The sequence below is a fragment of the Anopheles stephensi genome, chromosome 2, assembly GCF_013141755.1.
Source record: "Anopheles stephensi strain Indian chromosome 2, UCI_ANSTEP_V1.0, whole genome shotgun sequence".
In the NCBI taxonomy this organism is placed as follows: Eukaryota; Metazoa; Arthropoda; class Insecta; order Diptera; family Culicidae; genus Anopheles; species Anopheles stephensi.
In genome coordinates this window covers 56,365,860-56,508,182 of record NC_050202.1, presented here as the reverse complement: position 1 = coordinate 56,508,182, position 142,323 = coordinate 56,365,860, and the positions used below count along the sequence as shown (strand labels likewise).

The window sequence follows — 142,323 nt, the reverse complement described above, 5'->3', positions numbered from 1 at the left end:
GGGTGGGGTGGGGGGTGGGGGTGGTGGAGTGGAGAGACAAGAGGAGAACCGTAGGGGTGCCTTTAGGCGCGTGCCATGTGAAAGGAAGTTAGTGACCTTGTGCAAACGATCGAATGCTCGCGCTCTCTTGTAAGGAACTCGTGTTCAAGATATGGTGCGTTGGGTTTGTTGATGCCTTTCAGCGAGGTCTACTGCGTGTGGATGTGTGCGTGTGTGTGTGAGAGTTGTTGGTTTTTTGTGCTACTATTTGGACGAACAATAAGGCGGGCGCGTGCGGATTCGCATAAATTCCATGGTGCGCGCCGGTTCCCTATCGCGGGCTTAAGAAGGTCCGATTGGATTGGGTACTGAGCTGCCAAACTGACGCAGCAAAACTGTTTTTGATCCATATGCACACACACACACACACGAAAAAGCATTCGAGGAACGGCGGTGGAACGCGTTGTCATAGCCTCGTGCTGAAGCAATTCAAGCTGTAGTGGCACTGGCGAGCGGTAATTAGTGCCGTAGCAGCGTCGGTCGATTTCCGGCCGGATTTGGTGCAAAATGCGGAACGCAAATTCCGCTCGATAAGCACGCCGAGAAACAAAATGAGTATTCATGTTTGGCTTGTGAGTTAACAGAAGGTCCCTCGGACTCCATCCTCCATCCTGCCTCGGGTCTTCGTTTAGGGTGCGGAAAATCTCTACACACCCGCCCACGGACACCAGTGAGTGGCAAGGGGGGGATTGTAGGAAATCTTGCTACCCAGGTACTTACCAGTACTCACACCCGCTGGTACTACCATTGAATGTTTGTGTGTTCCTTGCTGTGGCGGGTTGCCCTTGGGCGGAAGTAAGAGAAGAGAATGGTTCGAACGAAGCGGATTTTACAGGTGTTCGAGCTGGCGGGGAATTGGTGTTTGAATCTTGGTTCGATTCGAAATCGATTATGTGTGCCTTTGAACAGTACCAGGAAAAGGTATTCGAATGTGCACGGGAAGAACTATTTATGTACAGAGTTGTAACAGTATTTTAAAGAAATGTCAATAAAGTGTTAATTAATGTTGCCAAATAGCTATGCGCAATCAGCATTCGGTGTAAATGAAGGTTACATTCAATGAGCCTGAGAGAAGTGAATGATTGTAAATGTGGATGAGCTCAAGAGACTTTATAGGGTGGGACGTCTGGTAACATTATCATGACAGGACCAGTCCATATCATTTCAGCGTGAAGAGTGGGATGATCGCGGATCTGATAAGTTCAGAGTTTAGTGTTGCGCTATCACGAAGTATAGGATCGGGTCTCTTTACATAAATGTGTCCTCCGTCCATCGGACCCCTAAGAGACCCCTCTTCCATTGCCCTTCTACCCAGGGGGGCCAAAAACCCTTCCGACTTTTGGCATCGCGACAGACATTTTCAGTGAAGAAATTTCCTTAGGCTGTAGTATTACCCGTTGGCCAGATAGGTGAAGTTGAGGAAGACTTCAGAGACACGATCGCCCATATCTACATTACGTCTGTATTTGATGGCTTTGGTAAGCTTCTCCTACATTAGAGAGCATGCAATCAATGATCATCAGGTCGGATTGCCCTCGCTAAGGGTGGTCCAGATTAAAGTGACGGCAGACAACATTATTAAATGTTTCATTTTTTATCTAGAATATCGAGAAAAGCTTGGTCTGTCTACATTGTTCTATTCAAATGGATTGCAATAATTGTCAGCCTGTCAGACTGGTCTTTCTATTGGAGGCTTTACCCCCCCCCCCAGCCATGTCACTTCACACTAGGTTGACTAACGTGCAATATTTAAACCAAACCGACACAGCGGACAGTTATCTCGCCATACAAACAATAAACAATTAGTCGTTTACTATTTCCTTTACTTTCCGATATGTATGACCTCCCCGTAGGCAGGACCGAACCAATTGGGTTATATGCATACACAGACCGTAGCATATTAGCCTTCAACACAGCGAGGGGGAGGGGGAAAGAAATAAGATCGAGATCGAGCATATGTACGTGCAGTTTTAATTGCACTCCGACCACTTATCATGGCCCCATATTGGCCCATAGCTGTGTGCACCGAACGCACAGGAACGGACAGTTTGCGAACAATGTAGCATTGACATGCAGGGTTGCCGATACTGCCGATGACCGGTGGTAGATCACGATCATAGTGCACCGGGGTAAAGCAATCGCAGTGTTATGTAAAATAATCCAAAGTTCGGGAGTGGTTGGGTGGTTCCAGCGACAGAGCAGTGGGAGTGTACGAAAAACGAATGTTTAAAAAAGCAAATAAAATGAGTGTACGACCCGCCATACCGGTCCGGTGCCCGGTGCAAACTGCATATATGGCAAGGGACACACTTTTTTAGGGCAAAATCTCTCCACCGAAAAAGCGTAAACAGGTTTGGTAATAAAAGTGAGAAGGTGTAGCGGTTTGTTTGAGCGTTTTTTTTGCTTCAGGCCTGTCTGTCTGGGACGGTGAGCTGGCTCAAGGAGGTCCAAAAAGAATAAATCGAGAGTCGAGTTCTCGGCGACAAGGATGGATTGGTTCGGGAGCGACGGGCAAGTCACCAGGTTCGGGTGGCCCGAGGTCGAGTCTTATAGCCACCGAGAACAAGAGCATAACGAGCCTTTTATTGGCGGCGAGTCTATTCCACTGCCTGCCTGACCGTCCGGCGCGTGTGATCTTGTTATGATTATTTTATTAAGGAACCGAGCAAAACAAAATCACACCAGAAAGTTGCATTTTCATCGTCCGGCCAAGGTCGTCTCAAGAGCAAGAATTCGTGTGCAGTGGGTGAAGCAGAGCAGAGAGCGAAAAAAAGTCTACTACAAGCCCGTTGTTACTGCTCACCGGCTGACAGTTGGCCAGATGGCATGGCATGACCTGTTTCGTAACATTTCGCAAGGGATGTAGAGAAAAACGAAATACTTTAACTATGGACGGACAGTAAGTGAGAGTGAATACAGCGTGCCCGTAGGCTCGTCGATCAGCATACGATCGACGACCGATCTACCTGCACTGCCTGTTGATCCTCCCGTAGCAGCAGCGTCGAAAGGGATCACGAACGACCAAACGCTTTACTTACTTCGGCTCTCTGTATTCTGATCACGCTGGTGCGCAACCTCCGTCTACTTTAGTCCGTAACGAACTACTTGGTCGGACACGCGCACCAAAAAGTGTTCTAATGGGTCGTGCGAGCCACGCGCCTGTCAATGTCTGCCTTCTAGCAAATTGTTACCGTGATTTATACTGTGCTTATTTTTTTTTGTCTGCTCTCAACAGTGGTGCTGGAAGGGTTTCTATTTGGGGGCAATCCATTCCGATGGTTAAAATGTCAAACACCGAAACACCGGTGTGGTGTTTGGGAAGCGTGCCGTATCGTGTACCGGGTACCGCGGGGGCCCAAATTAAGCTATCGTCCAATAGAAAAGCGGCCTCACACCTTTTGGGGTGGGAATGGTGAAGCTCGTGGGAAAAATATGTTTCGTTTGCTGATTTGGTCCGGTGAAGCTGTCGAAAGGAAGCGCCAGAATTGCACGAGCCTTGGATGGTGTGGTGTGTGGGAAAGAAATGAGTAAGTAATTTTATTACGGTTTAAAGTAAATGTATATTTGGATGTAGTTTGAGAAAGGTAATTAAAAAAAAAACAGCAAAGCAACAATAGAATAAAAGGATAAAATAAATAATTTTATGAAATATAGTTAAAAATTAAGAAAACAATGAACAGAAAACAACCAGTAGAAACTAATGAAACTAGTGATCGTTTTTGGGACAAAAAAGGAAAATAAAACAAAAGAAGACAATATAAAGCTAAAAAATGAGAGAACATTGGTTACAATGATGAAATCGAAACAAGGTCAAGGGCGACACTAAAGAAGCAAACTATTCTGGGTATAAGCCGTGAGATATATGGTACAATTAAAATTGAGTCTTTTATTTATTTTTAAGGGAAAACAAGAGTTAATAAAATCTAAATAAGTATTATAAGAATTTAAAATTTTTCTTAAATATCTTTTATCCAAAAATATGCGAAAATATGAGATCAATGCGTTCTGTTACCACTAAATGAAGCTACTTATAAATAGAAAAACAGTAGAAAAAATTGTTTAATAAAAAATTGTTATATTTTTATTTCATAAAAAAACTAAACCATTGCACTATGATTCTAACTACACACAGTAACGGACAAAAGACAGTGAATAAGACCACTTTGTTTTAGAATCCTAAAATTGAGGCTATGAAACCGATCGACCGTGTTAAGCGACGTAGTATTTTTGAGAAATATAGTTTAAGATGTTAAGAAAACGATTTTATCATTGGATAAATAGATAAATTGATTATTAGTGTACAATTCTAAGTTATACAATACATACAATCAAATTTAACATTCGAACAATTTTTTATAGTTTTTGGCATCCTCTCTTTCTATTTTTCATCTTTAAAATAGTCTAACTTTGTCACTTAATAGGTTCTTTTTGTTCTCACACTTTTTTTAAATTTTTACAACCAAAATTGATCTAGAAAGTTACGATGTTGAATTTTGGAATGATTATAAGCGTTTTTGATGAAACAAAGTAATTGCCTTATTGTTATTGTGTATTGCACATTGTTTTACTTCTGCTTCTTCTTCTTCTTCTTTTTCTTCTTTTTCCTTTGGTTTACAACCTCGAAAGGCCTCGGCCTGCCACCTCTAGCTCTCTGTGACTTGGTAGTATCCATAGTTGGATACCCAGTCCTGCGTACGGGAAGGCGACCTGGATGGGATTTGAACTTCGATCTTCCGGCACCCGGTCACAAGAAATATTGTTTGTACATTCTTTTAAATATCGAAACCCTGAGAAACAGTGTAAAATAAGCATATATTATAAATTTACAACAACACAGCAATGAAAATCGCTAGTTCTTATTGTGTAAAGCAAAACTGGAATAAAGACAAGGATTATCAGGCCTCGATTATTGTCAATTATCACAATAGTTTACTCTTATCGTATCTCTTAAAAACAACCCCTATTGCATCAGAGGTTGAAATAACTTTACGAGCATCGCTCATAACCTCTTGCCTGCTCTGTTGTTTTACTATTTTGTGAATGCACTTTTTATCGCTACACGAGTCCTTCCTTTTGTTTCGTTTTGTGTTTGTAGCTGGAGTGTCATAAAAAAACAGCACAGCAATGATTGATAGCTCATGGCACTACTGGCTGCTCGCCCACCAATATGACACACTCTCTTTTTTGTCTGCGTTACATTCTATCAAATCCTTTTGCCACAATCGATTTATATGATAGAAACTGCAAAACCGGTTCGTAGTAGCATGTCTGACATTTATTAGATTGTTAGCGGCCGTTTCCAAAAACAAAACAAAAAACCTTCTCAAATTACGGAACTTTTGTCTGTTTTATTTTCCTAAGCACCCGATTGGCACGTGCAAAAGGACGACGTTTGGAAAGGATTTCTTCGTGCCAATGTTTTTTTTGCTTTGTTTGCTGGTTGGTGTTTTTGATCGTGGTGCGTCAAGATGGAAGGAGCGAACAGCGCGCTGGGCATCGTCCAGCTAGCCAGCCAGCCCGTTTTTCGTTCGCACGCGCATCGATCGGTCGCACAAAACGCATCAAAAGAGCCTCGCCAACCGACGCACGCTCACAGTTGCCGTTCGGTCGCGAATCGGTGCAGACCGTCTTTTCCCGTAGCTCGTCTCTGTGTTCGGTGTGCGCACTCGCGCTCCCTCGTGTGTGTGTGTGTGTCGGTGAGGTGCTGTGTTCCATTGTGCGGGCCCCTCGGCAGTGCTTCAAGTGGCCAGTGTTTCCGAGACAATGTAAGTGTCCTTAGAACCAGAACACGAAAGTGAAAGGTGCCCATGAACGGTGCGAGCTGGTGGCAAGGCAAGCACGATGCAGCTGGTGGGCCACCCCGGAGTTGCAACCGGTCCGGATGGCCCTATACCATAGGCGAACGGGACCTGCAAGGCGAGCCCACCGGGTTGTACATTCTGTGTCAGCGACTGTGTGCCGGATGCAGCAGCGGACTGCACTCTCGATCAAGCAGTGCGCTAATTGCTCTCGATCGGGACCTCAGAATGTGGTCTTTCCATCGGGAAAAGGGGTTTCCCGTTAGTGGAGCAGATGGTTCGAGCAGTTCCAGGAATGGACCATCGCTCTTTTGTCGGTGGGAATGATTCCGATGCCGGACCGTACACATTGCATGCGTTGGCCTTGAGTAGTGGATCGATCGAGAAACGATCGTTAAGCAGCGCGCGAAGCGCGAGATGGCCCGTTTGCATAATGCTCCGTTTATGATCCGATCGCTTTGGATGTGTGCAACCGTGATGTATGTGTCCCCGGTCGTGCGTGTGTGTGTCTGTGTGCCTTATGCTACACTTTAAGGTGTGACGAATTTCATGCGGCGTGAACTGGGCCGATGCGTCTCCGGAACGAACAATGGCCCGGCGCCGAATGACACGGGTCGCTAAGTGAGACACGTTGTACGGACAATCGTCATGGGAAGCTCTGCCCCCAGTTGTGTTTATGTGCCAGAAAATGTGAACGACATGCATATTGTGTAAATAGAGTCATTTAGAGGGGGGGCCCATTTTTCACGGCAATCCCCTGGTCGGTTGAGCGGCCTCTCGGCCTGGCGGTTGGGAAATGTGGCGTTCGCTCCTCGTTTCCCTTTTCCGAGGTGGTTCGCGCCAATGCCAGACAAACCTGCTGCAATCCGGATTTTGTAAGGTTGTCCGCTCCCTGTTCCGCGAAGGTCCCGCCCGATGGAAGTCTGAGGTTGACTACGAATCGGCGCGTGGAGACTCTCGCGGGAGACTTAATTAGCGAAACGTGTGTGGGATTTTCGCGCATGGACTCTCAATCGCTTGCCGGACATTGCCAGCTTTTCGCTGAAGTTTCCGCGATCGCTTTGACACTGTGCGATTATTTGCTTCGTCGTTATTGGCGTTCGGTACTTCCTTGTGATTTTTACTGCTCGGTGTGAGAGAGTTTTGCGAGCGAACAATGGTGAGCCTTTGCTTCGGCTTCAGTTTCACCATCGTTAGATGTAATTTAATGAAGATTTATTAGGCGAGCTTGTTTTGGCAAGTGATGTTTTTGTTTTTATGATAGATTGATTCATTGATACAATCGCACTGTTGCATAAGCGTTTCTTCACTTCCCCCAGAAGAAAAAAAAAAACCCTGGAGAAGATCACATACACGTCAGTGAATGGTGGATGGACGACGCTATAACGAGCCGTAATTGGGATGAAGTCATGTCCGCCGAAAATACGCACGTAGGCGTATGTGTTTTTGGCCGAGAGTTTTCGTTTTTGCAACAGTTGCCTGCCGGTCAAGGAAAGAGAAGCAATTTTTAACCGATGCCATCTGACCTAACCTTTAGCCGGGCACGAACCTGCCAATTGTCAACGGCCAACAGGTAGTTGAGAGAGAGAGAGGTTGTGCATAAATAATACATTGGAGCGGTATTTTTGCACAACATTACACCAGAAGGGGACTGTTGCCAAAAATGGTGTAATTTTGTTTGTCCATTGAGCCTAATTAGAGAATTGGGAAATCGAAAGCTTAATTCAATTTTTCGGATTAATTTATAAATAATTCATGGGAGATGAGGTACACACATGACTGAGCTACCTACTCGCGCATTAAATGCAGCTAACTACTTTCAACTGAATGGTTGATAAAAACTGGAATACTTTTACTCGAAGCCGTTATGGGTAGTCATGATGCAATACTGAAAGGATAGTTGGGTCCGTTTTTGTAACGATTTCCACCAGCGATTCCGTTGACATTTGGTGTTTCTGGTCGCAATCGAGTTAGTTTGGAGCCTTGCCCAGCTTTTCCATTCGGTCCCGTACGGCGATCGATCAGGTCAAAGCGAGCGGGGGCTTGCCGATCACGCGAGTTCAACGTTTGTGGCTTTGCGTGATGTAATCGATCTGCAACGAATCGCTCTTTCCGTTGCAGCTGCTGTTTAAAAATGCACCGCTGGAGCTTAGTGGCGGTCCTGCTGTGCAGCGGCGTGCTGTGCGCGTACGTTTCCCGCTGCCAGGCTGACGGTTCGCACAAGATGGAGGTCGTCAAGCAGTGGAACCTGCTCAACTACAACTTCCCGTGGGACTACCCGGCCGCCAGCAAAGAGTTCTACAACCCGGAAAATGTCGTCGCCACCGGGCTGGAGGTAGGGTACGATCGAATCTTTATTGCGACACCGCGCCTTTTCTCGGGCGTACCGGCCACAGTTTCGAGCATTCCGCGCGGCACCAACGGTGACTCACCGGTGCTGCAAGCCTACCCGGACTGGACGCACCATCGTGCCGCTACCAAGGAGTACAACTGCTCCGACATTGGGCTGGTGTCGGTGTACCGGTTGCGTATCGATTCCTGCAACCGACTGTGGGCGCTGGACGCAGGTGTGTCCCGTTCGCTGGAAGACTTCGAGGTGACGTGCCCACCGAAAATTCTCGTGTACGATCTGCACACCGATCAGGTGGTACGGCGCATTGATTTCCCGCCCGAGGTTGTGCGACGCGAATCACTGTACACTAACCTGATCGTGGACGAAACGACGTCCCGGCCGGAGAACAACTGTGACGATGTGTTCGTGTACATTACGGACACGGTTGCACCGGGCATCGTGGTGTACGACAGTGGGAAGGATCTGACGTGGCGCGTTAGCCATCCGGCTATGTATCCCGATCCGGACTTTGCCGAGTCGTCCATTCTGGAGCATCGGTTCACGCTGATGGACGGTATTGTGGGGTTGGCGTTCGACATGGAAGCGGGTATCGTGTACTTCCAGCCGTTGGCAACTGATCGGTAAGAAACGTGAGGGGTGGGCAGAGTTCAAACAGATCTTGAAGGACTTCTCTCTCTCTCTCTCGTACAGCATTTTCTCCGTGACCACGGCTGCCCTTCGTGCTGGACCGCTGCCCTTCGGAAAGGATCTGCCCGTGAAGCTGGTGGGAAGAAAGTCCTCCCAAGGTATTGGTCTTGGTGCGTCTCCCCGTGGTGGTACCATCTTCTACTCACCGTTGTCCGAAACGGCCGTCGCTTCCTGGAACCCACGAACAAACGAGCATCAGTAAGTCGCACTTCATGTGCATATCATTTCCAGAAAATGTTACTAACGGTGCCTTTTCATGATCACCTCCCCACAGGATCCTTGTGCAAGATCAAGAGAAAATCCAGTTTGCTGCCGATCTTCGTACACCGGACCGCGACGGTACCGCTCTCTACGTCCTGACGTCCAAGTTCCATCGGTTCTTCCTGAAAAATCTCGACGCCAATGAGTTCAACACGCGCATCCTTCGCATCGATGGTGTGGCCATTCCAAGCGGTCAGCTCGCCACCCAAAGCCACTTGCGGCCAACGATTCCCTACGACACGCTGCACGGAAACGCTTACTATCACCCTTCTGTCGTACTACCGGTACCGTACAAACCGTTGCCACCGGGACAGAGCATTGCACTGCCACCGGCCGCTACAACCTCCAACCCGGTGAGCGTGTTTAACTCGCAAAACATGCCCTTCGGTCATCACGGGCTTTTCACCAAGCAATCGTCGTTCGGACACAGCACCATCCTGGGACAGGGAAAACCATCGCAACCGTTCTTTTCGCTAAACAACGGTGAAAAGTCATTCCCACCCTCGAGCATCGGTTCACGGCCCCAGTACGGAGCAAGCGGTGCACCGATTTTCGTACCGAAGATCAATCAGAACTTTAACGATCTGAATCTGCTGCGGTATCGGAAGAGCGTAAATGCGACGGCTGTACACTGAGTACACCCCCGGGCGATGGTCGATCGTGGATAATCGACGTTTGTACATAGATTTAGTAGAGGACGTCATACACACATGAAGAGATTTTACAGCAATAGTGATTCATACACTGTGACGAACGACTAGCGCTAGCGAGGCGTTTTCAGGCACGACGATAAATGGGATTAGTAAACGAAACAAACAGCGCCATTGAAACAGTAACACTGCCCATAATTGATGTAAGGTTCCGTGAGAGGTAACGCAATAATACTCATCGTAAGATAAGCATACAACGTTTTTTTCTGTAAATTGTATTTAAAAACATAGTGAAGCTCATGCTCTGCAACAATAAAGTAAACCATCATTCCATTCCTCAGTACAAATTGTGTTTTTTTTTTTATTCGGTAATTGTTTTTAGTAATTTTATGTATGCTTTCCCTATCCACCAGCAGCTCTCGACGGTGATGAGCCGAGCATTAATTATAACACTTATATTATATTATATTATATTAATTATTATGATCACAGCAGAAAATTTAAAATAAAACAATAAAACATTTAACTTAGTAAAATCAACAATCAATCTAAAGCATCGATGGAAAACTGAAGAAATGCAGAACGTGAAACAAAAACCGCCGTATAACAGTGAGGTTTTCCATTTAGTATGCCAGTTTCATACTGGTTGCTATGCGCATTGCATACATTTAGGCGCATACATGAGCGTGCGTTTTGAGCTTTGTATGCTGCATGGAAATATTTAAAATAAATGAAAATTAATTTGATTAAAACATAAAAAAATCTTGTTAAATCATGCGACAAGACATATTCTTAAGTGTATTTTTAAAAAGTAAAAAAATCAAATACAAAATTTATCTGCATAAGCCCATAAGTTATTGAGCACCTAGAGACCTTCAGAAAAGACATGTGCCAACATTAAACAGTTGATCTTTCTCTATGGAAAATAAAGCTAAATATGCTAGAAAAACGAGCATCCTGCACACAAAAATCTATATTTTTCTCGCCCAAAAGTCTGTATTCTATGTGGCTCGGACGCAAACAATTCCGGTCGTGCAGAATTTTTCCGTTTACACATCTCCCGGGCAAACCGCTGCGGGCTCCGAACGGTTTTAAAAGACCGTTTCAAATTGTTCCACGTGTGAACCGGCGCAAGCATCGCGTAGTTAATCTCTAATCATCCGTTAAAGATACTATCCATAGCAGCGGCCGGGCACCTAGTTAGCCCGGCTGATTACTGACCCAGTTAGCGAAAAAGCACCGAGTGTGGCAGTTTTTGGAGCAGTTAGCCGACCGGTGCGCGTGATAATTTGCTACGTTCTGGGCGAACGGGAGCTATATTAGATTACCCGATCGCACACCCATTCGTACCGCTGGCGAACGATCTAGCCTTTAGCTACGCACGATTTAAGCCTCCTTTTAAGCGGTGATTCAACTATCGGCGATCGATACGGAATTTGAGTCCAATTTTTTTCAACATGCGCATACTGAGTGCCGTGAGTGGTGAGAACCGGAGCGGTTCCTACCGGAAAATGTATGTTAACACCATCGCTCGTTTCGCGTTCGTACCGCTTAATCTATTGGCGGGATAAGATGGGAGATGAAGATCTATCTCGGCTCGCATCTTAATGCTTGTTGGTGAGATGTGTAAGCTTCCAATGCTTTTCGTACTTTTTTTGATTTGCGAAACAGGCATCAGTTTTTCCCGCCCGTCAGAGGTCATCGAGGGAGGTAAAGCAACTTTCCAAATCGAGCGAGTAAGAAATAGGAGAGGTTCTGCATCTCCATCACGGCCACATCCGAGCTATTCACATCCGTTCAATGACCTAATGGTGGTGGGAGATGAGCACGATTGATGCAGCACTTTCTTCCGTGCTTTTGCAGCATTGAAAATTGGGATTTTCTTCTCGTCCCACATGCACATGTGGCGCAATGCATCCACGTGTACCCGGCAGGTCGTCGGATGCAAGTGAGCAAACTGGGTGAATATAATTTCTTTCGGTTTGTGTTTTCGGAATTTTCGGACAGAAAAAGCTATTGAGTGAGTTTGCTGGAAAAGGCCGATGAAAAGCCGACGAAAGGGTAGACGGGTGAGAGAAAGAAAACAAAACAACTGCGCGTGCTCGTAATTGATTTGACTCTGTTTGGTTGCATTTCTGTGTTTTCAAGTTCTTCTCGCTTCTCTTCTGCTGCTGCATCTGTGTAAGAAAACTGTGTGCTTGCTGTCCGCATTTTTTCTTCGGTTCATCTCATTAATGCTGGCTAGGTTTACGATACTGTTGTTTTGGTTGGATGTTCCGTTCCGTTTTTTTTCTTATGTTGCTTGTTTTTCCTTCGGGAAACTCGGGCGGCAGCCCTGTCTATAAATTTTGTTTACTGTCTCTGTCTGTGTGTGTCTCGTTGCTGTCGTCGAGCAGTTAACTCCGTACATAACAACTGCATCATCTGTATCATGCTTGTGCTAGCCGTATAATGTTGTTGTCCTACTTGCCGCCTCCCGAGGAGCAATCCACGTTGCCTGTTCGTGTTTGCAGTTGCAGTTCCCTTGCCTATCCCGCCTCCCCCCACCCAGACGGTTTTGCAAATTGACTATGGTTCGGAAAATTGGAGAAAATTGTGGCGAGGTCGGAAAAATCGCACACTCAACACGCGTGATGAGTGAGGAGTGAAAGTCGGGGACAAAACTGAGCGTGGAGTCCGGGGCGTGGCGTGGTGAGAATGCACACCGATGCACCGACGTTGGCGAATCGGACGCGAGCGTGAAAATACGCGAAACAATTGAATAAAGCGATTGAAATCGTGTGTGTGTGTGTCAGCGAGCTAGAAGGTGAGAAAAGGCGATAGAAAAGCGAAAATCAAGGGCCTGGGAGGGAATACTTTAGCGGGCGTGGAGAAAGTACGGAGCGAGGGACAATTGTTTGATAGGCGATTGATAGAAATGAAGCGGTGTGGGAAACAGGCAAGAGACGATTGTATGCAGATTGGGTGCCATTTTTGTTTTGTCCCGCAAAGAAGTGTTAGACAAAGGTGAAAGAAAGTTGGAATGTAGCGAGCTTTTCCGCGGGTCACATACGAGGAAAGTCATGCGAGAACGCTAGGGAAAAGTAGGGCCATTTAAAAGAGTTCGAGTAGGACGGGCTATCTATCGGCAAAACGGGCGCAACGTTTAAATAATTTAAATAACTTAAATAAATAAATAAATATGATTCTAGATGGTTCCTGCTGTCCAGCGCCGCGCGGATCGATGACGATGAAGATTTGGGATGAAGGACTTCTGTTGTTCAGCGTGTGAAGAAGAAGGTAGGTAGGTGATGTTGGTGATGATGATGGGGATGAAGATTTTTGGCTGCTTTACGCCTGGTTCTTGGCGTACGCACTGTAGGCCATGTTTTGGGCGACGGCCGCAGCATCGGCCGATCGTCGATCCCAGCCACCGTGTCCGGAGCCACCGCTCGACCAACCGCTACCGTGCTGCTGCTTGCTCGCGACCAGCTTCTTCAGCCCGATGATACCGGCCAGCAGAAGGGCGATCTTGGACACGATCAGCGCCTTGCCAGCGAGCAGGTAGAGACCGGCAATCGCAACCGGCACCATGGCGGCCATCTTCATCATGAAGCCCATGATCATCATGCTCATCATCTTCTTCATCTTGCCGCGGCCTGGAAAAGCGTGAAGGATAGGACAGAATACGGACAGAAAAAGGGAACTCGAGATGAGTAAGGTCTTGAGGTGATGTCGCCAATTTGAAGTTGATTCGAATGAAGATATTTTTGGTACTACTTTCTTCAGACTTCCAAAGAAGTTCTTGAGTGCCCAACGAAAATCTCACCTTCCTCTAAGCCACGGCCAAGCTCCTCGCTGGACAGTTTCGGCAGCGTAACCTGCACCGTGCGGCTGCTAAAGATTCCGGCCACCTTCTCGAGCAGCATGTTCGTCAGTGCCTCATCCCGTGCCTCCAGCCCACGTGGCAGGCTCTGCTCCAGCTCAGCCTCGGTCAGTGGTTTGCTTGGTTCTGCTGCCCGCTCGTTGCGTACAATCTTGAGATCACCGAGCGCCAACGCATCGACACGGGACAGACGATCGATGAAGGTGATGGCGCGCTTCTTCAGACACGGACTGAAGCCGGTCTCAGCCTTGGAGCACTCATCGTACACCCGCACGATAGCCCGCAAGCTCTGGCTCTGATAGTCCTCGGTGGCGGCACTGACCGCAACGACACCAACCAGCACAACGGCAAAGACGGTACGCAGCACTACGGGATTCATTTTCGTTGTCTCGCACTCGTCACACGTTTAAACACAAAACACACACACACACGATCTTCACCCGAAACACGGAAGAAATGTCCTGCGATCACAGACACACACACACGCACTCCACACGCTGGGTTTTTGGGAGATGGCTCGTCGCTGTGACTCGATCGTTGGTTGCTAGATCACTGATGCTGTACTGCAAGCGAAACGTCATATTTATACACACGCCAACTACGGTGTGGCGCGAGCTTTTTCCCGCGCGAAGCTCGCGAACAGTTCCCGCCGCCGAGTGAGAAAGGAAAGCATTGCTTGATGGGAGAAAGATCTTTCTCACTCTCGTGGCGGTGGGCTGGCGCAAAAGTTCAATCTCGGTGGCGGCCCGGGCCCCGCACGCAGACCTTTTCGCGCTTTTCTCGGCGCCGGGCGGAAGTGGGAGCCAAAAAACTGGCAGCCGCCGACCATCTTCCGTTTCGCTCGCCAACAGTCGGAGTAGGATCGGAGGACGAAAAAGGGGTTGGTGAGTAGTGAGTTTCGCTTTCCACGGTGGGAAAAATACGGTCGTACTGGGGGCCGTTTTCACCTAGCGCTTCACCATTCCCGCCTGCCCGGGGACCATGCTATTCTGGAGGATTTTGTGGGGATTTTCAGTTGGAGATTTCGTACCCTGTGGAACGGTAAGCACTGGAACACTCTCTTATCCACCGAGTGACTACGAACGCTTCTACACCGCTAAACTTTGTCCCTTTCGGTAACCTTTACGGGAAGGGACATCTGAAGAAGTCGTCAGGGAAGGGGAGAACTTGACTTTGAAATGTTTGCCTGTGTGTCGCTACTTGTGCAGGCAGCCGCGTGTGATCGCATACGATCGTTTGTTTCTGCGCACTTTGCATATACATATCTTTATGGCCTCCCGGGGCCAGGGCATTAGCGGCCATTTCCTCCGCTTTTTTTTCTGGGATGCGGGGCACAGGTAATGAGGGTCGTGGCGGAGAGTACCTCGGGGACTTGGAATGACTTTTCCCTTTCGATGTGGAATGTGTTTTTTGTTTTGGTTGTTGTGACTGATGTCCAAGAATGAGTCATGGAGCTTCACGATTTTGCACGTTCGACGAGCAGGTGGAAAACATTGGCACTCGACATAAGCCGTCTGCGCCGAGAGATGAATAATTAATATTTAACTTTTCACCGGTTTGTAGCAGCTGGTTGTGATTTATTTTTCCGTATGATCGTTAGGGTGGAAATAGTTGGTACTCTGTACGTGTTGGAGAGGTACCTCGGATATTCACATGACGGTATCATAAAAAGTACACTCGCATGATGAGATACTTGCCATAGTTTTAGACGCTTTTTTTAACTCTTGCCCGTTTCTTGCCGGTTCGACGTCCTGTACCTGGGCGCACTAAGTAACTTTGCTCGCCTACTTTGGTTTTTGCCTACGAGTGTTCCCAGAGGGAAGTAATGAATTTTGTGACCTCGAGCACTATCGCCGTTTTTTCGCTGTGCTGGGAACATACGAACATAGCTCGGCTCGCGCGGGGGGAAACCATGTGAGGTTTTGGCTGTTTATTTTCATTTTATTAGACAAAGAAAGTCACATACACAGGCGCGGGGCAGTGTGTTTCGTTCGCCTTCCGCGGGAAACACGCCCGGGGCTTTATGGGTATGACGGCAGCCTAACCGCGACGTATTTAATGCGTTTTTCGGTAGGTCAAAGTAATGAACCTGTTTGTTAGTGCTTAATGAATGGTGTTGGGGAATGCTTTCTTTAGCCCGGGCTTCCCTCCCTTCCGGTGGACTTTTGCTTTTCTCCCCATATGGCACACCGAACTGGGATGGTAAAGCTTCGGGTAAGTACGATAATTGATAGTAAGATCGTGGATCTAATTGAATGTAGCGCCAACAATTTTTTAAACAGATCTAGTTACACTCGCATCGAAGCGCTGTGGCCGTTAAAGGCCCAGTTACTGTTCGTTTCACATTTTAAACTCTCACATGCATGATTATTTATGGGTTAATAGTAAAACTGATGCGCTTTTAGAAGATGTGTGGTGTGTGGATGGCGGGATGTTTGAGTTATTGGAAAGTGCCTGGAATAGCTGGACTAAGATGTGTTAGTCACATATAATCTCTTTAGTTTTAGATGTTATCTCCAAAGTCCAACCAACCTCCCAAACAATCAACCAAATCCAACCTGGCAGTCTTTACTCTGTTAGTACAGACTTCTCTCGAGTTACTTTTACTTGTAACTGGGCACTCATTAGTCCGTTATGAGAGGACGACCCAAATGGGACTTGATATGCTACTTCTTTCTTGGCACTACAATCACGAAAGGTCCTGCCATTTCTGGCTTACCATGATACCATGTAGCTGGATAGTTAGTACTGCAAGCGAGGAGATGGTCAGCATGGGATTTTAACCCCATCCTACCGTGTGAAGACTTTCACCACTATCACCTATGCCACCGGTTTTCCCCATAGACTTGAAGTTTAGATACCTTTAATCAAGGTGATCAAAAATGGTAGGCCAAGACCAGACCTGGTACTAGAGGTAGTTTTCTTGAGGTTGACGTGTTAAGAAGAAGAATAATAAAAATAATTGAAATTGGCCTTTAGGAATGTTTGGAAAAGTTCAATAAAGTTTGTAGAGGCAAAATCTTGCCTAACAATATGTTCACCATTATTTATAATGTATATTTACACGAGGATCACCGCATATCTTGAACTTTTATACTGATGTTCATATTTTTTTTTAAGGAAATGCTCATGAAACTGTAGGCGTGATTCATCAAAACAATAATCATTTGACTTAAAACTGCTAATTTCAACTCGATTTTTACAGCATAATCAACTTATCACATTAGGAGAGAGTGTTAGCAACAAGCAACCGCGATCATCGTAAGCTTGTTGATTAAATTCAAATCACAGGCCACGTGTTCAACTGCCCGGAAGTAAGCTCTCACTGCCTGCTTCTCGAACCGTGACGACACTTTTTCCCAATAATACTTTCATTTGCCGGGCTCTGTGATTAGTTTGTTGGTGGCATTTCTTTATAATCCCTTATGTTCCATTGCTATACGGCTGGCGACGACACATCAATAATTTATGAACCCTAAAAGGGACTAGGACGCATAAAATTTTATCATTGCGCCACACTACCATTAGAGGGTGCAAACGCTGCAAAACGATCCTCCAAGGATGCGTCCATTTAACCGAGGCGGCCATTCCATTCACACCGGGTTGGATGATGGCGGTGGTCGAAGGTGGTAAACGGTGGAGGGTACAATCACACACACACACACACGACGTCTGTGACCGTCACTTGAAATTAACAATTACAATTTTATTAGATTTACTTTCACCCTGTGCGCGATCGCATCGTGGCACTGGTATAAGTGTGTGTGTGCGCGCGCGCTCGAAGAGCAATAATCTTTCTCGCCTAATCTTTGCTTCGGTGCAGTCGCCCCGCCGAAGATCTTGAGGTTCCGGTGTGTGGTGGAGATGCTTCTTTCGCTGGAAAGTTCCTGCCTGCCAAGCTATGAGCAGGAATAATAAATTTCGGTCCCGTACAAGCGTTGGTCGACGGTGGACACTGGGAGACCGGGTTTTTGGAAGGAATCTGGCGGTTAGAGTCGCTGGTGGGTCGAGTTGAGTTTGGGTTGTGCTTAGAAGTGGTTAGGCAAAACAGGTACGTCCAGTCTAGTTGGAGGGTTGCCCGACTCGGGTCCCGCTAGCTGATGTCAATTATCGTATGTTTGCATGTGCGAAAGCTTCCACTTTCGATTTTCGTTGGGATGATTTAGTGGAGAAGAATATCTTGTTTTGTGGAGTGTTCGAGTGATGCAAACGAGTTTGTGAAAATGTTCACGAAAGGGGGTGGTTGTGATATATTTTGAGGATTGAAGTGAGACTGTGTGCACTCGTATCGCTGGTCGGTTTGCAACTGTGTATTCGTTTGTCCATAATGATTTACATGTAATTCGAGTAGTTCGTGTAAGTGTATAACAGTCGAGTAGTCCTAATCTTAATCCTTAATTGTCTACTGTTTAATTCGTGAAATTTAAATGCATGCTCGAAAATTGTAATATTAAATCCTGTAGTTCAAATGCAGGCAAGATTATATAATTATTCTAATTCCCACATTCCCGGCCACCAAAGAAGGAACTTCTTTAAATTTCATGCAAATGTGAATTCAAAACTAATCGTGTACTCCTGACGCAATGCTTATCTCCTATCTGCCTGTTATCATGTGTGTGTGTGTATATGTGGGTGCGTGTGGGCGTGTGTTTGTTTATCTTGATCCGTGATTGACACTTGTGAATGTAAACAATGTAGCGTGGTTTACAAGTGCGCATTAATCAGTGCATGTGGTTTCCGTGGTTTCAAGATGACTTAGCGGGTCTGGATTTGGTAGAACAGCTAGACGATTAGCTGCGCGGACGATATGCTTCCCTGAAGCAGTGCGCAGTGTAACAACGCGAACTACCCCGTCCTTTCCTGGATGTACTGCAACGATGCGCCCCATGGGCCAAGAGGTAGGATGAACATTGTCTTCCTTAATAATCACCAATTGATTTTGTTGTAGGACGGCTGCTTTACCGGAACAATATTTGGCCCGGGCTTGTAACTGTTGCAGATACTCCGGATACCATCGGGCCCAAATCGATTGGAGATGTTTTTGTACCAATTGGTATTCCTTCAGGTGATTGCTCGGCGTATTGGTGTAATCGATGTCTGGTACCGCTTGCATATTGCCACCGACAAGGAAGTGGCCCGGTGTCAGTGGTTCTAAATCACACGGCTCATCGGATAAAGGTGTTATTGGCCGTGAATTTAAACATTGCTCTACCTGGGCAAGCAAGGTAAGCATGTTCTCCTGCGTGATGCTTGTAGTGCCGATGGTTCTAATGATGTGTTTTTTAGCTGCTTTCACCGCTGCCTCCCATAAACCTCCAAAATGCGGCGCTCTCGGTGGGATGAATTTCCACTTCATCTGATTCGTCGCGCACCAATCAAATATTGCAGCTCGATCGTGTTCGTCGCATTTAAGCATCTTGTAGATGCGATTCAGCTCGTGCGCGGCTCCCTTGAATGTGGTTGCATTGTCGGAGTGAAGTTCCCTGATTTGACCGCGGCGTGCAACCAAACGACGAAGTGCATTTATGAATGCTGTTGAGGTTAAATCGCCAACCAGTTCGATGTGTACCGCTCGTGTTGAAAAACATACAAAAATAGCGATGTATGCTTTGATCGGACTTCTGTTGCGGATGGTTGGTTTTAGGTAGATTGGCCCGCAGTAATCCACTCCGCATACCGAGAATGGCCTTGTTGGTGTGACGCGTGATGTTGGCAGATCGGCGATAGTTTGTTTGATGAGTGTTGGTTTTACCTTAAAACACGCGTGGCAAGTGTGGTACACGGATTTGCACAAATTGCGACCACCAATAATCCAAAATCTTTGGCGCAGAGTAGATAGCAGCAATTGTGGTGCAGCATGCAACTTTTGCAAGTGAATCGAAACAGCTAGTAGTGCGGCAAGTGGGTGCTTTGAAGATAAGATGACCGGGTGTTTTTCTGCTTCTGTTAGTTGTGCGTTAGTGAGCCGGCCACCGATGCGCAGGATCCCGTCGATGTCGATGAAGGGTGAGATCCACTTCAGTTTGGAGTTCTTTGGAATCTCTTTGCCCTTCTGTAGGGCTTGTATCTCCTCGAAGAAAGTGTCTCGTTGTGATAGGTAACACAGTTTGAGTTCTGCCGCCTTGAGTTCGTCCGTAGTGAGAGGTAGTATGTGTTTTGAATGTGCCGTATTTCCCTTGTGAAGCTTCGCGTTATGAATAAAGCGCAAGCCGTATGCAACAACCCTTTGCAGTGTGTGGTAAGCCGAAATTCGGGAAAACAACCTGTTCCGAAATTCGCAGATTGTAGATGTTGTTGCAACCCGTGGTGAAGTTAACCTCTCCTCCTCTGCGCTCTCAGCCTCGTTTGGTGGTGAAGTGTTTTGTGGCCAATCTTCAGCGTTGCGTGCTAACCAATGTGGCCCGTGCCACCAGCGTTCACATGCCAATAGTTTCTCTGGTGTTAAGCCACGCGAGATGTCGTCTGCTGGATTGTCGGTGCCTGGAACATGCTTCCAGCACTGTATGCCGGAAGTTTGCTGGATTTTAGCCACCCTGTTGGCTACGAACGGCTTCCAGCGATTTGGTACGGAGTTCAACCAGTGAAGTACAGTCATTGAGTCGGTCCAACAGATTGTAGTAGCAGAAACCTTCAGTGAATTAATCACCTTCTCGTGTAGGAGTGTGGCCAATCGCGCTGCACATAATTCCAACCTAGCTATAGAGTGTGAGTTAGATAATGCGACGACTTTCGACTTGGCTGTTAGCAGCTGTACGGTGACTCCTTCCAAGCCTTCAGCGCGGATGTAACAACAAGCGCCGTATGCTAGTTGTGATGCGTCAGCAAAGATGTGTATTTGCAGACTTGTGGCCGTGCGTTGAGCTATGTACCGTGGTATTCTCAGGTTGCGCAGTGAGGATAAGGTAGAGTGGAAGTTCAACCATTCTTGCTGTAGGTGCGATGGTAGCTCGCTGTCCCAATCCCACGATCTTCCGTTCTGCTTTAGAGCCCACAGTTGCTGCATGAACATTTTGGCGATGATGATCGTTGGACCCAGCAACCCGAGGGGATCGAATATTTTAGCTATGTATGACAAAACTAGCCTTTTTGTCATGCGGGATGGTGTAGGTGGTATATCGATCCGAAAACGTAGAGTGTCAGCAGCTGGTTCCCACATGATACCTAACGTGGAAACCTGCTTCGAATCCTTCCATTCATGCGTTAGTTGAACTGCTACATCTTCAGACGGCACGGTTTGCAATGCTTCGGTGCGGTTTGAAGCCCATTTCTTCAGTGTGAAACCAGCTGAATTTAACATGCCTGATATCTGCTTCTGCATTTCAATCGCTTCATAGATATCATCGGTACCCGTTAACAAATCATCAACGTAGAAGTCGTTTAGGACAGCGTTCACTGCCAGCGGGTACTCTTCCTTGTTGTCAATAGCAGCTTGTTTCAAGGTCCTTGTAGCTAGAAAAGGAGCTGATGCTGTGCCGTACGTAACCGTCTGTAGTTCAAAGGTTGAGATGGGTTCAGCAGGATCTTCTCTGTACCGGATGCGCAGATATCTACAATCATCGGGACTGTGTAAAATTTGCCGATACATCTTCTCTACGTCGGCAGACAATGCGATGGCACGAGAACGGAACCGAAGGATGATCGATAGGAGATCTTCTTGAACGACTGGTCCCACCATGAGTTTGTCGTTCAACGAGTAACCACTCGACGTTTTGCACGATGCATCGAACACGACGCGAACCTTCGTGGTTGTGCTCGACTCTTTAACAACGGCATGGTGTGGAAGGTAATAGTGATCTATCGAATCATCTGCAGGACTGGTAAGTCGTTTCATATGCCCCAACTGTTCGTATTCTCTCATGAATTTGGCATACTCCTTTTTCATTGTAGGATTACTGTTCAACCGCCGTTCCATACTACGCAATCTACGATCAGCTATTTGTTTCGACTCTCCTAAAACGACATTAGGATTGGGGTTAAAAGGCAAACGAACGACATACCTTCCACTTGTAGTGCGAACAGTTGTTGCAGCGAAATGCCTTTCGCAAGCATTCTCCTCGACCGATAGCACAGGATCCTCGGCTATCTCCTCCAATGTGGCATCGTGTGCAGAAAGATGACACAGCCGCGGACCGGCTGATATATGATGAGAGATGCCGCTGACAACCCAACCGAAACGGGTTTCAATCAGCCACGGCTTGCCTCTGCCAATAGAGCGCTTGCGACCGGTGTGCAGCTCCCAGAACGTATCGCCTCCGATGACGATATCGACTTGCCCCGGATGATTAAAGGTGCTGTCCGCCAATGCCACATCCGGCATTTCCCATGAAGAGATGTCCGTTGGTGAAGTAGGAATGTTTGTACATGGCGTGTCCAGAACCAGGAACGCCATTTCCGTTGAGAAGGGTTGTGTCTTGGAGTGAACGGTGGCGACGATCGAACCCTTGACCAGCTGTACCGAATTGCCGATGCCCGAAACAGCGACGTTGACCCTTTTGCGACTGGTCAACAGCCTTCGAGCTAGGTCTTCCGCGATGAAATTCGATGTGGAACCCGAATCCAATAAAGCCCTTGCTTCGTGGATGTTGCCGTAGTCATCCTTGATTTGGATGTTTGCCGTTGCAAGGAACACATTGTCGTCATCCGTTTGAGCAGACATTGTAACCGTTGTGGGAGGAGTGTAGCGTGGAGTGTGATGCAATAAGCTGTGATGACGCTCCCGACATATGCGACACGAAAATTCCGATTTACACTCCCTCACCTGATGATTGCTGCTCAAACAATTCCAGCACAGTCGATTCGTTGCAACAATGTCTCGTCGTTGCTGAACTTCTTTACCTGTGAACACTGGGCAGTTGCGCAAAGTGTGACCTTCGGAACACTCCAGTGGACACTTTGGCGGTTGGATGAGGGCAGACGAAGGAACAGGAGCCGGGCGAGAAGTAGCTGCATACGCGATGAACCGTCGTTGCACTGGCTGCCGACTGTTGCCGGCCACCTTGGTACCACCAGCGCTTTGATCCATCACGAAAGTGTTGGTCGATTTCAAGATTTGGATCCGATCTTGAACAAACTCGATCACATCCTTGTATTTGTCCCGCGTGAAGTGTACCGAATGCTTTTCCCAAGCCAACAGCGTTTCCCGATCTAACTTCATAAGCAGCATATTCGACAGCGGTGTATCCCACGAATCTACCGGTTCCTTTAACTTCACTAATCCGTTCACGAAGCGCGTGAATTCATCCACCAAGTGGGAAAGCTTATCCACGCACACCGAATGCACTCCGGGGAGATAGTGCATTTTCCGATAATACTCACGGATTAGTAGACGCGAGTTGTCGTACCGTTTAAGCAGAGCAGCCCATGTGATTGCGTAATTGTCTTCCGTTAGAGGTGTGTGCTCGAAGGGTAGTGCAGCCTCTCCTTTTAGCGATGAAAGTAAGTACTGCAGTTTTGCGATGGACGGAAGCTCAGGCGAAGCGTCGATCATAGCAAGGAAGCGATCGCGGAACGACAGCCATTTCGTATGATCTCCATCGAACGTTGGAAGCTCGATTTTGGGTAAGCGTAGGTTTGGTGCGTGCGGTCGACCAAAAGCGAGTGTCGACGAAGCCAAACCTGTCGTATCGTTGACCGCTCCTTCTTCCTTGGGTTGATTTGCACGTAAAAATGATTTCAGCTTCCTGCAACGTTCCTCGAAGTGGATTCTCTCCATAATGCACGCTTCGATTGTTGCATCACTTTCGTCGAGTTCCTCCAGTTTAGAAATAGCGGCGAAGAACCCTGCCTGATGCGATTCCAAATTCTCTAACACCTCCGGAATCTGTTGGGCGTCGTTGGGTTGGAAATCCGTCTGGAACCGCTCCATGGATTTAATGCTTTCCACAGCAATCCTTTTCTTCAACTGCACTGCCTTGATTTTCTTATCCATTGCTTCTCGAAAATATCACACGAAATATCACACGACGGTAACGAACAACTCGTTGGCGCGAAATTCGAAATGGTGGAGTGTAACCGACCGTTGCATGCTCGAAAATTGTAATATTAAATCCTGTAGTTCAAATGCAGGCAAGATTATATAATTATTCTAATTCCCACAGAGTTTGATCATTATCTGGCGGTGGTTCTGGTGCATAACTTTCGATGTCAAATTTACCAACGGATGTGTTAAATTTAAGTGTTATAAACTAAAAAGCAACCATTGATCATTGAATTTTAAAGGTAATAAGAATGTATCATAACGGCTAGCCCTCCTGGTCGCTCTGCCTAGCTCGGTGGCAGAGTATGAGGGACACAGATGAGCTTGGGAGGTTTTCATATTCGATCACGTGGCAAGTGCCCCTAAAATCCTGGTTTCATGGGAGCTCAGGAGATCGTGTGGTCATTCGAATCATGTATAGGCTTAGGTCTAACTCACTATACAGACCCTCGCTAAAAACACGACTACGAATTTGGATTACGGAACTACAATCAACGAATCGACCGAGCTTACTATTTTTTAACTTAGTTTTAAGCAATATGGCCTGGTTGGTGTCATTAAAGAATAAAAAAAATCTGTCAAGAAGTCCTTAAAGAATTGCTCACTTCAAGCACATGAAGCAGATGACTAATGCCAACCCAGGAACCCGTGTCAAACATGACCAACTTACGACTCTCGCTTATGCGTCATCACTTGCTCGAAAACCTCACATGACCATCAACAACTGAGACCTACATCGTCGTAAAAATTTGTCCGAAATTCCAACTGAAGAAAATGGGGTTAAAAATCGCCACCTTCGAAAGCAAAAAAACGAAACAATAATTTAATAATGTTCCAAAACAAAGTGGAAAATAAACGGTAGCAAAATTAGCGAGACTTTCGGCGCCCGTCGAAGCGTTACGAACCGTCCAAATTGTCTAAATATTGATAAGCATCAGCGTTTGTTGCTTCGAAGCGAGATGTGTGACAGGCTTCGGTTGCTTGGATTGTTTTGGACGGAAGCTCTTTTTATTTTCTTTTCACTTGGAATGTAGTACAAAATCTAGAGCAAATCGTTGTACCACAGTTTGTACCAGCCAATTTGGCCCGTTGACAGAAGTTCCGTAAAGAGGTGCAATTATCGAGCTGCTCTTTTCGGCTCCATTTTCCCAGAGCATGTGTGCCGACGAAATTGCAGCTTCAATTTGATGTTTTCATTCATTTATTTATAGTGTTTTTTTTTCACTTCCTTTTTGCGCTTCCTTTCTGCACGGAGCACGTGCACTTTCGATTGACCAACGTTTATAGACGCTTATAGCTCACAAAACCGGCTGATTGTTGCATTTTGCAGATGGCACAAAGTACTGCTAATTGCAAAACTGAATCGCCAACTGAACATACGGTGATCGTTTTTTCCCAAGCGTGTGAGCCTTCGCACCATGGGTGGCGCCCGGCGATCGTGAAAAGCTTTCGTGGAAAAATTTCACCCTAATTTGGCACCCCGGAAACCTCTTCGTTTTTCACCTCGGTCCGTGCGTTGGCTGGCCTCACCTATAAAAATTAAACCGATAACAGACCGAAACGCCGTGACCGTGATCATGGGCAATTAACGCGCGCTCGGGGCGCCTGCAAACGTGAGCAAACGTGAGGTGGCTTTCCCTCTGACGCAACCCGGTCCCGTTACACACACATGTACACGTACCTGCACGGTCCAGCATCCAGCAGCGGATGCCAAACGGGGTGGAAATTTTCGGGCCATCCCATCCGGCCACCTTACATATGTGGCGATCGTTTTTCGCTAATTCGATAAAGGAGAAACGGTTGGAAAAGCGAGAAAATCTACACCGAAAAACACAAACACACACACACACAGGGTCAGTCGCGCGGAAGTGGGCTGTTTTCACTTTTCTTTCACGCCTAGCAGAGCGTCGCGCATGGACAAAGTGGATGGATAAAAGATCTGCATAAACACACACGGAGATGTTTTATCAACGATCACAAGGATTGCGGCACATATGTTGCCCATTATGCTCGATCGTCCGCTGCTGGTCCATGTTGGACCATCCATTTTCCGCTCGGTTGCGAACGAAAGTAACAATGCGCAGGAGGACGTGTGTTGACGATTTGGGGCTGTTGTGCGTCATTTATCACGCTCCGACTGTCCAAGGGAAAGGTGATCGCTTTTCGTGATCGGAAAGGATCGCGAAGCGTAAATCATAAACTGAGACGCGAAGCGCGAGAGCAGAAAAGGGTGCTTCGCATCACGTGACAATTAATGTTCACCGATGATCGGGTGGACACTGGCATTGGGTGAACCAATTGGCTTTCAATCGTTGCGGTATGCTATTGTTTGACGCCGCGGTTGGAATGTTCCTGATCGCGGGGCCGGAGAAAGTGTTGCAACTTGGTTGTCATTCTGACTCGGCACCGGCACGTGGTTCGGTTGTTTCCGTGTCATGGCGTCAACAGCTTTATGAAAACGGGTAAGTCCATTTGCACGGTATGGCGGTATGGCGCGAAACAGCGACAGCAATTGAAGTGATAGAAGATTCGTGTCATACAACGTGAACTGGCGATTGATCTTCTGAATAGCAGCTGCCGAAGGTGTTGTGATCCGATCATACACTCACTCACACACGTCTCAGCTCGGCTGTGCTCATTTGGCTAATCACATTACGATTGACCCCCACGATCGCGTTCATTCACCCCTTCGGAAAAAAGGAAAAACAATATCCCCTTCATCACCCTTCCATCATCCTCTTTGGCACACGTCCGGCCCGCGTATGCTGGAATGAAACGAAGGTGAAAATCATTTGTCACTCGGTGCAGCTGTTTGGTGTGGTGAGATTGTGCGCTTCCACCGATGGAGAAATTTTCTGCATGCCCACGCGTTTGGCATTCTTTGGCGCGAAAGAAAATGATGGCCACGTATCCGCGTGATGATTGGGAGTGAGTTTCGATTGGTGAATTGTGTATGTGTGTGAGCAAAAAGTGTATTTTTCTTCTACGATAAAAGTTATATCGTTGCTGTCGATGCTTGTGCTAATCACCAAGCTTGATTGGAGCATTGCATACAATGGATTTGGTGCTTGCTATTGAAGTTAAGTATTTTTCAACGATGAGTAACGACGAAGATGCCTGATTTGATCTTTGCTACTAATATCAACTATTCCTGAAAAAAAAAGATACAAGTGGCAGACGACGGGGTTCAACTGTGAGAAGTATCGAGGATTTCCAGAGAGTAGCCTTACTCCTTTTTTAAAATTCCTAAGAATTTTTAGATTAAATAACTATAGACCAATATCAACTGAATAATTCTTTCAATTGTAGGTCCTGAGAGTAGCGTAAGTATTTTTTACACCTTATGCATATTACAGGGATCTAAAATTCGCCAATAAAAGCGAAACGTTTTGATTTATGTTTCGCATATATCCTCATTTGTGACGGCAGTGCAGCCACTCGAAAAGCCAACCGTTTGGCCCGCACCTTCCACCCGTCCACCGTCACCTGGATGCAAACATTTTATCAGCGATTTATCAACAACTTTCAGGGTTAACGCGTTGCGCGGCCTTTTCTGCGACGATAAATCATGCACCGTTCCGGGGGAGAAATTTTTCACCACCCCGACTCGGGGTCGAAGCGGGGAGTGCGCTCACTCTGCAATCATTGTCGCTGATTCGCTGACGCTACCGGACGAATGAATTGGCTGCCGTCGATACGTTTTTCCGATCGTGGTGCACCGTGGAACGGTGTTCGATAATCGATTTGAACTCTTCGGAGCGAGTGACGTTCGGTGGTGCAGGTTCAGTCACCTTTGAACCTCAGCAGAAGGGGGAGTGATGTGGGGTGTAATGCCTTACCTCTTGGAGTCGGAGTTGGAGTGGTAAAAAGTGTGTCAAAGTCACGAAACAATGCTGCAGTTAGCTAGCAGGCAGCAAAGGCAGGTGAGGTTCGATGCACTTTGTGCAGCGCATACTTGGATCGGTTGGAATGTATGCGGTTCGTCACGAGCATGATGCTTGCGCTGCAGTGTACGATCGCAATCGTAAAAGCATGGCACGTGTGCTCCGCCGAGCATTGATAAGGCTTAGGGATACTTTATCTTGAACTTGCTCCGTTCTTGAACCTCTACACCTTAAGGGGGTGTCTCCGTCCTGAATTTTCCTGACCCAGCTCCACCACATTATGATGCGGTTGAACGTGGAACACTCTGCTCATTCAATTCGCTTCACATCTCAAAAACGGCAACCTAGTTGTCACTGGCACAATCATTCACCCGCCCGAGTGAGTGTTTGGGGGGATAGGAAGTGTTGCAAACCGAGGGAAAAAAGGGCAAAGTACCCTTGGTGGGGCTTTTATTTTTCCCGTTTTGCTTTCGTCCGACAGTACCGCCGTCGGATGATTGGTAATCTAATGTGAGAAGAAATGATTGTTTGTATGAGATAAACCGATGCGAATGCATGATTCACATCGGCACCACCAGGCATGTGTGTGTTGGTAGAGTTAGCAAAATAGAAGGGAAAAGTGGGAAGTGTACTGCGTTTCGAGCGAGTGTATGCGCTCGTAGCCGTTTGAGCGTTACACAAAATGTAGTTCGTTGGCGTGCTCGCGCGCGCGAACGAGTGGTAGAATTATTTTCTTTACTAATTTGTGAAATGCTGGCTGCGGACGGTGCCAGGCATGCATCAGTGCCAGAATGCGTGTGTGTGTGTGTGTGGGAAAAGGCACAGTAGCACGGGAAAATGGGAACGGGAACGCAAGGGAACAATAATTTTTTTGAAGTATGAAATGGGAATGGAAGGTTCGTCGTCGCTGCGGCTGTTGATGTCTTTCGATCGGTGTATCGGTGTAAGCTGAATTGCCGGTTTCCGTATTTATGTGGGGTATTTGAACGAGGTTAGTCTCGTTTCGATGGCACAGTTTAGAACGATAATTTAAGCTTATTATTTTCTCTAGAAGCAAAAATATTTTCCGAGTTGCTTTAGTAGATTAAGCAAAAATAAATAAATCACCGAGAGTGGCAAAGGCAGTCGCATCAACATTTTTGCATTTCTTTTCCGAAGCCCTTTTTTTGCCCAAGGTTGTTTTTCCAGTGTACAGAAAAAAACACATGTCTCACATGAAACCGGATGAATGTTTTGAATGCGCCGTTGGTTGGCTACACCACACCATTTCCGGCTGGAGCGCGGTTCGGAACCGATACGCTCGTACGCATGCAGATAAAAACAATGTTGCTCGATTACGGGCCGAAAATTTCCACCCAGACGCGGGAGGAGAGAGGCGGGGAAAACACACCGAAAAACTTTAATTCAATTATGCTGACCATACGACATGGCTTTCTCTCGCCATTAAACATAAAAACGGCAGACGCTCTTTCGGAACCGACGCATGTTGCGGAAAGGGTTGCGCCGGCAAGGGACATGGATCGTTTTCGATTAAATGCAACCCACAAAAATTCGTCATAATTATCCAACCGGCACCGGACTTAATGGGTGAATCCGTTGCGAGTAACGCTTAGCCAAAAAAAGGTTCGGTTTTCCAGTTTTTCACTCTTTAGCTTAAATGAGAATTTAATATGTGATCGAGGGTGGGTTTTTGGAAAATCTTTTGGGCACCGAAAAAAAAATGCTTTCACCGGACAAAACTAATGGTAGCGCGAAAATGTGAAACAATCGCTCCACACTAATTCATCGATCGGGCGGACATGGATGAAGGAAATGGCTATTGAAAATTAAATTAAAATCGTCCTCTTTCTCTCACTCACTACAAGCAATACGCTTGATGATCGACGATTCCGATCGACCGACCGACCGAGTAATTCGTTCTGGCCCGAAGGTTTTTCCGACTCCCGATTTGAGAAAGTTGGTGTGCCCTTCCGGGGCCAGCTCCCTGTCGACAGCGACGTGTGATAAGTTTGCAGCACTCACGGCACAGCACATACACACCCTTTTGCGACACTTGCAGGCACGACGGTGGTGGGTCATTTAAAGGGTTTTCCACTTTCCACGGCTACTATCCACCACCACCACCATTCGGGTCACCCTTTGGGATGTCTAGATTGACTTCCCTGTAGCGCTGGCAAAGGTTTACAAATGGACGCAGCATTTACGACTCCCACGGGATGCCATTAGCCTGGTGGCCGGAGGGCTACCAGCCGGCTAGCATAAAAGAATGTAGTGCAACGATGCATCATCATACACGGATGCATGATGAAGTGATTGTGGGCGTTGGGAGAAGAAAAAAAAGCGGATCGGCCTGGGAATCCCTTGTGCCGGCTGAAAGAGGGAAAGTGAACATGTGTGTGGATGGTTGTGCTGGGAATTGGCATGATGGACACACGATGATGGATGAGTTTAGAATGAACTGTATGTTGGAAAGGTGTTGGAAAGCCCAATAATGCGTGCCTTCTTTTTGAAACTTCAAACACATTCCATTATGATCATCGCATTGTTACGTTTTATGTTTATTTTCGTATCGGGTGATGCACGTTATTTTGTTGCTGGAATATTAAACTTCGCCTTCATCATCGCGCTCGGTGAGTAAAGGCAGCAAACTGTAACTGCCATTCCGTTTACCACGAAACGAACCGTTTCACGCGACGCGATCGCTAGTTTCCGACGGAAATGAAGCAGAAGGGTAGTTACATTATTTGAATAACTATTAATTTACATTCCGTCCCACCACGTGCTCGGGTGCCCCGTTGATAGTGAAAACATCCCATTTGACAAGCGCCCAGACCGGACAGGTGCTTGCTAGTTGCAACAATCTGTAACGCCGGCGATGCTAGATGCTTGGAAGGAAACGAGATAGAGGCGAAAATGAAGCGGATGCAACCGTTTTGTGCGGTAGTTTGCCGTCCAGTGGCCACTTTCTTTCGCGAACGTTAAGCACCTGGCTGCAACATGGGGTCATTTAAGGGCTCTCGTGTAGTTGGCGTGTGAAACGAAATCTAAAACATGTGTGGAGAGGGTAGTTACATCGGAAGTGTAGTGCAGTTTGATGCTGGTCGTGGTGGTAGTTGAAGGTGTCGTTGATCGTGGGAGCGAGCGGTATTATTGAAGGCACTCTTCAAGTGATCGCGAACACTAATGACCTTCGATGGAGGTCAGATTGGAGATCGGCAAATCGGGTTTTTGAGTGGAGCTCGAAGTTGAACGGGTAGGGTACGGGTTAACGGTGGCAAGAAGTAGGTGAATGTGTCAAAGTTTGCAGGTTAAGAGCGAATGTGATCGATGCCTTTGGGGCAATGGGTTAGGCTAAAGCGTAAAGAGTTAGAATTGAGATAGAATCTAGAGAAAAATGGCAGAGAATCGACAGAAAATTGAGAGAAAAATTAGAAAAAATGTGTCAGAATCAAGAGCGAAATGAGAGAGAATCGAGAGGGAAATAAGAGAGGAAAGAGAGAGAAATGGGAGAGAAATGAGAGCTAATCGAGAAAAAAATGAGAGATAATCGAAAGAAAAATAAGAGAGATTATACAGAAAATCGAGAGATAATCGAAAGAAGTGTGAGAGAGAATCGAGAAAGAAATGAATTCTCTCTGGATTCTCCTTCATTTTTCTCTCGATTTACTCTCATGTCTCTGTCATCTTTCTCTTGATTCTCTCTCTATTTTCAGTCGATTATCTCTAATTTCTCTCTCAATGCTGTCTCGATTTTCATTATTCTTTCCATTCTCTTTATGAACTCTTCCTCGATTCTCGCGTTATTTCTCTCTTGATTCTCGCTCAGATCTCTCTCATTTCTCTCTCGATTTTCTTTCTAATTTCTCTTCATTTTTCTCTGGCTAGCGACAATAACCAGGTAAACAAGTAATTTTGTTTGACCGATTCAATCTTCGCTATGCCATTTTGATATTCAGGATGCCGAATTACAGGTTTACGGTGGCAATGTGAAATATTGTGAAAACATTCAGGCGCTTTACGATAACTGATTGGCTCTGCAAACCCTGTAATAGAAAACTAAACACAAAGGATACGACGGTGGGACATGTGACGGGGACATCTCTGAACTCGTGCTCCACCAGGAAGGTGTCCGTGAGCGACCCGTTCGGCAAGAGGCGTAGAGGCGAGAGTTCAATGGCTGGATCATGTGGAGTCGAATCAGTTGGAGATCAGATGCAGCAGTGGTTGGAATAATCTAACTGACAGAGACAGAGCTTCTTGAAATAAAATTGGGAACTCATGTCTAACAGCTGTACACATATTTGAGCAATCCAGGAGGAAAGAATGATCTCTTGTCGTTCAATGTTTGAATTCAAATAGATTAGCTCCTGGGCCAGCTTCCTGGGTTACTACTTTAATACGAACGTGCACAGCTGCTTCTTCTACCTGCTACTAGCACAACTAACTTTAATACTTATTGGATGACCAGCTACTAACGGCCTATTTTTTTTTTTTTATTCATAAAGAACGGCCTGGCCGTATTGCTAGCTACTAACGGCCTATATGTCCTCAAAAATGATTTTCATTGAAGAAGAGCTTCTAAAATATCGTGTACAACAATTTCTATCCAAAGACAATTTAATGGCTAAGGATATTCTCTTGTATACCATTAACCCAGGATAGCATGACAAAAATGCTCATGCTCACGTGTAATTATAGTCAGAAAATAACAACACCATTAGACAGGATCATGTGCCGATCAAGATGCCATCCCATCTCGCCATGCTACAACTACACCTCGTGATGGTCGTCAACGTCGATTACCGATCGGTTTACTGCAAAATCATTGTGGCAAGATTAATGGCTTGTAAAACAAGCGATTAACACCATCACCATGGGTCCATGAGAAAGTGGGCACAGGGGTCCATCAGCCGTTGGGAATGCTGCAGATCAGGTCTGGAGATCGGTGATCGAGCGGGTTCATTTGGCAGCAGATTAAATCTGAGCACGGTATGTTGATTGAAATTACAGTAAAAGTAATGATTTGTCAAATTGTCCATAACTGGTAAGTGTTTGGGGGCGAATGCCCGAATCGTGATGCTTTTATTTGCCAGCTGCAAGTTGTTAAATGAAGCTCACTTCTAAGCCAAATTTTGTCTAAAGAAATTGAAAGTGAGCATCTATTGAAACGTGCACAACGGTCGGGTAATTGGTAATGTGAAGCGATACATGCGCTACAGTTCAATCACGAAGGGAAAGGAAACTGCACGACAGTTCTTACCCGTTGCTGGACGCACTGATGATGGACCGGAGACCGGACGACTCATGGTAGAAAGTTAGTGTGCCGGGCGCATACGCTCCACCCAAATTGTGCGCGATTGAATTTGAAAGGGCAGTAATGAGGGAGGCTTTTGTGCATTTCCATTACCTACCGGCCTAAACCAGCCATCGACCGGCCGGTTGATTTATGCTCCGGTTTGAGCCATGCGCTCGGGAAGCAGAGCACCACGACGGATTTATTGCTGTTTGGTTTAGGTGAAGCCCTTCAAACCGATCGCCCGATGGAAGGAACGATCGTTCGACCTTAACCACCGATTTATGTGAGTCACCAGAGATGGACTCGCTCGAGCTGAGCAGGTCATTCGAGGGTTCGCCAGAGCTGGCAACGGTTCCGGTAGCGTCGGTGGAGAACAAACGCGTCCGTTTATGTGCGCTCGGACTCTTTTTTTTTGGGTTGAGTTGGGCGAAAGCAAAAGTGTCTGCAAAAAGGGCACCCGTGTGTGTGTGTGGCTTTTAGGCCATTCTTTGCCGTTTTCTTTCGTATGAGGCCTGGATATACTGCATACCGTCCGCCCAGAGCAGTCCGGAGCTTCAAAACAACGGTGCCGGTTGTGATGTTGTTGACCGGGTTAGGTTGAGTTGGGCGAGAGAAAATGGTAAGAGTTTCCCGCGTGGAACGGAATTAATTCCAGCACAACAAACAAACCGCTCGGTCGGACAGAACGTACCCGTGCCTCTGCTAGTTGAAGTAGGTAAATGTGCCTTATGTAAATATCTTTTGCCGAACAATGTGCATAAATTGCACGTAAAGCCTCGGTTGTCGATGGGTAAGTACAGTGCATGACTCACGTGGTTCGGTTACTTTCTCTGATCTAATTGAGGTAAAAGGCCCCAAAAGTGCAAAACAATATTTAAACAGAAAGCATTGTTAAGTTGGACCGACCAAAGAAAAGACTCCACCGATTTGGCATCAACCTAACAAAGCCCTCAATGGTTGCTAAGTTGCATTTGACGACTTAAAACTCATTATAATCGACTTTATAAGATACGTTTAATAATATTTTACAGTATTACAGAACTCACTTTAAAGATATTTTTTGAATGATAATTCTTTATTTTGCTCGATTTGTTTGGGGAATTTTAATTACACTTTTCAACATCTGCTCGCGGAAATGGAAGAAGACGACAAAGGATTCGCCCGGTTCCCGGTTGCCCGTGGTCACGCCAAGCCATACAATGCACCTGACGAGCCCCGGGCAACGCAAGCCTCTGATGAGAAGGGCGTTGATTGTTGGGGGGATTGAAGGTGAGGACGGCAAGGTTTAATAAATAAATAATTTAAATTAATTATATAAATACAAAACACATAAACCCTTTTGCGCCATGGCAGATTCGCTTCCGCGCCTTGTCGAGTGGTGTATGAGTGGGGGGGATGTGTTTTTGTGTGAGTGTGTTGTTATTGTATGCTGTAGAATCCAGGGTGTGTAGTGTAGTGTTTGTGTACGTTTGACTGATTGGAAGGAGTTGGCGGAGATGTTTAGGTTTGCTTGGCGCACGTTGAACTGTGTGCAACTCCATCAGATAAGGGTTCAGGAACACCTCGCCGGATGAAGACCGCAGCAATTCCTTGGTTTAGTTGATTGGATCCCTGGATTAACGCTCGTCGTGTTCTGGTGACCAGTCCCCCACCCACTGCAGGCAGCCAAAGGTGGCTGGACTGGACGAGCGTTCGCGCGTCGAAGCTCTGCCGCTGCTCCATTCCTTCCGTTCGGCGACACAATGGTTTCGTAGTTGTTGGTGCGTTTATGGCCAGGGTTTCATTTCTCAATCGAAGGGGGGGGTCTCGGGTGTAGGTTTAGTCGTCGTCATCAACATCCACACAGTCACTGGACGTGGCCACCGGGTGGCTTAGTTCTTCGGGACGTGGGCACGGTAGGCGCGGTCCTGCATCACCATGTCGACGGAGTTGCCGAAGCTGCGGTGGAACTGGCCAGCCTCGTGCGTGTCGAAGTCACCGTGGTTGGACGAGTAGGTGTGGCTCTGCTGGACGTGCGGGTGCTTCACGATCTCGTACGTCGTCTTCTCATGGCCCTCCGGCGTGACCAGCTTCTTCAGACCGATGATGGCGGAGATGACGAGGGCGATCTTGCCGATGATGAGCGCCTTGCCGGCGACGATGGCGATCGAGTGGTAGACCATGGTCAGGATACCTCCCTTGATAGCCATTGCAGCGAGGAATGGTCCGAGGTATTTCTTCATCTTCTTGCGGCCCTCCTCGACCAGGCGGCCGGTTTCCTGCTGGCCCGAGGCGAGCATACGCGGCACGTTCAGCTGCAGCTGGTGTCCGTCCATGAAGCGCTGGGCCCGCTGGAACAGCAGCTCGTCGATCTTGGCCGAGGACAGCTTGGCCAGGTCGTGTTCGCCGAGCGTCGGTTCGTTCAGGGCGCGGGTGCTCGATTCGCCGCCGTCCGCTTTCTTCACGATCGACATACCGTCGAGCAGCTTGATGCTCGGCAGCTTGATCGCCCGATCGGTCAGCTTGAGGGCCTGCACCTTGATGCACTTCAGCAGCTCGTCACTATCCTCGCACAGCGAGTACACTTTGCGCAGGGCACGGACCGTACCGTCCTCGGCGGCATATCCTCGGCCGGCCACCGCCAGCACGCACACTACCGCGCACACAAACTTGAACGACACCATTGTTGCCCGGGTGGGAAGATAGGGAGGTTTTTGGTATGTTGGGGTGGGGGGGTGGGTGGGATAGAAGGACAAAAGGAGAGAGACGGGACTCTTCCTTTTTCTTGTAGCCACACAAAACTGGATCGAGCTGCTGCTGCTGCTGCTAGACTACCTACTATTCGATCGGACACTGGATGCACTTCCTTCCGATCTTGGTCGGCCGAAGGTATTTATACTACTGATAGCATTCAAGGAGCTGTGGGCAGATTTTATCGCTCTGGCAGCGTAGGGGCCCACCCTCGAAGGTGTCCAGCCAACCGATAACACACGTTAACACTCACACAGACACATCTCTCCCCGCAGCCCTTCCTCAGCCCTTCCACAGACGATCCTTCCACAGGTTTTGCATCCGTTTCGGACAAATCAGCTGACTGACTGACTGACTGACTGCACCACCGACATCATCAGTATCGCTTCACGTGCAAAGGCATTTGCTAGAACTGTTTTGGAGCGTGAAGAGCCAAGATCCATCCATACATGCGCCTCTGCACAACGCGTGGCACGCATGCAACCGAACTGCACGCCCGGAGGATCACTAGGAACGGCGCTCCGGATGGTGAACGCTACCGATCTTTCTTACCAGCTCCGATGGGGCCTACCCTTGATAAGCAATTTGCGAGGAAGCAGGATCCCAGAAGGGGAGAGGAGAGTCACAGTACGATTTCTACTACTAGCAAAACACGCGGACATGTGGCTGAGGGTGCTGGCGGTGGTGGCGTCGGCGGCTATTCGCCTAACTGCTTCACTAATTTGTGCAACATGCAAAAAGTAAACATGCCTGCAGCGATCAGCGATCTTCGAGGCTTCTGGAGAGCCTAGGAGAGGGTGGGCAAAAGGTGATGGTGAAAAGCTAGGCACAAAAACGAAGAAAATCCATAGATCCACTCCGATCGTCGAAAAGGTGGCAGGGAAGGTGGCCGAGTGGGTGGAAACGAGCCCAACTGAACTAATCCGATCCGGTGAGCTCTGATTCCTTTGAATGGACATGCAAAACTTTTTCCTTTATCACACCCACCTCGGACCCCTTCTCATTGCCCCCCTTCCCCCTTTCCCCCAAGGTTTCGAGCGATGCAGTCAGAAAATGCATTCACGATGGATGCTCCCAGCTTGTGGAAGTAGTGGAAGTGTGCAGAAAGCGAAAAGGAAAACTCAGCTGAAAATTAAGCGAGCGGCGTTCTTTCATTAACCTACGATGGCAAACGCTTGGAAGAAGAGGATAAGGCAAGCTGGAGAAAAAATTAGCAAACACACATACAAACACACACTGGTGAAATGTGCAACACTGGCGCGTGTGTTCACCTGTTCGATGCGCTTTGCAACGGATTTTTACTTTTAATTTGCTCGTTCGAACGTTTCGTGTTTTTCGATTCTTGGCCCCGAAGATGTGTATCTGTGTGTGTTTGGGTGCGGTAAGGGAGACTCTCCGGCCGTTTAGCTGCACGTGCCCTGCAGACCCTGACCATGAATGTAGTGGCAGCAGTTAGGTTTTCTTTTTTGTTGTTTTGGTAGCCAGATAAACAGTAGTTTTCACGCAGCGAGATTGGTTATTTGCGGACCTGCGCGAGCGTTGTGAAGGATGTTGCCCCGAGTTCGATGTCACTCGTTCCACGCGGTGCTGTTGCAGATGTTTAGCAAGAGTTAAAGGGGGTGAGCGTGATTTTATGCACCCCTTCAACCCCCCCCGGAAGTGCTTTGCATATTTAAAAGCCCAATCCCAATGACCCTGGCCTACTGGCGTGTGGCAATGTTTACCTTACTTTACACCGTGGGACACGAAGCCTGAAGCTATTATTGATCGTTACTGGGAGGATTAAAGTCACGTGTTTCCAGGTGTCCGTTATGTCATGTACGGGTGGTAATAATACTCCGGGGAGAGCAGATGAAAATAGGGATTAAAATTAAGTAAGGGGAAGCAATTTTGTAAATTGATTTTTTTTAATAGTTTGGGAAAATTTATTAGACTAAAATAAGTTAAAGACAAGCCTCGAAACGTAAAATGGATGTAAGCGTTAATAATCTCAGAAGAGATTAGTAGTTGAGCGATAATGACTAGTTTTATCAGGATTGATATCATTTGTCAAAACAAACTAACGAGGTGTATCAGGTGTCTGAAATGATGTCTATATTAAGGCCAACGGCACCGATTTCCTTACGGCAGAACCATCAAAGAGAGAGAGAGGCTCAAATCCCATCCAGACCGTTCCCCCGTAGTGAAGACTGACTATCCAACTACATGGTATCATTAAGTCTAGTTAGTCAGAAATGGCAGGCACGACCTAAGAGGTCGTTAGACCAAGAAGAGGGCGAGAGAGAGACAAGGGCGAAGAAGATGTCTAGACTTAGAAATTGCACGTCTTATAGAAATGAAGATCGTTCTCTAAGCAAATAGCAGCAAGCGCTTGTATCCATAAGCGTGGCTCGTGTTATCTGCACGCGTCTGTATTTTTCTTCCGTTTGTTACTTACAAAAACTCAAGAAAGCTCATATAAATCATAGAAGATATGACTTGAGTGTGTATAAACAAGAACAGAAGCAAAATATGGACTGTCCACACGCCATAGACACAAAAACCGCCGTTGGAAAGCCGGTAAATCTTTTCCTTATCAGTGATGTATGGTATCACTCCTGGTGGGCATTATCAAGAAATCGTTTAATAACCAGCTGTTTGCTCCATATTCTCCAAGAGCAGCCTGCAAAGATCACTTCCTGTAAAGTCAGTACACGATCAAACCTTAACCGTGAAGGATCGCTCAGAATCGGACAAGTTTTAATCTCAGTAAACGCTAAAGAATGGAACCGAAACGGCTCGGACTGTCGGATGAAGATTTGCAACAAATCGTTAATGATCACTTATCAGCGCGAGGGAATAATGATCAATCGTATCGTGTCGAACGTTGCTTTCTGGAACCGTTTAGCCCATGTCCGGAAGGATTTCTCGCCGATCATTATGCGCTGAAAGTTACCGTCGCGAGTAATGGCCGTAAGGAGGAGATAGGCTTCTTTGTCAAATGTCTTCCGACTGACAATCCGGTGCTGAAGAGCTATCTCGAAGAGATCGGAAGCTTCCGTAAGGAGAGCAGTGTGTTGCAGCGTCTCGTAGGATCGATCCAGCGTTACTGCCCATGGCGAACGGTGGCTCCACGTGTGCTTTTTTCCAAGGGTGAAAAAATACTCATCATGAACAATCTTAAATCGGTGGGCTATTCGGTGATTAAGCGTGAAAGTGGACTACTGGAGGTGACGTTTGTACAGCAAGCGCTGGAAACGTTAGCCTGCCTGCATGCGGGATCGATCGTGCTGGAAGAGAAGCACGGCAAACGACTGCCGGAACTGTTCCCCAACGTTCTGAACGAAAATGCTTGGGTCCAAACGCCAACCAGCACACGGGTGAAGGATGTGGCGAATGTTATCAAACTGTACACGGAGCTGGTTAAGATATGTGATCACTGGCACGGTGCACGGAAGCAAACCATTCTTGGTCAGCTAGCGCCACTGATAAGGAAGATTTACCCGTTCGTAGAACCATCGCGTGAATTCCGCAACTGTCTCAACCATGGTGACCTGTGGTGTAACAACATCATGTTCAAGTGCGACGAACAAGGACAGCCGACCGGTTGTGCGTTGGTTGACTATCAGCTGTCTCGTTATGTGCCTCCCGCGTACGATATCAACCTGTTGCTGTATCTAACCACAAGCCGGAAGCTGCGAGATGAGCACATGGCCTCACTGTTAGACCATTACTACAAGTGTTTTTCGGAAACTTTGGAACGCAATCAGCTTAAAGCGAGTGATTTTTACACGCGTGAAGCGTTCCTGAGAAGCTGTGAACACTATCGTTTGGCAGGACTTATTCACTCTACCATGATCAGTGGAGAGGTGACGTTGCCAAGCCGGTTTCTGGAGGAAATATTTGGAGATTTGCAAACGACGGCTAGCTTCATGCCGGATAAGAAAGTGTGGGTTTGTGTGAAGGCTTTTCAGGCAGATGAGTGTTACAGGAAGCATCTGATAGAGCTTCTGGACGAACTGTTTGAGTATATTTAGGTGGAAGGCTGTGTATGGTGTGCTCAAGTTAGAATTTAAGATTCTTAGAGTAATTGCCCTTCGCCATTGAAATTTTTTACGAAAAATCAGAGAACATGTTGGAATATTTCATTTAGGACTTTAACAGTTGATCACTCGCACTTGAAGGTTACTACCAAGTCCACTTCATACGATCATATAACAGTTGGATATTAACTAGATATAAAGTGATTCCACAGTTGGGCCGGTCCGGTGGCCGAGGCGACAGCGGCGCCGGTCTTCACACGGCAGGGCCGGGGTTCAAATCCCATCCAGACCGCCTCCCCGTACGAAAGGCTGACTACTTTTCTACGGGTAAAATTAAGTCACAGAAAGCCAGAAATGGCAGGCCGAGACCTCTCGAGGTTGTAGTGCCACAGAAGAAGAAGAAAGTGATTCCACATTTATAATAAAGAAAAATAAATATATAAAAACGATCTCTTAGAGCAGTTTGAGTCATAGAATGTGATTGATATCAATTAGTAGAATTTCTCAATGAAATCCCTCAATGAAGTCTACGATTCTTTCCTTTCTATGATGAGAAATCCTAAGCACGTAATAACTTTCATATTCAAAGCGAAAGGTCATTGTCGTGCTGTTGTCTCCGGACCAGCCAAGTCCAGCTTACCCGTACCGGTAGTTGTGCTGTTTTGCTGTTTTTACTTCACTCCATTACGAAACATCGTTTTTCCAACCAACCAACTAGCCATTCATCTATCCCCATTTCCACTCCTATTGGGAAAGCAAAAGTGTTGTCCACGGGCTTTTTCTTTCGTTCGATCCCCCCAAAACTTCCTGCTTCTCGGTACATCCAATGCTAGGGCAACCGCTAGGGGTTACCGAGGGTGACTTATTGCTGCCAGAGTTGGCACAGCAGAGAAAGCAGCTATATGTCTATCTCTTTTCCGAGCCCCCTTCGACAAAGCCCGGCAGCAGGGCAGCGTTCTTCGGTTGCTGGAACGTCCCCATGTCGAAGATCGCCGTTTGTTTGACTAATGCAAAGCGAATGTAATGAAAGGGAAAAAAACAGCGACGGTTGGCGCGGATTTTCACCATTTCCCGAGGTCGCGAGAGGGAAAAACATCACGGAGGTAAGACTTTCACCCGGGATAGCACCCTGCGCAATCGCATCGGCCACAGGTTGCATGGTCGCGTAAGCTTTATAGCTGCTCCCTCGGAGGGTTTTGTTGTTGGCGTTGTGAGCTGGATTATGTTGTACCCGCTGGTACGAATCTAGCTACCGAAGGGCTTGTGTAGGTACTTGTGCGGCATTTTCTCCCGCCTTGTCACATTCTTGCCGAGCTGCCCGTGGGTATCAGCGATGCATCCGTTGTGTGCCTGTTTCCTTTCCCACAGCGGCAGTGCGAATGTGGCTTTGCTATTTATTCTTTTGTTCGGAGTTGGTTGTTACTTTTGGCGTTTGGGCTCACATCATCGTGCACCCGTGGTAGATGCAATTGCCAGTCAGTAACCTGTTTTTCTCCCCCCCTTTTTACATCACATCCAACCAGTGGATGTGCGAGTGCGTGGCCGTGTGTCTGTGTTATTTTATTGACTTGCTGTTGGGTGAATCTGCCTTTTTCCCGGCCGTTGTGGCATGTGTGCCTTCACTTTATTCATATCGTTCCCACCTACGCGAGGTGAATGTGTTTCGCCTGTTTACCGTAAACCTTTCATCTGCACGGCTTTTCCAATTTAATTTTTGTGTAGCAGAGGTTTATTTGAATGAGAAGAGCATCTTTATAATTTTTTGTTTCAAAAACCATTCCTGTACATGCTTCTATGATTTTATTATTTAGAACAGAAAGTCTTTTTTCTAGTGTGAGAGTCAGTGGCCTTAAACATAAATCATTACATTTCCAATCAACTTTTATTGATCACCCCCAGAGTTGATAATTGAATTATAGAAACATGTGCTCAATTACCTGTCTTGTCTTCTACACTTACGTCGGCCGCTGTATAATCGTAAGAATTTATCGCACAAAATTATTCCCCGTTTTTTTGTACCTTCCCCCCAAGGCAAAGATCGTGAGCAACAAAAATGGAAAGCGTTTTCTAATTTTCACCATAATACGGCTTCCAGAATCCGGCAGTCCTGCCCCTGTCCCGCGGGTGGATCGATACAAACCGCAGGCAACGTAATGGGGGAAAGATTTGCTGTTTCGAATGCTTGCTCACGATCTGACCCACGTACCGTTTAGCAGCTCATCACGGGAATGTCAAAACAGGACAGGGAAAGAACCACTAGTGGCAAAGGGCGAGAGCGAGAGACAAGGATGAAGTAGTTGTTTTTTTGTTGCCTGGAGTGGAAATTGTTTCCCTTTTTTCCTGTAGCCTTTCAGGAAGGAAGTCGTGGAGTGGGCGAGAGAGTTAAAATGGCTTAAGCTTCGATTGGATTAAGCGAGCTGCTGTCGAGGTGACAGTGGAGCTGGTGCGATTTCCGATCATCAAAGCCGTTTACCTCCCTCGTCACGATGGGGAAGATTTCATAACAAACTACAACCACCAAACTAGCGTTCGTGACATGAAAGTGAAATCGATTACGGTAGTCACTTTTCTCTCTCTTTCCAACGTGATGAATGTTTAAGCATTCTGCTTGTGTAGAATCATTACCCCTGTGATATAATTGTTTTTAAATAAGCTGTAACCCTTTTTCTACACCCCGAGGGTCATTGGACTCCGTATTTCCCACACGATCGATCGGTGTAGTCACACGACTATTAGCGGTGGAGCGATGTGCGAACGCAACCCACAGATCCTCAAGGAGTTAAGTGGGCTATTAAGACTGCAGCGGCTGCAGTGAGCTAATTTTATTGCCTATACTTCCCATAATCAGCCATCCCAATCCACTCAAACCCATTGAAAGGGCGTACGGTGAAAAGTGTACCGGCTGCGCTCGTTTTCCCTGCTCGCCTAAGTGGAGTGCTATTTACAAAGTGTGTTTGGCGCATTGCCTACATTTAGGCGCCCTCGTATGCGTCCTGATAATCGTGCTCCGGGCGTCGCTTCCAGTACGGCAGATCGTCCTCCTCGTAGTACTGGTAGCGCGGGTACGGTTTCCTCGGCTCGATGCTCCGCTGCCAGCCACCTCCACCACCCCCACCGCCCCCATGGCTCGAGTGCTCGTACACGACGTGTTCCGCTGCATGGCCACCGCCCGCTCCGTTCGCCTTCTTCAGCCCATTCTGTGAAGGAAAGCAGGGCCGTGTGGGGAAAGGGCGCAAGAGAGAGAGAGAGAGAGGGGGAAAAGAAAATCCAATTTCAGCCAACCAGCTACCAAGCTACGTACAGTGATGGTGGGCGCCTCCCGTGTGTAGGACCGCGCGAAACACCTGTGCGAGCGTATTTACCAGGGTCGAGAAGACGAGCGCGATCTTCGCCATGATCAGGGCGACCGCCGCCAGGACGGCCACCTTGCCGAGGATGACCTGCGCTATCATCGCCATCAGTGCCATCAGTGCCATCGAGAACATACCGCCCTGCTTGTGCTTGTGCTTCTTGCCACGGCCCTCCTCCGTCGAGTCGAGCAGCGCTCGTCCATCCACATCGACCAAGCTGAGTTGAAAGAGTCGTGATAGGACAAGCTCGTGCAACTTGCGGAACAGTCCCGACCAACCGGAAAGACGGGCAATGTCTGACGAACGGTGAGCACCACTAGGATAGTCCGGATTTCGACGCACAGTAACGAAAGGAGTCACACGAAATGTCACATTCGAATCGATAGCACGATCCAGCGCACGAAACACTTCACCACGAAAACATTCCACCAATTGTCCACTGTCGAAGCAACTTCGGGCACGATTCAGCAGGTGTCGCTGTAACGTAGGAGCGTACGTATCGTTCGCTGTCGACTCGGACGGTACTGATTCTAGCAACACTCGCGCCTCGCCAACGGATAATCCTCGAAGAAGGCATCCGATCACTAACCACAACCAACAGCAACAACTCCGCGACATCTCGTCGAGATCACGGCAGGTCTCGATGCACTGGGAAACGAACGATAAATATCCGTCCGGTGACAGATGGATGACAGTTTTATACCGAAGCGAATTGTTCTAGTTTTTTTGGGGAACTTAATTGTACCACAATAAAAAGCAATGCCCAACCCCAAAAAGGCATACATTGAGAAGGAAGAGTAGCATAGTTCCTGCAGATGCGATCCTCCGAAGGGTCGTGGCCTTGAAACGCACCAGACGGAAAATGAGTTCGTTTTGTTAATTACTGTTCGCTTTAAATTTTTCCACTCGGTTCTTGATTATTTTTCCTTTCCCCCAAAAAAACGACTCCCTGCTCCGTCGTGTGTGGTGTCTTACTTTGCGAAGAAGAAAGGAGTCTAAAATTTGGGCGAAGACCCCAATTGGGCCTAGACACCAGGTTTGGCATCGCATAGCAAATCCATCCACCGTAGAAGATGGAAAGAATCAACAAAGAAAGTAAATTCCAAAACAGGAACGAACGGGCAAATTCTTCGCTACACTGTGCGCAATTGTGTATGTGTATGGTGGATTAATTAGGCACAACGTACATGCGTGTCGGCACGGTTGATTGTGGCGGAAAAAACAGGCAACGAACGGAAAGCAAAGCAAAAAAAAAAGAGATGTGCTGTACGGCTGTCTTCCGAAAGAAAAAATGGGGTCTCAGATTTTCCATGCACATCTTCTCCCAGGCAGCTCACCGTTTGGGGGTGAGGGTGTTTGGCTTAGTAACCCGATTCGCTGGTGGCCATTAGAGCGTATAGTATGGCTTATTGACGTTTGTTCTTCTGTTTGAGCACGCCTGTGTGAGCGGTGAGGACGGAATTGGGCGAAATTAATTACGCATTCTGCGCAGAAGGAACTAACACTTTCTCTTTCTGAACTTTCTGTCTAAGAACGGCAGAGCGTAAAGCAATTATCGATCAGTCTTCAATCGGTTTATTCTGATCGATGACTCCATGAGGAGGGTGCGAGGGCTCTATGTGATTCCATGCAGATTCCACCCCGATCATCTGATTCAATGCAGATTGTCAATGGTCCCCATCTTATATTTCGCTTAGCACCTCCAAGAGGCTTAATTGTGCCTCATCAGACATCACATACTCTGTTGCTGTAGTTCATCGCACATTTTCATCGATTTGCTCAGTTTAAGCGCCTGATGGTATGCAATATGCGGATTCGACCCTTATTCGGACAGCGAGGGATAAAATTGTTTTGATTTGACGTTTTCGATTACTATGCAAATGCATTTTATTCGAACAGAAAACCCATAAGTTTCATATAATGAAAATACTGTTAAGATATGCCCCGGCCTTCAGCGCCGAAGCCTTTTAGCTTGTGTTAAACCATATCACGATTTACCTCTGCTTGGCGGGCAAACCATCCTTCATAATACTGAGAAATTTAAGATTTTTGGTACACTGATGAAGCGCACTTACTTGCGCCTTTTTTGCCTAACGCTAATGGCCACTCCAGGCAAAGTTCCGTCCACTGGTGCCCGTTCCACCTCCGTCCGGTAGCGATCGCTCGTTCCGTTCCGTGGCCAAATCTGCGGTGACGAACGGATAATCAGGTCCACCAGCTGCTCCACCGCTCTGAGGATGCTGTTCCCGTACGTAAAACTTCCGCTCGAACAGCCGGGCCGTTCGATCCTTCAGCATCTGCTGCTTTTCATACTCGTAGAATTTATCCACCAGCGAGGAAGCCGTTTGCGGTTCCACGCGTTCATCCAGATTAAGAAACTTATCCTTCTTCTTGTAATAGCTACTGCTTGTGTCATGCGAAACTCCAGCTCCATGGTAGTCGTCCTGATGCACGTGATGATGATGCTGGTGGTGACTATCAAAGTCCGGACTATCGGCGAATGGATTGTTGTAACGGAAGGGTTTCGATCCGAACCCGAATCCACCTACCGATCCGTGACCGGAAAAGCCTCCTCCTCCATAGCCACCGAAGCCTCCACCGTAAAGAGACGGAGTAAGGAACGATCCGTAGCCAAAAAGTCCGGACAGGAAGAGAGCTATCTTGCCTAGGATGAGCGCTTTTTTGCTGAGCAGTATAAGACCACCGAAAACGAGCGGTAGCAGTGTTGCCAGGTTGAATTTAAGCCCGAGCAGGAACGGCACGACGAAGCTTTTGGTCAGTATGCGTGCTGTGGGGAAAAAGGGGAAAAGTTTGTAGCGGAATCGGTCGTCGGTTAAAGCGCACGTGGAAAAAGCTTCGCGATTGCATGCAAGCGGGAAGAAAGCTTAACCTTGAAGAGAAAGTAAGCTTTCGGGTGGCTTTTCTCCGAAGATGCTCAAAACGCTTCGCTCCGAGTGCAATTGACCGTTTTCAAAATTATGTTTTGTGTTGTAGCGAAAATCGATAAATATGGATTTTTAGTAATCAAAGAACAATTTATCTACTTTAAAACATAAGAAAAATAAGTAAGGGAGTAAATTGTAGGAAATTGGAGGCTTGATAGCTCGCTGAAATGTACCCAATATCTTTGCTCAAAAAAGCAAATTCCTCCCGACTTACCGGTAGATTTTTCCTCGAACAGCGACCGCTCGTCGTTCTGCACGGACGGATCGAGCACAAACTCGAGCAAACCGGCCGCACCGATGGTGGGCCCAAGCCTCAGCTTCAGGCCCGGGTAGATGATGCCCATGTCCCAGAGCAGCTGCCGCTGAGCCATCACGGCGCCTGCATTCTCGAGAATTCCTCTGCAGGGTGTCGGATTTCGAAGGTGCGCGTGAAAATGGCGTGAAAAATTGCAATAAAAGAAAATTAGAACGGCTGGAACGGAAAATTTCCATCACAATCTGGTGATGGTTGCCTTCACCGACCAAACGGGTGGATCAGTGACGCATCACCAACGTGCGGGTGGGTTGATTCCGTTACGAGCATGTGTTGCTATCACCAATGTGTGTCGGGGCGAGAAAGATCAAAGCGACATCGCGAGTGGGCAGAAAGCATGGCAGTGAAGGAAAACGGAACCGAATAGGTTTACCTTTTTCTTTTTGTGGGCTTCCCTTTTCCCATCAATCGGTGCTATCGTGGTTCGGAGCGTAGGTTGGGACGCTAATTAGCTTAATATGAGATTAATCGGAGGCATACGATACCTCCGTGAAGAAGAAAGGGGAAAGAAATGGAAACCTTCGATGAGGGTGTAGCTCCATGTCATCGATTAGGATTTGGGAGTTAGGTACAGTTTAGAACCGGTGAATGAATGATTCATGTGGAAAAGGGACGGTGAGCATAGAATACATAAGATGTAATTTTAGCATCGATGTGTGACTGTATACTTTACAATACTCACTCAAATGTTAATAAGGTTATGAATGAAAAACGGGTGGGACGTATCATTAAACAAATTCCTATGTTTATTCCTATTTGAACCTGCATAAGCTGTCAGTGATTGACACACGTTAGTAACGATGTTTTGAACGATTCAGGACCTAAGTTTGTCAGCCTGATTCAAGAGAGACATTGACATCTTTCATCACTGCACTGAAGCATTACAAGTTTTTTCGAGAAGGTTGTGAAATTGGTGGGACAATTTAGAAGTTTTATACTGAGAATTACTTAAATACAACGAATCCTTAGTTTCTCCTAGCTCTCTTTTGGAAAATAAACATTACACGTATGTCATATAATTTCTAAATTCTTCTGGCATGTCTTGACAACACTGAGACAAGGCGCATTCGTCGACGGTGAAGTCTAGGAAGAAGTAGTTATCGTTAAATACTTTAGTCATGATATAAAAGAGATCTGAATTATTTCCCGTGGCCTTGCTAAGGAACTTCTAGAACGGAGCTGAGGAGAGCTGGTGCGTCAATATCGTTTCTCATCAACCCAGCCACAAACAAGCACTGTGCTCTCGGTCGTCCTGCTGCCAACGACTGTATTCCTGGTAGCTAGCCTCGAGTGGCATAATCTGGACCTGCGTCATTTGGACTCCATGGGAGCTCCGCGTAGCCCTTTACAGAATTCTTTCTATACGTTGATCCCAAGTCTGGGCAACAAACAATACAAGCATATTCAAACCCTGATCGAACTAGTGAACAAAGAAGTGTGTGTAAAGCACGAAACTCTTTAGTTATTTTAGCTCTACACGCATTAGCTCTACACGAGAATTCCATCGTTTCCCTAATCGAAAGCTTCTAGAGAACGCGGCGAATTTTGGCGAATTAGGAAACCGCATTGGCCCGAATCGTCACAACCAACCTCCACGTCGCCAATAGCTGGAATGTGCATATATTAGAGGCAAAGTATTTCCATCCACGGTTTGACGAGAAGCTTTACGAATATTATATTGACACATCAGAAAGAAAGTCATCGGCCCGTGGAACCCTCCTGAAGCTATCGGTCCATCGAACGGTGATGCGTCGGTTTCCTGGTCGCACTCATTTGTTTTTTTAGTTCGTTTCGCACTTGATCCGTAATTTATTCAAAACACACACACACAAACACATATAGTGCTGCACGCACCCCAAAAACCTCACACCAAAAGTGGGGAATATCAATTGGGTGCTCGCGGGCGTAAACACTCGAACGCCGCAACGTTCCCAATTCGGTACCGATTGACACAAATTCCATTCTGGCAGGCGCGTTTCCGTTTCGTTTCGGTCCTACTGGCACGGATTTGCTGGTGCTCTCTTATGTGCGTGGTGTGTGTGTGTGTGTGTGTGGATGTAAGTGGTGAGCTCGGGATGGTCAGCTGCGAGTGGTAACTTGCCTGAAGTCGAGCGGGTCGTGATCGACAATGTTTGGAATGATGCGTGACGATGGGACAAGCGATTCGTCCTTGATCATGAGCACTCCACTGGCGAGCGTGAAGTTGCTTGCCTCCTCGAGGAACTGCAGCGAGGAGAGGGCTTGTTGACCGGCACACTGTAGTATTCCGGGCGAAGGTGTCATGCGTATGCAGTAGTCGAACGTATCGAGCTGTGCGCGGACCGTTACCGCGAACAGGATGAAGGTCAGTAGCGAGCGCATTCTGAACGGAAGCACCGAGCGTAATATTGGTTCACACTGTCACAAAGCGACACGTCACGTGCACATCACAGCTATTAAGTCACCACGGCTATACACAAGTTCTTGAGAGGAGGTTTTCCAGGACACGGTACGTCACTTGTTCACTTGGTACGGTCCAACCTTTGACTTCGACTGAACTTTACCCCGACGTTGCCCGTATGCACACTGAGTGCAAAATTCATCACCAAAATGTATATATACTCCAACGGACAACTCTGTCCCGTCCCTGCTGAAGATCTGCTGAGAAATTCTTCCCCCGCCAGAGAACTCCTGTGGGTGGGAAAATCGGAAGCCACCACCCCTGGGACGGCAGAAAAAGTCGCGCAAATCTGATGCTCGACCGACCCGAACTACAAATGCGAAAGAAATTTATATGTGGTTAATGGCAACGGCGGAAACCCGCCATGGGAAGCTCGCCCCAAAAGCACAACAATGCACCATCAACGCGCGACCAGACCACGAGACATCCGTCTGATCAGCGATCCGTATCTCCGGGCCTTCCTAGCCGCACTTTAATCCCAGTCGCTTTGTCCGACGATTATGAGTGCACATTTACATAACCTCAAGCTCAAAATTACGTGCGCACTTTTCGCGCCACCATTTCTATTTGCCGAGATAGTCCCAATTGAAAACAAAACGCCAGCCACTCGCGGCATGCTGGCTGGTTGTGCTCCATCGGAAGGAAACGAAAGGAAAAGTGTCCGGTGGGTGACTTACTGAAAGGGGAGCCTAAGTGGGTAGTTTTAACATGACCGATTGTTATACACCGCGCACACCGTGTGCTACCGTGGAAAGAAAAATGGGATGGTTGCGTCAAAACCTCTAAAACTGACCCATGACGTCATTGCGGTCAAAGTTAGTACGAAAGTAGGAACCGTATGATGAACCCATTGAACTAATTTAACTGCAACCCTTGCAGGGCCCCTGGCAGCGGGACCTCGAATGGGGGCTATCAGTGAGGCGCATCGTAATGCAAGTTGACAAGGTAATCTGGGCCGGAAAAACGGGGGGAAAATTATTCCTCTTTTTCTGTCTACTTCTGCATAACCCAAACACTGTTATTATACGCTTCCCAAAAGGGACACAATTGACAGGTAATTCGGTTAGGACGAGAGTAAGTGTAGCGACCTCACCAAAGCAAAACAAAAAAAGTTCTCGGGACACTTCGTCCCGGCTGGGCGTATGATTGAGCGGTGGAGTTAATTTGAGGTTATGTTGGTTGACCACACGAATCCTTTCGGCAAAAAAAGGGCCCAAGTCTCCCTGGAGAAAACTAGCCGAAAGCATAGTCATGTACCGCCGAAGAATGTAATCAGCGGAAGTGATTATGCAAAAAATGACCATTTTCCTGGCCCACTTGGGTTTGGGATTTGTAATGTTCACTCTGTCCCAGGTTTGTTTTGTGACATTTTTTTTTCGGATGGGTTGAGTTTAACGCTTTAACCCGCGCCAAACGTTGGCCGTTCCCGCGGATCATCGTTACGGCGGTTGCGTTGGCCACTTAGTGCGTCCGTTTGCGGGTGGTCGATGGGAAGATAAAGACATCCCACTTTCCATCAGGTGGTGAAGGTAGTAAAGCAGCGCCAAAACAAAAAGTCCCACCGACTTTGGTGAGAGAACGCATGTACCTGCGCCTAGCAAAAAAAAAAGAGCCGAAACAGAACTCAATTTCCAGCCGAAATGGCAAATGCGTAGTTGGCGAAAAACAAAGAAAAATAAAAAACGCCCGGCCGTTGCAATCATGCGAAAGTTCGTGCACCGAAAGTGAAAGTGACGCACGGAGTTCGCGGTTTTTTCGTCGGCCGAACGGGCTGAGGAACCGCAGGAATTGCAAAGAATGTGCCGAAAGCAGGCTCCGGCCGGGCCACCGGAAGCGCTGCGGACCGTATCATCCCCGTGCCCAAATCCCCTCCTCCGGGCTTTGTCTGTCCCGCTGTGGTGTAATTTTTCGGTGAAATGAATATCTCGTATTCGCACGCAACACAATGTCGACGATCTGGCGAATTTCGCCGTCCGGTGATCGTTAGTTAGGCCCGTGGACGGACGCACTGTGCGATTTTTTTGTTGCGTTTGTTTGCCCTTTTTTTCTTCGCCATTTGTTTCCTTGGGGTGGGCCGTTTCTTTTTTGTTTAGGGTTGTTGCGAAAGTGATCTTTTGATGGAAAGATGCCGCTGTGTGTGTGTGTGCTTTTTTTTGTTGTTGCTCTCATTTCTTTTCAGGATGGATTGGTGGCTTTTCGTGCAGAGGTGGTAATTATTACAGTTGAGTTTGTTGGGGAGAGTAGGAGAGTAGGACGGAAGGGATAAGGAAGGATGATGTTTTATTGTTGGTCGTTTTGGTAGTTAGTCCGCTGGGATGTGGTTCTATGAAAAGCAAAAGTAAAAGTGAGCGTAGTTTTATAAGACTGTGAAGCTTTCGTACAATGATTTGAGCTGGAAAAGCCTAATTAAAATAAAAGTGCATAAATCACACTTACGCAATTTTATCCAACGGTTGAACAATTTCGCTAACCTGAAGAGCATTTTATACTAATGGAAATATTTTACCATACGATAATCTGGCTTAAAATCGAACTTATCATCAAAAATACAGTGCGTACAATACTTATAAGTTTATCTTAAAAGCCGTACATCACTACATGACATCTGTACAAAAAAATAGGTCATTTGATTAGGTACTTTTGGAATAACAGATTACAGTGGCGGACAATATAATAAGTCATCGTCACAACCTTCTATTACTTTATTGCTGTCAGGAACTAGATGATTCCGATTAGAATGAAAATCCTTACAGGGGTTTTCAGTTGATAAGGCAATAGCATCCATGTTCATGCCAGGCTTGTCAGGTGAAATGACAAACAAAGCTAGTTGACATGGAAACGACTTTAGATGGCAGGGAAATCAAATACCTTTTATCGTGATGTCCTCTGATGATATTGTCATAGTAGCCGTTGATATTGTACGCACTTGCACGTACGCTGGGAGGTACGTAGAAAGGGAAGCATTGGCTTTCCAACAAACGATAACGAAAATTACTTACATGAAACATAACAGGCAAGTTTCCCAAAATGGAAAGCTTATCTTAAAATGCTTAAATATTTCAACAAAACTTGAAGTAATGCATTAAAAAAACACCTGTTCCAACTACAGTTAATTTATTAGTACAAGCGATGTGTATCCACCCCGACACCCACAGTAGGTCAATACCGGAACCATCGGGAAAAAGCATTGCCCAAATAAAACGTTACACGGTTCATGTGCTCAAAAGCATGCATCTAATTAGCTTTAAACCACTTCCATCCCATTCGAAATTGGGCATCCATTTGAGCTTCTTCAGCCCACCGGAGCACTCTGAGCCTGTTGATGTATGTACCTCTCTTTCGAAGCTAGAAAAGAGAGAGAGAGAGAGAGAGGCAGAGCGAAAAAAAGTAGGTAAACTGCACCACAAAGTAAGCATCAAAGTTGATTGATCGGGAAAATTGCAGAGCTAGGAAAAGCTCACAATGTGAGAAGCTGTACACAACTGTTAACCTTTTAGCGCCATCGCTGCTAAAAGCTGCATCGGGCAGTGGGCTGGAAGTAGTGTATAACTCGGTACACAACACTACACTACAAAACCGGCACAAGCTCAATTATGCCCCAACTTAACCGGTTAACGTTTTCGTCCGTCTGGTACGGTTTCCGAGCATATTGTGTTTATGCTTAAATCGCAAAATCAACAGAAACCAAACACATTCGCCAGCTTGATTGAACCGAAAGCCAAAGTACGTTAAGAGAGCTGCCGCAAGTTAAGAAATGAGAACAGAACAGAGTGGTCCTCCTGTTCGGAGAGCAGCATTCGATTCCATTTCCCTGCTGCCGCATTTGGATGGATTTTTGGGAAGAAACGAACTAAAAATAATACTCTTGCACTTAAAATAAGCAAGCAGCCTCGCTTCTTCATAAAACGCACCGCCCGGAGAAACGCCCGAAAGCCGGTGCCGCTTTTGCAGCTCACACCACCAGACAGGCATCATAAAAAATCAAACAGGTACTTCGGAAATGGGCAGGAAAAGTTTCTCCAGCCAAACCGATCCGAACGTATCGGCGGGAAAAGGTAGGGCTCTTCGCTGCAACTTCACAATAACAAAAAAAAACACAAGAAGCAACATAAAAAATGATGGTTTGGTGGCAGCACTTAAATGTAAAAATATTATCGAAAGCAACCGAAAGGTTGGAGCTTCCTGTGGTGCCTGCGTTTTGAGGCGCGAGCCGAAGAAGGCAAGTTGGAAGGCAATCGAGCCAATCGCTTATTCGATGCATGATGCTTGAAGTCCGGAAAAAACTTTCTCCAATAATGACCAAGCACGTTCTAATTCAGGGCGGGAGTTGTTTTGGGCGTTTTTTGGTGTTGACCCATGTCTCAGTGTTGATGAGGTGGTAGTAAAACGAGCTGGGAGGACCATTTGTTTGAGATTGTGTTTATTTTTCATCTTCACGAGAACTCGGATCGCTACTGCGGGTTGGGGTGTCCTGAAGTCGAAAGAAGACCCGACAAACGACAGACAACACTTTCGATCTCAAGCCATGGACGTGGGCCTTTTTGGGGGCACAGATGTGCCCCGAGCGCTTCGAACCATTTCTCGGTACGCTTCTTGACACACATTGCACTTTCCCTTCCGGAATGGATGGATGGAGCGAAGGGGTTGGAAGGGGCGATTGAGGCAGCTCTGGAGCCATCGTGGAAAGGAGCGAAAGGAGAACGTACAGAAAAGGTTAAGGACCGCAATGGCTTGTCGTCGGGTTCGGTGACGATCACCGGGGAAGATCTCACTTTCCCAAAAGCCGGTTTTTCGACGCCTTCGATCGAGCTTCTCGAAGAGGGAGAAGAATAAAAAAACAAAACGATCACGACGTGATCTTGGTCACACGGTTACTCTCATGGCGGGAGTTTCGCCCCGCTTTTATTGGATTGCTGCGTCGAGATTCGGATGTGGATTTTGAAAAAGATTCCCGCATGTTTGTTGTGAGCTCCCTCGATCTCCAGAGCTTCTCACCCCACACATATAAAACCATCCCATCCCACATTGACGATCAACTGGGACAGCGCTACAGGTTATTATTTTTTCGATTGATTTTATTTCATTCCTGTCAAATTTTTGTTTGGATTTGATTTCCATCCATCCAACGCCCAGAACGCCGTGGCGGGGAGCGAAGGGTGGAAGGAAGCATTAAAGTTACAATAATTTAAACAATAAATAACAGGACAGATCATTCTTACAAAACCGTTCTTTCCTGGTCCTGGTCCTGCTGGGGCACTTCCCTCAAGGGTACACAAGTGCTACGGAGCGCTGCGCTAGCTTTGTGGATTCTTCGTGAATCTGTGGGTGAGTGTTTTTTTTTTAACTTGATGCCTTGCTGCCCTATGGTCTGTTCGAAGATCACTTTCAAGGAAATGAAGAGAATAATAGTACCTACTAGAGCTAGAGAACGCGAAAGAAACGTGCGCACAACGTTTACAGGAAAAACAGATGCGTGCGAAGCGGTGATCGTGACGGTTACCAGCGATCGTACCGGCTTCGCATGCCTTAAGACTGGTAGAACATCGAAGTAGCTATTAGTCAGGGAGAAAGTATTAGCGTACGCGTACACACTGCGTGCGCGCAAGTAGAAAGTGAAATGGAGCTAGTTTAATATAAACTTTTTCGGTCTTCGGGTTTAGTATTGCGCGATGGCCGGATGGGAACGATCAGGACGTTTGGCTCACCAGTTCCCCCTCCCCAAAAAAGGAAAGGGAAGACTGATACCCGGTTCGCAAAAGCAGAACCGTTATCTGTCCACCGCGAATGCTGGCCCAACTGCGTCTCGAGCGGAACCGGTTTCTCACGAAACTGATTCGCCGAAATTGGGATAGCAAGGTTCCAGTTGACCTACTTGTCCGGGCTGTCGACCGAGATCGAGATTCTGCCGATGGTTCGGTCGACGATGTTCTCGGGGCCGTGTTACATAGACTTGTGTTGATAGAGCAAGATACAGAGATGAGATGCTAATAGATTATGCACTAGAGAGAGAAAAAAAAAGAAGAAGACGGCCACAAGCCAGTCACCTGGCGCTGGACCTGGAAGTGTTTGAGAGAAGATCGAGCGTGTAAGAGTAGCTAGCGATCAAATCGACGACCAAGGTCGGGTGAGGTCAAGCCTTAAATACTCATCGCACGTGGTCACAAATAAAGCCACAACTTCGTCCAAATAGTATATTTGGAGCATCTCCGGCGCAGACTCCCCGCAAACGAAAGCTTCGAGCGCCCTCTAGCGGGAAACGCGTCCAGCCTTTCCGACGGACGTGGGGAAAAAACAACTGGAAGAGAGATTGGCCGGGCTCGGGGCATTGTGAAAATGTGGAGCAAACAAACAAAAAAATGAAAAAGGAAATCAGGATCGCTAAGCTCGCAAATAAATAACTCTTCCGGGGCTATGACGCGTAAACGGCGTCGCCACGAAAAAGGAACTCCACTCGACAGCTCGTATCCATAGCTGGGTTCTCTTGTGGGGGGGGTGGGTGTTAATAAATTAATTTAAATACGTTTCGTTCCTTCATCTGTACTAGCTTCAAGCTTCAAGTAGCCTTTGTTGTGTGTGTTTTTGATGGGGGAAGGTGTGTTCTCGCTACTGCGGGGACGGTACTGCACGGTCACGTGGAATGGGGTGGGGTAAGGCGGAACCCGGGAACGGGCGAGCGGGGTTGTTTTGCAAATAAATTAAATTAATCTAAGCTCGCCCGCAGTCCAGGATCGCGCCGACCATCCTTCGTGTCAGTGGGGCCCGTTTGTTGTTCCCCCAGTCTCTCTCTTTATCTTTATCTTTCTCTCTCACTCTTGTTAAACTATCTCCTGCCACTAGTGGTATGAGTGTGTGTGTGTTTTTGGGGACGCTATCCGGCGGAAGATGCACTCCCGGGAAGCGTTGGGGTTTGTGTTTCCCTCGGCGGGTCAAAATTGGCCCTCCCAGGGGACGTTTTGTGAGCGGTTCCGGGCTTTCCGGTGCTGTTGACGGTAAACTTCTTGAAACGGTACGGTACGGCTCGGTTCGGTCAGGTCCGACCCGGTAGCCGGCTGTTGGCTTCTCGCTACTATATGGCAAGCTTACTGAGCGTGAGCGCCGTAGGCCAGGTTCTGGGCGGCGTCCATCGAGCGGGCGTATCCGTGATGATCGTCGTACGAGCTCGAGTGCGAGTAGTGCGGGTGGGCAACGACCTCGTAGCTCTGTTCACCCTTCTTGTCGAACAGCTTCTTCAGGGCGATGATGGCGGACAGGATGAGGGCGATCTTGCCGACGATCAGAGCCTTGAAGGCGATCAGGGCCAGGGCACCGAGGGCGAGCGGGAGCAGAGCGGCGGCCTTCAACTTGAGGAGGAGGAGCAGAGGGAGGAGCAGCTTCTTGACCTTCTTCTTCTTGCCACGAGCTGCGGAAATGGATAGAGTAAATGGGAAGAGACGCAAGACATAGGCGGAATAGGAAGAGAAACACGTTAATATCCAAGTCAAGGGATGGATGTTCATCTGGAGATCATCCGGAGTGGATCACGTCGGAATTCCAGAGTAGCTGCAGCAGGTGTGCGCGCTTACCTTCATCCAGCGAGCGCTGCATGTCCTCGATCGATTCCTTCGGTACCTGGAACTGGAGGGTGTGGGTGCCAAGGAAGCGGGCGGCACGCTCGACGAGCAGTCCATCGATCTCGGATTCGCGGGCCTCTGGCTCAGCGGGCAGGGAGATATCGTTCAGGGAGCGGCCCTTCGGGGCGTCCTTCTCGGTCTGGACGAACTTGATACCGTCGGTGATCTCGAAATCGCCCTCGGCGGCGTCAGCTAGGCGTAGTGCACGCTCCTACGACGTCATCAAGGGAGAAAATAAAGGCGATGCCGATTGTCAAGTTCAGGAGTGCGGTGAAGAGAGAGAGAGAGAGAGAGAGAGAGAGAGAGAGAACAAATATAGGTTAGTGTGCAATCGGCGACAGCGATCGGTGAGATGTTGCAGTCTTTAAAAAGCGACATTAGGTGCTTGATGAGCGTTTTGCCTCCCCGGAAAAATCCCGAGACTTGTCCTGCTGCTGTCTGCTGTACCGGAGCGTATTGAGGTATTGAGCCGATTTTCTCAAGGTCCAAATGTGGGTTGACCATAGAAGTCATGGATACCCGGTTTGAAGATCAACAACGGGGGCTTCAAATGGTATGCCCTGATCATGCCGAGTGCAGAGCAATCGTCAAACTGGCTTGCTAGTCTGCAAGCGTATAGGCAGTGCAGCTGGCATGTCTCACAAGAAGATGATCATAATTGTAACACAAATCAACGAACGAGTCGGTAAACAGTCGCAACTTTCCGAAGGGGCCGGTTTCGGCGATGATTGCGTTTGTGCTGATTTCCCACAGTAGCATCACATATTCGCTCGGCTTGTTCAAGTCGCTTTCCTTATTAGGAATTCGCTAGATGACACATCGTCAACATAGACACACAAACATCGTGCACTACTTTCGTTAGGTTGCTGTTGCCGTTTTTTTTTTCCAATTTCTGTTCAATGAATCCTTCTGACAGCGGTTCGTTCAGAACTGTAACATTGTTCGCAAAGCAAATGCCACCAAACCCAACGTGATGGACAAAACGGTCCGAATCTGCAGGATACGGGCTTCGGTGGCTTACCTTGGCGCACAGCACAATCGACTTTTCGCCACAGTCCCGCACAAACTTCAGGGCGGACGTTAGTAATCCATCGGCTTCGGAGGATGGGGCGGCAACGGCCACGGCCAGGACGGCAAACAACACATAGAACTGCTTCATTGCTTTTGTTTTTGCTTGTTCGCTTTCGCGGTTTTGTTCTGTTTCTGTCTTGCGATCACACTGCGGTTCTCACAAACACTGCACACTGCAAGTCCTTTTTGCAAACTGAGAGCTGCTCCTGCTGCGTCACACAAACCACACTCGCACTTGCACTTTGCCGGGATGAGTCCTAGCTAGGCTGTTAATTGTCGGAAAGCAACCGGTGAACTGTGACTCGAAGACAATGCTGCCGCGGGTTTTATTCTCTTTCGCCAGCGCCGGCGATAACCGGGACCGGACCCGGGCACTGGCCACTCGGCCGCCCGTTCGGCCGGTCCACCGCCGTCGGTGCGAGCGAGCGAGCGTGGTGCGAGCGGGACGGTAGACTGGTGCGCCCGATCGCATCATCATCGCCATCATCACGATCATCCTCCGGACCGGCTGCCGAGATAGCGGAGGGAGGCCTAGCTAGACAGACGAGCCATGCGCACACACACACACACACACACACACACACACACACACACACACACAGATCTACACAGGCGCGCGCGCCACACACATGCAACACCATCGCTGCTGTACCGTTGAGTTTTCTTTCACTTTACCCATCATCGACGCACACCTACACAAGGAACGAGAGGGGTGGAAAGCTATGCCCGGCGGGTGGACAGAGCGGGTTGTTCGAGACGGATGCGGTGCGATTGGCCTTCCCGGTGCTGTTCACGATCACGATCATGGTTAAAGGTTGGAGAAAGAAGAAAGCACGATCGGGTTTCTGGTGGCGAACGGTTCGCTACCAAGCCTCCCTTATTGCCTCTCTCTCTCACTCTTTTTCTCTCTCTCTCGCGCGCGCTTTTCTCCACCGATCAGAGGCACAGCCCGGTACGGTGCCCCCATTTGTGGGGGGTTGGAACCAAAACTGTTCGCCGAGCGAAGAAAGAGAAAAACAGGGGGTTCGTCGCTTGTTGCTCCGCTGGCGTTGATGTTATTCGTTTGTTTTCGGCTCGGAGTCGATCGGTTGTTGCTGTGGCGTTTTTTTACGTGCCTTCTTTCCTTTTAGTTTGTAACTTCTCCCATTCGGAGGGGTTTGATTTTTCTACTATCCTTCCACCCGTCCCCAACCCTTCCCATCTCTTACTCTTTCTCCTTACCATTTCTCTCTCGTGGTAGTGCGTGTAAATGTGTGTATTTTTCGCTTCATTTTTTTCTTTTCTCTCTCTCTCGCCGATCGCACGCATCCGCGGAAACGCAAGAAGCGTGCGCGGGTGCATACGTTCGTTCGAATCGGCTGCCAGATCGCACGCAGTATCGCGGCAGTAGGGTAGAGAGCACGGGTAAAAGAAGGCGAAGGAGTAAACAACGGCAAACTAGGAGGGTTCGGGGAAGGTGAACGCGGCGGGAGACGGGAAGGAACCATTTCGCTGGGTAGTGGTGGGGGATCGGGTAGATTAATTTAAATAATTTTCAAATATTTTTGCTCTCCAACCTTCCGCGATGAGGCGAAGGAAGCCCCAATGTGTGATTGCGGGAGAGCAAATTCGACGGTTTTCACCGCAACTATGCGCAACTGGACGCCCGCAGTACGCACCGCATCTACGCACTTTCCCTTCGCCGTACGGATACCGTTTCGAAATTCGTACCCCCAAAATTATCGCACACTGTGGAAAAGGTCGTCCGGGCAGCCTACACGATCAAGGTTTAGTACGCTGCGCTATCATATTTCCTGGTCCTTGCGATCGAATGAACCCTCCAAAGCCAGATTCTTAGGAACTGGGAATCGAAGCGAACGTATTCAAATTGTTTGTGGGTCGTGCGAAGCCATATGATCGTGTCGCACCATGATCAATATCAATCCGAAAATGCAAATCGCACACTTCATCAAGCGATTAGCGTTGCGTGGAGTCGAAATCACATCGGATGATGTTGTGCTGCTAGGCAACGAAAGTTGTGTGTCAAAATTAGAATTTTAAAGTAGTAAGCATCGCAACGGGCAGCGAATAAAGGAGCAGATTAGGAGCACTTTCTCTTGTGGAGCTACGATACGAGATTCCTCAATTCCTAGCGAATTGGTTTTTGGTCCGAGGGTTCACAGACACAGGGGAAGATTTTTCTTTCACTTCTACAAATTTTTGTGGGTCATTTGCTGGGCGGTAGGCGATATTTGCATTTTGTTCCGTTTCGGTTTTATCAATGGTATCACTAATGGATCATGCATTAGTGTGGGGTGTTTAGAAGCTGCGAAGATGCGAGTCTGCTATTCTGATGACGCGTACAGTGTGGGGATTTCCGTCAAAATGTTGGTGCGAAATTTTAGGTTAAGAATGTGCCAGAGGTACGAATGATGTTGGACTTGCTGATTTTTTTATGACAAAGAAAGTAAGGATGTACGGATGCATCAACAAAGTAGTGTTCATTTACATCCGCTTAAGGTTGCATCTGAATAATGTATTAAGTTTATTGATCCGAAGTTGTGGAAGGAAATGTCTTAAAAGCGGTATTTTTCGAATGGTATGATCAAATCCCGGATGTTCGTTTAGGTTCAGTCAGCGAAATTGTGAGACTATAAATTACACCCATAATTATTTATTGATAAATATTATACTAAAAAGATCATTATAGAAAATTATATTAAATTATTTTTTTGTAATCTTGATCATTTAGTCTTTCAGGCCCGAGCATCTTCAAATCTGGGAATCGTATACCCGGACAGTTTTTATCCAGGAATTCTGCTTGATTATGCAACTAGGACTAAATTAAGTGAAGGAAGCCAATTATAACAAGGCTTTAGACCTTTTTATTGTAGAGTCAAAAGAAAAAGCGACTCTTTTTCTACATCAGTGACAATATTACAACAGGCAGAGTACTTATTATGTTAAATTGTGTCAGCAATACTTGGCAATACGTCTTTTATGGTTAAAAAAATCAAAATATGTCACCAATATTTTAGTTTAAAATATTATTTAAATAAAAATTACAGGACGATAAACCCGTGAAGCGAAACTAAGATACAAAAATAAAAACCCAATCTTGTTTAGGTTTTGTATTTGTGGAAGGTATTTATTTATTACTAAACTGACTTAATCAGCTTAATAAGCTTTTTACTTATGACAAATATTTTCTTTTTATATCTTCTAATTTTAAGAGGTGTTTTTAATATAGCTCTGTCCCAAAAAAAAAAGATATCTTGAAATAAAAAAGAAAAAAAGGCTAAGTGACTCTAGCCAACTAATGTTTGGGAAGGCGTTTCATGGAAACGTGTTCTGAATTTGAGTAACATAAGACAAATAATTTTTCGTTTGAGCTCCGGAGCCTTAACGACGCTGATGCGCTGAATTATTGTACGACCATATTCGAGCTTTGTACCTGGAGAACCACATATCACTATTTTTTTGTGATATTTAATGATTTTGAATGTAATATCACAACCATGATGCAATACCATCAATCATTTACAAGAAACCCATCGCACCGCGATTACTTCCATCATCCGAAAGGGAAAATAGGTACGCTGCTGTACGTTGCAGTCTGATAAAACAAAACGGACACATTTCGGCACAGGTCAGGTTTTCTCCTGCATGTCATTCGCGTGAACCGATCGAGTGAAACTTCTTTTTTTTTTTCGGGGGAAAATCATCTTCCAATATTCAGCCGTCTAGATGTCCGTGGGATGTTTTGGAACGATCGCTCGTTAGTCTTAACCGGTGGTTCCCAAGGAGTATGTCCATATCTTGAATGATAGCATGCTGATGTGTGTGGTTAAGTGCGTGTTATTTTTTTTTACCTTTTCTATTCCGATATCGAACCTTATTCATCTGGGATAGTGCTCCTCCGGTTTGGAAAGCGATCGACCCGTTTTCTAATCAATCGCCACTCGTTGTTTCTGAGCGGCCGTGAATATATGTGCGTTGTTTTCCTCTGCTTCGCTCACGCTGTTCCACTGTCCACAGGCGAGCAGGCCGTCGTATTCCTGCCGAGTGGAAGTTCCCAGATCCCGGTCAATTTTGGCCGCTTGGTGTCGTGCCTTTTTGTAGTTTCGAAAGTACAATTTCACATTCGATTCCTGGTGCATGGCCAGGGCCAGGGTCCGAAAACAACATCACTAAAAACACAACAACAACAGCAACAGCAGCTAAACTCTAAATCGGACGCATTCTCCTATTTCAATTGGAAGGAAAAAAAAACGATTGGGGAAAAAGAAAACGCACCCTTACGACCCGTCCAGCCCGAAACCTCTTTCACCCCACAGGGGGAACAGATAGTGCCTAAATGTTTTACTCTATCCACCCGGGGATGGGGCACCACTCGGTAGGCACACGGGAAGCCTTTTGGTGGGAGGGCCATTCAGGCCGTCGATTCGGACAGTCGGGAAGAAGAAGATGAGTGAAGCGAACGAAGGAAGTGTGCAGGAAGAACAAGACGAAATAATCGGTCAGCGCGCTTGAGGGTGAAGGAAATGCGGCGTGCAAGATTTTTCGGTGATTGGAGCCTTTTTATTGATCCGCCGATTCGACTCGACAACGGCGCTGTGCCGTGGTGCGCCGTTATTGGGATGCTGTGGTGAGGCCGCGACGAAACACTAATTGTGACCTTCGCGGCTGCGCTGCTTCGAATCGCCCATTTATTGCACGATCATCGTCCATCGTCCGGGTTGGCCTTTTCTTCGTCAACGATCGGGCCTGCCATGGTGGTTATCTTTTTGGCAGATAGGTTTGGCTGCTGGTGGTTGTTTTTGTTGTTGTTGTTCAGACACCATTCTTCCCGATTCCCGACGGAAGCGAAAACTCGCGTACAGGGCTTTTGGGGCTGCCGTTGTCAGCCGCGACCCAGTGAACTTCCCGCTATTGTACGCAGCGGGTAGGCTGGACGCCAATTTTGGGGGAGTCAAGAAAAAATCCCCTCCCTCAACCCGGTCTCCCCATCAGCCGGCAAACACCAAATTGAAAAGCGCGAAAATCAAACCATTGATGAAGGTCCCCGGCGGAGCGAAGTTCTTGGGTCCAGCCTCTCGGCACCATAAGCCGTTTGGCTACCGTGGTGAGGCTTAATGTTTTGCCCAGCTTAAGCTTACAGCCTCCGCTTCGAAAGGGAATAGAGAATTGGGGGAAAATGGGAAGTTAGTGTCAAATAAATATTCCTCGTCCCACCAGCACCATCAGCTGCTTCACTCCACGCAGGGTTTGGGGCAGGTTTTGCGGGAAACCTTATTACTAGGTCAAATTAGTGAAGGCAAGAATTATAGGCCATCCTCATTTGGTGAATGTGTGCTGTACGTGTGTGTATGTGTTTGGGTGCCCACGGGTAACCCTTCTGATTTGGTGGCCTTCAGCGGATGGGAACTTCAACGGAAGAGGCGAAGTGCCTACGGGGAGAAGAATAGGATGAGAAAGACTAAAAAGTTATTCATCCCGAGGGAGCACAGAATTCCGGGATGGTCCCCCGAAATATTGATCCACACACCTATCGAGATCCTCACACACTTACATACCTTCACCCGCGTACACACAGAGATACACGCTCTTAAACATATTTCGGCCATCAGGGCACGCGAGGCACAGGAAATCCGATCCATATTCAACCCGCGCTCGCTTCCCAACAGTTGCTCCACCGACTTCGAGCTGGTAGCAGCAATTTAGCGGGACTTTTTTCCCTGGCCGATTTGTGACTGCAAAGCAAAAGGGTTACCGGTAAAGGGAAGAGAGAAGCAGGCAATCCGGACCGATACGACTGTGAACCTCAGCATGATGCATGATGCTGCCTGGACACGTTTGCGGCTGCACGGTACGGTTATTACATTTTATTAGTGAGCAAATTTGACTCTCTCTTATTTTATTGCAAAAGTTTTCAACCATCCAACCGTTCGTGGCGCTTTCCTGGAAAGCTAGACAAAAAAAAGTTTTTCCCCATTTTGAGTAACACCAGCTCGAGCTTGCGCGGGTGAGAAGCGATACGTGAGCAGCAGAAGTAGTTGTGGCAGCATTGCTTCACATTGGACCGGAGGGAGTTTTAGATAATTTGCATGATAAATCTGGACTCACATTTCCGGCCTTAATGTAACGAGGTGCATTTATTTGAAGTGTTTGAGAGTGGTGGAGCAATTTATAAAGGCGGCATATACTGGGAGGAAAAGTTTTTCTTAAATCGCTAGGAATATGGTGCTGTTAAAGCTGATAGTAGATAGCGTTTCGATTGGAGCACATCGAAGGGTCTTTCGAATATCTCCATGGAATTGGTCATTGGATTAAAGCATTTTTCACACTTATTTTGAGCCACAAATATCTTTAAAGTTTTCAAATCCTATTTTTTCTGCTAGACTTTCCTTTAAACCCTAAAACTGTATAAAAGAAACCTTTCCGACACGTGTTAGCAGGATTAAAAAGCAGAATGCGTTAGTGCTTCTGATGGTATATCCAACTAACTCTCATAAAAAATGGCATTATTGCACTGTAGCACACAATCACCATACACTCACACACGTAACACGCGCTAAGCATGCTTCAAAAGAGAACTCCCCTAGGGCTAGCGTAATCTGATCTAATTTGCTTTCAAAGCTCTTGTCACCTATCCTGGACCACATAGCGAAGGGATTAGCCTCGGATTTATTATGATTACCCTAGCAGTGGTACGTATATGTATCATCTGTGTGAATAAAACCCGGACCACCTCATAGAACACCCATCCACTAGAAAACGGTCTGGTTGAGGACTTTTTATTCGAATCTATAACATCCCGCCAAACCCATCTTGAGCTGGCTATAATCGAATGGTTTATGAACTTGGGCATTCGGATCCTTTTATACAATTTCTGCCCTTTGTGCTCTTTGGAACTTTGGAACGAGATATTGAGAAGGATTCGCTTCGCATTTTGCAGCCAAATCGATAGGGCGCTTTTCACCTTATAGAGAAGGGTGAAGAAATACCCGGGAAACAAAAGTGAGACATTAACAAAGAAGCGTTCATCAGCTACCGTTAAGCTGTCGGTGATAATGGAGATGCTCATCGGGCGTTAATTTGTGTGCTGAATGGTTTTTAAGGAGCCCGCCAGCAGACAGCCAGCTTCGTCTGTTGGGTACAGGAATCTGTAAAACAAAGGAAAAGATTGTTCGCTGACAGACGTCAACGAGCAGATTAGAGCCTGGCGGAGGAGCGTTTGCGGAGCTGTGTGAAGCGAAGAAGTATGTTAATTAACTTAGCGTGAATTAGTTTATTCCGTGAAAAGCATCCACAGTACTGTCCCTTGCTCCACCATGAATGTGAGGAATAATTCTTCTCCACAGGGCATTCCAAAAGTATCCACAAAATGGAGCAAACGCTTCTGCTGAAAGAGATTTAACCGATTGGCAAAAAACGATTAGTGAAATGGCGGAGGTAAATATGGGCAATGGTAAAGTAAAACCGGGGAGGGAGCCCACAATTTTACCTGGACCACGTTTCTGGGCAGCAATCGGCGTGAAAGTGAAGCAAAAAGCACGCAGAGAGGCTTCACCGTGCATAGGTTATTATGGAGCATCGAAGATCAGCGTAACGGCCACTGTTTAGGTACGCGAGTGTTGATGGTTTAGCTGCAGGAAAAGGCTGCTTCCATATTGGAACGGTTGGGAAACCGTTTAGTGTGAATCAATTTTCCCGCGGGTTGACTGTCCCGTCCCGGGGGAAACGATCTCGGGGGCTGGAAAATTGGAAAATAATTGTGTACCGATAGTACCCGATAGGCAGCAGCGGACAGCTAGGTGTGAGACAGGGTCGGGCGAAGTGATCGCCGAGTATCACCTGGGGTCGACACTCCTGGACTGGTCATTGGCACAGACTCGGGGCTGGGTCGTCGCACGTTGTGTATCGTGTTTTTTTTTGTATGACTGCCTCCTCTTCTTCGTCATTTGGGAATATAGGCAGCGCACCATGTGCCGAGATCGGTAGGCGATCATCGACCGATACCGGTCGAAATGGAAATGGACTCCCATTTCCAGTGTGGCGGAGAAAATGCGGACGCAGGAATATTAAAAGTACATCCGATTGCCACCGACCACCGTGTTCGGGCTGTTGGTATACGGGCGTCGCACTTTCTCAAAAATTGCCACCACACACACATACACGGACGTGCACGCACACACGCATAGGAACGGCAAAGGATTGAAGACTTGCGAATCATACGCCATTGAACTGGAGCGAATCAATTTTCCAAGCCCCGGTTTTTTATTTGCCATTGAGACGCGAACGGAACGAAAATTGTCGGCCAGGCCCGGCCGTGTTACCCCCTATGGGATGTGGGTTGTGCCAGGGTTGCCACCCTCCCGTTGGCCGGTTGATTACTGCTGCGTGTGCTGCTGCAAGTACGGTTAGCAACGGGGACACGGGGTGTGGTTCAATTTGAATGGACGGTTGGGGCGAACCGTGAGTTCAATGGAGGGATTAGCGCGTGATAAGTTTGGCCGAATGGGCCGCGTGAGGTGAAAAGCTGGCAAAAAGAAGCTCAGCAGTCTAAAGATCGATCCGAGATGATGGCTTTATTGTGAGGAAATTGATTGACGTCATTATGCGCAGCTCATGAGCTGTTGCTGGTGGGTGGAAGCTGGTTATCCCTGGGAAGGTACGTGTGAGGCAGTGTAAACCATAAGAGGCAAGGGTTTTTCATGTTGAACAGTTTACGGATAATAAATAAGACCCCGTCAAATTGTAGATTCGAAGATCACGATAGAGCTACATTACGATCAAGAGCAGTATTTAGAAGACTTTATCGAGTATTGGATCGATTCTGAACCTCTGCAGCATCGGAAAGGGCTTTAAGTCGCCGCCATCCAACAGCCAGAGCCCTGCGGCGAGTATTGGATGAGTCGCAAGTGGTTGTAAACAAAGAGAGCGACCATATCGGGCTGAAATCATCAACAATCGAACCACCAGCAACCGCCACCAGCAGCCGCCAACTGTAGACGAAGTGGGCAAAGAAGTTCAGAAAAAAAAAAAATGGTGCCACTTTCTCAGCCAACTTCGCCTGGACGGTGCGTGCCGATGTGTGTGTGTGTGTGTGTGTGTGTCTGCGAGGAATCCTGTTTGTTTCGCATTTATTTGGTAGATTGATGATGAGTGAAGGCGACCGGTGTGTGGAGTGAAGGTGTGTGTGTGTGTGTGCCGGTGAGCTGAATTCAGCGAAAGTTCGGTGACAGCAGTCCGAGAGCAGTCGCCCAAGAGTTGTCACCCGTTTGTCGGACACCGGATCGCTGGAGACGGGCGTGTGCGGGATTGCGTCTGTTTTGTGTCTCCGGCACAAACTGCATACGAGAAGAGAAAACAACTCGGAATTTGACACGCACCTGTGAGTCATTGCGTTGGGTGGGCAATGTAGAACGCCGGCTAAGTCTAGCACCGGTCGACCGGGAGCAGCAACAATGTTGTGGAGGATGGCTCGAAAGTATGCAAAGCGTAATTGAATGTCAATTTCAGTAGGAGAGCGATGAATATGTGGCTAGCCTTACTACGGTGAGCATCTCCTCCGTTTACCGAAGTGGACCAGAAAAAAAAAAACTGCGACGAGGTGGTCTGAAAGTGAAAGCGATACGATGGTGGTGCGATTTACTACTCTGGCTCACCTTCGCACATCGAGCTCGGTCCGTTTGGACGAGTTTTCGAAACGGACACCGTTCATTGCCATTGCCAGGGCAACCGGGGCTTTTGACAGTGAGCGTGCAATGGTCGATGTCTCCCGGTTCTGCCCGTCGAATGGGACATGAGTAAACGAACGAAAAAAAAAACAACACTTCCCAAATCGGCATGCGAATAGTGGCATCACCCCTTTAACAACACTTACACACGCACACTCACTCGCTCGCTGACCATTACCCTGCTGCTGGGGGTTGATGTATGATTTGCTTTCTTTTGTTTTCTTTTCGCCATTTTCTTTCCACAAATAAACCACCCAACATGCTGGCAAACTCCCGGCGTGAAGTCCCACGGTTCCTTTCTTTCTGGCTCGCTGCGGTGCTTTTGCCCGACAGGTGAATGTGGGCGCTGAGTTCCGTGCCAAAATTTGCATATGGTGACAAAGTGCCGGTGCATTCCGTTGGCAGATTGTGGGGTTGGCCCACCGTCAGCGGACGATCATCCGCGCTAGAATTCAGCTCGGACACACGCACACACACTGGAAGGCTGGAATTTTCGGGCGATAGCAGCTTTCGCTCTCAACGGACACGGTGGCGCGTGAGCAGCATGTGCATGAACGCGATTGAGTCCACGCGAATGGCCGGAGGCAGTCATCCCGTGCTTTGGGTATGCGGTGCTTGCTGTGTGATGTTGGGGTCTGTGTTTTGTCGGATTAGCAATGTGTCGGGAGAGCAATATCTAGGTCTCTTGGGACTCTGATTCCTCTTGATTTCTTCATTTAGAGTCCTTTTGGCGGAGATTTGGATAATTGATTCTAATTTTCTCAATTTCTAGGAACAGCCGATTCTTGAAGGAGACTTGCTGAGTGTCAAAGAACCTGTTTGGTCCCTATATCAAAGCATAGATTCCAAGCCACAGTATTAATTGCTTGATTACTCCATTCATACAAAAGGCCTTTACCAGCTCATACACCTGCCACCAAGATTTCAACTGATTGTGAAGCGTTGCCATCTTCCATTGTTACCGTCCGACTGGCCGGATTTGATGCAAAGCTTGATGATGATTGCGCCCGCCTGCAGGCAAACCGTCGGCGTACGAATCCTACATCCTGCTTGCACCGATTTCACTACAAGTCTTTCGTAATGGGTTCGGCATTTCCTAAGGGTGTGGTGTTGGAAAGTTTTGCGCGGCGCATCACCACCGGCCGCGTAGGTCGTGGACGTGTCAGGAGGCAGGATTTGGAGGTGGCGAGATCCTCACGCATATACCGTTAGTTTGGTTAGGGCGTTTTTGCTGGGTTCGAACATTGGAGAGCTCGCAATCGGGGATGGTTTTCCACCGAACAATGCGACCGCCAGACCGGTTCCAGGAGCAACGGTACTGCCCACCGTGCAGCTACTACTACTACTACTACTACTTCTACTTCCGTGCCAGCTTTGCTGGTACCAGCCGAAAATATTATGCTGGCCCCACACTGCCCGTTGATTAGGGATTTGCATTATTTATGGTACTGGCTTCTTCCCTTCTGGCCTCCCGGGAACACCAAAAGACAAAAGGCTTCGGGACCGATTACGGCCGGAAAGCGAGAATTAGGTTGAACCGTTGGTCGACCAAAACTGGCGGTCACCACCAGCTGGCTGGCTCGCAGCATCCGGAGCGTTTCGGGGATTCCGATAGTGGCGAGCGTGCGCTTATTTATTGCCATCAATTAAGGTATATTCTGTTCGGATTCGACCGATCGAACGGTGGTGTGTTGGGTGGTTGCCACCACCTTCCGCTTTGAAAATTTGTCCATCCCCTGGTACGCACGCATCAGGTCAGGCAATTTATGCAGCTCCGTTCCACCCGACTCCGTCCCGCCTCCCATGGGCACGACTCAGGAAGCGCAAGCATCGATAAGATTCCGAGAGCTGTGTTTTTTGTCGGGGAGGGGTAAAACGTTTTGATTTGTCTCTTTTAGATGTTAGTTTAGAGCGTGCCTTTTTTCTCCCTCTTTTGGGTTGGACAAGATTTATCGCTTCATTCCTGGTCCCTGGGTAGGATAGTATTCAAATCCGGGAGAAATCGCACAGAATCCAATCGACGTTTTCGGAGCTGCCGTTTGACTAATGCAGCAGTTTGGCACACAAAAACGGTATCGAGTGATAAGGGGGGGAGTCCAAGTCTCACGATTATGCTGGCCAAGTTTTACTGGTCAGTAATTAGTCGGTGTACACGCACAAACAAAATAACCGGCTGGGGTCGGAAAAACGGAATGATCGGAGTTTTTTTCCCCGTATGATCAATGGGTACGGTAGTACTTAGAGTGCGCGTTGGGCCCATTTTTCACCTGGAATGAGTTGTTTGTTTTTGTGTTGCTTCTCTCCCTTTTTCTCCTCTTCCCCTTTTCTTCAAAGTCGTGTGATGGAAATGCGTCCGCAAAACAAATAACCGCTGAAAGGCATGGTATTACTGGATCTCTTTGCCTCGTCTGCCAGCCTTCTGATCGCTGCGCATAAAGACTCCATTAGCGGGAATGTTCATGCGTTTCCTGCGAGTGTCTGCCTGTGTGTGTGTGTGTAGGTTGGTTATTTTTGTGGCTTAATTTCCCTCCAATGCGTACCAAGAAAAAGGAAGCAACACTACCAAAACGTACCTTTTCGACACAACGAGCCACCATTAATTTTCCCAATCATTGATTGGTAGCATTGTTGAGTTTTCGGTCCTCCGGTCCAATTTGGCAATCACCGACCGTAAAGAAGCCATCGCATCGGCAGCCAGGCCAAAAGCTGCGGACGGTCACTTGGACGGCGTTCGCCACGAATCAAAATTAATTTTCCCTCGTTAACCACATTTCTCCGGCTATTTGTGGAGCGCGGTTTCCCGATGCGGTTAGAGGTCAGCAGCAGCAAAAAGGCAGCGAAACTATAGCTCAGCCGGGCCGGTGGGTGTGTGTGTGGGCGCGCCTGGGCGCCGATGCGGGTGAAAATACAGTTAATTTGTAATGGAACTAGGTACGTCACGGTGGCAACAAATCTGGCGCTTTCTGGCATTTGTTTGCGGAGCTGTGGCGCCGGAAGGATGCTCGGTTGAGTTGGACGGACGCGGTTTTTAAATCACACTGATGGCAAATGTACTTTTGGTACGTCGTTACCATGGAAACTGGGCAGGGTAATTAATTGTGTTGATCATACTGACGCACAATGGGTGAATCCTGAATATACATTCGATTTATGGAATAAATTTCCATTTCAGCAGTGTGAGGGCTTCAATTGCTGATGATTTTTGGTACGAAATTCAACTCAACGTTTCGTATTAAAATATAATAAAGAAGGGAGTTTAATTTGCAGGGCTGTGCTTCAACAAATTCTTGACCCAGTTGAAAATTACTATTAAAAAACGTCCAGCGAATTGGTGACAAAACGACTTGGATCGGTAACCGCCAAGCCAATCCTGATTCCCAAATAACAAGAAGCTACCTCATGACATAAAACAAATGTGATCATTAGACAAAACCAGTACAAATTGATCGTAGTAAATCACCGTCTAAACGGATTTTGCTCACCTACCCTGGTGCTTACGTGTAAATGAGCTCCTACCTTAAACACATTCCAAACCGGTGGATGATTTAATGTGATGGAGTTCGAAGTGTCGAAGTGTGCTGCCGGCGTACGGTTCAGTTTTCACCGTGCGCAATGGTGCCACGGCATTAAGCCGAAACCGGTATGGTACGATCCGCTCGACAAGGTATAGCGCTCCGTTCCGTTAGCTGCACACGGTTCGCAAAACAAAAACCACTGGAAGTGGTTGGTGAACCGTCGACGAAAAGATTGGGCAGATATCGCGCACCGGAAGTGCCCGGAAGCTGATCGGTCGTTATAAACGAACGGAACAATCGGACCCAACCATACCGACTAAGGGTCAGCCGAGCGGGTTGGCTGAAGTTTGCTCTAAAGGCGCGAACGAACCAAGCAAGCAGGCGAAGCAATAAAAGCCTGTGCCGAAAATGCAAAATCAGTCCAGTGGAAAGAATGGCCGCGTGATCACTGTCCGTTGCGCAACGCTGAGGATTCGCCGTACAGTGCCGCTTGCTTGTTGGCTGGTGGTGTCCGGTTGCTTCGCTAGTGTGCCAAGCCGAAAAAGTGGGACTTTCGCTTGACCCGTTTCCGAGTCGGATCTCATTTCTGATCGGTTTCCGATCAGTTGCCCGATCACTTCCATCCCAAAAGGAGGGTAAAACAGATAAGAAAACGTTGGTTGGGGAGAAGAGGATGAGCGGGGAGGGGGAGGGCTGAGGATGGAAATTTACATATTCATCCACCGATTTCCAAATCCAAATGGCTTGCTTTCGAGATGGCCCGGTGTCGCCGATTTGACGGAAACTAGTTTTCCTGGCTCGGCTGTGTGTTGGTCTTGTTTTACGGTTCGGTCTTCTTTATCGTACCGTTCCAGGTCAGCGATCAATGAACTGTGGGCCGAGAAAATTGTACAAATTTCTCAATGATCAAAGAAATTTGATAGCAACATTGCCGTGGTGGTGGGCAGCGATACCGGGTCGTGATACCGGGCCGAGGATAGCCGGACGCTGCACGCAGCCAACGATGACGCCAAATCAGCCACACCACCGAACGAAAGGTCTCCACGCCACGGATAGCATCGAAACTAACTCCCCCACCCCTCGGTGGGGCTGGTAAAAGTTGAGCGATTGGAAAACTTTCCTGCATGTTCGAGAAAGTGAAAGAGATAAACTCGTGTGGTCGCCAACAATGTCCGGTTGGCGCGTCCCGGAGTTTGCGTACTGCCCGGGCTCGGGTATGTGACCGGGAGAGCCGTGATCTTGGCTGCGGCTTGACCGGCCCGCATCACAGTGTCAACGTACGTCGTGCGACCGTCCGTCGTGTGCTGGCCGTGTGTCTCGCGGATCTGTCTGGAAAGTGGGACCCCGTCTGGCCGTCTGGCTGGCCGGAACGGTCGGGCAACACCGCATCATCCCTGCCGACCTGTTGTTTTGCTGAGACCGGTGATTATCCAATTGCGTCCACCGGGGCCGGACAGTGTTTAGTTTGGGCTCGAAAAGGAAGTCTCGCGGCACGTTTATGGCATTCGCGGGGGGCACATGATGCGCGTCGCATGACGGGCGCGATCGCACGAGACATTGTCGTAAGAAATTACTGCATCGCAAGCGCCGGGTTTTTCTTCGCCATCGACACCGATGGAGGGAACACACACATGCCACACTAGGTAGAGAAAATGGGGGGGGGGGGGGGGGGGGGGGTTTAAGCGAGACGTTTTGTTGGGTCGGTGTGTTGAATGATATTGTGGGAAAACGGTTTGGCAGGGAAAAGATTTCTTCAGGATAAATGAATGGACTGCTCGATGGTATAGGCGATATAGGCGGCGGTCTTCAGACGGCAGTACTGGGGTTCACATCTCATACGGACCGTCCCCTCATTCTGAGGCCTGACTATCTTACTAAGTGGAATCATAACTAAGTTTTGCAAATCAGAAATGGCAGGCATGACCTAAGAGGTCGTTATTGCAACACGAGAGATAGAGAGAGATAAACTTGTTGAAAATCGGGTTTTTGGAGATATTTTATCTCGTTAGAGACTTTAAACAACTCCACTCAGGTGATATAACAAGATTTTATCGAGACTACAAAGTATAACGAAGCCTTATCCAAAGAATCAGACGATCTTCTTGATCGTCAAGTATTTTGTGGAGATCTAGTTCATGGTCTTATGTGCCTCTGAGCAATCTGAGCTTGATCTAGACCACTAGATTATTTTCTTTTTATGTCAAATGAAGGTGCAATTCAAGTAATCAGTTGATTCTCCATTTTGACCATAGAATGATGGAAAAATGTACTTTGATGATTGTTTGTCCAAGGAATTCTGTGGATCGTTTATGCTGAGGGTAGTTACATTTCTATTCTTTTAACTTTTGAGAAACATTTTTACGATTATCGTCTAGCAGCTCATAATGAATGATTGTCTTATGTACGGACAAGGACGAGTTCGGCAGGAGATTTTTCATATCGATTTTGATCTTGTCCCGCTCCAAGTTTTTTTCCTTAAAGTTCTCAAAGTTAGAAACACAATATTTCCCTACCAGCTTCAGGTGCATCCGAAGGACTTACAAGTTTGGTAGATGGTCTAACAGAACAGATGGTCTAGAAGTGATCACCACCTCCAATTTTAAGGCTCAGAGATAGTATTGATAGTACAAAAAGAGTCAACAACTAACGAATATATGCTGGCTCTAATTGCTCCAAATCGTTTGAATACGTCGCGATTTTTTTTTCTTCAAATTAACGACATCATGCCAGTGGCTATGAATGGATTGATCGTTAGGGCGCAGGGTCGTTGTAAGAAAAAAACCTTAAAAGTCCATCCCTAAACGGTTTACTTGAAATGTAGCTCAAAGCACCTGAGTACTTGTTCAGGTATCAACATTTTCTCCGACTGTAAACGTTCATGATAGCATTTGTACCTTTTTTTGTTAAATTTCTGATAGTTTTTATCTCTTTCCTCCCTTAGCTTCCATTTGCGTGCGTGCGCGTATTCCCCGGCCAGGATCCGAATCGCAGCAAAGCCCGTTGGGCTGCTGTTGGCCTTCGGAAGGCTTGCCACAGTCGCCTGCTCAGCTATACACATGGTGGCAGGAAACCGGCTCCACTTTCGCTTTTTCTTTTCACTCAAAACACTCTCCTGCAGTGGCTGCGTGGTATGTTCGAGCTGCACGAGCTCGTGCTGGTACCTTGTATTACTTAGTTTTTTGTTGGTTGTAGGTTGTTGTTGTCTTTGCTGGTTTCGTTTACCATCGCACCGTGCATGCAACATACAATGGAAAAGAGAAGAAAACTCAAACACACACACACGCACACTCACGGAGGCGTATGTACGAGGCAAACAAGCTTCCGCCTTCGATCGTAGATGCATGCGGCGGGAGCGTTTAGTTTCATTGATTGGCCAGCCAAACCGGCTCTGGCCGATCGATGTGGGACCACCACCTGACGAAAGCCTTCCCGCGCTTCCTTCGCTTCGGTGCACCGACGCTCGGTTCGCCTGCATTGTTTCGCACGGCAGCCGGATGGGAAATGATGCACCTTTCCGTGCTTCTGGCGCACCGGTGGCGCTCCGGTGTGCTCAAAGCGTAAGTATGATAAATTACCGCGGCCGAAAGGGGTTCCCGCATAAGACAATGTCAGCATTGTTGAACGTGAAGCAAAAAAACTGTGCATCTGCAAACGTTTTGTCTAGTGTTTGAACAAATTAGATCGCCACTCGAACCGCCGCCGACCATTCGCGGGAGATGAGATGTCGTTCCTCTTAAGCGAGCGACCGGCGATGGCTAGCGGCAAACCTGGTGTCTCATTACGAGCGCTAATGGATTTTGTGACAGGCCACCGGTGATGGGCAATGTCGCGAAAGTGGTAGGACGATTGAGCCTGACGACAGCCATCGTCAACCCGATCGTTCACTTTCGGCCAACTGTGTTCCTGTGAGTGTTTGATAAACTTTCCACAAATAATTTCATTCACCAGGGCAGCCGGCAGCGTGTCAACCTGCGCGGTGGGTAGTAGCGTAGATGGGCTGTAAAATTTTCTGAATGAAAATTGAAAGTTGCGACCGTGGTGGTAGCCCACCTTCGCGGGCCGATGTCTTGCGGCACCCAACGCCGGTGAAAGATGTGGTTGAGAAAGGTGTTAATTGCTTACTGAACATTGCGTCTAAAACATATGGAGGATAGTTCGGAGAGCGAGGATCGTGTGACATCGATCGCTCGGTCGGATTTAGCATGATGCAGCCGACAAGCTTCCTTCGTTCAAGTGGCTGCCGTAAAAGGGCAAATAAAGTTTTCGCTTTCTATCGCGAAATGAAGTGGCCGGAAGTTACGGTGTCCAGGTACGGGAATGAAATCTGAAAGGTTTCCGCGGATGAGATGATCGGCCGGGTGGGATAATGAGTTTGGGATCGGTAAGGGATTGGTAGCAAAATAACGTTGTGTGTGTGTTGAATTTACATATCCTAGGGGCTCTACCTAAGGAAGAACACAGTGAAAGCGATTTGGTTTGGGTCCGATACAACAATAGAGGGGAAGAATAGTCCGATTGTTCCCAAGGTGTTTTGCTGATACACTTCATAAAAGAAAGCATCTTTTCATACGGTTCGTCTAGCAGCAGCCGTCATTAAAGCTATTGTTGTGGTGAAAAATTGAACCGGCCGGACAAGATATGTTCGTATCGAGCGTAAAGTGTAATAAGGGTAAGGGAAAAACAAAACAGGAACTGCGAAAGGGAAAGAGCAACACCAAAACAAGAAAAAAACGGTCGTAGTATCGTTAATCATGACAAAAACTTTTATTGTACGACCACAAACCCGCGTCTTATCTGCCGACCGGCAGACGGTCGGCCGGGATCGTGCCTCGGTTTCGGCTCCCGATTCGCATCAAGTCTCGACAAGTTTGACTGCCAATGTCTCTGACCATTTCGAAGCGGGCGCCCGACGACGAACAAAAAAAAAAACGCGAGATGCAACGATAACCCAGGGGATGGAAACGAAAATGTAAAACTTTCGAAAATTTGTTCAATCCTACCGAAACACCGGTCTGCCTTGATGGATGGAAGCCTGCCGGTGGCGAGGGGGGGGGGGGGTGCATGGGTGGAGAAGGTGGGCGAAAAACAAAAAGCTCCGAATTCGCCTGTTGGTCGATCGCACGATGCGTGTTTTCTCTCCTCGCGTGACCCTGTGCCGCGGTCACTGGACGGTCTACTGACGGCGTGCAGTGCTTAGGACGCAAAGGATGAACCGACCCGACAGTTCCGGCATCGGGATATAAAAGGGCGCACTTTGGATAGGGCCACTGGCGGAAGGGGATGAGAGAGAGAGAGGGAGAGTTTGGAGTCTTTTGGATGTTGGCGCTTTATGGGAACCTGGGAGTGATTGGTGCTTCGGCTCAGCATGGTTCGGACGATGATCGATGGCGGTCAGAAGGACGAAGAAAGCAGCAACATCGTGTTCGTCCCAATCGGCTCAGGTTTGGGGGGCTTTTCAGGTGTCGTCTCTCACACACACCGCTTCCCCTTTGGGATGTGGTCGGTCAGGTCTATAGTTAACTTCATCCCTCTCAGGTCCGTCTCCGGTCCACCGTCCGGCTGGACTGTTTGCTTACTTTCAATTTGTTGTCCGCTGTTTTCTTCTTTCACCCACCGGGTCCCAGATCCGGCTTTAGGCGGCATTTTGAATGAAAATGGAAAGTGATCGAATTTGGAAGGAGCCGCCGCGAAAACTGAACAACCCGCGGCCGCGTGATCAATCGATTGGCAAAGCGCAGTTTTGTCCGCGCGGGTTGTTTTTTTTTTGGTTTCGTTTTGCTGCTGCTGCTGCTGCTTCTGCTGCCGTACGTATCATCGCGGTACACGATTTAACGGGGGTAATGACTGGCCTTTGCCGCGGCCTGATGGGAAAGATTGCTGATCGAAAGTAAACAAGTCGATACAAAAAGGAAGAATTGTGAGGGAAAAAACATGGAGGGCAAGCAAAAACAGTTTGAACTTTTCGAAGGTGCGTTTGTGTGTTAAATATACTAAAATTGATATGTTAAAGCAGTTTTGATAGGAAATAAAAAAAAATATCAGTTATACTTTTAATGTGAAGAAGAAGTTATTTTTTTCTTTAAAAAAACCTAATTTAGTTAAAAATAGTTGAATGAATTGTTTAAAATATTCAATCCACCATACAATGGATTTTTTAAATACGTCACTTGGCCATGAAAGTTAGATTAGTTAGTGCTGAAAAATAGGGAAATTGGGAAAGAATAAAACAAATAAATTATAAATAAGAATTTATACCCTTTAGTTATTACAAAACTTTGAATTGTTTCTCAGCTCGTTTCGCTGCTGCAATCGCTAGTAAAGTCTGGTTTCCACTTTAAAGATTGACTATGTATGCGACGTCTTGTCTGTTCTTAACACTATCTACATCTTAACTACAGACATTTCAAGTGCTAGACAACTGTTGCAACCAGAATTCAGAACCTCATCATCTTATGAAGTGATGGAATTGATTGATCTATCTGATCTTTGTTTGAGACAGCTCGAGTGAGTCTTCGCTGGTTCCCTTTTTCAGTTTATTTATCTTTTTCATCTGTCAATCTATTTCTTCTTTGGAGAGCATAAGAAGTATTGGTCCAGGACCAGTTTAGTGAAGTCTTCAAGGATTCTTTCTTTTCTATATGACGAGAAATTCCTGGATGGTTTATGTTAGCTGGTAAATAAATACTTATAAGAGTACTTGGATGGAGTTACCTACAGAATGAGAAAACGAATTTAACAATACTATAATAGTGATATTTTAAAATATTTTAAAATATCTTAGATTACTTTAAAATGTACCAGTTTTAGAGACTGCTTTGAAGATAATATCAGATGATTATTCATTATTAAAACGACGGTCTAGAAACGGCTAGAGGTGTTTTAGTATCTATTGTTAATTTGTTGTTCAGCCTTATTTATTTAAACTTTTAATAGCAAAATTTAGGAAAGTTGAAAGATATGTTTGTCGCGAACCTTACCTTTGAATGCTGAAGTCACTGCTCTGTCGTATTAATTTGTATGGGATTCGAAGGATGAGATTGTCAAATCAAACTGACACCTGACTTAATTCGTGAAACCCCATACAAAGTTTGTACGACTAGTCCCTTGTGGATTATCAGTGACTCCAGCCTAACTGTATAGAAGATAAATAATAATTTGATCATGTTTGCTTAGTTTTTTTCTATCCTTTTCATTATCCTTTTGACTTCTAAAGAAATACATATTGAGAACATCGTTTGGTGTACTTTCTTTAGCTTCCTTAATAGTAATTTCCTTGAATGGTCTATCCTGAATATACTTTAGTAAAATATAGAAAATTACTATTAAATGCTTTTAAGTTGCTGGGGTATGAGTTATAAAAGAACCATTAAAATTGCTCTCATTTCAAATTATAATCAATTACATCAACCAAAATCCATTGTACGATCGATTGCCCATAAGCTGTCACTCTCTCCGACGTCGTTCACCGTCACGATTTTAGACCAATTAGGGACTTTCCCTAACTACCTGGCTATTATACAATATGATTTACGGGCGCAACTAGATTACCACCACTTCGCACCAATTGAGCTTTTTTTACTATCACATTTGGGTGCAACGCTGTAATCAGACCAAATTGAACGGCACACCAAATACTATTGCGCCGTCCATGGAGGAAAAAAGCGCAAACCACTGTCTTTGAACCTGATCAAACGTTCGTCGGGATTGTGTAAGTCGTGTGACGTCTGGGCACAGATAACGGTTCGGTACAGGCGGCGGCGGCGGCGGCGGTGATGATTTGAACGGCGGTACCAAACGGAACCGGACATGGATTTAACATATTTTTGATGCCGAACCGCAGGCCGCGGTGCGTGCTAAGTAATGGAAATTAATGATGCAACCGTGGCGCATCGCGGCTGGTTCACCACTTTCGCTCGTCTAACTAGCGGGTTCCGTGATGATCGGATGTAGATGTGAGCTGATGAGCTGATGGCGGGGGGCTGATCACTTTCTACTTAGCGCGGGGCACGTCGTGAAAGACGTGTGACGCATTTACCCCGGGTGAAGATGCTATAGCTCTTCGCGGTTCACGTAATAACCTACGTCGCGTTTAGTGTAAGAATGCTAACTGTTTCAGAGAGAAATAATCGTGAGCCAGCTATCGATACTGCAACACGATACAACAACAAACAAAACCAATGTTTATAACACCTTCGCATCGGTCACATTGATTGAGCAGCAGCAGGTTTTGATGTATCAGACGAGTTAATTCGTTGTAATAAAACTAATCAATTTTACACCTTTTTACCCGGCTGATTTTGCACGGTTTGTGATGCGTATCGTGTACGCGCGTTGAAATAAACCGATTCCCTCGGTACTGATACTTCCGTAGACGAGTTGCCGACGGGTGCCCGTTGCTTAATGAGCCAAACGTCCACAGTTGTGGTGGCTGTGGTGCAGAGTATTACGACGAGCCTAACTGTGGCGGTTGTTCGGTTGTTCCGCTCGGTTCGCTCACAGAACTAAACCAATGTGATTATCTGGTCGTTTGCCGGTGCAGTTAGCAATGGACCCTATTTTATTAGTGGTGCGGGAAGTGGTAAAACAATAACCTTGTGGGTTACAGGTTTGTTGGGAGAGGTTACTGGGGGATGGGTAGGGAAATGTGTTGAATAGTATTATAAGGCGCGATCAAAGGGCAATAAACCGAGCCGATTAACATGATTGGTGACAAAACAATGAATGAAGCACCATTTCAGGTCAAATTATGTAATAGACGAGGTGGCTGGGTATTGTTTGAGGTTCAACGGATATTGGACCATTACTCTGAATCGTTGATGTTAGAATCGGAATTAGGAGGCACCTAAATGAACCACAACCTGATACGCTTTATGATAAGAAAATTAACTGATTATAGGAAGTAGTAAAGCATACGTTTAATGAAGTTCTAAGTTTATTAAAATATTCCTGGAAAGAGTAACATCAATAAAATCAATTAAATCATATAGGACAGACCACTCTGAAGAACGATTTAGAGACCTAGTTAAGCTAGACCACCGCGCTCATCTCCATGTGGGACGAATTTCCATCAAAGGAAATCTCGAGCAAACCTTACAGCATTCACAAAATTCCATTCATTAAATCAGAAATTAATGGTTAACCTAAATACGCTAAAATCATAAAATATTACTTCCCCATCGGCATTTGCCGATAGAAGCAATGTGAACCGAAAGCTCGGTGAAATGTTTCACTCGGGAAGAAATTAGAAAGTTGCTATAAAACCGAAACGAAAAGGGGTGAAAGAAACTCGTTGATCGATCACTACAGAGCTTCAGAGCTTTCGCATGGGGGGTGGTATGGGTTATGCAAGGCGTTGCTTTCTTCCGAGCTTTGAGTTTATGCTGAAAGCTTTCACGATCACTGTTGATCGTTCGGCACAGTGGAACAGTGGGCGAGTTGGTGGTGGTCAAAAATTTAATTTAATGTTTTCGAAGTTTGCTTACATGCAAGGATGACTTGACAATTCTTCCGATGAAGTTTTAATACACCTGGAGCAGAACTTAATACACCTGGAGTTCTTAAAATATTTCTTTGTGTTAAAGCTAAAATGAATTGAAATCTTATTTATTTCTATTTTTATTAACACGGATTGATGCCGTATTATCAACATTAATCCTCTCTGTATCTTCTTCTTTATTGGCCCAACGATCTCTTAGGCCATCCCGGCCATTTCTGGCTTACTAGACTTATTGATACCGCATAGCTGGATAGTCAGTCTCCACTATGGAGGAACAGCCCAAATTAAATTTTAACCTCGGTCCTGTCGTGTGAAGTTCGGTGCCGCTATCGCATCGCTGTTTATTTGGAGCAACATCTCCCATATAGAACAACATTGCACGCCGATATTGGTCGATTTTTCTTCGAATGGTACACCTGCCAGTAATTCAATCATTAATAAATCATATGCGCACAATAGCACACTATTGCGCTCGCTCAGTCGTGCAATACTAATAACTAAGCTGGAAAGTTGGTTGCGTTAAAATGCCATGCTTTTCTTTGCTCTTTCTTTACACTGCATCTAACATGGGGCGGTCGCTATCGATAGACACGCATTCTACACTACGGTGCGTGTCCATGCGCTGTATAGCGAAGCGAAGATGATCCAGTTCCTCCAGCTGGCCGGCTGGAAAAACAGCCATCCACAAAAGAAAGTGGAAATCTCGTGGAGAAATCAGTGAAATGGCATTCTCCCGCGATGTCCTCGGCGGTCCGGGAGTGTTAGGGCGGGAGAATAGTGCCACTAGTTCCGGGAACCGTTTCCTCGGGCTCGTTCTGCCACCGACCGTGAGCAGGTCTGGTTTTTGTCCGATGCGCACCCACTTTCTAGCCGTAGCAGGAACCGGGTTCAATAAAGCAGTGTACTCAATTTTCCGCGAATGCCCGTTTTAGCGTTCGTGGCAAGTGCGGCACACAGCTGTGGCGCGGCTGTTGCGGTAACTTGTTTTATTTATGTTCGGATGCTACTGGAACTGGAAATGAACTGGCGGTTTTTCTCATGTCACAAATCCTGCCTGTTTGCATTTCCGCGGAAATTAGACCACCATTGTAGAGGGACTAGATATCAGGCCCTATGCTCCAAACCTGGAGTGAAAGTCATTCCTGCAGTGGATGCCGATTCATCCTGGTTTGCATTGCATTTCCTAGTGACACATAAACTGGAGAATCTGTGTCATACAGATATTGAAATACAGTGAGCCACAATGGTACAGTGAAATAAACAATTAAAACAAACCAAATACTTCTTCAATTAAGTTTTATTTGACTGCATGTTTTTTTTACACAAAAATAGGACGTATCGTACAAAAAAATAACGAAAACGAAAACATAAATCGTACAAAACAAAAATCATCTACAACGCATAAATTATCAGTTCTGTTGAGAAGCAGTACAATAAATTAAATTAAGTTAAATAAATAAACTGTCGTGTGGTGGGCCGCGCTCCAGGCAAAAACGGGAGCCGCCTCGACCACTAAGAGCTAAAGCTGGTGCGCCCACCAGGAACGATGGGCCTTGGTTTTTTTGGGGGATCTAGGATGAGGATGTGTCTGTGTGAGAGTAGCTTTTTGGGAGTATGTGTGTGAGTGTTGGTGGGGGGGGATAAGGAGGAACGTTTTGGTTGTGTAATGTTCGCTTCGGTTTTTGTAGATGACGTTTTGGAGGCAAGTTTCCATGTGACACGGCATGATAGAACGATGCCCTACCGGAGGGGTATCAGTTCGTCAGTCGGTATTGTGCGAGTTCGCTGCTTGTTGTGCGCCTTGGTGATCGCCGAGATGCTGAATGGGCCGAAGATGTACTACCGATCCCAGCTTGCATCGATAACATCCACCGGGTTGGGAGTGGGGATGCTGGGATTTTGGCTGAGATGATAGGGGATGCGATCGATGGCTGGGATCGGATACATTGTTCGGCTTCTGACGTCCCGGGTTAAACAGGACGCATCAAACAACTTGCTTGCGGGGGTTTTGGTTGGCAACGGGGGCGGTGGCAGGTCAATGGATACTGCGCTTACTGAGCGTAGTGTCCGTAGCCGTTGTAGGCAAGACCCTGGCCGGATCCGATGCGTCCCCAGCCGCCACCGTGTCCGCCGGACACGACCACCTCATGGGCCGACTCGTGATGACCGCTACCGCTCGAGATCAGCTTCTTGATGCCGATGATGGAGGCCAGGGCGAGGGCCAGCTTGGAAACGATCAGAGCCTTACCGGCGAGCAGGGCGAGGGCACCGAAAGCGAGCGGGACGAGCGTGCTGCCGAGCAGAAGCGGGATCATGATCCAGTGGCCGTTCTTCTTGTCCTTGTCCTTGCCACCTCCGAAGCCACCGCCGCCGGCACCTCCGAAGCCACCGCCTCCTCCGCGGACCTCATCCATGGAGCGCTTGATTTCCTCGCTGGACGGGAACTTAACCTGTTGTGGGTGGACAGGAAGACAGTCAGGCTCGTTAGTGTATCAGGAATCAGAACCCTCTCTTGAAAGGGACTACTCACTTGCAGGGTGTGGGACTGGAAGAAGGACAGAACCTTGTCGAAGAGCATCGAGTTGAGCGAGCGTTCCTTCTCGTCGAGCGAACGGGGCAGCTCAGCCTCGAGCTGGGCCTCCGTCTTCAGCGGGGTCGCTTCGGCAGCCGATTCCTGATCGCGCACGAATCGCACGCCCTCGCTCAACTTGAAGTCCTTGGTCGAGCGCGACACACGGTCCAGGATGGTGAACAGCTTCATCTTGAGGCAGGTGGAGACATCGCCGCTGGCACAGTCCTGGTACGTCTTGTACAGGTACTTGATCTCGCCCAGGTACGAGCCGGCGCGGGGCGTCTGCTGCTGCGGTCCGTTGCTGTCGTCGATCGAGTTCGAGCTGATCGGCAGCGTGGCGGAAGCACTGTGGGCGAAGGACACTGTCGCTAGGCACCCGATCACCAGTAAACACTTGAACAGTTGCATCTTGCCGGAACGTTTGGGCTGGAGCGTTTGTTTTTGTTAGTAAATCTGTTTTGCGACGAAAACAGACCACAATTGCACGAGACCGAACTCACACTCTACACACTGCGCTCGCTCTGGGATGGCTCTAGAACTGTGGACGAATGGACTCAAACTGTGCCTTCCAGTGGGCCGCCACCATCAATATATACTCCGAGGGCGGTTGGGCTCGTTGCACGCAAACCGGCCCTACCGGCCCAACCGAGAGATGCACTTGCAGCTACCACACCGCCCGGCGTCCTCACCCCACCTACTGGCCCGCCTCGTCCAGCCCACCGATCCTGCTGCCTTTCTTCGCTCCGCCTATTGTGGTGCTATCGTTCGGTGCACACACACACACACACACACACAGACGAAGCGCATACCCGGGCCGTCGTCTGTAGCCGTTCTGTTCTACTGCACCCAGCGTCGAGGCACGCGTCGGCGGATGATCGCGTGCCTCAAGCCGGCCGCGTCCGTATCCGCTTGAATGCACTGCGAAATCCGTGTCCGCGAATCCGTTCGATGAGCAGGCGGGTGCTTTCTTTGGCCCGCTGTACAAGGTACAAGGGCCTCGGAATTCCTACTCCGCAGGGCTCGGTGGCCTTGTGGCGATAGCCAGACGATTTCACGGTCAACTGAGTGCTCGGTATCGATGACACTTTTACACGAATTTTGCACAACTGACCGCTACTGACTGGCAACCGGTACAGGGGAGATACAGGAGCGGGCTAGGTTTCGGTGGACAATTGCGACCCTTTGCTGGAGCACGGTCGGTTATTTTGCGGCTCGTTGGCTTTTGATAGCATTAGCATAATGGAAAGTGCTAATTGTTGGTACGATCATGCCTTTTCACTTTTCTTCGGGTTGAGTCGATGTCATCGCTCGGTGAGACCCTTCGGGAGGACATTCAATACATCTTGATTTGATGAGTTAAGAGCCGTTCATTAGCGATTAGTTTTACCAATTAAAGGGCTGTTAAGTGATCTTAGTTGATCGTATGACTAAGGTTTACCTCATTGATGGATATTAATGGCAATTTGTATTTGATTGAGTAAAACATTTGAGGCATTTGATGGTTTATCAAAGTCCTTCAAGCATTGTCTCATAATATTTCTTTCGAACTTGCTTTCATACGATTTTTGGGCTATTGCAGATCAGTTTGAAGTTATGCAGTATTGTAGTAAAAAATGTAATTAAAGATCCTAGGGCCCTTGTGTAAGACCTATGCTTTAATCTTTCCTGGCCTGTTTCACAGCAGGTATATCAACCAGGATTCCAAATGGCCCACAACACAGTGTCTCTCTGGTACCATGCCAACTCAATTATGCAATTACGAAAACTACGCGTCAACAGATAAACATTTCATAATGGTCTGGCTAGCCTCTTACGACTCTTATCATGTAAGCTTCCTAGTAGGTCTCCAGAACGCAAGCCAGCAACCAGCCGAAGCACAGGAAGCGAACGTTTCAACGTCCCGTTAGCGACAATTAACCGTACCGTATCTTTCAGAACGGTTCTGCCCTCGATGCCTCGACCGTCTAGGAATGTGCCCCTGCTAACCTAGTGCAAGGTGTCCAGCCTAGTGGCTGGAAGATCCTTCCAGCAGAATAAGCCATGTTTCCAACAGAACGAACGAGCTACGCTTGTTGGCGTAATCAAGGGCAATTTCGCACTAACGGTGGAACCGGTTCGTCAGATTGATTAGTATGGTCAGGCTGTTAATCGATCGGCCGTTTGCCGATTGGTTCATACAGCCCCTGGACGACTTCGTGCTGAGTAGGTTGGTGTGCTTTGGCGATAATCAATATTCCTGCATCGTGTCTCGCATGCGGTGGTTTGGGCTTGATGCAGTGCCCCGGATGGAGAATGGCATGAAAACGAAAGTCCTTACCGGTGGACTACCGAGTACCGCTCACTTCCGCTCTTGAATCGGTTCTTCTGCCAGCCAGGCCATCTCCGTCTACGCGGTGGCGTTTCTTCCCACTTTTTGCACGCATCGTTCAATATCCGTCGGGAGAGTGGAACAAAAAAAAAAAACACTCACTCATACACAACAAACATACAACATAATCAGCAGGGTGTTTGCTTTCCATGTGTTTCGAGCGTGGCGAGCAAAAAAGGTTCATCATCGAAAATTGGAGTGCGATCCAATCACGCCCGGTGCACCTGTGATGTTGAATTTCCCGTCAGCGTTATCATGTTCCATTTTCTGTACAGCTTTCTGTGCCGCCCTTCGGGCTTTGTGCTGGTTTTATTTCCAACTCCTGGGCTGTTTTTTCCTTCTAAGCACGGTGAAAAAGCATCCCATATCCTGCATCATTCGCCCACACGCTTCTTAGTTCAATGTTGGAATCAGCTGATTTTTCCTACTCATTTGCTCTGCTGCTCGGCGGCCGATGATCGACCACGGTGGTGGTGAAAAACCCGATTTTACACACTTTCAATTCCTTGCGATGCTCGTTCTGTTCTATAAACTGCGCAAATTATAAACTAATTAGACGGCGTACAGCCACAAATCAGTGCCTGTGCCATTTGGGTGCAGTGGATGCAAACATGCGAATTTCTCATCGCCACGATGGATTGGAATGCGTGCGGAGTACATCTTGACTGGGGGCGAGCGGTGTGGAGAAGCGATGGCTCGTTCATCGTTTGGCTGCACACCAGCTGTTTCTGATGAGGCATGCAATGCATCGACCTGACGGGTGGCCGATACTGTTTGGTTAGACGAAGATGTTCCAAAGAGGGAGAGTAAGTAAGGAGGAGGTGATTTCATCACTTCTACAGCAGCCCGATAACGTGTGTTTGTATCATGCGTGGTTGAATGGATCGATGATCGCACGAAGATGCTCGCTGTGCTACTTTAACTCTTCAGGAAAGGATGTCCCTCAATGAGTGAAAAACGATATTCGCCATTTTGAAAATATTACACCGAAGATTAATATGTTGAGGACTTCGTTAATAACCTTCTTTAAAGGACGATAAAAATCGTTATCCAAACAAGGGACAACTAATGAAACTATCTCGGCCTCATCAAGGGTTAGCCCGGTAGATGTTGTTTATTGCAGCTCGGAGAATTTAATTGTTATTTTTATCTTCCCTTTTTATGGTCGTTGTTTCATGCTCGTTGAGAATTGTATTTGTTGCCGGCTGGCGTAAGCAGTCGGTTTATGGGAGCGGAAAGGAAAGCAAATGCACACGTATGCTGCGCTCGGGTGAGATGGAGAGAGTGTAAAGTGATTCAATTATGGCACAATGCTGCAAGACAAAGTGTTTAAAAAGCTGGCCAAACAGTGAGCTAAATGGCAAACGTGCTTCAACAACCGCGCTGCAATGTTAATGGATATGAAACAGTTAAACAGGGCAAAAAGTTACAAATCCACAAACGTTTCTCTTTATGTCGGATGATATGTACGTCTGGCGTATTTTGCTACAACTAGAGCAACATTTTCGTAATTAAGAGAGGTTGAAGTTTCCGTTATTGGATTGTGAATTCATGAGCCTTAGAATCCTGGAATAGAAATTATAGCGTACTGTATATAATTTTGATGTATTAATCCTTCATATTCAATAAAATCTGCATCTCTAAATTTTATAAGATACAAAGGCAGCAGTAAATTGAACTTAGCTGTCAACTTAAAATTCCTTAAAATTGAAGGACTTGTTGAATCATGATATATGAATATAAGAAAACAATAAAACACATCCTTAAATCCGTTAAAAAAGCATTCGAAGCATTCCTCAAAACAACTACTCTGTCCATGACTCCTTCCTGCTCTATCAGCTGTCGATCAAAGCGAAGCATACACGCTGGTGATATGGAATTTCACCGGTACGAAGCTAGTTTTCCGATGATTGATTTAGCTTGCCTGGATGAAGTGAACAGTCGATTTCTGCGCTGAAGCCTTGTTTAATTTAATTTACATTCCATGCCCCAATATTCGCCCGATTCACCGCTGGAGTCGCGCGTGCTTACATGGAAGGCATGACTGCATCCAACACGGCGCGCAAACGGCGCAGTAGTGGAAATGGGCCGGATTATAGGTATGCTCCACGAAGAAAAGTACAATCCGGCAGACGTGCAGACGGAGGAGGCTACGGTTCCTTGGCTAAATGGCAACGCTCTCAATACATACGGTGTGGTGTCGGTCGCGGCTACACTGTACGCCAGAATCAGTTGTAATTAGACGCTGGTGTAGATCGGTTTAGAGCGAACGAACGAGCTTAGACGCTGTCCGGGAGATTCTGTGCGGTGAGTTGGGCATCAAGGATGTCAGGTACCAGGTTCTTAGATAATCGATACAGCCGGCTCTGGGACGGAATTGATTTCCTGCCAGTGATGGGCAGGATCTGTGTGACGCTGTGTTGCATAATATCGTATCGTGTAAACAAGGAGACCTGTTCTACGAGGGATGCCTCAGATCAACGGCATTGATGGTGGTGTTCCCGGGAGTGATAGTGTGCTACATGGTGGTGTACAGGCGAGCGTCATGATGCTGTGAGGGATGAAGCAAAAGGAAAGAGCAAATGTCGGGAGCTGTGGTTATATGATATTAATGTTGCTAGTGTTGGAAGTGGTTGCGCTGAAGTTAGATTGACAGGCACGATGGCTTTATGACATAATGAAAATTAAATCGAAAGTGTGCTACCACTGCAGGTTTAGTTATAATTGGCTCTTCGAGGATTTTATTGTTTCTGTATAACATCTCAATCGTATTTGGTTGGATAGTTTATTTTTTAAATTAATTCTATTTTTTTTGAATAGATATACTTGTTAAACACTTAAAATAAATTAGATCGATTCCATTTAATGTAATTAGAAATAGTAGCAGAAACTATCGGAATCGTAGGAAAAGATAAAAATCGAAAAACGAGGCACTGTCCCATGCATCATACAAGCTTGTATTAGGGGGATACTTCTTCTTCTTTGGGCAATTCGAAAGGTTTCGGCATGCCATTTCTGGCTTTTTGGTGATTATGCTGGATAGTCAATTCAACGTAAGGTAGACTGGAGGTTCGACTGTCGTGTGAAGACCGGCACCCCTACTTTCAATTCCCTACCCGTTTCGGAGGATACTGGTAGACTAAATGTAAAAAAAGCACAATTCACTAAATGTAAAATGGGATAGAACAAGCAACTTAATTCAGTTAATGAAGGGGTTTGTTAATTGAGAAATAACGTGGGCATAGTTAAACAATCCAAGCCAATGGATGCCTATTAGAAGAATCGAAAAAGAATTCACATAAAAAAGAGGGCGAATAAGCTTATGAAGCTTTTCGGAAACATTTTACAGATACAAATACAAAAACAATTCAAAGTCTTCTAACGGCAATTCCATTGAACCCCGATATACCATCCGGACCGTTAACCCGTATTGGGGACTGACTATCCAACTACGTGGTATCGTTAAGATTACTAAGCCAGAAATGGCAGGCATGACCTAAGAGGCCTTTGGACCAAGAAGAGAGAGAAAGAGACTCAGACGAGAGAGAGAGAAAGACAGAGAGAGATAGAAAGACAGAGAGAGAGATAGAAGAAAATTTGAATCAAGTATTTAGCACCTTGAACTAATAAATATTTTCCCTTTGTTGTATTAAAATATGCAATATAAGTAAAATAAATTGCAAAAAAGTTCAAATATGATGTAAAAAAAAGTCTTAATTTTTTATGAAAAACGGTTACAAAGTATTGACAAAAAAAAACAAATCTTTCGCTCGCCGCAAGACAAGCCTCCGAAACTGTGGCCTAAAATACTGACCCCAACCAATATCCTCGCATCACGTGCGGTAACGGAATCGCGCAGAACCTGTTTCGGGGGAAGTAAAACGCATCAATTACATTTTCCTGCCTCTGGAGGCACCCGTTCACCCACGACGGAATCAGCCGGCGGTACGTACGAATGGACGGCACCCGATAGTTGAAGGCTCGATAGGGCTCCGAATTGCAGTGACAACGTAAAACGGGTCCACGTAGTCCACGTATCAGTCCGGCCTTCTTCCCAGTGCCCGACATGGGGGCCGGAAAAACTGGAATGTTTACAAACATTGATCGGGTTTCGGACGGTACTCACCACTTTTTCGCTTTTCCCTCTTTCGTCCCATCCCATGAGGTTTCCCTTGCGCGGGCAATCGTTTCGAGCAGCATCTTTCGACCTGGCGCAAGAGGAAAAAAACTTCTTATAGCAAGGAAGGAAATGGTCAAGCTATTCAGCCCACTGTCTAGATGATCGGGTTTCGTTTTTAGCACGTTTCACTTTTCGAAGGAATGAAGTACAAGCTGTAGATTTCCTTCTACTGCCGCTTCTGCCTTTGCTGGCGTGAGCTGAATCAGCACCGATAAAAACCCGTCCAGTGCTATCAAACGCTCGTTATGAGACGGAAAAGCGGAAGAGAGAGGGAGAGGGAAAAGAAAACATTAAACATAAAAAAACTCATTCAAATGAAGGAATGTGATATTTAGGAAAAAAAAGCGTAAGTACGGAAAGGTACGAAAACTGGTATTTAAGGATGCAAGAACTTACCAACTTTTACAAATGATTTGAAGCAAGAAAGACAAAAAATCGCTTCGTTCTTCAAAGAACCTTTTCTCGGGCACGGTTTGGCCTCGTGTGAAGGCTTACATTTTATTTCATCCACTTCAAGAATTAAAATAGTTTGTCCTGGCAGACTTTCTGTGTTAAAGAAAGAGAAGTGTTAAAAGTTTCGGAGCGTCTAAGGGAAGCATAGAATGCGGTAAGCAATAATCTAGTAAAGTAAGTCAGCAAGTAACTGGATGTACATGTGTTTTAAATATGGTATGTTTCTGATGTTTAAAATATTTCGGAATTATTATTATATATATATTATTCAAAAATATAAGTAAGTAAGTAAATAAGTAAGTTAAGTAAGTAAAATAAGTCAAGCCGTAATAATAAATAAAATAAATAAACAAAACATTTAACAAAGTGTAACTTTTCGATAGCAGAGAAAACATTCATCAAAACATATTATTATCCTAAATATTCACTGAATACTTAAGACAAATGATAAGCTAACGCATACTCCCAAGGCAACCGTTTAAACGAAGCATCAGCATCATTCACCACGAAGCTAGCCCAACAGGAAACGAAAGACCGCGCGAAGAAAAATCGCCCACATTTATGCAATCATGAAAGCAAAGCGAGAGCAAAACAACTTCCACCGTAAGCTCTTCTTGGGTCGAGCTCGCGGCTCTGGCTGTAGCTTTACTGCGCCGTGGGAAATGTGAAAGCGCACCAACCAAACCAGCCGGACTGACTGTTCATTGGACTGGTGCAAAAGTTTTCCCCCGTGTCCCGTGCCATAATGGACCGAGCGGCGATTCTGTTGCATCCACACCGGGGGAGCTTTAAGACTTTAGAAGCGATCATTATGGTGCTTTTTTCCTTGCTCTTCTCCATCGAATCATCGGCTAAATCTATGGATACTGAACACTAGGCAACGGACTGCTTTTCCGGCTCGTGTTGTGTGCGTTGTTTTTCGCCCCCCGAAATGTCTGCAGATAAACTTCATCACCCCCCACTGCTTATGCAATGTTCGGTCGATTATGTTTCGAAACATTTTAACTTGGACTGGCGGACTATTCTGAGTTCGTGTTGGTTTTCGTCCGTTGGAAAACTGTTTGTTTAAACGACAGTTGTTGGACGATTTGTTTATAATGAACGCATAATCTGCTTTTAATTAGATTGCGCTGATGTAGACTTTTGGGGTGGGATTAGCGCTGCGATTTTTCATTCCAAAAAATAAAAGATCGATATCCAGATTTCATGAGTGGTATAAGATAATTGGTTTGAAATACTTTATTAATTTATTTAATTTGACTTTTGTCAGCTTTTTAGTTGATTTTTTTAGAGCAAGAAAATTTCCGTATGCTATTTTTATAACCTACTGGTAAATTTCAACCCTTTCATTAAATTAAAAAACTTTAAGGAGTTTCAATAACAATAAAGGAGTTTCATTAAATAACTTACGATTACTTCAATAGTCAGACGACAAAATTAATTTTAGTTTTTTAAGCTTCTTATTTATTTTACTCATACAAACTCCTTCAAGATTCCTTGCTACATTGAAATTTTATCATTTAATCGCGTGTCATTTTTATTGCCAATTAATTATTGGAAATTGTGATATTTTTCTTTCTTGGCCTGCTCCTATGGAGCACGTCTAAAAGACCAGGAAACACGGTCCATTGCTGCGCTCCTCCATTCGCGGCTGTATCCGATCTTCCTCAGGTCTGATTCAACAAAAAGCTCACTGTGCTCCTCTACGCCTCATGACATTCTTAACAGTTTATACTATGGGAAATATTAATACGTTTTGGTGAAGGAATTTAATATTTTACTAAACAATTTCTCATTCGAATGCAATTTTTGGAAGTTTTATATGAAACGATTTTGCTTGAGGTTCATTTTTTTTTAAATCTTCCGAGAAATAATTGAGCAAAGGTTGATTGTAGCTTTCATTAAGTTATGATCAACTTTTAATAAATCGTCTGTTCGACACACTTCACAAACATAATAAATAAATTAATATGCCCCTGGCTAAATTCTCTTTATTTATTACGTAAAATGTCATGTCAGTAGACCAAATATTCCTGTTAAAATAAGAATTCCAACTAAAAAGCATATGATCCATGGCGCAGCGTTTCATCGAGCTTCAACACACCCGCGGGACGTGTCGACGACGGGCCTTGTAGTCTAATATGTTGGCAGCACGCAATGAATATATTTGGGAAAAGCGATGCAACCCAACCGACAGCTTCGTACGTAACGTTAGTTTCAGTCTGCCTCCCACAAATAGCCAGTTTGCCTGGAAGAAGGCAAACTAGGAATGTTCCAATGTAAATTGTTCCCGGTATCAGCTTGCCATAGGGCCCCGGGAAAACGCGGCCATCGTAAGTGCTCCATCCGAGGGTGCACAATTTTCCACTCCACGGGTGCTCTACTTTCCACCGGTAGAAGTCTCGTTTGCGAATTTGGCCCCGGCTCGACGCTCTGAAAGGGCCACCGGGGACCCACCTCCGGTAATCATGTAACCGTGCGACCCGGGAAGCTGCAATTTCAACCCGTAGAACCGTAGCAAAAAGCAACGGGAACCTGCGGGCAGTAAACAATGGAAGGGTGATTGGGTGAAGGTTTCACCCGCCTGGAGGTAGTGGAGCGCTGTGACAGTGCGTTCGTATGTGCAAATTGAATAGCATTAACAGTAGGGCTTGATTTTCTCACGACATTCATACGGAGGGTACACAGCAGTACAGCGGTTTTTGGAAATAATTTGAGCTTTTATTTCTTCGTCCTTTCGCTTGGTTTTGTTGTGGTGATCTGGATGGCTCGGGATCGGGAAGCCCATCGAACGGTTCCGCAAAGGGGGCGGGAGAGAAGGGTTCCCGAGTATAGGGAAGGATGCGAGTAAGTGTTGTTTGGCTAGGCGAGCCTACGAAATGCAAGAACATTGGTCAGCCACGACTACAAAAGTCTGAGTCTGAGGCTTGGTAGTAGATTTAAGATTGGAGCTAAGGAAACAATATAGTACAAAAGAAAAACCGTGTGTGTGTGTGTGGAGAGGGTAGCAAGAGTCAGGGGAGATAAAGATAAAGAGCGAGATAATAGTTATAGATTGAAATAGTCTAATAGTCCACACGGGTTGTTGTGAGCTAGCAGGAAGTGAGTGAGACAGAGAGCCACACGGGCGGGAAAAGGGTTGGTTGACACAACCAACCACGTTTGCCGCTGGCTTTGGTTCGATGGCGAGCCCCATCCCGTTCGACCCCTAAATAGCCCCACGGCGAGGCGCAGTCCTCGCGGCCCTAACGCAACCTTGACCTTCCTAACAGTCGGACGCAAACATTAACACCTTGACGCTTCGACGCTAAATAAATTAAATAAATAATGTTCATGAATGGTGGTGATGGTGGTGTGGTGTGGTTTGGTGTGGTTTTGGAGCATCTCTTGGTGGCATCTTAAGGCTTCTGGCCGCTGTACGCAACGTCCTGCGCGTCCTGGATCGAGCGTCCCCAGCCACCGTGGCCGGAGCTGGCACTGTATCCACCGACATCGCCACCACCGTACGATCCACCGAGCGAGTAGGCATCCCCATGGCTGGACGTGTGGCTGGTGGAGTGGTGCGGGTGAGCGACGACCTCGTACGTCACGTGCTTCTCCTGCGACAGCAGCTTCTTCAGTCCGATGATGGCGGACAGGACGAGGGCGATCTTGCCGATGAGCAGAGCCTTGCCGGCGATCAGGGCGATCGCTCCGAGCAGCAGCGGCAGCAGGGCGGCGGCCTTCAGCGCGACAGCCAACAGCAGCGGGCCCAGAATTTTGGCGGCCTTCTTCTTCTTGCCACGAGCCTCACCACCGGCCGGACCTTCCGACTCATCGTCCGAATCGGCGGCGAGCAGGTTCTCGGAAACGTCCTCCAGCGCACGGCCGGTCGAGGTCACGGCATTCACAATGTCGGCACCCTTCAGATCGACCTTGATGGTGTGGCTAGCCAGGAAAGACTGGACGCGGGACAGCAGCAGCGACTCGAGCGATTCATCACCGGTCAACGCACGCGGAGCACCCTCGGTTTCTGGAACACCTGGGGTCTTGACTACGGTGACACCGTCGGTAAGGGCGAACACGCTACGCTTGGCCACGACACGGTCGATGAAGCTGAACAGCTTGTACTTGACGCAGGACACCGAGTCGGACGACAGGCACTCCTTGTAGATGCTGCCGACCAGGTCGCTCTCGCCGCCACCGATCGCGTTCCGGGACGAGCGGCCCGACTCTTCGGCCGGCAGGGCCACGGTCACGGCTAGGACTACGCACAGCACACCGGCTACCTTGTAGGCGAAGGCCATCTTGCTGCCTGGGGATATCACACACGGGAAGCACACGGAAGCAAAAAAGGATAACAAACACTTCACCGAGACACACGGGTCAGGCACGGCAGGCACACCACAACGCGGACTATTACTGTCCACCACAAACAAACAAAACAATGAAGGAAGGAAAATCTGAGGAATCGACGATCTCGACCGTGATGCGGGTATGGCGGATCTGTTGCTCTCCGGAACGCTGCACGCTCAATTTATATAAACGTACGTACGCATGTGATACCTGTTTGCCTAGCCCGGCCTAGCCGCACCCGACCGATCCGCCCCGCCCTGGCGGGAACCTCCACCGAAGGAAACCGAATATTACGAGCTTTTGTGGGGTCGCTCCACGTCTGCTTTTTTGTTCCATTCCTTCGCGAAGCTCCGTCTGGTTCGTCGCTTTCGCCCATTTCTTTCGTTCTTTCTCCGTCCTTTCTCCGTGGACTCCGCGGACTCGCTTGGCTCGCTGGGCCCGTTCACATACAGCGTGCTGTTCTCTCGCTTCAGCACACTCGGAGGTTGCACGTTCACTCGATTACAGTTCAGCTTGGAGCAACTACTGGCCAGCTCCGTCTCTTCGATCTTCACCATGAGCCTTCCCGCACCAACGCATCAAAAGAAGGGTGCACGCGTTCCACATACTACCCCGCACGCTTTTCCCCTTACTCCGGGCATCCCGGGGGCACCCCGGATCCACAATCAAACCACGATCCGGCAGTGTAGTGGGGAGGAAAGCATCAATTTTCCCAGCATTCCCACCACGAACCCGGAGGAACTTTCATTCATCTGCATCTGCCGATGTTGTTTCTGGTGCTCGCACTCACCTCAGGCAAATCAGCTGCCGTGCTGCTCTTGCCCGTGCATCGCCACGGTCATCTATCTTTATCTCGGTGGTTCCATGGCGCTTTTCCTCTTCCACCTCGTCCACCCCAAGGTGGGTCTGTTTTTCACCACAAGCATATTTAATCTCAGCACACAAACTAAACCGAAGCTGAGCAACCCCGCCTGCACTGCCCTCCTAGGATCTCGGGCGCGATCCACTCATGTCAGTGTCGAGTGTTTCTAATGTTTCGTTTGCTGCATAGGAGTTCGTACTCATTTTTCGTTTTTTTTCTTCGTTTCGTCGCTACCGATTGTCGAGAGCGGCACGGGCACGAGCTGTTTTGCTTTCAGCTTAAACTTGATATTGTTGATTTGGTTTTTTGTTTTGCATTGGACGATTGACCGTTCCGGTATGTCCGGGTGAGTTGGGAGGGTTTTTTATGTGTTCTGTGAATCATTTCGGATTGCTGCTGTGTGTCCTCAGCTCGGGGACATCCTTTAATTAGCGATGTTTGCACGTATGTTCACTTCCGGGCGGTGCTATAAGAAAGGATGGAATGGATGGAAAATGCACGGGACTAGCATCCGAGGCTGTGATTGCGCTGCACAGTGAGTGTTTTAGAACATGTGCCAGGATAAAACTATCGGTCGTGGCAGAAGTTCTGCTGAGTCTTAAAATAACATTTAAGGATTTTTTACAATAAGTTAATAAAAAAAAGCCTTTTTATTAGTATTTTGGTTATTGTAAAATTTTCAGGTAGAGCGTATAGTTACACTTGAATTAATTCATTAATTCGTTAGTGGCTCCCAGATTTTGTAATTCTTCATACATGTAGTTCATTTCACGCAATCAGATTCAATTCCTTTAATCTAGAGATATAATATTATCCGATGATAAATGATGGCAATTAAGCATGTTTGAAGTTTTAAATATTTCAACAGAAAGAATTCAGAATTTTAAATTAAAAGAATTTGATTGGCACTTCATTGGCAAAGATCCTGGGGGACTCTGATTTTGCTCTAAAATGGAAAGATGTCCTACAAGCCAGTGAAGTAATTTTTTTTTTTTTTTTTATTCATAAAGAACGGCCTGGCCGTATTGCTCAGTGAAGTAATTTAAGAGGTTAATTTACATAAATTAAGATATTTTCAATTTCTCCGTGTCTTGTCAGGTTTTGCTTACTCAATTAGAAAATAAAAAAAATATTTCAAAATGCGTCTTTAAGTGAATTTGGATAAATTAGTTTATTTATTATTGGTATTTAAATAATTACATTTTTTTTTCTTAGGTTCAACTAAATCTTTTTTTTCTTCTAAATTTTATGAAATAAAGAAAACAAAACTATTTTTAATTTAGTAAAAAACTATTAAACTCTAGTTTAATTTCCCACCAGCTTCCGAAAGTGCATCGGCGCAATCTAATCACCATACAGCGGTGCGACAAGAATCTCCGGACGATGAGATTGTACCCGCCGCGACATGGGATTTTATGTAAAGCAAAATAAAAACAAACCAACAGCAACAACAACAAAAAACAAACCTTCCCAGTGTACAGAAATTAGAGCACTTATTTGATTACAACAAATTGTCCGGCACGTGTCGGTTAAAAGCACACTCGAGCACATCATTTGTAACAGCAAGCTGTGTGTCGGGTCGGGTGCATCATTCTGAGCATGATAAATGGATACGAAGAAATGGTCATAAATTGTTTAGCTCCAATTAAAAAGTGACTGATTTAAAAATGTATGCCAAGGTACAAGCATTCTAAACGAGCAAAAATGAAAAAAACACTTTGGCCATGCTTCATGCAAATGTCAGTTACGTCGTGTTTCACGTGCCATTAATCCTGGACGAACCACTATGTACTGGCCCAGTGTAGGATTAGTTAATACCCACTCAAGCCCTTATTCTAAGACGCAGGATTATCCACGCTGCTTGCACCCACAGGCGAGTAGAACAATACGCCACGGTCCATCATACCGATGACGTTGTTTTTCTTTCGCCCCCAGTACTTCATGTTCGTCCAACAAAGGGGAAGCGTTAAAATATGATCATAAATAAATTACTCTCCTTTTCATGTTTGTGTGTTAGGTTTTTTTTGCTGGCCGTGGTTTTTTTTGACTGCTTTATTGTGCTACAGGATTCGATGAATTGCTTACAGGAAGGATAACAGGAAAATTCTAATTACAGTGCTCGTCGTGGAAGACAGGACACGCTAAGCTAAGGCTTTGTTATGGTGATTAGGCAGCAGGGCGTAGCTTTTGAAGCAAGCTTTATTGCTCCCACCGTCCACGGCTTGTACCGGGAACTTAAAACATCGCACCAAAATCGCAAGCACAAGATGGTGGGATTTGTTTTGTTTTCTTGGTGGTTAATTTTACCATTTTTTCTCCACCAAAAAATTTTACTGCACTGAAAGTATACAGGCGTGTTGTTAGAAGCATTCTGCCAGGAGTGGAAGAAAAATTGCTCCAGCGGAAAGTTTTTGCCGCACACGATGACGTGCTAGTGCCGGGGGAGTGATAAATTACCTGCGTTACATCAAAACGAGGCCCTCATTGATCAAAGTTACGGAGGAGCAGTTTCTGATTCTGACCTGCTGCATGCTTCACATGCACATGTACAGTAAGTTTTCACACCGCTGGCTGCAGTTTTGGAAGGTTAAGGTACAAAAGTTTTCCTACCACACTTCCACGAGACTTTCAGCTGCCCCGGCAAGGTCCTTGACCCTCGGCCTGATTCCCTCCCATCGGCCAGCTGGGCGGGAACGGTTTATCGATCAGCAGCTCGGCCACTGCTGCTTTACTTACATTAGAAAACCGAATTAACGCACACTGTTTACGAGGTTTTCTCGGTTCGTCCGAGTCCGATTGGTTCGGTGTGATTGGGTGCATTTCTCCCGGGAAAGAGAAAGTTGTTTTTAACTACCGTGTTGGGTGCGTAATTTTCCGCATTTTACTGTGTCATCACTTCATTAGGGCGACGCGAGCTACGGATTCGGTGTGTGCGCCGGGGATTAGGCTAGGGCAAGCATGCTGAGCGCGCGTCCCGGTGGGTTTTTGAAGTCACGCTGAGTCGAATTGGTACCTGAGCTGTGCCTGGGTTACAGGACCCTAAAAAATTGGGGTGTTTCTCGATTTGAAGTGATAAGAAGGATCTCCCCGTGAGACGTCAGCAAGAGCTCCAGATGAATTTAATAAAAGCCGAGCTTCAATTCGTACGAAACCTTTCAGGTAAAGTGGATAACAAAAACTAAATCGACCAATCAAGGTGGAGAAATGGACAGACGTGGTGGGCAAAAAAAGTCTAACACGACCACTAAATACAGTGTGCCTTTCTAATGATTTTGAAGATATGCCATTGAACGCCGTCTTTCACCGTCGTTCAACAACACATTCCCTTGGCAGTTGGGTTCTTGGCCGATGATAGTGGGGGGTAGGGTAGGGAGTCCCTTTCGGCCGGGTTCGAATGGCACGTACTTTGAGGGACCGCTGACGAAATCTGACCGTTTGGATCTCTTGACCTAAAAACTGGCCGCAACGCTCGTCCAATATGCGGGCCAAGTGGATAATGATGGGTTGCTGGGGCATCTCGTAACAATGAGATGCGTCTCGGGTGCTTCCCGCTGCTTCGCCACCCTTCCTTCCTCTCTCCCTCCTGTCGGAAAGGGCCACCGAATAGATGGAACGGAAACGCCCCACAGTCCGGAGGGAAGGGTGAAAAACATGGACCAAAACGAAACCGTGCCAATCTGGACTCGTAGTTAAATTGCTACCGGGGATTTGCCTTTTTTGTTGCGCGAGGTTCTTCTTTCACGTCGGTGTGATTTTTTCGTTTCATTGTTTCCAGTGTGAAGGTTCTGGCTGGAACGTGCCCCTTTGGAGGTTCGTATTTCGGGACACACATTAGCTCAGGTTCACAATCGATTCGATACAGTTAAAAGGCGTGATTCTGGCGAATAGTTGTAAAACAAAATAAAGTGCTAAAATTGGCACGACCCAGCAATCTGCGCATCGAATCTCCTTCATCCGCCTGTGGCTATTAATTCGATTGTGTGTGTGTGTGTGTGTGGCAGTCCGCTTTCCATTCCAGGAAACCGCAAAAACCGGAGAGCCCGAGGTTTTTCCGGGCCCTCGATCGCAGACATTGCTCATTGAACTTGAACTTTGTTGGCTGGCGCTGTAGCTCTTTCGCCGACTATATTTGCCTTGCCTAGTGGTCCTTGCATGGTGTTGCAAATAAAAGTGCAACAACAGGAAATACGATCTCCAGGCGGTCTGGTATCCGATGCTTGGAGAACCACTTTCCATTGCAGTGCCGCGTACCGACCAAGCGTACGGTAAGATGATGCAGCAGTAGACGAAGGTAGAAAATTCAACCCCGTACGTTGACCGTTAGCTCGTTGGTCAAAGTGAAAATGAAACATTTGCACCGGTCACATGTCACACGTTAAAGCCCGTGTCGATGTTTCCAGCGCTCGCTGGGAGGGAAAGTGTTGGCCACGACCGCTGCCTACCCTCAAAGCTAGGAGCTCAGCTCAATAAAACGTGATGGTACTTATAAAAGTAACAACGAAGCTGTGTAAACCAACATTAACCCTGTCCCGAACCGTGCAGCCGACCAGGAGCGTGCGGGAAGTGTATGCTGTGGAGACTGGTGATAACAACATGGATTATGTCACACACAGTCGAGTGGGGTAGTTTTTGGAAGCTTGGGACTTTCTTCGGAACCGGGCTAGCGGACTGCCTGCTGTCGCTTCCCAGAGGTTAGCGAGTTTGACACTAATTAGTTGGTGGTGGTTGCCAGTTGTGTTGGACGTTGGTTTAATGGTTCGGATGGGGGGGGGGGGATTAAGTGGCCTCAGCGTATATCCGCTTGCTTATGATGTGTTGTTAATACGATGTGAACTAAAACGTCGCGATTAGCGAGTATGATTGTTATTGTTATGTTTCTATTTAGTATAGCTTTTTAGTTTATTTTGTGAATGTGTGTAAGTTGAGTCTAGGTTGATTAGGAAAAGTTTGCTTATAAATAAATATGTGAAATATTTTTTTGTTTCAATAGTGATCTAGAATTATGTGTCGTTAAATTGTCTTCAAAACTTTGTAAACATATAGTCCTTATTACCATGCTTGAGTGTTTGACAAAATTTCTCTAAAGCGAGAAATCAGTAAAATGGTTGTCAAATTGTCGATGTTGTGAGTTGGCTTCCTCCACCAAATCGGATCAGAAGTTTTTAAAGGCTTCGACATTAAATGTTTGAAGCTTTAAAGCGACATTAAATGCTTCAAGCCTTCCTTTTTCCGAAGAATTTAGTACCCGTTCTTTATTCGGACGTCCTAATACTTCTCTAGCTTGGCACTGTCAGACACAATTTAAAAGAAGCCTTCGGTAAGAAGCTGAAAGATATTAAGCTCACTCCTACTGTTACAATCAGTTCCTAAATGTCTACCTATCAACGGTAGACACTAGACTTTGGTAACGTTTTTCAATCGGTCAATTTGAGTATCAGTATTTGGTGTTAAGTCTTCACTTTCCGGTATAGTTATGGAAAGCTTGGCTAACGTTCGACTTCTCTAACTTGAAACCATAATCCATTCGATATTTCTTATCCCGAACCGTAATCAGTAGTTACAGTCAAATGTAAAAAAAAATGACTCAATTTAAATTACATCAATTATTCTAATTACGATTTAAAAATCAACTTTCCCATTCCGTGATCTCTTAATAAGGGCTCTTGGAGTATTTTTTCAGAGAAAACGTACCCAAAACATCATCATCAGAAAGCGGAACAAAATCTCGGCTTGTTTTATTTTAACACGTTTAACTTATAATGAGAAGTAAATTCAGACCAAACACGGGAAAACGTTGATGACAAACGCTCCGGCCGTATGTGGTCGTACGTATTAAAATGGAAAATACTGATACGCTTAGGTGAGTGAATATATGATCCGCCCAAAACGCAACTCCCAAAAACGGAACGTCATGGCCGCGTGCCGCTGACTTTATGCGAACGGTATTAATTTGCTATAAATTAAATAACTCACGGTAGCTTTCCTTTTGGCGGTACGAATCTTCCGCAACCGTACCGAAGCCGACCACCAAGTCCGGTGTGTACCGTTTGAGAGCCAGGGGCTTGAGTGTGTTTTCTTTTCTGTGTGGCTTGAACGAAGAAAACTGTCCAAATTTTCCCGAAACCTCCCCCCCCCCTCCCTTGGAATGAAAGCGGAAATGAAGAAGAAATTTTGGGCAAAACATACGCACATGTTTTATGAGTCGGAACCATATCGGAACGGTTGCACGGGAGGAGTACGAGCGATGGTTCCAAACGGTAGCGCAGAAAAAAATGCTACCGAGGCATCATAATAATAATAATAGCAATCGGCGAAGAGGGCCACTCGCGAAAGTGGCCGAAAAATTTCATTATCTGCATCCATTTGCTCCGAGATGATGGTATGATGCCTGATGTACCCGTATGGCTGGATGGATGGATGGATGGATGGATGAGATATATATTTTTTCTTCTGGGGGTATGTTACTCCGGGTTTGAGTCGCCGAGTTTGCCATTGTTTTTCGGTGGATTTGTTTACTACCAGCGTCCGGCCGCTTCTCTCTTCCTCCTTGGTGGCCCGGAGTCGGCCTGAAGTGGCCACCGTATCGGTGTCAAAATAGTTATCGTACCCCATGTACGCCATAAATTGGGCACGTTGGTGAAAATAGGCACACGGATTTGATCTTCCCAGCCGAGGGTTTTTGTTGTTGTTGGTGTATGTGCATGTGCTCATCCCGCATCGGATGCTTTTCCCCAGCTGGATGGTCCGCGAAAATTTGGTGCACAAAAAACGAACAACAAAACACTGAGCGGTCGAAAATTGACAGAAAGCTGCTACTTTTACCGCGGCCAAGGTGTGATGAGTGTGTACCGGGCACTAATTTTTCGAGGAAGTCGGCACCCGGTAATGCGGGTGTCGGTGGAGTAGGACGTAGAGGGGTCGGAATGTGGGTGATTTTTTTTTCAACTTTTAGCAGATTTTGGTTGCCGAAGCAGAGGTTGAAAAATGAAAGCATTTCTAATGCTTCATCGAAGAATTAGTGAAAGATGGAGAGAAAAAAATTGATTCGAGCATGCGGGATGGCAAAAAAAGGAAGATGTTTAGACGTGTTTTGGTAGTGGAGATGCTGTGTCCGGGGGGACACAAAAAAAGATGGTGATTAGATTGCTCTTTACCCAAGGCACACAGGGCATAGCAAGAGCATTTTGTACAAGTAACTGAAATAATGGACCCACATTTAGATGTACATTCTGACACCAAGATGGCCGAATCTAATGCATCATATGGACCTCCCCTTGAAAAGATGATAATGAGATAATATGTCTCTAAAATAAATTATCTGTGTAGTAAACTAATGACCTTTGGACCTTAATGTATCTAAATTCTAAAAACAAACAGAAACTACCAAATCTTCAATATCTGAGGCAGAAGTCTTTTAAACCGCTATAAGTATTATCCTACTTACTTACTTATCGAGCGCTTGCCCTGCTGCTACACTCCAGGATTAGCTTGATTAGATGGTTTAGCCCCGTCATCTGGCAATGCATTATCCAGGACGTTGTGGAAGACGCATCTACACCATCACTCCATTTCAATATGGAGTGTCTACTACGCCTCCTCTGTTCGTGTGGACGACCTAAAAGGACTTCATGTTCTTTTCATCCGGTGTCATTCTCATGACAGGTCCAGCCGAACGGGGCCTGGTGAGTCTAATTTGCTGCACACTGGTCAGATCAGCGTATAGCTCGTAGAACTCGTCATTGTAGTGGCTCCTTCATTGCCATTGCATACCTACGGGGGAAGTATTATCAGTATTAAAAATTAACAGCTATCAGCGTTGTAAGGTCTTAAAATCTTCTTTTCTAAAAACTTTTCCACCATGAGACCTTTTTCGCCAGTTATCTCTGTGGAATCTGCTATTTAAGAGTATCGGGGGTATCGGGGGTTGCATACGATGCATTCTCAGAATTAGAGTCAAAAGCGATCTGGATGTGTAGTTGGTGAACCAACTCCCACAAAGAAATGCCAGGGATCAAATTCCATCCGTACATAAAGGACTGATGTATGTGTAAAATAAGGTCAAGAAATCCATAACATACAGCCAAGGTTTCTTCGGGATCGTAACTCTAAAGATGCAGAGATGGTTTATACTATTTTTTTCTTCACTTTAGTTTATTTTTATTCCATTATTTTGATCAGGCTTATGACCTGGTATTGAAAATGGCACGTTTTTACTTGGAAACCAAACAAGCACATGTGTTGGAGCATTCTGAGGAAGGAAAAGAAGCGAAAGGAATTTTAAAAATAGGAAATGAGATTCTATTTCCGTGAAAGCTTCACAAACGCGAAATTTCATTGAAGCGCATATAAATACGCACCGAGCTTTCGACAACCCACAACACAACTTTTTACAAAAAAAAAAGAAAATGACGGGTAAATTGATATGAGATTCCTCCCAGTAAAGCATTCAATGGTATTGAAGTGGATTTTTTTTTCTCGCTCAACAAATTCCACAGCGAGGATGACTTGCACCAAAAAAGTGATTATGTAAACGATACCGATGCGTCGGTTCTGATCTGCAGGGGAAAATTTTCCACTTTTATGCTTGCAAGCAAAGCATTTTATTTTTCCTTTGCTTGTTTTCCACGAAATCGGTACGTCAAGCATTCGTCAGACAGAATGCAATGAGCACAAAGCACACACTCGCGCTGCAAGTGTTTTGATTTACAAAAACGAAACAACGCTCGCTGTATTGTTCTGCTTCTCGTACTTGTCCTGATACTTTCAACAGTTCCGGACCCCGGCATCCAGCGCGATGGAAAATTATGCTGAAGAGGATCATAAGTGTGCCGAGTGTGTGCCGGTAACTCGTGCCAGCATTGCTCGTGCTCTCAAGACACCAGCAGCACAGAACAAAACAACAACAGCAGAAATCCTCTTGGTGTGGTGTAGGAAAGTGGTACGCGAGTGTGCCACCGTTTGTTTTTTTTTCTTTCGTAGCACCGTTGCATTTGGGGTTTTGGCATCAAATGGCATGCAAGAAGCTGGCTGGTGCCCGGAAGGAAGCGAGCGAGCAAAACCCTCCCGGCTCCCAATCGCCAAAGCATGCCGAATGAAATCGAATCCACTTTAGATAAGTGCTCCTTTTGGAATCGGGTGGGGAGGGGAAAAACACTTTGCCACACTGACCCAGATAAGATTTCCGCGGGACCGACCCTTCCACGCAACCCGGAACGGTCACTGCACCCCCATTCGCCCGCCAGAGAAGAAGCACACGGGAAAACGCGTGCACGGTAAGTTTGGAAAGTCGAATTTTCTTGTGGATGCAGGTTGTGTGGGGAAGAAAAATAAAACATCGGAACGAAAAAATTATGTCATGATACGAATCGGACACGGGGCGCTTGGGATGGATTTGTTATTCAAATAGCTCGCCCGCTCGGTCGGGTCGTTCGCGCTGGTGCAGGGGTTTCCAAAACTTTTTAGATGGTGGGATGCATTGGTTGGAATAAGCATTGCCTCGTAGTTCATCGTGTGCAAACTTCTCTCACATTTAAGCTTAATATAACGTGAACTTTAAAAAAAAAACTGATGCCTTTTAATCTTAATCAGAAAATCTTTTAGAAGCTCTGGGTCTCAAAGACTTGATTCGCCTCTTTCCCGTCAACGGTTTTATGTGTTGATACAAACTGTTGAGAGTACGGGTTAAATGTCGTGCGTATGGTTCGTGAAATTGACTGGTGTCTCGGTATGTAGTATATTCATGGCAAGTTGTAAGGATGTGACGGACCATAATGTCGAGGTTGCTGAAGCTGCAACGCAGTGGATTGGATCTGGCTTGAAGATAGGAGTGCGTCAGGCGATTGTGTGCGTTGCGAAGGTGGGAAAGAGCCACTCGTTGGATGTGGCTGGAATTGAGATCGTCTGCTGTACTTGATGGAATGAAGTTTCAGGTCTAGGTGGTGCCATGTAGTGTTGCAGTGGGCAACCCACGGGAAGCTTTACAGGCTGCTAAAAGAGCCCTTCGCTGAAGTAATTTGGAAACCCCTGCACTGGTGGAAGGAAAAAAGCTGACCGTGAATAAATTAATATCAGACTGTCAGCGTCGTTTCGGAAAGGCTATTACGTCGGCTATTCGGTGCTGATCAGAACATTCTCTCGAAAGATCTCCAAGCGGATTCCCCAAGATCTTCCGTTAGCTTTCGACGGGTTAGTCGTTAGTTCTTGAAACGGACGTTTCCCTCATGTGCCCTATATAAATTTTCCACCTCATTCCTTCCCCTTTCTCCTTCTCACATCCCACTTCCCAACGGTGGCGTACCGGTTCTCCCAAAAAAAGATGCCAGAACCATTCTGCAGGCTGAGCGCTCGAGCTCCACAGGGGGAAACGTTTACATTCCTTACGGCATTTCCGGCGATCGTGCGAGTGGTCATCGGAGCGTTAATTAATGTGGCCATATTTTTAATTCGCAGTCCCCCCAAACAAACAAAAAAAAAAACTTCCAAGACGAAAAACCTCTCCACGTAGTGTGGAACGTTGATTTTTCCGGTTCTTTCGGGGTGTTGTGTGTTTTTCTTCTTCTGCTTCTTAATGTTCCGTCCCGTCGGGCTGGTTTTCCAATTCATCACGTGATAACTGGTTTTTCGGCAGCCAGCTAGCCAGCCAGCCAGCCAGCCAGTTTGTAGCAACGAGCTTGGACGGGTCGTCTGGTTGCTCCAACGAACGAGATCGTCTGCATGTATGCCAAGCAACATCGGTCGGTGGATTAAGTGGTCGTTTTCTTCTGATTTTGGGGTCGCAATCGGCCTATTGCGGGACTCGGGTGGAAGAAGACTGCAAGATAACTCATCCGGTCAGCAGCAACGGGCATATCTGGCTGGATTGGCGTGCGTGTGTGTGTAAGTGAATGTTGCAAATTTTGTTCGATTTCCTTCCAACAAGAACTGTTGCGTTTCGTTCAAATCCAGGTCACAGTGTCGATTGTTCTTCTTCCCCATTTTTCGATCGATCGCTTCCATAAAAAACTGTGTCATAAAAAAGAGTTGTTCCAGGAAGTGTGGGTTACAAAATTTTATAGCGTTCGAGCTCGAGCAACACAGATGATGGGCCGAACCATCCCTCAGGTCCGTTTTTTCTCTCTCGAAGCGGAAATGGATATTATTGTGATCGTGATGATGTTATCATATTTAAATGTCTGCGCGAATTGACACAAATTAGCTTGGAACATCGGGCCAAACGAATGGACGCAAATGTAAATCAGTTCTGGCCAATTTGGCTCGTGTTGCATTCCCGTGGGCGAATGGAACGACGGGGTTTTGTGTATGGCATAATCGAAACGGCTCGTAATCGATTAGCGTAACAAAGCGATTCCCGGGTGAAATGGACAATCGTTCGATTAACGCACGCTTTTTGTGTTGCGTTCATCCGACAGAATGGCACATCCATGCGCTCTAATTGGCTGTGGTAATGGCGCGTTATGAGGGCTCTGTTTGTTTTAATTTAAAATGAGAATAATGTTTGCTTTGGCACGTTTTCATGGCAATAAGCAGTTTACATTTTTTGTACTGTTAATTGAAAGCTGATACTGTATTGAAGTTGAAGTGAGTCAAAGTTCAAGGATTAGGCCTGAAGGTTCAGGACTTCAGCTACTACACTCTTCTAGCTTTATTTAAACAACCACTCCTGGGGCTGCTTGCGGCCCCGTCAAATGTAGTCCGGAAAAATAATACGATCCACAGGCAGACCCTTGCCATTATCCGTCGCACTATTAGGAAGAAAATACCCAACAGATGTATCCGTCTCCAGAGTACTGCGGGGCAAGATGCTTAGTGAACCGTACCGAACCCCAAGTTTTCCGCCCCATTGACGTTCGGTTTTAATGTACAATACTCCTTCCGGGTTCGATCGTTGTCATAAGTAACCCTTTTCCATCCCGTGCAGGCCGACAATGTATCCGAGAGCCCGCGGGCTGACGTCGGACGCCACCTTGTGGAGGTCGCTGTTGCCGGTAAGATGCCGAACGGAAATGGTGGAAATTGGGTCCGGGTGGTGGCAAAAGTATGAAAACCAGCCGGCGCATGGTCTCACACGGACCGATAATTAAATTCCTCGCTATCGACTCGATTCTTCCACCGGCGGTGCATCTATCTCTTTCCCTCGAATCTGACGTCCCGTCTCGCCGAACCGGTCGAATGAGGAGACCACTCACTCACAGGGTTAGTTATACCGGTGGATCTATTGGTCCGCAACGGTCCACTCACAAAGCTCCACACAAACACACATGCAGGCACGATAAATACAGCCCACGAGGCAAACAGTTATCGGCCAGACCGGTGGCCAGTGGCCTATGCAGCAAACCCGAGACTAAGCCGGCGATTCGCAAAAGCTCGGTTATTGACTTCTGGACTGGATTGAATTTGCCTCCGTGTGTGTGTGCGATTTTGTTTTTCCAGTTTCCCGGCGTTTCCCGGTTTACCCTCATTTTGAAATTGGAACTTCGAACTTCGAACGAATAAGTTCCGGGTGGTTGCATCGGGGTGTGGTTGCGATTTAAGGATTTGTTACACCCCTGAAGCGTGCAGCGCTTTGGGAGGGTTTGCGTTGCCAAGGTCAGGTACGGAGCAAACTTTTTGGGAAAAAGATTTACGATGAAAGTTAAACTGGATGCTTGCCGAGTTGAAGGGGTGAAATGTGATTGAACTCGCGGGTTGATGGGAAGACGTGATACGATTTTAAGCTCTGAGGAACCGGCGAGGAGTAAAACTACAACTTCAAAGTCTGAGAAAGTCAATATCTGATTGCCGTGAGCTAAAATACGTGATCAGATAAGAGTTTGGTAGCTCTGAAAGGAGGTACTCAGTGTCTGATGTAAGCTTACAGCTGATGAGGATTAGATTGCTATATTGAGCTCTCATTATATCAGAATTTTTGTAGCACGAGAGACGATTTGACTATTTTTCTGAGAGTCTCAATTCTTCCTTTAGTGTTGGTCGTATCACTTAGCAAAATATTGGAACTTTGACTTCTTGGAAATACTGTCAAAAAAGTCTTTAATTTAAAACTCAGTAATTCTGAAAGTCCTTGTCTCAAAAGAGCATTATTAATGCTCTCAGCCGCCGTTTATGTTTCAATGGCGTCAGGTGCCAATACACATCTTCCATGATCATTCTGGGATGTGTTACCATCCTTCACTTTCACCATCAACCGGCATCCGGCAGTGCAAACTCCGTCGCTTCCTACAGCGACCTCTGCTGCACTCCCTGCTGCACTTGCCGGTGCATGCCTTTCGAGTGTCTCAATCATCGTCCGCCGAAGCATGGCAGAGGGGGAAAGAAAACCCAACGCAGCGCAGTGGCAGGAAAAACGGTGCCCACAAACACCAAAATACCTTCACTGACGTCAAGGAAGCGGACGCGTCAACGGGCACAACGACCGCAACGGACGCTCGTCGTAATGCGCACCGTAATCAGCATCAGATTCGATCTGCAGAAACCGGATCAAGACGCGGGCGCGCACGCTCGCGCCGTCATCGAGCAATCTTGATCTTTCTCGCGAGAGCCGGACGCGCGCGCAAGAAAAAAAAACACACACACACACAAGGGTTCAACAACCCTTGCTCGCGCAGTTTGCAGACCACGTGCTGATTACAAATGCGCCACGGAAGCTTCAGTTGTGGTTGTTGTTGGCGGTGTTTCAGACTGCCGTTATTCCTCCGAAAGCGGATCTTTGGCTTCGGGCGGCCCAAACCGAAGGTAACTTTCGCTTTTTGCCACCCTTCCCGGCCTTCCCTTCGCTGGAACCAGATGAGCTGTGTGAAGGTACCAATCGTACCGAACATGTACGAACGAGCCTCGCTGTGAACAATTCGACGGCAAATGTGTTACTCCAATTTTCGCGAACAAGCGGTGAGGCAAATAAACGGCGATGGTTCCGTTGCATGCGAACTTTTCCGCCAAAGCCGGAGCAGCCGGTTGTTTCCCAAGCAATATCCGGCATGTGTGTGAAAAATGATAAGGAAATTGTTCAGCCGGCGGTGTTGTGCAGATGTCAATCTGGGCAGGATTGGCTGCCTGTTTGGAGGATTTGAATATTTAGGATTGATTGAGTCTTTTACAGAGGTTCGATTTATGTTTTCGAATGATACTTATCTGATTTTGTATATTTTTAAGAAATAAGCTAAGTGATTGGACGCATAAAATGTTGATCAAACAGTATGAAAATGTTATTCTAAACAGTATGATTTTTAATATTAGGTGTCTTCCTGAAATTTTATATTTCATTCAAGCCAAACTCTAAACAAAAGCTAAAGGATCAGAATATTATGCAACATGCGACTCAAAGCAAACTGACTCGTCGGACACACACACCATCAAGATCAGGATGACCTAAAAACTCCTGCGCCAATCGCCGCTTGAGGCGAATACGCTTTTTCTACCTTTGGTTAATAAAAGAAAATCACCGGCGTTCGTAGGTTGCACTCCGTAAATCAAGCAGATTACTTCATTCTACAAAGTCCTTTCCAACATCCGTGCTTCAACTGAAGTGTTTACGGTGGGCAGGCGAACACGTTCTAGCTGGCGGAGGACCCCCAGTACGGCCAGCCTCGACGACGAAAGCAGAAGGAACGATAAACAAACGCTTCCGGTTCACCTAAAGTAGTGGCGCCGATAAGAGGCGCACGCTCTTTATCGCACCCTGAAAACCTGTCGGCGGATTCCGGTTCCCGGTCGTTATGATTGGCTCCCTGGAGGGTTTTTTTTTTGCTCCTTCCTGCATGCCCTCGAACGCTCGGTGGAAGCACCGTTTTTGATGGCAAAATACGACGCCAGGACACGATAAAAGTGCTCAGCACACACGATTTTCCCCCTTTTCTTTCTTTTTACTTCAATCTTTAGTGCCCGGGTGAGGGGGAAAAAAGGCAAGTACTCACGCGCCTTGGAAAAGGGCTGCCATCGACGCGGTTTGTGTGTGTGTGTGTCGGTAGTCTATTACGACGTACCGGGCCCTTTTTTTTCGAAAACCTCACCGACACCGTGTCCGTGATGTAAGCGTCGCGTTTTCATTTCCTTTCCAACAACGCCTCCCTGTTCCCTCCCTCCCCACCTCAATCAAAACATCCCCCTGATGGAGGCCCACCACTGGTGCCTGATTTGTGATTTCCCACGGTGAGGTGAAGCTCCGATGCAGGCGATGCGCGTTGTGCTGCACGCGAGATAAAGCTGTTGCGGGCTTGGCGTTGGCCCTTTTGCGGGGTTTTCAAGACCGCGCGCATGTTTACTTGCGCTTTCAAGTTCAAGTTTGGGGGTGCTGGTGCGGACGGTCAGGGTGAACAGATTTATCCGTTCGGAAGCAGCGGCAGAAACATTGCCCCTTTGCGTGCTTCTGGCGTGTGGAGACGTGAGTGGCTGTGGTACATTGTACGGGTCTGTTGATAGCGGTGGTGTTTCGGTGGGATGCACGCACCCTCCACCAAACTTTGATGTCGCAGAATTGGTTGCATTGGGAATAGGGGTTGGCGTCCGGGAGCGAGTAAGCTCGCGTGCGCTGCGTTCGATCGATGGCAGACCGAAGAAGCGAACCGTCGCTCGTAAACCGTCGCCGAAGTGCACTGAAGCGATCGATGATGGATGGAGTGAAAGGAGCGTAATGTGCGTGTGTGTGGTTGAGCAAGAGAGAGGCTGTGCGTGTGACAAATGTCTTTATGGTGGTAGCTATTTCGTTGATTTATAAAGCTTGAGCTATCGTGCGCTGGGTATCATCACGGTTGGCGGTTTATGGGTTGTGAATTGTAGCTGGAGACTAAGGGAGGAAAGCAATGAGGGAATATTGATCAAATAGAGTGTGACACAGTCAGTTGATGAGTCGTGGTACTTGTAACAGTTTGCACAAGATACACTAAAGAAAGGGAGTTAGACGGGTCTGTGCGTGGTTTTGGTTAATTAAGATGAAGGTTAATTTTAGGAACGATTCGAATTAATTTGATCATTTGTGATAAGTAGCCTTGTTCTTATAATACCTGGCGACAAACCCTGGGCCTTCGATTAACGCAGCATGACAGCAAGATTCAATACGCACCAAAAAGGAAAATAGCATAAGTAAAGGGCAGTTTGGTTCTGTTGATCTGGACGGATCGTGTTCTGAAAAATAATCCTAATTATGCTGGAATAATACTTCACTTTAGAGCTTCAATGCAATCAGAAGCTTCTTTTTTAAGTTGAAAACGTTTTTGAATATAGCTACGGTCTAGTTCATGTGGAAGCTCTTGATCATGTGGATGCAGCTTACAGTTCAAGAGCAGTAAGGAGTTTCATCCTTAAAAATGATCCAGACATTTACATAGATTATGTTGGATGTTGAGACATGTGAAAGGTTACTGGTTTTTGCTATAATCTATTTATTGTCTTCCAGAATTTCAGATCAATTTGGTTTCCCTTTACCGATCGATCAAACAGTTTCTAATTATTGCATTAAAATGGAAAACCAAATCACAACACATCGCGAACATGCATGACTCTACCGAAAGCGAAAGGAAGCGGAAATGTTGTTGCGAGCCATAAATAGATTGAGCAAAAGAAAGTGTTGGCTCATTCCAGGCGCATTCTAATCGTTTGTTGTGTACATTCACTTTTCAACAAAAGCAAGGTTGGGCTCGAAGGAAGCAAGGAAGAAGGAAGCAAACATACCTCAGGAAAGGTAACATACCCCCGGCCGGCGGACGGCCGAACAGGAAAAACCATTACTGGTCACAATCAAATTCGTACTTTTCCTAAGATTTATCTTACGTGCCCACGGTTCAGCAACGGTTCAGCCGGCCGCCATGATGATGGAAATTGAAAGTAAAACAGCCCCACCACGGTTCACCCTGGACACTGCGGGGCTGGCCGTGGCGGAAAGGCAGCGAAATAAAAGTAAAATTGAAAACGATAAAAAAAGTCCTCCCGGGGGCGGGTACGTGTGTGTTCCTTTCTATTTCTATATCGAGCCTGACAGTGCCGTCCCGGGCCTGGGCCCCCAAAGCATAAAAGCAGCATAAGCCGACGGTAAAGAAGTTTATATACATCGAGGCAAGCAAAAGGCCGACGAGCAGGAGGAAAATAAAAATAACACTCACACACACAAAAAAAATACACACTCTTATAGTTACCCTCGTTTCACTCACTTTCGCTCTCGGTTAATTGTGGACCGAATCCCCCCCCCTGGCCGGACTGACCCTTGGGAGGGTGGGTTTTCTGGATGGTCGTTCCAGGGTTGTGATGAGAAAATCTTTGCCCAACCTTACACCCAACGCTTGCGTGGTTTCGGAAGCAGTTTGGGTCAACTGTACCGCGTCCAGCTTAAGGGTCAGTTCCCGAGGGCATCGGAGCGCTCGGGCTTAGACGCTTGACGTCTTGCATGCATGATGGACGGCAGGCTCTGATCGGTGGAGCGAATCGTGATGATTAATGTCTTCGGTCTTCGGGCGTCTGGCAAACGGAGAGCTCTGGGTTTGGGTAAGTTTTACGTCCGATTAAACTAGCGAACGAATACGCTTATTAACTGGAAGCTGTTCAAGAAGGATGAGGTTGGTTTATAAGTTAAAATAAATCTATATTGAATTGATGTATTACATAATCTTACAAATATTGGAATTCTTTGTCAGATTTGGAATAGGATCGATGGAGAAAAAGCGTGGACCAACTACTTTTTCAATGTCCAACCCAACCCAGTCCACACGAGAAAAAGGGGCAATTAAATTCCACCCAGATGTGTTTCTAATCGGCCACTTGGTTTCACTTTCCTATGTGGTCAAGCGGCTGGAGTCGAACCACTCTGACATCGGACACTCGCTCCCGCAAGACACGAATAATTCTCCGTTCGGGATTCCTGTAATTTGTATTTTCATGTCTGCGTGCTGCGTGCCAGATAGGTAAGCAAATCTGGTTTAGGTTTTCGGTTAGACGAAACCAGTGTTTCGGAGTCCGATTCCCGATGACCGATGAAACTTTCACCGGAAGCTTTCCTCCGCCCCGTAGCATTTTCCGGCTTTGGCATTTGAAATGGGTCATACACGCGTAATGATAAAATAAAACCAGGACGGCTGAGATGTGCTCACGCGCACGGCACCCGGCTGAAGATGATGCTAATGATAATGATGATGGTGAAGAAGATGTTGTTGATTCGGGGCTGGGCTGGTGAGGATGAAGATAAAATCAAAACATAATTAAGACACCGATAATTTACACCGAAATGTGTTTCCCCCTGGTCTCCTGGCGTGCAGCCGTGAGAGTTTGTTAATGGGTTGTGCAAAAATTTTGGATCAGATGTAGCGTGGAGGACTAGCTACATTGGATGTTTTTAAAAGAGTTCTCGTTTGAGCCTTGCAAGGTTAATAAGGGTAAAAATATGTCTCTCTTGTTCAAGAAGGAATCAGATATTCTTTTCTTGTTCTTATCTGGCACTTCAACCTCCAAAGATGTTGGTGAAGCCCTGCAGCGTTTGCTGAGCTACCGTGAGCCTCTACCGTCGCAGCCACCAGATCACTCCAAGGAATCAGATGTTAATGCTCCATATCTCTCAATCGCCCATCCATCCATCCATCCATCGTGCGAGAAACTGTAAATTGAACGTATCCGAAATGCGGTCGATATTGCAATTAGGCAAAGTGCACCACTTTTGTCATTTCGTGCATCTATTACAATAGGTCAACAGCATCATAAAGCTGGTGCTTCTCGCCCAGTTCAATGCTTTTTGGTGCGTGCGTGCTTTGCTTTGGAGTTGTAGAAAAAAAAGAAGCTAAATGGAGCTTCAATCGGCCAGCGCAGCAATGTAAGCAAAGTGTGAATAATTGCTGGAAATTCAATTACTCCGTCCATCGGGAGTACGATCCGCTATCCATTACGGGGACGCTTTCTTTCTGATGGCTTGATCGAAAGTGGTGCGCGTGTGCCTGGGCAAACTTTGATGAGTATGCAAATTGCTCGCGGTACGGTGCGAGAGAGTATTCAACACGTAAAGGCAAACAACAGTTTTGAAGTAGTTTAGTGCGTGTTAGGCTTAGTTTGTTCTATTACTAGACTAGATCTACACTTGTTGGCTATCTTGGTAAATCGCCGCCCTCAGCCCGATCGATACACACTTCCAGATGATTAAGCAGTTTAAGGTGGTTTGCTTGCCCCACTCCGGCCGAAAGTACTTCCTCCGAAAATGAGTGCGCCATATGTTGCGGCATCTTGACGACTGGGTCACACAGTCCACATACCATCCGGGTATGTGTCATTGCTTTAACAGCGAATTGCACTCGGGTAATTGCATTCGCCGCTTGAAGCCTTGGGTGAAAAGCACCCCCCAACACCGAGCCCAAACGGCGAGAGCGATTCACGTGCAGCAGGAACAAAAGTGCATTGCATCCGGTGCAGTGCTCCCGGTGCGCGAGCCTCACTCACTAGCTGTGAAATGGTTTCGTTTCGTTTTTAGTGCTGCACTCCTCTGTTCGGGGCAGTAAACGGTGTGGCGAAAGGAATTCCTTTGGCTGGGGTAGACGCGCGTAGTGAGCGGGTTTTTTTTTCACAACCCTCTACTGCGCCAGTAAACAAAAGTGGCGAAGCCCGGTGGCTTCTGAACGCGTTCCGTGCACTTGATTTTTGTGTGTGTGTGTGTTTCCCACTTTCGAATGACGATAAGCGCCATCAGGTTTTTTGTTTTGCGAATGCCGTTGGCCCAGAAACCATGAATAGAGTCAGCTGGTTGAAGGTTACTGATCGATGGTTTTAAATATTTTGTTTCAAAAAGTGCAATTTATACTCACCCGGGTCGCCGTTGAAGTGTAAGAAATCGATCATCGAACCGAACTCGGCGCTGCTTATCAGCGCAAACGGTCACCGGATGACAGTTATGAACGATGAGCGTTCGTCCGCTGGAATGCTTTTCCCCCCCTGCCCGCGATGAAATGAGGCGAGAAATTAAGAAATTATCATCGCTTTTTCATTTTGTTCTGCCCCGTTCCATTCGATAGGACGATAGGGACGTCGTACGTTTTCCCAGGGTCAGCCATATCTCTTCGATATCAATGGCGAACATCGCAATGACGTAAGCTTTCACCAGACTATCTTCTCTCGCCTTTTTGTTCTTTTTCGTTACTGTGTGTGTGTGTATGTTCGTCATGATTTGCATACGTCCGACCGCTATCGAAGTTTTGGTTCGGTCTGTTTCGGCCCCTGATTTACCGGTGACCGACGGGTCACGATTGGAGGCTGGCTAGGATGGTTGATTGCCGACTATCCAGCGTAAGTTTTTTTTTGTTGCAGCTGACTACCCTGTCAATGATGCTTGGCGGGAACTTCCTTCAGGCGGGATGAGTCGGTGAAGAGCTCAATATTATACCGAAGTTTATTGGAAATATGCAAAGCTGATTTAGCTTCTTTTATTCGGGGGAAGAGTTTGTTCACATTTCGTTCATGACTGGGGCCGATGGACGCAAAAGCTTACGTAGGGATTATTAATGAAACGGTAGGGATGGGAAAGACTGCGCAAGAAAGAACTTTCTTTTCTTTTTGTTCGGTTCTCGTACCTTGCTGCTGTGTGAGTAAAAAGTGCTGATCGAAAAGGTTGTAACGCTTTCGATGTAATAAAATCTCTTTAATTGAATCGAAACTGGTATTGGATGAAGTTTTGCAACGTTGTGGAAAACTTTTTGATTATGACATTGATTAAAAGTGTTTATGGATGCAGTTTGATAGATGATTAAATTTTGAAACTTTTATTTATCCGTTCTATTTTTACTTGGTAGAGCAGATGGATATCGAGAAAATCTTTTAATTTAAATATGTTTGTATTTTTTGTAAAAAAAAAACTAAGTGTATCATATCAATATTATGGAGAGATATTTGCTTCAAAGTCATCGCATATCGAACCTAATGAAATCAGGTTCTCAACGGACATTTTGAAACGACGATCAAAAAGTTCAAATCTTTCATCGATTGCACGTGATGATCGTGTTACCCAAGTAACAACACGCTTGAAACGCTTAAGACAGTGCCAGCTCAACCCCAAGCTTTTCATCATGCGGAGAAGATGATTTAAGAAGTAACGGAAAACGGAAAAGAAGTCAATCGGTCAAAGGCAAATCAAACAAGAAATTTTTCCCTTTTTAGCTTCTTACCCACAGCGGTAAACATTTTTCTCATCTCTGTTTCGATCTTAACTCGATCTGGGCTTCGGCAAATTAACTTTATAAGCTGTAAATGAAATGTTTTCGACGCCCATCAGTGTTTAATTTGAATAATTGTCTAAACATTTCATATCGCTACCTTTTTCTTTACTGCATCTCTATCCATTAAAAGTGATCAGTTAAAGAACATGATAAAATAATATTTTTTTGCCAACATACCCCTAACTACGAATCATTGAAGCGTTTCAACTCCTAGCAAAGAGTTATGCTTGGCGACTTGGGGCTTTTCTTTTTCACAATGGTATCCACTTCGGTCATGTACGATCATATCGTCTGTGAGCTTTTTGTACAGCGGCACCCTCGATGCATGATTTTTTTTAACCGTTGCTATTTTTTTTGCAAATAGTTTATTCTCATTTTTTATAGTAATCATTGTAATCAGAAGTAACGTTGAAAATTAATAAAAATAAATTAAACATACACTAAACTTAAATAAATCAGACATACGGTTAAGAGTAAGATTATGACACCACTTAAAAATTTTTTAAGCTCTTCAATTTTAATATCACAGAATTCTGTTTACATAAGTATTTAGTGAGGATCAATATTGCTCCTTAATGATTCCAACACACATCAACGAGATTGAAAATATATATTATATATTCCAAGTTGGTTATTCGCATTACTCATTTTAAAGTCAGATCTAAAAGCTTGTTGAGATCTTATATCAACTTGTAATAATAAGTAATCAACATGAAATAATGTTGGCCATGTTTTAAAATTAATCTGTTTATTTGTATTTTTGTTTTGCTGAGTTCAATTTCACGAAGCACTATTTTCAGAATAAAATATAATATTCTAAAAATAACTCTTCGTACAATTGTATCCTGAAATTATTATCACGTCCCCATGGTACTTCCTTAATTTTGTTTAATTTCGCAACTAAATTAAAATGACTTCCACACACCTTCACCAGATCCTCACCCGAACGCCGCGTGTCCTGCCATGCACTGCACCTAGTGATCCGAAATCCGGAATTACCGTCTCCCCGGAACTGCCTGGATGCCGGGGTAAAAGTGAAAGCTTTGCAGTTAAATGTTCGAACCACACACACACACACACACACAAACACACGCGAACGTACATGGTTTGGCACCCGGTGAAAGCATAGCGTAATCGCGCAACACATAACCTGATTTCATCACGGGTGGTCAAAAGTTCTTTCGCGCCCTGTTCCGTGTTGCATTCGCTACATTCGCGGGCTGCAGGCGGTTCCACTTGATAATTATAATTAAACCGGCCAATTCTAAATGGTGCGGCCATTCTAAGAGATGCGATTATTTAGGGGCACAATAAATAGGGATTGTTTCCGGATGCACAAATGAGTCGAAATGAGGTCATAAATTATATTCAACCCGAATCCTCCCGTAAATCTAACAGCACAAACGGCTAGCCTCGGTTGGGAGTGTGCGGGTGAGAGAGCGCCTGGAATAAATTAATAAAAGCTATCCCGAGTGCATCGCTACAGCGGGAACGGCGTAAGCAAAGTGCAGGTCTTGTGGGTCGGGCAATAATTGGCTGCGGTTCATAATCAGCGCGAGAACGAGCCTACCCGGGGCTGGGCAAAGAATAAATCTCGGGTCCGGCAATCGAGATAATCATGTGAGCGCTAGATAGGTGGCAATAATTGCCAAAACAAAACCCCAAATCCTCTGCCCCACGCCATTAACACACATTTCCCGCCGAAAGACACGAACGAACGAACGGCATCTTGGCCCCACCGGCTGGAAAAGTGGATGGTTTTATTGGGATGACGGAGGAATAAATTTATATGGATTGTTCGGACCGGTTTGTCTGCTCCGTTCCGAAATTATTCCACACACACACACGGATACACGGCGTTGGAGGTGAGCGGGAGGGTTGGAAAAAGGAGGTGGTTAATACGAGGGGAGGAGAGTTGGAGAGAAAACAAAAACAATATCCCGAACGCACATTCCGTGGCTATTAGGCCAAACTCCCCGGTCGGTGAAGCAGTCCATGACGTTACCGTGCAAACGATCGTGTGCGATAAACGTGCAGTCGGGAAGCAGGCGCTCGTGCACGCGAAACCTGCAACACAAAATCCGTCACGTCATGTGTTCCCATTTGAATGTGTCACCCAATAACGGAATCAACGAATGTCACTAATGCGCGTACGGTACCACCCACACCCGTCGAGGCATCCGAAAGAAAAGGGGGTCACGACGACGACGACGCCGACATTTCGCTTTCGATTGGCCGCTGGGAACGTGACTTTCGGATGTGTCGTTGCGGCACTGCGTTGCGTGCCGGTGAGTCTCGTTTCCGGTAACCGAAGTGTTGCACTGCAAAGGTTTCGGCGTACGCGATCGAGGTGAAAGGAACTGGGTGAGCTGTGAGCCGTTCCCGCCAAGTGACATTTCTTTCCCAGCCAAGCGAAGAACTCTGGTGAGATCTGACGCAGACAAGCAAACCCGGATATCTTTTCGTAACTTTATTTTCACATTTCTTTATTTCTTTTGATTTCTGCTCTTATTGCCTCTTTGCATTTCTCACTTGCTCTTATTTACAATGGTTTTCGTTGTTGCTGTTGGTGGCTGTTTCTATGGGAGGGAGGAATTTCTTGTCTGTGCGTACAAGCGTCAAGAGTCTCGGGGCTTCTCCCGGAAGAGATTCCGTTTCCTGTACGGTTTGCTGTTTCGGGGTGGGTTTGCTGTTTTTCGTTGCCGGGAGAAACGCCTCCCAGCGAGAGTGAGACGGTTCGGGGTGAGGAGGAGCAGGAGAAGCGTGAGCAGAGTCCGCGGGCAGGTACGGTGGTTCCCCGAGCATAATTGCCATGGAGTGTTAACAGTTAGCGAACTCGGCTCGCTATCCCGTATTCCATGGAGTGTGGACGCCCGGTCCGGAGAAGTTGGCAAGCGGATTGCAAACCACCGGTACACGATACGCCTCAAACCTCGGAAAATTATGCCCAGGAAGCCACCCCTTACGCTGAGCCTAACGGTGCGATCGGCTAATGCGCTCCTGCATTCCTCCTCGCACCCTTATCATCGCACCGCGTCTGTTCAGATGAAAATCTAGCTGGTAGAATAGACTAGAACCCCAGAATTCGGTAGAATTGGGTTTGATTAAAATAAATCAGCGAACGGAGCAGCGCGCAGCTTAAGAAGCCGGTGAAACAGCTCCGCACGCCCTACAAGAGTGCGGATAGAGAGTGCTGTCTAGTGAGGAACGAAAAGGAGGCGCTGAGTGGCGTTGGTGTGAGAACGGTAGACCGGTCCGGGACCAGGTCGGGCTCGGGCAGCGGTTGCGTCTTCTTGTAGTAAAGAAAATCGATCAACCACCGCAACCGGGGTTTGTAGCCCACTACTAAACACTAAAAATCGTACGGGACGCCTGATCGAATTACCTCAATCGGCCTTGGTTGAACGAACTGGGTGTAAGGATTATAGTAGACTAGATTGAAGAATAGTGCTCCAGCTGGGACGGGACAGGGATTTTACAAGTTAAACGATGCTTTAAAGGTACGCCATAGCGAAAGTGGCGAAAGTAGTAGTAGTAGTAGTAGTAGTAGTAGTTAAAGTAACAGTAATAGTAAAATAGCAGCTATCAGTGATCAGTGATAGTGTCGTGTTTGGTTTCGAGATTCGATCGCACGGGGGATCGGGATCGAGGGGCCTCTTTCAGGTCGGTTCGAAGGAGGAAATGCATGCGTCTGTGATGCGTGTGCGTGCACCTGTGTGTGAGTGTGAGTATGTGTTGGTGCTTGTGTATCTAGTGCGGGACAGTGCCCGGTCCTGTTTGGTAGAGCAAAACATGGTCACAACAAAACAAATGAACAAATCAATTCCTCAACTATCGGCTAAGTTAATAAATTAATCTCTCGATCTCGGGCGACACCACACTCGGGCTGAGGGTGGTGTGGCCACCCATACACGGCTTGCCGCCGTCTCTAGCATGAATAAGTTAAAGGGATCGGTGCCGTTGCGTGTCGTGCGTGCCATGCGCTTACTTTCGCACTGGCTTGTGGCCGGCGTACGCGATCGAGTGGGCGGGCTGGCTGTGGGAACCGTAGTCACCGTATCCGCTCGACTCCCAGCCACCGGACGAACCGTGGTACGAGGTGTGCTCCTCCTTCTTGGACAGCAGCTTCTTCAGGAACAGGAACTTGGACAGGACGAGCGCGATCACGGACACGATCAGCGCCTTCTTGGCGATCAGCGCAATGCCGAGCAGGGCCAAGAGGGCCAGACCGACGATCTTCAGCTTCACCAGTCCAAGGATGGGCAGGAGCGCCTTCAGGATCTTCTTCTTGCCGCGGGCCTCCGCCACCATGGCGCGCATCTGGCCCTTCACCTCCTCCGGGATGACGGTGGACAGGCTGCGGGCAGCACCGGCCATATCGAGGTTCAGCGAGCGCTCGCGCAGGAAGCTGACCGAGCGTTCGAACACGTAGTTCTCGAGCGCATCCTCGCGGGTTTCCACACTGTTGGCCGACTCGATCTGGGCACTGTCGGCGTTGTACGAGCGCGAATCGCGTCCGGCCGTCTTCACGAACGATAGGCCACCGGCCAGGCTGATCTGCGGCTGGTCGAAGAAGTCACGAGCCTTGCGGTAGAACTGGAAGAGAGAAGCGATCAGTCAGTAACGCTCTGGTTCGTTGGCAAACTGACATCTCATGGTGGTTTCAAATGATCATTTTGGGGAACTATCGGTGGTTAAGCGGTTTTGCTGTTCTTTTGTCCGTATATTGAATGAGTAAAGGTCCTAAAGGGAATGAGACTTCGAGTGCTGTCGGATCAGGAATCCAGGATAAGTGTGCAATCCGGAATATCTCGTTTGGCGTGAGTTTTTCTGATCGCGATCCGTCACTTGCAAAACTAAAACTGAGGAACTACACTCCCTGCATCAGCACTGGGCATCGGGATTTATGAATTTCTGGACGTCTGCTTTATCGCCAAACATTCTTAACTTGTAATTGATCTAGTTAGCAAGCGTTCGTCGATTCCCGATCATCAACATCTATATGGAACACATCCTCATCGCCCCAGAGCGATCACTAACTTAAATTGCACAAAGTTCCACGAAGAGGGCTGCATATAGCACACAGGTCCTGCACTAAAGTTCTAATAAACTGTCCTTGAAGTTCACTTGAGCCCCCAATATCCCCGATCACTGATCGTAACACTTGTTGCGTACCGTGAGCTGCAGGCAGGAAATCGAATCCTTATCCAAACACTCCTTGAAGTCCTGGGCCGCAGCCAGGGCGCACACACTCAGCACACAGATTAACAGCTTCATGGCGAAACACGTGTGGACAAACGGTTGCACTAGGGGCAAACAGTTGTAAGGTAAAACGGCAACGGCTTACGAGCTTGTCGGACACACAAAGCTAGGTTTCGGTTGCTCCTCACCGGTACGGAACTAAACACGGATTGACAATTTTCCACACGCTACCGAGGTGTTTATAAGAGGCTGGTGCGCCCGATACCCTCTCTCTTGCGTAGTAGCGCTTTCTCCTGCGCTTTCTCCCTCATTCACTCACACGCGCGTTCGCCCACTCGCCATCTCGCTCTCTTTCTCCGTGGATCGTGGATCGCGGATCGAGGGCCTACCACCGACCGATGGCTTCGCCGCCACCGTACGCGCTCTTCTCTTGTTTCTGCGGGTGCGAAGGTGGTGGCGCTTGCGCACGCACACACACACACACACACATACACTGGGACGCACACGGGACGCTCAGCATCATCGGGCCAGCGATCCAAGCAGCTTCCATCCCAACCAGGCAGGTCCGGCCGTAGCGATTTCTTCAGTGCTTTCTTTCTTTGGGCCCGGTGGCAACTCTTCATCTTCCTGGGGCGTGAGTTGGTGGGTAGGCGGACTGAGGGTGAGTTTTAGCCCGGATGTCGATTTTTTCGTCCCGTCCCCGTTACATCTTCCCCTCACGTCCCTCATCCGAACGGCCAACGCTTCGAATCGATTCACAAATATTTACATTCTCCTTCTTTCTCCAGCTCCAGTTTGGCGAACCGGGTGTTTGGTGGATTTTCGTGTGTGTTCAGTACGCTGGAACCAGCGTGTCAGTTCCTTTTCTGGCCAGCGAAAGCGCGTGTTCATTCTTGGTCGTCTCGACATGTTTGTGTGTGTTATTAGTTTTTTTTTAAATCTCAACTTCAAGATGACGCAGAGGATTCTCGCGTTGTCGCTGGCGGTTTGGGCGGATATTCGACGACCATCAAATTAGGGACCCTTTTTTCGCAATCGCGCCTCGCCCGAAGAAACCCGCTCTGATTGGAATCGACAGCGATTGGATCAAAAGGCTGCCGAATGCCGCTGATTATACGATTAGCATTCCCGGCGGAGTGAGAGTTCCGATGGGCTGGCCATGCATGCTGGCCGAAAGTTGCTGTCGAGGGTGCGTGGAAGATCGATTACTGGGCCCCCCTCCCGTCAAGGTTTGTCCACCCGGATCTTGATCCCCTGGCCGGGTGACAGCCGTGGGGTGATGGGGGAGCCATCGTGTTTTTTTATGTCGGGAGCTAACAAAAGAAGAAATGAATTGGTAGGGTTGTATCCGGTGGTGATTCAGTTCAGAAGACATCGGTACCGGGCCGATGGTAAACATCCGGAATTCAGGTCGACCTAGGTAGGTTGGTAGTATTTTCATGCCTTTGTCCAATCCACCCACATTGGCGGGGCAGTTTTCATTTCACCGAAGAAGACGCGGTTTCGAACGAAAATGGAAACGCTGGAATTCCTTGGGCGGCTGCGGTGCGTCCGGAGCGCTTTTGAAAGATCGATACGGGATTTGGTTGAGGAAATGGATTGTCTCCCAATGGTTGAGGACTCTTCCATTAGAAAGTAATTGCTATTTCTGTTTCTTTTACCATATAAATTTAGAAACAGCATTTAATATGTTCCTGATGTCCAGGCTGTATAATAACTTCATCAGGAATAGGTTTTTACCTCTTTTAGGTTCAACTTTCCACGAAGGATGCCAGTATTTGTTAAAAGGAATAAAATAAATACTAATCCTGACAACAGTTGGAAAATCTGGCCCGCTTTTTCCCATTAACATTGTGTACGAAACATAAACTTTTCCCGCTACATGAAAGTTAATGATTAAGAGGGAGGAAAAGCAGATCAACGCGCTCATGAAATAACAGCTCGCCCAAGCGGTCAGATATATTTGTACACACCAAAAAACAAAAGCTCTCAAAACAACATCCACATATATACCCGTTTTGTGCACGTTCGATTGGCGGGCGCGCGCGGTCGAGTTCGCCGACTTCCCGCCCTGATAACTTTCCAAACGACCGATTTGTGGACGCGGCCACGTTCGGTTGGCACGGCTTTATTGCATCACACGTTTCGCTTCGGAAGTACGCCGGTTCGCACTCGTGACTGGCACGTTGATCACGACGCAGTTTTTCGGACAAGCGTTTCATGTGCATCACCCTGCCTCTCTTTCCCTTCCTTCGCTCCCACCCCCTCCGGCAGTTGGAGTTCGCATCTCGATGAACTCCGGCTGGTGGGAGAAATGGCCGCAAATTCCGGAGGACCACCGGATCCGGCTAGATCCGGTCGACGCAATAAAGATGCAATCGGCAAACCTCAAGCTAGGCAGCGAAAGATGAAAGTTGTTTCATCCACCCGGCATCTCCCAACCACGCGAACGTCCTCGCTGAGAAAAAAAAGAACGTCCTCCGTGTGGTGACGGGACACGTTTTCCTGCCCGGTACGGAAAGCGTTTGTGGTTTGGCTAGTTTTTCCACCTTCGTTTCGCGAATGACGCGTTTCATCATCGATTGTGTTCCCTTAAGGGAAGGGTCGTGGTGGTGATGGCGATAGGGTGGTTGATCGATCTTTTGTCGGACCGATTGATGCAATTGCCAAGATGGTTTCCTTCGGTGACGTCAATGACTTTCCAGCCCTTGCAACTCGCGGCCGGGTATGGCCGGCCGTTTGGCAATGAAAGTGAAAGACTGTGTGAAGGGAAGCGTTCGTCGTCGTAAGGGTCGTCCTTGCTGGTAGGAGAGATCGTAAATGCGTGCAAAAATGCATCATGCGCCCGGTTTGGCGGTTTTCTTCGGCAGTTTCCCTTTTCGGGCGCGTGGACGCGAACATGCCGGTACCGTTTTGTTACGTGGAGACACTTGCATCACCTGGACGCTCAATGCAACGGCACTCGGATGGTTGGATGTACCTTTCTTGGACGATCTTTGTTTTCGATTTCTTCGTGCGAGGTTGCTGTTATGGTTTTTTTGTTGCTGTTGATGTTGGTGTAACGGGACGGATGATTTCCATGGCCAGGGACACTTTCACTGTGCCATAAAATCAAACAGATGTAAGTTGTTTGTTGACAGTAGCATAAGAAGCGGAGGATAATGTTTGACAAAAATATTGGCGAATAAGGGAGTCGATAAGTAGGTTTAAACTGTTGACAAGGGCCTCTTAAGCTGAAACTATTGCTTCTCTTTCAATTCTCCAAGTTTGGTCGCCATTTTGTTCGTTTCAATTTTAACACTTTCTATGATGTAGAATTAGTCAAAGCTACCTCGGAAGACCCCTGCACGTTTTATATTAGTTTCATTTATTAGGTTTGAGCTTATACTCGCCCTAGTCTCTCAGGTTCCAACACTTCCAGCCCGTCGGCTCATATCTTCGGCCGTGGGAAAGCGGGAAAACTTTTACAGCACCAAATGCAGGTTAATACGCTTTTCTTGCTGTTGAGCATTTAAACACCGGTGGTTTTTTTTTTCGCTTCCAGCATCTCTCTCCTGCATCTCATGTATGCAATATTTTGTATCCAAATAGAACAAGAAACCAAAAAAAAAACACAACAATCAGTGCTCCAGCTTGCCTCATCTTGCCCTCGAGCGTGTTGCCAGCGAGTAAGCATTCGATTAGCCAGCTAGGTCCGTCCATCCATCCCGAAAGGGCCTACTCGGCCGTCGAACAGTACCGCAAAACCCTGAGCAGCATGCAAATGCATTACCGTGCCCTATGGTGGCGGCCAGTGACCGCGGCACGGAAACATAAGCCGGTGTGGAAAGTGTTGGCCCGGGTCGCTTGAAAGTGTGGTCGAATCGGTTTGGGATGTAACTCGACGCATGCGTTGAAAAGGAAAACAAGACACACAGTAAAAAAAACCCCGTGGAACGAGGTCTTGTTGCAGAAAATATTGAAATATAAAAGCTCCACATTTGGCTCCCAGGGCTGTTTGAAGAAGTCCTCGAGGAAGAAGCTCGGCTCGGGGGGGTGGGGCAAGAAACCAAAGCGTCTGGTTAGCTTTCTCTTAAATCCTCCAATTAGACTACACAAAACCGAAGCCTCACCGGAGCCTCGCGCGTCGGTTTGGGGGAAAAGCGAGAGAAAAGTCCGGCCCGGGTTGGGTTAACGCTATCGAAAGCAGCGAAATCGGAAGTACCGTCCCGGGGCTTTGGATCGTTTGTAATGCGCCAATCGGAAGCAAACCATTGCTGCTTCGGTTGGAAAATTAATTGCACTGCTCATTAGAAGCAGTTCACTCGCGAAAGACTCATCTGCCGCCGGTGCCCCCGGAATTGGAAAGCGACTGGCGAGTGGCGATCAACCTGCTGCTGAAGACTCTCGCGCGTCTGGTTCAATGTGGAACAAGAACCGTTCGTGACCCGTTTGCTATCAGCAAGAATCACGCAGAACAGCGCGTTATCCTTCGCGGCGGCGCGACCTCTTACTAGCTCTGACCGATCGGGTCAGATCCGTCAGTCAAATGGAAAACGGTAGAGAAATGACGGAGTACCGTTCCGGGGGCATAGGAAAACGACCGAAAATTAGGCAGCACGTCTCTGATAGGGGGTAGTGACAGGGCACCGTGAAACCTATGGCCGGTATAACCACCGTACTGGCATGGTAAAGTTAGCGGATTTTACTCCGTCTCTCTCTCTCGCTAGCCCCCTCTTGAACGGGAGACCCGTGATGGTTGGCCTAATTTTTGCGCCTCCGTAACTTCGGCGCGGTTTATGCTTATTCATGGCACCCCGGTTTGTCCGCGAGATTTGGGAAAATTATCGCCTTCACCGTGGCACAGATGTTGTTGACCGTGCCCACCCCCACCCCTGTGCTTCATTCGCACTTCGCCCAGCTTTATCTTGCAGTCCCAGAGGTTACTAGCGCCGGTTCCCGCGCTACCATCGAAACCATCGAAAAGAAAACAGCAGCAACGCAAACGAAGTAAGATGTGTGTTCCGTTTGGTAGATTTCATTTTAATGACCGCAATCGGTCGTATTTAATTAGACGCGTGCGCTGGCTCGTGCGAATGCTGCCCAGTCCGCGTGGTTGGCTTCCAACGCCACTTTATGCCCACCATTCCCCGTCCCCGGTTAGGCTCGTGCAGATGCCAGCGTAAATTTCGCATTTTACTTTTGTTGCCCGTTGTTTGCTGCTCAAAACAGTAGCCTCTGTACCGTACCTCTGGAGGCAATCGTGATCGTACAGACACGTGCGTTGCGCGATGGTGAGTTGACGATCGTTTGACTTTTTTTTGAAATTTTCCAAAAGCCCTCTCGAGGTGGAAACTAGTGACGTCAAGTGGCAGTGGAAAGTTAAGTGAGGGGACAAATGGGGCAAAGATTGTTTGCAATTAAAATATGTGTCCTGGTAAGTGGTACGTTTCAAGTTAGGTTTGAAATTAATAACAGATAGCAATCACTGTTCCTCTAATTTTGTGACTAGTTAATGGGTTCTTTTCTCTCGAACTACAAGCTCTTGAGTTTATATGAACCGTAGCTGAGTAGTTAAAGTTATTTATATCAGCCAACGGACCGAGTCGAGGTCATGTAGGTAATGGCTTACTTAATCAATTGAACAGGCTACATGCATTGGATCAGATGAAGAAGATTCTAATTCTGTTTTGAATTCTATTCGGTCGATATTGAAATAAAGTTTGTGAATCAAATTGGGTTCTAGTTAGTCTGTTGCTTCATTCGAGAACACGGTTCAATAGAGCTTAATGCTCTATGAGAAAGGTATCACGTGTAGCAATAGGGTTGTAGGCACTAATAAAGAGTTGCTGGTCTATGCTCCACAGATCAAATCACTCCTTTAAGCTCTATCCAGCACATCTTATAGACATGCCCAGGTCATCAATAGTTGTCCAGGGAACTCAGTTCAGGGCTGAATAAATTCAACAACTGTCTCATTTGATCTTTAAAAGATTTGACACCACCTGATCAAACCAACAAGCTCCCAGTGGTACTCTAGAGCTCGTGCGATGTTCTGGATCTTATAGTATGGCCCCCGTTAGGACATTTGAACTGACTGACATTTGGAACAGCTCGACTGAGAATCTGAAAAGCTACCATGTTGGACACAGGGTACAACACTTGTTTACCTTTTTTTTTTGATATCATAAAATAAAACTTTTAGACAATTCTCAAATGCGATTTTTTCTGAGATGTCGGCGAGTTGCAGAATCTTTTAGCAACTCAAAAGTTTTTAAAATTTCTACAAAAATTTTTTTTTACAAAACTCCGTTGAAAAGTTGCGAAAAAATGCGCTGCTATCTTACTAACTATTCCTCATTCCTTTCCGAAAGTTGCCAAATCGTTTGCGGTCTCTTCAATAAACTTTCATTAAGTTCGCTAAAGCGTAAGCTGCGGTGCCGTGTACTCCTTCGAACGCTCAAACCACAGTGACCGGTTCATCGTCGTAAAACTTAATCTAGTCGATGGAAAAAAGCGCAGCTCACAGTTTTAAAACTTGCACCGAAAAGCGAACTGTGTACTTTATTTGTAAGACTAACCAGACTGGAACCAACAGTTGCAGCGTAAATTATCAACTCGGAAGCATCCGAAACCACTGCCGAAAGTCAAACTTTTTCTCTTCAACAGCCGGGCGCCGGAAGGGGCCCTGATTACCGGCCGCGTCCGGTTGGGAAGTCACATTTCTCATTCCAGAAACTCGGTGTGCCCGGTCGGTCGGTCGGTCGGTCGGTCGCAAAACAAGTGAATCGGACCGTTCCGAAAAGGCAACCCGCATTGGCAGCATCCACAGCGGATGTTCAACCACCTTCTCCAGCTGTCCTGCGACCGATGGAAGTGAAAGAGAAAGTGCAACAACCGGAGCTGTTTCAGCTTGGCCGTCTAATTTCTGCCGCCACCACCAAAATTGACCGTTTCACGGAACGGAACAACGGAACGGCGCAATGCCATTACGCGTGATTATGCACCGTTCCGGTTGCGGTTCCTCGAGTGCGGTGCCGGGGCCATCTTCGCACGTTAGCAAACACCGCCGGTATTGTAACCCTTAAAGTTTCTCACCTTATGACGGGGTTTGAACCAACCCTTATTGAATTCTCTGGTAAGGAGCACCATAGAGCTCTGGGTTGGTTTGTTCCGTGGAAGAAGAAAAAAGAGGAATGATACAAATAGAAATTGTACAAGAAAATCCCAAACATAAAAGCAACAAAAAAAAGGCAAGCATCCATCACCCAATTCACGCGGGTCATTCGGCGCGAACGCCGGCAGCGATGGCGAGAGTTCGCGTGCGTCCGAACGTCGTAATCGCGGCAATTACTTGCTCATTTAGTCATCTGTCAAAAGAAAGCCAACAATGGGTGCCATCCCTTCAAATCGGTGACGTTCCGGGTTCCGGGCGTCTTGCAGAACGCGCTTCACGCCTAAAGAAAGGAAGTGAAAGAAAGGAAGGTGTGTGACCGGCGAGCGTTCGAGGCGCCCCCCTGCTGTGGGCAGTGATTAAATCAAAAATACAGTTCCGTCTGTTGCGGGTCTCCTGGTCTGGTGCCGGTACTTGTTATTGCCTCCGGGACGAAGCCACCGCACGCCACCCTCGGAGCTTGGAGAAATTGCCACTGCCAGATGCTATCAATAAATGGCTTTTTAAGTGAGTTGGCGAGTGGCCAATTGGGATGTAATCTGCTTATCCCAGCGTTTTTTCTCGGAAATATTTGTCATCCACAGATCAGTATTTGATGGAGCTGTGCAAACTGATGCACTTTATGGTAAATTGATTCTGGTGAAGTTGTTCGTATTCAATTTACCGTCGGCTACGCTGGGTTGGCAGCAAAAAGCCCAGCAGGTATTTTTCGACCAGGGCACAAGCATAAATGTTGTACGGAGGTTTCTTCGTGCCGTGTTGCTTTCGGGGAAACAATGGACAATGAGTTCTTGGTAACATTTCCATCTCATCCAGAGACTTTCTGACTTCAAAACCAACATAATGGACGAATATCGTTCAGTTGAGGCTTCAAGGTTCTATGGGCGAAGCTTGCAAAAACAGACACGGCGAACCTTTCGGCACACAATTTATCTGCAGTAATTTCTCGGTAGTTCTTGGTAGCAAATAGAGACATGAGTTAATTTTCGCATTCGCCCGAGCCCTCGGGACAATTTACGGGAAACCCATCTCAACCTCACCGTACGCAAACATTCACTCGATGCTATGAACTTGTTCTGAGGAAACAAAACTTTGACCTGTTGGCTAGACGATGATGGTTAGTATTCTTAATATAGGAATAGCTGAAACTAGTTGTACGGATAAAGTATGTAAACCCGATTATCAGTACTTGAGTTAGGGAAGATTGTGGGTTGAGATAGATAGCAACTTCACAAGTTCGCTTTATAATGCTTTCAGAGCCATTGTCTTCAGAGGTCCTACCACCTTGAGGGAGCCCTTTAAAGAAGATAATTGTACTAAGAAAATGTAATGCTGGCATGTATGATGTTGGAAAGCTTAAAGCACTCCCATGGAATCCCATTTAGTACCAGCTTCAAGGTTGCAGTAGCGGAGCTCAAGGTGTCGTCGTGCAACTATTTTCCATATCACTGGAAACGTCCAAAGGTGTAGGGAAAGTTGCTGTGCCCTAAATTTGATTTTATCAGTCGCTTCTGTTCGGTCGGATGGGTACCCACCCAAACCACCCCAAAACCACGAAAACGATTGGGTTCGGGACTTTACGGGCCTTTAGTTTACGGGGTGGAGGTGACCCCCTGTTGCCAACAGACAAGAAGCGCTGGAGTTGAGATTGGGAAGGGATTTTTAGTTTTCGGGCGGGAGCTCGCTAGAAACCCGCTAGCTCCCGTGGGCTGGTAGGGCGCTTCAGTTTTTTTTCAGTTGGTCATCCGCATTTGCATTCTAATTTTATCTCGAGCAGCTTCACCTCGAGTAGAGAGGCCGAGTGGATGGAAATCGGTACCGTGCAACATGAGCTGATGATGGGCATCTGATAGTTAGGCGTTACGGGGTTTGGGTAAAAAGAAATATGATAGTGGAAAGAAAATTGAATGGGAGTGAGAAAAAAAAAAACGGACGGCCGGCCGACGAATGGGAAGCACAGCATTGAACTAAGAGAAAGAAAAGAAAAGAAAAAACACGGCCGGGTCCGGTTAAGACGCTCGTCGGAGGTATATTATGGAACATGTAAAAGGTAAGATGGAGCGGTAACCAAATTCAACCCACTAACTGATGTTCGATGCCAGCCCATTCATAAGCGGGGCAAGATGCAGATAATTGTCCGAAAACCATCCCATTGGCCCATTTTTTTTTTGTTCGAGTTCGTGTGTTCCTTCCACGGGTGCATTCCTTGTCCGTTTGGGGTTTTCGGGTGCCGAAAAACATAGCCCGGAGTGTGCCATCCACCCTGGATAGTGTCCGGTGGATAGTGGAAGAATGTGAAAGTATGGAAAGCAGGGAGGAGGGTGGGTTGAGTTGTGGCCATCCGAGGGTTTCGCAGTGGGTAAGATAAAATACACACACACACACACTTGGATACCACGATAAAGAGGAAAACAAGAAGTAGCAACCGTTGGCGAAACCGCCGAGAGAAGCCTTGAAGCATCGGGGCAGCCACACACTAATGGAGACGGGATGCCGCTACTCGTTGGCGTGAAAACGGTTATTGATAGGTGAGTGCTTCCCGGCATGGAAAGCACCGAAGCCCGCCAGCCAGCTATCCTGCTGCGTTTTGGTAGCTAGCCGCTGCTATCGATGTCGATACCGGGATTAAGAGCATCGAAATAGTTCACTCAAGTGTGTGTACGGCTTCTTCTACTGGACTTCCCAGCGGTTGGAGAATGGAAAGAATAATAGTGCTGGATGTCGGTGGCTCTGCTTTTGACACGGGACAAAGTGCCTTTAAACTAATAATTTGAACTCTGCGCTACTTTCCACCGTTCGATGATCCGCGTTGCAAAACGAAGTTTTCTTGTTGTAGTTTGCGGCAGGCGATGATGCTGTTTATGGCATTATATTTTCATAGCAAGCGTAAAGAGTCGAAATTGGTAGGCGGAAAAGTGCACATTCCAGCAGGACTGTGCTCCCATAGCTGAGACAGGCTGGCCGGGATAAGAAATAAATCCCGTAAGTCATCATGAAGTCTGGCGTAGCCTAAGAAGCGTGTTGTTCACTAAATGTGATATTTTTGGCTGGAATTGGACTTAAAATTTAAAATAAAATGTATTCGAGAGCTTTATCCATTCATACTTGACATTCGAATGAGTTTTAAGCTACTGCCCTCAAAATTACTGCTTTCGAAAGGTTTGCACTGATAGTCTCATAATGTTGGTCTATAAAAATGCTTTTTAAAGTTCTATAAAAAAAATTAATAATAAAAAAAGTAGTAGATTTATATTTTTTTCTAGCTATCCCCACTAACCGCCAAAATTTGCACTTGACAGCAAACGTCGGTCTTACGGTGCCCTTCAATTCCGTCAAAAATCTATTTAATGCATCAAATACTAAATTTATTGTGTGTGATTCCGGTTCTGTTTCTTCTGTTTGAAATATGTTTTTGATTACCGTGTATCTTAGTCTTAAGTATCTGTTTCTCTCATCTAGGACTTACGACCTTCAAAGGTCAAGCTTGCGATTTCTGTCGTGGTAGAATTAATGATATCACATAGTTGGATAGTCACAGTCCTCACCACGGGGATACGGTTTGGATTGAATTTTGAACTCCAGTCCTACCGTATGAAGACTAGCGCCGTTGTCATCTCTACCATCGGGCTGTCCCTTAAGTCTTAAGAATATTTAAACTAACATTTGTCTCAGAAAGTTTAGCCACGAGGTAAATGCTTCTTTGCCAATGACACGTAACGTTTAAAAATATGATAATTAGTTAGTTTTTTTTGGTTTTTATTTCGATCAGTGAACCCGGAAACTGATCGTACCCAAATATTGATTGAAAGATATTGAAATAGCAAAGTAATTTAAACTTTTACTTAGACTTAATGGGACTCCCTGTAAGAGCTTATATTTTTTTGAGTGAATTATTTTTCACCTTTTTAATCTTTGATCAATTTAGTACCTCCTATCCGAATCATCTCGGAGAATCCTTAATAAGAATTTGCAACTCATTCAATTAATGTTAATTGCACTCTCTTTTACGTCTTGAAACCTGCCATTTAGCTCTCAATAGATTATCATTCGAATATGTGTAAAAATAATCTCTCTCCAGTGCTTCATCCACATTCCATTGACTATGGGACGGGATATTAACAGTACTGGTTTCGAATTCCTTTATAAATGCCATTGAGGTTTCTTTAAATTTTTCATCAATCCTTTAACTTCTTCTCATTTCTCATCGTCATTCTCATTTTCTGTCGAGGTTTTGCTTCCGAATTTCTTTTTTATCATGATTTAAGCTACTTTTTACAAACTCTTTCTTCTACAAGGTCAAATTTGAGACACATCAAACCACGAAGTTTACTCCTCTCGAACTTCATAATTCGATTAATGAACATGTCATCCCGTTCTACGTACGGATATACGCAGATTCACATGAAAGCCTAACTTCCCATTACATAAATTTCCCTCTTTAACTCGTTAAAACCTTCGTTCCTACCATCAAGCAGAAGCTCAACCAAAATTCAACGCGCTTAAAGCCTTTATCCTTTATCCCGTGCAAGGACACCACGGGCAAACATTGGCTTCGGGCGGGCAAGCAACGCTTGTAATAACAATGTTCCGTCAGACGACAGAATCTGTTTGTTCGCCATCACTCGCCCGGGTTGTGACACGGGCCCGGGTTGTGCGTGTAGCGTAGTCGAAAAGTGTTGTGCAAAATTGCCTTACTTATTCACGCCTTCCGATTCGGGGTGGTGGACCCGTTCGGTGGAATGTTTGTGTGGGGAAGTCGTCTTGAAGGCACGCTGCTGTATATGTGCGAACCCAGGCACAGGCACCTTACTCAGTCCATGAAGGGTAGGCAAACGAAGCATCGAGTACGAGTTTAATATAGCTTCCCTCCCCGTAGGTGTTTCCCGAGGCCTGATTGTTTACCCATCATACGATCATCAAACCGTGCTTGAGCTCAATGACGAAGCGCCAGCCGTGCCGTGTTGTCGCGGTGGAGTGCCATCCGCTCGATAGCACAGCGTGTCTCCAAGTCATGTCGTTTCTGGGGGAAAGAATGTCTCTACATCGTGTGTGGCGAAAAAAAGTGAACCGAGTGAAATAAAGCAAAAACGAAACACACATACACACGCTATATGTATTTCGGGACATTGGGCGAGATTCATTCACGGCCAAAGCGGGCCCAAATCCACGATGTCCTACGACCATGTCTCGCATCACACTTTCTCGTAGTAGTGTGCCGGGGATCGATAGTATGTCAGGCCGGACGGTTTGGCTCACCAACGCGGGTGACCTCGACAGACGATGGGGAGAATGTGTAGAAAGCATTGGTGAACCTGTTCCGGGATCTCGAGGCTTTCCCGTCCGGACCTCACCCCCAGTGACATTCGGACGGTTCCAGGGGAACGGGTGCTAATAAAACCGTTTTAGCTTCGATTCGAGTTCGTGAATGGATTCGCGCTTTTCGCGCTACTTTTGCTTCATTATATCGCTGTGTTATTTATTCATATATGTTTAAATTTGTGTCTCTTAGCGCTCCCCATCGGTGGAATGCAGCGGTCAGGCGGCTGGAAGGATACCATTTCGTGGGACGATTTTTTTTTTTGGGGGCTCCAACACCGGGGTGGAGACTTGGGGAGCTGAAAACCCGGTGGAAGTTATCTCCGGTTCCGTTCACTTTCTTCGGCTCGGCTGTGGATGCTGTGCCCCACTACACCGTGCCAAGACAAATCGGAGCTGCTGATGATGATCATTGTCGTTGAACGCGCGGTATCACGCTGTGGCACCGAACCGTTGTTATGTTGGTGAGGGTTGGTTGTATTTTTTTTTGTGGGCTCAAACAACCATCATAATAATACACCAGTGTTCGTGGTGGCGAAGAAACCTGTTATCATTTTGTCGATTGGAATTTGTCACGTTGTCATCAGTCGGCTGGGCCCCGAACCACCGTCACTGTCTGCTCTCAATATTTTACGTTTTTCTTCTTTGTTGGGGGCGCACTCGACGGCTGATGAGGCGAGACAAATCATTGCACAAGAAGGATGCTTTTGTCGAGATATGGCCCCCGGGACGGAAATTACGTAGCTGTGCGCCCCACGCTTCTGATAAGGAATTGTCCCTCAGCGGTACTATTTTCAAGGGAGTTTGAAAAAAAGGGAAAATTTCAAATCGACTTGAACGCACTCGGCGAGTTTTCCCCCGCCGCGTTTTTTTACAATAGTCTCGTCATTAAGCAGGAAACTAATTGATTATTTTATGACCTACGCTCGCGCTAATGATGGACCGATACAGCCGATCTCCATACGAATCTCTTGCGCCCACTTGCACCGCCACCTCACAGCAGGCCGCCCATTTTTGGGGTGAAATGATGGTGGCGGCGATGATGATCTGGGCATTGGTTTTTAATGAACGGCGACTCGACACACAGGACAGGGAAAGGAATGTGGTGCCCCACCCGAACCCACCTCCCCTCCGGAACTGGCATGGCGAGAAAACGCGAAACGAAGGAAAGTTATCGAAAAACACATACGCACTGGGGGGAGGGCCTTTACCATCATCACCAAAAAAAAAAAAAAAACAAAAGAAAAACTTTCACCCAAAAAGGGTCCGATTTTATTCTTCACTTTCGCAGCCGGACCGACATCGAAAGATTATTACCATCCAGCATTTGGCCACATCCGTGTGCGTGTTTGTATGTGTGTGTTTTGCTGTTGTTTTATCAATTCAATTATCATCAACATTTGGGAGAAGTGAAGCTCGTACGTTCGAATCCGATGGATGATGAACGCTTTGGACGATGTGATTGATGGAATGAGTTGTGTGAAATGAACTTTAATTTAATTATTTGCACCAACATATCCAAGTGTGAAATTTCTGTTTTTGAGGAAAACTGTTATATGTGGAATTGGTACGCAGTTTGGATTTTTTTTGCACAGGATGTTGTAAAAGTTTTCATGCCGTTACATCATTAAATGATTAAAATGTGATAAACGAAATATATAACAATACCTGAAATGTGATAATCTCTCTGAGTGTCCTCTGAGGCCTCTCGGATAGTCAAATTGATTTGAAATAATTACACCAATAGTGACGCATGCAGGGTATCTCAACGTTTTTTGACAATTCCTATGTATGTTTATGTTCCTTCCGGAGTTTGTTACCGCTTGTCTTAAATTTTTGGGTTTTTGTGGGTTTTTGACGGCTTTCCAAATAGTTTAGTTTACGGTCCATGGTTTTTTGACAGTACTTACTAACTTACTTACTTACCAGGCGCTACAACCGCTATGCGGTCTTAGCCTGCTGTAACAATCCTCGATATCGCTCACGGTTTAGCGGCGTCGTCTACCAATCCGTTATCCCGGCCGTTCTGGCGGACGCATCAACACCTTCACTCCATTTGGGCCTACCACGCCTCCTCTGTCCGTGTGGCAGTATTTCAGAGAATTATCTGATCTTAGGCAAACACTTTTTTGACCGTGTCCTAAATATTTTCGAACTCGTATGTGAAACTTTTTGTATGTTTTACAATCAATAAAATTTGTGGGGATGGTCAAAAAATATGTTTTAGAAGATCGACAAGGACCTAATTAATGTGACATTATATTTCCATTTACAGTTGTTCAGGTCCCATCTGGGCCAAACAACAAAAATACCAGGAAAACCTCTGGACGATCTAAAAAATATCTGGGACTCTGTCGAAATACCGTGAGAGAGACTGTTTAAGAGCGCCCTTTACTTATCACACCTCATCAGCTCATAATCCTGAAGGCTCAATTTTAAAACTCTCTTCAAGAAAATGTACGCTAACGCCCATTTAACGCAATATGCATACATGGAACGTTAAAAACTCACCCAGACTTTTCTGAATCTCTGATCAATGGTTAACTCTGCCCGAGCGCTTCACTGCCTAATTCAATCTGGCTTCAACTCGATCAACAAACTTTGCTCGAATAAACAACATTTATACTTCGGAGCTGAAACTTGCCCTATACAGCCCTGGCAGACGAAACTTGTGCCAAGCTGTAGCGAAATTGAATTACTGGGGCCGTACCACGTTTGACAGGCACTAACAACGTTTCGGCATCGGCTCAAAGTGAATACAATTTGTAAACGCTACCGAAAGGTTCTTATGTGGCACAGTGGACACATTGCAAGTATGCAGCAGTGTTTTCATCCTCAACATCATCAACAATCTTACCCCGGAAAAGCACTATCGCAAGTTGAATCATAAATTTTTCCTTACAGTTTTTTTTTTATTATTGCACAGATGACTAGTTAAACTAGTCCAAAAGATTGCCCTCGGTGTTGGTTTAAGCAGTTTCCTGTTACTTGACTTGGCCACCACTCATCCTGGCGGTTCGGTTTTAGTTGCAAGACGGCGAAGTGTGGATTATCAGCTTGCCCGAGAAGCCGACGATTAATTTTATTCGCTTCCTTTCCCGACTTTCGCGGTTTCGAACGCCACAAAACGCACCTCTTTGCGGCCTCTGGTCACTAACCTACTGTTCTACATACGGGGCGAAAAAAAAAACACAGCGCTGGCCCCTCGAGGGGCCGAGGCAGCCAGTGTGAAGTGATCGTTTTCGGGAGAGCTTTTCAATGGCTCTCGGCAGGAAAATGCGGACGTCCATGTCTCCCAGCGTCCGGGACACGGTTTTGCGCTTTGCTGTGTGTTGAGGTGTTGCACATTGACCATCCTAACCGCGATCTGTTTCACCCGGTGTGCATTGGCCATTGCATGCGGGACACACGCACACAGCAAAACAGGTGAGTTCGCTGACCGGGTGCAGCGCATGACCCGCTGATGCTGCAGGCCGTGGACCAGCAGTCAGCGGGCAATTTCTTTCTCCATTTTGGCCAAGACCAGTTCCGGTTTGCGAGGTGGGTTGCGCCGCTTTTAACTTTTCCTTTCGTACACGCCTGCCGTGGATGGTGAGGTGTCGATTTGCTTCTTTTCCTTCACAGTGTGGTTTTCTGTGCTTTGGACCACCGCACAGTCTATCGTCGGAGGTGCACCGGAGGACGATCACTGCGGATGGGGAACCCTTTTTTGTGTGGTCGTTGCTTGGGGGGAAAAAGAAAAACGAAAAACGCTTCTTACGCCTAGCGGGATCGCGTTGTTTGTTTATGTTCCTTCTGTCCCTTCGCTGCGCTCCCGTTTTCGCATTTCTTTTCTTCCCTTTCCTGCTAAATCCTCACGGCCGACGATGGAGGATCGTTTGCGGTCACTTACCTGTGGCCAATTTCCTCACAGCCGATCGGTTTGCTGGCGCGAATGCAATTGCTCCTCTCACCGCTAAACGGCGTTGGTGGCAGGGTGCGTTTTGGTGCACAAACGCAGCCGAGTACAGCCGTGCGGAGTACTTTTACTTTCCATCCATCCACGATGGATCCACGGTGGGCGGTTGGTTTGTTTTGCTCCAATTTGTGCCCCCGAGCAGCATCTTCTGCAAAAGGGTTGAGAACGAACTTGCGAACGGAAAGCGGTTTTTTTGTATTTGTCACACTGCTACTTTTCATCTATTGTGTTTTTGGAAGCGGCCCTCGCTTCTTGAAGCTGCGCTTTCTTTATGCAATCTTTATTCATCAACGGCGCTTGGCTCTTTCATCTCTTAAGCCCTAATGAGTTTTCACACCCATGCTAGCTGCCAAGGTTTTGCATGCTGGTTTTTTTTTCGTTATTGCTTCCCCCCTGTTCACTGTCAAGATCAAACGCGTGACGCGTTGGAGAAGATGAATTACTTTGGGTACGTGAACACTTTGCAAGATGAGTCCGCAGAAGAAAAAAACCTCCGCATGCAAGAGGTACAGAACAACCGAGCGGTGCTTGAATATTGTAACAGACTCAGCGTGGTACATACGGTGTGTGGCATAAATATATGCGAGCTCGAGGGTAATTTATTGTAGAATAAAAATTTTCAAAACATACAAGTAAATCACACATTTCGAAATAAGTTATCACAAACAGCAAGGTACAGTGAGACTCACTTTGGGTCGGTCTGGTGGCAGAGGCGAAAGCAGCGCCAACCTTCACACGGCAGGAACGGAGTTCAAGTCCCATCCAGACCGTCTCTCCGTAAGCAGGACTGATGACTTTGGTAATTTTTGGAGGGCTGAACTACGGTGCTTAACGATTATCCAATCTTATGATTTATTTTAAAAAAAACAGCCGTCATATTATTATGCCACGCACTGTAAGCGCCTGCCAACAATTCACACTACTGCCATACCAATGCAAAAGTCTCAAGCATCTTGTTAATTGGGCATTAGAGATTGCTTGTTTGATCTTCACGTTTTGTTGCAAATTTATAATGAATAAGAAAATTTAAATGCTTTACACAGAAATGCGTTTTTAATTGTAACTAAACAGAACAAAAAAAATTGCACTCAAATTTAGCAAATAACACGCTGTGTAACGGCACGTAAGCTTGCGATTGTAATTTGCTCTAGCTGTATTAAAGTTTTCATAAAGATTTTATTTTATTTTCGAGACTCACACACACACCCCCTGGAAGGTCATGGTGGTAAGAAAAAAAAAAACAACGCACAGCCATCTGCCAATTTTACGTAACCCTTCGGTAATTTGTGTGAACTTTTGCCCGTACCGCCGACGGACGGAATAATTAGGAAAACATTCAACCCGAACGCACCCCAAAACGGGGGTCCGCTGTTTGGTGGCTGCACACGCACAAAAGGTGAGTGGAAATAAAAACCGGAACCTTTATGAGAAAACTCCCACTGTGAAAATAGAAATGGGAAAAGCGTCACTGTCGTCACCCCCCCGAGGGATGGTAGGGGGCTGTGGAAAACCAGTTTTCTCGCACGCCGAATGTGGTGGCATTGAAGATGAAAGTGAGTTTTGTCTGTTTTTAGCAATTGCGCCGATGGAGATCTACGGCGGTTGGCTGGGCTGCGGTTCATCTGCGCTCCAAAACGCGTACGGTGGAAAAGGCGTAGGAAAGGCTCGGTCGGTGCGGAAGAGCGGGTTGGTTCCGGTGCGGGCACAATAGGAATTAATCATCGCTCGTTTAAGATGTGAAGATGTTTTTTATCGGAGTCGGGAGTGTGTTGGGGGGGGGGGGAGGGAGATGGGTACGGGGGCAACAATCCAAAAGGTGAGCATGAATCGGCCAGCGATTAGCTGTGGCACTTTTTCCTCCTTCATTTGTTCGGAAGGAGGGGTGGATAGATGATCTTCGGCCAGGCGCTTAATGCACTTGCAGAGAAGCATCGCTGGTTTTTTGTGTTGTTGGTTGGTTGGTTGGCTGGTCCAACGGAAATCGCTTGTGCGGCCGTTAGCATTTTTCCGATTTTTTGTTGCTTTGGTGTTGGCACTGTTGCGTGCGTGCGGATGGATGGCTTTTCACTCGGGCTCGGTGTGACCGGTCGAAGCAGCGAGCTTAATCACTGGGAGCTGGAAAAGCAACGCAAACAACACAAACCGAAAAAGCGTAGACTTGGGCATTTGGAGGGCTACACACACACACACACACACACACACACACACACATATAATATCCAACAAAAACAGAAAAACAAGAGGGAAAAACCTCACCGATGTGATGAGCTGTTTGAAATCGATTTAATAAGTGCAATTTTGTAAAGCGAAAGAGAAATCGCTTGTTTGGCCGGACTCTTGGGGTGGGATGTTTTTGTTTCTTCTGTTCCACACACACACACATACACACACACACACAAGGTACCAGCTACATCCCGGGCGACGGTTTATCTATTTTCGATTGAAGTACCATCGTTGTAACTTTTTCGTATTGCCTGTTTTGGCTTTCCCCGTCCAATTCCGGCCCGCAGCAATGTAGCCTGCCGTGAAGTGCACTCCAACAAGTTGTCGGGCGAATAAATTAAGGGATCAAAAAGCACGAAAACAATTGTTTTTCAGTGATTGGAGGTGGTTTTTGGCCATAATTTATTGACCTTTCACCAGATTGCTGACCTGATGTGACCTCTGTGACCCGGGAAAGCCACAAAGGCTCAATAGCGGACTATCCATGGATCCACGTAATCGGTGTCGTAAAAATCGCCAAATTAATAGAATAATAGGTTTGGTGAGCTTCATGTTGCTTGCTCTCCATGATGGTTTCCTGGTGCGAAATGTCAGACCTTCTAGGATGCCCTTTGGCCGCTAGACTATAGCTCTCGTTGTTCGAAATTAAGCGATAATCGCGATCATAAAGCTCAAGACGCCACGAGGCTATTTTAGGCCTCGTAACGATACAGTCCCCGGCTGAGGCTTTCTTTCGTCTAACTTTGAGTACACACTCCCCCCCCCCATTGGTTTTCAGCTTGGTGTGTGTGTGTGAGTGTAATGCAAATTAATGGTTCCCATCGCTAAGCTAGGCGCCCCCCCATTACGCGACCATGTCATTATTCAATTGACAAAGGGCGAGCGCGTTTTCGCTGGCGCGTGTCATTAATGTGTCGGATGATGGTACTTCGGGGCGACACTTATGCTTGCGCTCGTAATCAAACGACCTCGGGCCGCGCAGGAGGTCCACTACGATCCGCACCGTCCACCGGAGATCCACTACCAAGGAACCCGTACGAAGGTCTAATTAACCTCCATTACAAGATCCACTGCTCTACTCGCTCGCGAGACTACGATCGAATCGCTTTATTGAATGCCGCGAATGTGGCAGCAGACTCGATGGTACGAAGAAGCCCTCTGATTATGTTATCACAGGTGAGTGACGATAAAATCCCATTTAACGACTGCTACAATCGTTGTGCTGCCAGCGATGCCGGAAGTGTGCTGCTTGCCTGCCGTTGTCGTTTTCTTCCACGTTGGCGAAAAAGTTGCCCCATGCTTTGCCGTTCGGTTAATTAATCGCCACTCATTTAACTTACTTTCGTGTGCTTGGAAGCTCATTGAGGACGCAATTCTCATAATTTATGCGCGGATATGTGGGAAGGGGAGAGGGTAGATAGGTGGCAGAAAGGGGAGAGCGACCGGGGCAACTAGGGTGGCAAGTTAATGCCAGACAGTGATAAAGAGATAATGAAGGCAACTACCGTGAATGATAGTTAGCTTAGCACTTGGCGGAGAATTCGGATCGTCGTTAGCCAGCCAGCCAGTAAGTGGGAGCAGTTTGTGCGACAATTTTTCAATTAATCCCATTAGCGGCGAACTTTAATGATTCATACGCGTAGCTGCTGTACTGTTCTTGGTTCCTGATAGCCAGAACCTAAATGACGATGAATAAAATATCTTGCAAGATGAATAAAGGAGCTGTTCAAACCTCCAAAGTTGATTCTTCCGTATTGGTTCTTCACTTCAGGACTTCCTTTTAATTTTTCGTATTCTTGACTCTTTGTTTCTTGGCAGCTGAAAGGTCAGGTCGTAGGAAAACTTTAACCCACCAATTAAATTTTCTTTTCGTTGGAAATAGGAAAAAGGGAATCATTTGTTACGAGGATGGTTTGAACTTCACTGCAATCGACCATTCGTTTGTGGACCTTAGTCATTTAGTCCAACAGGGCCCTGTATAACGATAAGTTGGTGTCGAATTAAATAGGAATTTTCTTCCTACTGAGACAAAAATTTTCAGAAATTGTGTATAAAACTACCGAGTTAGAAACTAGTTTATAGATGTTGGTTAAGTGGCTCTGGTTTTTCCTTGGAATTGGGCAAGCGTTTGAATGCTCAGTTTTCCCTGGAGTAAAGCAATATTCTTTGGGAACATTAATATTGGCCTTGTGGGAAAAGATTATTACAAGTTAAAATACAGAAAATGGAATGAATATATATCTTTTCTGTACGGTTGAATTCAACTTTAAATATTGCATTCGTTATGGAATAAATCCGTAGCATCCAGATTTCGAAGATTAAAGGATTCCTAACGGTTCTTCAACTGGCTTGTTTGAAACCTTTTCGAATAACGTATCAAGTTGATAGGTATTATGACTTCGACTTACATTCTTAAAAAAAAATCTGGACTGTAGATCCAATCCCATCAGTACCGTTCCCCTATAGTGAAGTATCAGTAAGTCCAGTAAGCCATCATATGGCCAGCATAAATAA

At 46.7% G+C, this 142,323-nt stretch overlaps 10 protein-coding genes across 10 annotated transcripts in view; 3 read left to right on the top strand and 7 right to left on the bottom strand.

Moving 5' to 3' along the window:
* LOC118502954 overlaps positions 1-1,055 on the top strand; it is a 4,306-nt gene extending 3,251 nt beyond the window's left edge. Inside the window, exon 1 of the mRNA XM_036035711.1 lies at positions 1-1,055. This exon is cut by the window's left edge and continues 3,251 nt beyond it. The gene's annotated coding sequence lies outside the window, so the exon portion shown is untranslated.
* A 4,549-nt stretch (positions 1,056-5,604) lies between these two features.
* On the top strand, positions 5,605-10,135 carry LOC118502956 (major royal jelly protein 1). The gene is made up of 4 exons (XM_036035719.1): positions 5,605-5,804; positions 7,959-8,810; positions 8,881-9,075; positions 9,152-10,135. Exons 2-4 carry the CDS (start codon positions 7,972-7,974, stop codon positions 9,771-9,773), a joined length of 1,656 nt encoding a protein of 551 aa, XP_035891612.1. The 5' UTR covers positions 5,605-5,804; positions 7,959-7,971; the 3' UTR covers positions 9,774-10,135.
* A 1,763-nt stretch (positions 10,136-11,898) lies between these two features.
* On the bottom strand, positions 11,899-14,207 carry LOC118502946. Its single transcript, XM_036035696.1, has 2 exons — positions 13,597-14,207; positions 11,899-13,426 (listed from the first exon to the last, which is right to left on the bottom strand). The coding sequence occupies exons 1-2, from the start codon at positions 14,030-14,032 to the stop codon at positions 13,119-13,121; spliced, it is 744 nt and encodes a 247-aa protein (XP_035891589.1). The 5' UTR covers positions 14,033-14,207; the 3' UTR covers positions 11,899-13,118.
* Positions 14,208-33,867: 19,660 nt separating this feature from the next.
* LOC118502945 lies at positions 33,868-35,660 on the bottom strand. Its single transcript, XM_036035695.1, has one exon. The coding sequence runs from the start codon at positions 35,470-35,472 to the stop codon at positions 34,681-34,683; it is 792 nt and encodes a 263-aa protein (XP_035891588.1). The 5' UTR covers positions 35,473-35,660; the 3' UTR covers positions 33,868-34,680.
* A 2,528-nt stretch (positions 35,661-38,188) lies between these two features.
* LOC118502943 lies at positions 38,189-40,055 on the top strand. The gene has a single exon (XM_036035694.1). It carries the CDS (start codon positions 38,302-38,304, stop codon positions 39,553-39,555), a length of 1,254 nt encoding a protein of 417 aa, XP_035891587.1. The 5' UTR covers positions 38,189-38,301; the 3' UTR covers positions 39,556-40,055.
* Positions 40,056-42,533: 2,478 nt separating this feature from the next.
* Positions 42,534-48,530, bottom strand: LOC118502423. The gene is made up of 6 exons (XM_036034650.1): positions 48,271-48,530; positions 46,071-46,255; positions 45,216-45,699; positions 43,450-43,495; positions 42,924-43,388; positions 42,534-42,758 (listed from the first exon to the last, which is right to left on the bottom strand). The coding sequence occupies exons 1-6, from the start codon at positions 48,528-48,530 to the stop codon at positions 42,534-42,536; spliced, it is 1,665 nt and encodes a 554-aa protein (XP_035890543.1).
* Positions 48,531-53,660: 5,130 nt separating this feature from the next.
* Positions 53,661-57,598, bottom strand: LOC118502942. The gene is made up of 3 exons (XM_036035693.1): positions 57,241-57,598; positions 56,172-56,430; positions 53,661-56,008 (listed from the first exon to the last, which is right to left on the bottom strand). The coding sequence occupies exons 1-3, from the start codon at positions 57,376-57,378 to the stop codon at positions 55,689-55,691; spliced, it is 717 nt and encodes a 238-aa protein (XP_035891586.1). The 5' UTR covers positions 57,379-57,598; the 3' UTR covers positions 53,661-55,688.
* Positions 57,599-81,308: 23,710 nt separating this feature from the next.
* On the bottom strand, positions 81,309-83,143 carry LOC118502941. The gene is made up of 2 exons (XM_036035692.1): positions 82,554-83,143; positions 81,309-82,473 (listed from the first exon to the last, which is right to left on the bottom strand). Exons 1-2 carry the CDS (start codon positions 83,001-83,003, stop codon positions 82,075-82,077), a joined length of 849 nt encoding a protein of 282 aa, XP_035891585.1. The 5' UTR covers positions 83,004-83,143; the 3' UTR covers positions 81,309-82,074.
* A 9,152-nt stretch (positions 83,144-92,295) lies between these two features.
* Positions 92,296-94,073, bottom strand: LOC118502940. The gene has a single exon (XM_036035691.1). It carries the CDS (start codon positions 93,880-93,882, stop codon positions 92,995-92,997), a length of 888 nt encoding a protein of 295 aa, XP_035891584.1. The 5' UTR covers positions 93,883-94,073; the 3' UTR covers positions 92,296-92,994.
* A 24,343-nt stretch (positions 94,074-118,416) lies between these two features.
* On the bottom strand, positions 118,417-121,357 carry LOC118502939. The gene is made up of 2 exons (XM_036035690.1): positions 121,133-121,357; positions 118,417-120,553 (listed from the first exon to the last, which is right to left on the bottom strand). The coding sequence occupies exons 1-2, from the start codon at positions 121,232-121,234 to the stop codon at positions 119,942-119,944; spliced, it is 714 nt and encodes a 237-aa protein (XP_035891583.1). The 5' UTR covers positions 121,235-121,357; the 3' UTR covers positions 118,417-119,941.
* Positions 121,358-142,323: the final 20,966 nt, after the last annotated feature.

Coding starts and splice junctions, on each gene's coding strand:
- LOC118502943 (XM_036035694.1), top strand. CDS start 38,302: ATGGAACCGAAACGGCTCGGACTGTCGGATGAAGATTTGCAACAAATC.
- LOC118502939 (XM_036035690.1), bottom strand. CDS start 121,234: ATGAAGCTGTTAATCTGTGTGCTGAGTGTGTGCGCCCTGGCTGCGGCC. Junction 120,554..121,132: donor TTTCCTGCCTGCAGCTCACG/GTACGCAACAAG, acceptor TCTCTCTTCCAG/TTCTACCGCAAGGCTCGTGA.
- LOC118502941 (XM_036035692.1), bottom strand. CDS start 83,003: ATGCAACTGTTCAAGTGTTTACTGGTGATCGGGTGCCTAGCGACAGTG. Junction 82,474..82,553: donor TCCAGTCCCACACCCTGCAA/GTGAGTAGTCCC, acceptor CACCCACAACAG/GTTAAGTTCCCGTCCAGCGA.
- LOC118502423 (XM_036034650.1), bottom strand. CDS start 48,530: ATGCGCTCGCTACTGACCTTCATCCTGTTCGCGGTAACGGTCCGCGCA. Junction 45,700..46,070: donor GTTCGAGGAAAAATCTACCG/GTAAGTCGGGAG, acceptor TTTTCCCCACAG/CACGCATACTGACCAAAAGC. Junction 43,496..45,215: donor AAATTCTACGAGTATGAAAA/GCAGCAGATGCT, acceptor GGTTGTGGTTAG/TGATCGGATGCCTTCTTCGA.
- LOC118502940 (XM_036035691.1), bottom strand. CDS start 93,882: ATGGCCTTCGCCTACAAGGTAGCCGGTGTGCTGTGCGTAGTCCTAGCC.
- LOC118502945 (XM_036035695.1), bottom strand. CDS start 35,472: ATGGTGTCGTTCAAGTTTGTGTGCGCGGTAGTGTGCGTGCTGGCGGTG.
- LOC118502956 (XM_036035719.1), top strand. CDS start 7,972: ATGCACCGCTGGAGCTTAGTGGCGGTCCTGCTGTGCAGCGGCGTGCTG. Junction 8,811..8,880: donor CAGCCGTTGGCAACTGATCG/GTAAGAAACGTG, acceptor TCTCTCGTACAG/CATTTTCTCCGTGACCACGG. Junction 9,076..9,151: donor CCACGAACAAACGAGCATCA/GTAAGTCGCACT, acceptor ACCTCCCCACAG/GATCCTTGTGCAAGATCAAG.
- LOC118502942 (XM_036035693.1), bottom strand. CDS start 57,378: ATGAAGCAGTTCTATGTGTTGTTTGCCGTCCTGGCCGTGGCCGTTGCC. Junction 56,431..57,240: donor CGATTGTGCTGTGCGCCAAG/GTAAGCCACCGA, acceptor ATGACGTCGTAG/GAGCGTGCACTACGCCTAGC. Junction 56,009..56,171: donor GCAGCGCTCGCTGGATGAAG/GTAAGCGCGCAC, acceptor CCATTTCCGCAG/CTCGTGGCAAGAAGAAGAAG.
- LOC118502946 (XM_036035696.1), bottom strand. CDS start 14,032: ATGAATCCCGTAGTGCTGCGTACCGTCTTTGCCGTTGTGCTGGTTGGT. Junction 13,427..13,596: donor TGGCCGTGGCTTAGAGGAAG/GTGAGATTTTCG, acceptor ACGCTTTTCCAG/GCCGCGGCAAGATGAAGAAG.